We start from the raw sequence: 144,179 nt of genomic DNA on the forward strand, positions 1-144,179 counted from the left end.
AGAAAACCAAGGAACTTTCCTGAAGTTACACTGAAGGCACATTTTTCGGGATGCAGCTTCATCCCGTATTGCCTCAATATCTCGAAGGCCTCCTTCAGATGGCCAATGGGATCCTCTTTATTTGTCAAATTTATTAGCATGTCGTCGATGTAAACCTACTTGGTCTTACCGAGTTGTTCTTTGAACATCTTGGTGACTAACCTTTGATATGTCGCTCCTGCATTCTTGAGTCCGAACGACATTACCTTGTAGCAGTATGTTCCTCGGTGAGAGATGAAAGTGGTTTTTTCTTGATCTTCTTAAGCCATTAGGATTTGGTTGTAACAGGAATAGGCGGCATCCAAAAGGATCAGCAATTCGTGCCTTGTTGTTGTGTCGATGAGCTGATCGATGTGCGGTAACGAAAAGGAATCTTTTAGGCATGCTTTGCTCAAGTCAGTGAAGTCAACACACATTCTCCACTTCCCGTTCTTCTTTTTTACCATGACCACATTAGCGACCCATTGGGGGTATTTCGATTCCTTGATAGAACCGTTGGTGAGTAATTTGTCAACCTCCTCACTAACTGCCTCATTGATGGTAGAATTGAACTTTCTCCTCATTTGCTTTACCGTAGGGTAAGGAGGATCAACGTTCAGCCAGTGTGTGGCGATATCCCTTGGGATTCCTAGCATATCTGAGTGGGAAAAGGCAAATAAATTGGTGTTGTCAGTTAAGAACTCACGATATTTACCTGGTTCCAATAGGTTGTGTCTGACATAAGCCTTTCTCGTGCTATCGGTGTTGTCCAGTTGAATGGGATCAAGATCTTATACGGTTGCTTTGCAAGCTTCTATGACGTCCGGATCTTTGATGGCTTCTACTTGTGCGTCGGGTTTGGTTCCCCACATGGCTGATTTCTATGCATCCGCACTTGCCTCTTTTAGTTGTTTAGTGTGTGTGCAATCTTGGGCTATCCGGTAGCATTCTTGGGCGGTGCGTGGCTCGCCTTGGATGCTGAATAACCCCTGGGGTGGGAAATTTGATTATTTGATAGAAACTTGACGGGACGGCGCGCATGGCGTGTATCCATGGTCGTCCTATGATGGCATTATAGGCTATTTCTTGGTTTATGACGTGGAATGTCGTTTCTAGGGTGACTCCTCCTGCCAGGATTGGGAACACTATTTCCCCAGAGGTTTGTTCCACTGCATTATTAAAACCCGTTATTGTTAAGCAATGCGGTATTATTTTATCCTCGAGCCTCATCTGTATGAGAACTCATGGGTGAACAATACACGCGCTGCATCCATCATCCACCATTATTGTTTTTACATCGGTATTCGAAATGCATAAAGTTATAAACAAAGCATTATAGTGAGGGAAAGATGTCATGACCTGGACTTCCCACCCTCGGGAGTCGTGATGGCACCTACTAGTAAAAGCTAGGCAAGCCAACCAATTGAATTATTTACTTCGTTTCCATTCTAAATCCATTAACAATTAAGAACCAACAGTTATCAATCAACAAAAATTACTAAGCGAAAGATTAAATTTCAAGTTTAATAATACTGCAAATATCATTCCATAACAAATCTATCCAAGACTGGTATCACAACTTCAAAGACTGTCTAGGAGTACTACAAATAAAGGTCTTAAAGAAATAAATACAACACTGTCTCTAGAAATACATGAAAGAAACAGGAATAGTAGATAGAAGGAGACTCTAAGGCCTACGGACGCCTGCAGGACTATCTTGGGTCGCCTGATGAACAAGAAATAGCAATCTCACTGCAACCCGAAATCTACAGCATTGGGATCTGCACAAACGAGTGTAGAGTGTAGTATCAGTACAACCGACCCCATGTGCTGGTAAGTGCCTAGCCTAACCTCGGCGAAGTAGTAACGAGTCTAGGACCAGACTACCAAATAAACTTGTGTAGTTAAATCATATACAACAGAAAATAAAAGCAAAACTTTACAAGTAAAGGTAGGAAAGGGTGTTACGACCCCAAAACAACAGTAAAGAAATGTAAGGAATGCTATAAATCAATTACTGGAAAAGATAAGGAAATAAGAAGAACATGTACACATGTAATACTTTTGCAGGCGTGCAACCCGATCCCATCTCATATAGTACCGTTGTAGGCGTGCAACCCGCTTGTAAGGCCCCGGTAAATTTCGCTAAGTAATTTAGGATTTTGTGGTGCCATGTAGGCTAATTATAATATTTTATGTGCTATTAACATGATGGGTATCAATTTAATTTGGTAAATAAGCGTATAAGTCTTATAATAAGTAATGTGGGGTCTAATGGGAGGCCTAAGTCTAAGTCAATTTAGAAAATTTCATAATAGGCTAAAATTCCAAATGCGTTTGCACAAATCTATACTTTGAACGAGCATATATAAAACTATTTAAGGTTTTATGTTATGAACAACCTATTATTTGAAAGGTCTTCGAGTCTAGTTTCCAACGCTTCAAACCGTTTGTCATTTGGACATTCCTACACAAAGTTATGATCCAATTACCAAAGGCTAGAAAAATGCGATCTTGCGTCAGTTCTGCGATCGCAAAACCATTATGCGGTCCGCATAATTGATCTGCGATCTCAAATCTGGTCGTAAAGTGGACCAGTGTAGCCCAGTTTTAGGCACCGGGTTCTATGACACGTCTGTAGCCAGCATACCCATTTTGATGTCCATTATGTCATTATTCTTCCTATTTTCATGACCCGACCCCATTTTAATATATGGGCTTTGGGGTTTCATTTGGGGCTATATTCTGATGATTTTAGAGAGAGTTAAGAGATTTTTAGAGAGAGAAGGAGGGAGCCTAACATTCTAACCATTCAATCTTCCATCAATCTTCAAGAATCAAGGAAACCAATCGCAAGATCTTCATCTAAGAGGTAAGGTTCTATACACTACACTTTGATTTCGAGTTTTGGGTATAAGATGGGATTATTGAGGTATGATTCTTGGGTGTAAAAGTATTATGTATACATGCATTTACAAATTAGGTTTGTGAGAAGATTGCTGAACATAAATAAGTAAAGATTGGGTTGGGGAATGAAGGAAACCTTGTAAAAGAAATTTGAAATCAAGATGCTCAACTAGTATTTGATAGAATGCTCAAATGAGCTGAAACCATGAATACCTTCCTAATTTGTGCTCAATTTTGTTATGTCTCAAAGTAGATTGGGATTGCTAGAATTTCCAGAACGTCGTAGTAACTTAAGGAAAGCTTAAACAAGGTATGTGTCGCTAAAACCCCGTCTCTTAGAAATTGAGCTTCTATGGTGCCCGTGTAAATGTTGTAAGTTCGAAACATGATTGATGCAGTATTTGTTATATTAAGTGAATTATTGTTTTGAAAATGTATGTGGTAGATACTTCTTCATGTGTTTAATGTGTTATTTTTTGTAGATGGAGGATGTGTGGAGAACATGATCTATGTGTTAAATGGCTAAATGTCATGCCAAGGTTACTTTGGGACTAATATGCCAAACTTGACGAATTCCTCTCTATGCTTATGATTTAAATTGCCTTTATATGTGCCTATGATCTTAAGTGGCAAAGTAAATGTTGAAAATGGGAACAATGTGAAATGTGAATTATGGAACGTGGAAATTGTGGCCCCAAGTGCCGGTAAACTAATACATGTGTAACCAAAGATTGGAGTTATATGAATAATGGAAAATGGTAACGTCTCGGGGAGGCGGCTTAGCCGATCGGGCCATGATCGGACGCCATAATATATACACATGGTGGTAATATATTGATGATTGAAACTGGAAAGTGTGAATAAAATAGTGGTAACGTCTCTGGAAGACGGCTTAGCCGATCGGGTCGTGATCAAACTCCGCTCAAAGAAGCGGTGGCAAAGTGGATAATGATGCAACAGTGTGGGATGCTCCACTCTAAAATTTCACAAACTGTGTGAAAATCATGTGAACTTCCTTATATTGTTGACATGGTTCTTATTTGAAACTTTGTTGTCTTTATGATTTCCTCTTTACTCTTGTATGAAAGTTCTTTCTAACTAGATGGTATTTAGTTATACATACTAGTGCTATTCGATGGCACTAACGTCCCATTTGCCGGGGGCGCTACGTCATTAAATGAATGTAGGTGTTTCTATAGCAGGCAGTGTTGGTCGCAGCTAGTGTCGCATCATCCTTTCAGCTGACTTGGTGAGCCCCACTTTGTTTCGGGGTCCTGTTTCATCTATTCATCATGTACTTTGTATTTGAGGTATAACCGGAGCCTTGTTACCGGCATTTTCATATTACATTACTCTTCAGTTTTGTTTAGATGCTTTGTAGATAGGTTGTGGATAGTGTCAGGTATTGGAATCAAAGTAGAAATATTGATGTTTAGCAAAGATTTATAAAACTTGTAATATTTTGATAATTATGATTTAAGCTACTAATGGAAATAAAATGGAAGTTGTTAATGAAATACTTACTAAATATGATTAATGGAGTTCATCTCCTATTTATTCATGAATTAGTTTGGGTAGAATGAAACCTAACAGGCTTGTTCAGTTGGGTTTACTCAGTTGAGCGCAGGTCGCGCTCCTCGGATTTTGGGGCGTGACACCGCTCCCATTTCATATTGTACCCTTGCAGGCGTGCAACCTGCTCCTATTTCATATATTACAATTGCAGGCATGCAACCTGCTCCCATTTCATATAATTACCGTTGCAGGCGTGCAACCCGCTCCTATTTCATATATATCCATTGCAAGCGTGCAACCCGCTCCCCTTTCATATGTTACCGTTGTAGGCGTGCAACCCGCTCCCATTTCATATGTTACTGTTGCAGGCGTGCAACCCGCTCCCTTTTCATTTATCAATATCAATCATAACAGAATCCCGGCAAGGGAACAATAATGTAACAACATCCCAGCAAGGGAATAATACTATAACAACAACACCCCGGCAAGAGAACAATAATATAACAACAACATCCCGGCAAGAGAACAATAATGATAATCCTTATATGAACCACAATAAACCTCAATAGAGTCACAACAATTACAATACAAGACTCACGGGCATGCTTGATACCGACATATAGATACTCGTCACCATGCATATACGTCGTACTCCACAATTAGCACATAGAAAATAAGACACAACTCCTAATCCCTCAAGCTAAGGTTAGACCAAACACTTACCTTGATGCCACGAACACAACTCAAGCCTTAACTATCGCTTTACCTTTTGATTCCACCACCAACTCGCTCGTATCTAGCCACAAGTTACTTAATAATATTAATAAGTGCTAAATGAAACATTTCTAATGCATGGAAATAAGTTTTCTAAAGTTTTTCCCAAAAAGTCAAAAATCGACTCCGGTCCCGCTCGATTCAAACCCGAAATTCGGAACAAATCCCGGTTACCCATTCACCCCCGAGCCCGGATATATAATTGGTTTTGGAATCTGACCTCAATTTGAGGTCTAAATCCCCAAAATTTAATATTCTTAGGTTTTACCCAAATTTCCCTTATTCCACCATGAAAACCCTCGATTCTAGGATGAAATCTTGTAAAAAAAAGTTAAGGAGTAAAGAAAATGAGTTAGAAATCACTTACTAATGTTTCGAAGAAGAAAGGTTGTTTAAAAAATCGCCTCTTATGTTTTTGAGGTTTTGAAAAATGATAAATAACTTAAAATACCATTTAAATATACCCCTGTCAGACCCCCTGTGCGGACCGCACAAAAAGGAGTGCGGCCGCGGAGCTCACAATGTTGACTGCAGTGACATTTTTTAGTATTTTGGCCATAACTTTCTCTACAGATGTCCAAATTGTGATTTATTTACCTTTCTGGAAACTAGACACGAAGGACTACATCTTTTATTTTTGAATCATCTCAAAATGCATCGCAGATCAAATGATATAGGCTTCCGAAGTCAAAACAAGTGAAATCCTTCCTCACCGCTGACCGCACAAAAAGGAGTGCGGCCGCAAAGGCCCCTCCGCGGTTAGCACAAAATCAATGCGGTCAGCACTGGCGGGTTCAGAGATCTGCAACATCTCTGGACCTGGAACAGTTATGTTTTAAGCCGGAACCTACTCGAAACTTACCCGAGCCCTCGGGACTTCAAACCAAACATGAATACTAGCTCAAAAACATCATATGGATCTACTCGTGTGATCACATAATTAAAATAACATGTAAAATCATGAATTAAACCTCAAAACTCAACATTTTCATCAAGAACTCTCAAAGTTCATAACTCTTCAACCGGAAGTCCAGCTCACGTCAAATAAACTCTGTTTTTTACCAAATTTCACAGTTATCTATTAAATACTATAACAAGTTTGTACCGGGCTCCGGAACCAAAATACAAGCCTGATACCAATGGTTTCAAACATTAATCCTTTTCTTCATTTCTTAGATAATTCCGCAAAATAATTTCTTTCAAAAATTGATTTCTATGACTTGGGACCTCGAAATTCATTTCCAGACATACGCCCAAGTCCCATACTCTACTGTAGACCTTCCGGGATCGTCGGAACATGGATCCGGGTCCGTTTTCTCAAAGTGTTGACCAAAGTCAACCAAAAATCAAATTTTTAACTCTAGAAATTTCTATTTCTCATCTTTTCACATAGAAGGCTTATCGGATATGGGTCCGGACCATGCACGCAAATGAAGGTGAGGTAAAAAGGAGGGTTTTAGGACTCGGAACACTGAATTTACTTGCAACACAAGTGATGACCCAAAAGGGTCATCACATTTTTCACCTCTAAAACAACCGTTCGTCCTCGACCAGACATAAGAAGGAAGTACCTGAGTCTGGAAAATATGGGGATAACAGCTCCGCATATCGGACTCGGACTCCTAAGTTGATGCCTAAGCATGCTGACCTCTCCACTAAATACGAACAAAAGGGAAACTCTTCGATCAACTAACGAACTTGCCGATTTAGAATAGCTACCGGCTCCCCATCGTAGGACAGGTCCTTGTCGAACTTGATAGTACTGAAATCTAACACGTGGGATGAATCGCCGTGGTACTTCCGAAGCATGGAGACATGGAACACTGGATGCACGGCTGATAAGCTCGGCGGCAACGCAAGTCTGTAAGCCACCTCCCCCACTCGATCAAGAATCTCAAACGGGCCAATGAACTTAGGGCTAAGCTTGCCCTTCTTCCCAAATATCATCACGCCCTTCTTAGGCGACACTCGAAGTAATACCCGCTCACCAACCATGAAAGCCAAATCATGAACCTTATGGTCGGCATAACTCTTTTGCCTAGACTGAGCTATACGAAGCCTATCCTAAATAATCCTGACCTTGTCCAAGGCATCCTGTACTAGATCCGTACCCAATAACCGAGCCTCTCCTAGCTCAAACCATCCAAGCGGCGACCAACACCGTCTATCTTACAAAGCCTCATAAGAAGCCATCTGGATACTCGACTAGTAGCTATTGTTGTAGGCAAACTCTTCTAAAGGCCAAAACTGATCCCACGAGCCTCCAAAGTCAATGACACACTCTCGGAGCATATCTTCTAAAATCTGAATAGTACACTCGGACTACCCATCCGTTTGAAGATGAAATGTTGTGCTCAACTCAACCTGTGTGCCCAACTCTCACTGAACTGCCCTCCAGAAACATGAGGTAAACTGCATACCTCGGTCCGAAATGATAGACATGAGCATGCCATGAAGACGAACAATCTCCTGAATATAAATCTCAGCTAAACTCTCAGAAGAATAAGAGACTGCCACATGAATGAAATGCGCTGACTTGGTCAAACTATCAACAATAACCCACACTGCATCAAACTTCCTCAAGGTCTGTGGGAGTCCAACAACGAAATTCATAGTGATCCGCTCCCACTTCCACTCGAGTAGCTCAATCCTCTTAAACAAACCACCAGGCCTCTGATGCTTGTACTTAACTTGCTGACAATTCAAACACTGAGCCACATACGCAACGATATCCTTCTTCATCCTCCTCCAACAATAATGCTGCCGCAAATCCTGATACATCTTAGCAGTGCCTGGATGAATAGAGTATTGGGAACTATGGGCCTCCTCTAAAATCAACTCTCGAAACCCATCCACATTAGGCACGCAAACTCGACCCTGCAGTCTCAAAACTCCATCATCTCCTAATGTAACCTGCTTGGCACCTCCGTGCTGCACCGTGTCTCTAAGGACACACAAATGAGGATCAACGAACTGCCGATCTCGAATACGCTCCAATAATGAATAACTAGCAACTATACAAGCTAACACATGGCTGGGCTCAGAAATATCCAACCTCACGAACTGATTGGCCAAAGCCTGAACATCCAAGGCAAGCGGTCTCTCACCAACCGAAATATATGCAAGACTACCCATACTGGATGACTTTATACTCAAAGCATCGGCTACCACATTGTCGTTTCCCAAATGATTTAGGATGGTGATATCATGGTCCTTTAATAGCTCCAACCACCTTCTCTGCCTCAAATTTAGCTCCTTCTGCTTGAACAAGTACTGCAGGCTCTTTTGATCCGTGAACATCTCACATGATATTCCATATAGATAATGCCTCCAAATCTTCAACGTGTGAACAATGGCTGCTAGCTCCAAATCATGAACTGGATAGTTCTTCTCATGAATCTTCAACTGACGTGAAGCATATGCAATAACCTTGTCATCCTGCATCAACACCGCACCAAGTCTAATACGAGATGCATCACAATAAACTATATAAGGCCCTGAACATGTGGGCAAAACCAACATTGGCGCCGTAGTCAAGGCTGTATTGAGCTTCTGAAAGCTCACCTCATACTCGTCCGACCACCTGAACTGGGCACCCTTCTAGGTCAACCTAGTCATCGGGGATGCGATAGATGAAAACCCCTCCACAAACCGACGATAGTAGCCCGCCAATCCTAAGAAACTCCTGATCTCTGTAGCTGATGCTGGTCTAGGCTAGTTCTTGACTGCCTCTATCTTCTCTGGATCTACCTGAATACCTTCTACTGATACAACATGACCTAGGAATGCAAATAAACTCAACTAGAACTCGCACTTCGAAAACTTGGCATACAACTGACTGTCTTTCAAAGTTTGGAGAACCACTCTAAGATGCTGCTCATGCTCCTCCTGGCTGCGGAAATAGATCAAAATATCATCAATGAAGACTATAATGAATGAATCCAAGTAAGGCATGAATACTCAGTTCATCAAATCCATAAAAGTTGTTGGGGAATTTGTCAACTCGAATGACATCACCAAGAACACATAATGTCCGTACCGAGTGCGGAAAGCTATCTTAGGGACATCGGATGCCCTAATCCTCAACTGATGGTAGCCAGATCTCAAGTCAACCTTCGAAAATACCTTGGCACCCTGAAGCTGATCAAACAAATCATCAATCCTCGGTAATGGATACTTATTCTTGATTGTAACCCTGTTCAACTGTCGGTAATCTATACACATTCTCATCGACCCATCCTTCTTCTTAACAAACAACACCGGCGAACCACAAGGCAAAACACTAGGTCTAATAAAACCCTTTTCAAGCAAGTCTTACAACTGCTCCTTCAGCTCTTTCAACTCAGGCGGGGCCATATGATACGGCGGGATAGAAATGGGTTGAGTTCCCGGATCCAAAACAATGCAAAAGTCAACATCCCTATCGGGTAGCATACCAGGCAGGTCTGAAGGAAATACCTCATGGAACTAATAAACTACCGGCACCGAATCAATAGAAGGGACCTCAGCACTAGAATCACGAACATATGCTAAATAAGCCAAACACCCCTTCTCGGCCATATGTCGAGCCTTCATATATGAGATAACTCTACGGGTAGAAAGACCAGGAGTCCCTCTCCACTCAAGACAAGATAGACCCGATAAGGCTAAGGTTACGGTCTTGGCATGACAATCCAAGATAGCGTGGTAAGGTGATAACCAGTCCATCCCCAATATGACTTCAAAATCAACCATGTCCAGCAGTAATAAGTATACTAGGGTCTCAAGACCCCCAATCACAACTACACAAGAGCAATGAACATGATCTACTACAATAGAATCACCCACCGGTGTAGACACATAAACAGGAGCACTCAAAGAATCACTAGGCATGACCAGATACGGTACAAAATAAGATGACACATAAGAGTATGTAGACCCTGGATCAAATAGCACTGAAGCATCCCTACTACAAACCAGAACCGTACATGTGATAACTGCATCAGAAGCCTCAGCCTTAGGCCTAGCTGAAAGAGCATAACATCGGGGCTGAGCCCCACCACCTGGACTAACTCTCTAGGACGGCCTGCAGCTGGCAGGCCTCCACCGCTAGCGGCCTGAGCTCCACCTCTACCTCCACCTTTGGCTGGATGGATGGGCTGTAGAACACTCGGTGCCTGAAACATGGCACGGGAACCCGGATGCTGAGAGATGCTCGATACTCGAGGACAATATCTAGCAATGTGCCTCGTGTCGCCACAAGTAAACAAGCCCTCGGCTACAGGGGCTGGCGACCCTGAAAACTCTAAAGTAGAGGTGCACTGATAGGAGCTGGTGATGCACTGTAGGACTGTTAATCCGAATACTGCATGTGAGAACCACGGCCACCTGGGGCACTGTGAGAAGCCTGAAGTGCTGACCGAGAAGGCCTAGGAGGATGGCCTCTACCAAAAGAATCTCTGCCTCCAAATGAGACGCCACTGAATATGCCGAAATGATAAGGCCTCCTGTCAAACCCCTACCTCCTTGCGACAAAACCATCTCAACTCTCCTGGCCACATTGGTCACCTCCTGGAAAGAAACCCCACTCAATGTCTCCTTAGCCTTATGAAGTCAAATAGGCTGAATAAGTCCCTCAATGGAACTCCTCACCCTCTCTCTCGATGGGAAGTATGATAAGAGCATGACGGGCCAAGTCGATGAATCTGGTCTCGTATTGAGTGACAGTCATAGAACCCTACTGAAGACGCTCGAACTGCCTCCGGTAGATCTCTCTCTAAGTGATAGAGAGAAACTTCTCCAGAAATAGCTGAGTAAACTGCTCCCAAGTCAAAGCTGGAAATCCCACTGGTCTAGCCAAGAAATAATCTGTCTACCAAGTCTTGGTGGATCTAGATAAGCGAAAAGTAGCAAAGTCGGCCCCATTGGTCTCCACTATCCCCATGTTCCTGAGAACCTCATGACATTTGTTTAGATACTCCTGGGGATCCTCAGAAAATGCACCACTAAAAGTAGTATTGAAGAGCTTGGTGAACCTGTCCAATCTCCATAAAGCATCGGCAGACATAGCTTCTCTATCACCGGTCTGAGCCACCACACTCGGTTGAACTGCTCCTACTAGCTGAGTTGCTGGATTCTAGAACTAGGGAGTCATCTGCTCCGGAGTGTGAGTAGTAGGTGTCTGGGCTCCTCCACCAGCCTGAGAGACGGCTGGTGCTACAGGAAGCAAGCATGCCCGGGTGACACTCTCCATAAGGCCCACTAGACGGACCAGACCATCCTGGAGTACTGGGGTAGCAATAAACCCCTCTAAGACCTGAACTGGGCCCACAGGAACTATCTGAGCTAGATCCTCAACATCAAAGTCAACCTGAGGCTCCACCGCTTCTGTTGCTGCTCCGGGCTGAGCTCTGTCCCTACCTCGGCCTCGCCCTCTGCCCCTCATAGGAGTTGTTGCTAGGGGCTCGGGCGGCTGATCAGCGGATGAGAAAGCATGTGTTCTCGATATCTGCGAAAGAGTAGAGTAGAAATTCAATCGGTATTGAAAAACCAAATCGCACGAAAGGAGAATTGATGTGAAGTTTTTCCTAACTCTGTAGCATCTAGGGGATAAATACAGATGTCTCCATACCGATCCCTCAGACTCTACAAAGCTTTTATGTGAATTGTGAGACCTATGTAACCTAGAGCTCTGATACCAACTTGTCACGACCCGGACTTCCCACCCTCGGGAGTCGTGATGGCGCCTACTAGTGAAAGCTAGGCAAGCCAACCAATTGAATTATTTACCTTGTTTCCATTCTAAATCCATTAACAATTAAGAACCAACAATTATCAATCAACAAAATTTACTAAGCGGAAGATTAAATTTCAAGTTTAATAATACTGCAAATACCATTCCATAACAAATCTATCCAAGACTGGTGTCACAACTTCACAGACTGTCTAGGAGTACTACAAATAAAGGTCAGAAAAAAAATAAATACAACACTATCTCTAGAAATACATGAAAGAAACAGGAATAGTAGATAGAAGGTGGCGACAAGGCCTACGGACGCCTGCAGGACTACCTCGAGTCGCTTGATGAACAAGAAAAAGCAATCTCACTGCAATCCGAAATCTATAGCACTGGGATTTGCACAAAAGAGGGCATAGTGTAGTATCAGTGCAACCGACCCCATGTGTTGGTAAGTGCCTAGCCTAACCTCGGCGAAGTAATGACGAGGCTAGGACCAGACTACCAAATAAACCTGTGCAGTTAAATCATATATAGCAGAAATAGAAGCAGATAATTACAACTAAAGTTGGGCGGGGGAAACATGTTGCGGGGAGTAACAGATGACAATAGAATAACAGTAGAGAAATGCAAGGAATGCTATAAATCAATTACCAGCAAAGATAAGGAAATAAGAAGAACAAGTACACATGTAATACCGTTGTAGGCGTGCAACCCGGTCCCATCTCATATAGTACCATTGCAGGCATGCAACCTGCTCCCATTTCATATTGTACCGTTGCAGGCGTGCAACCTACTCCTATTTCATATATTATCGTTGCGGGCATGCAACCCGCTCCCATTTCATATAATTACTGTTGCAGTTGTGCAACCCGCTCCCATTTCATATATTTTCATTACAGGCATGCAACCCGTTCTTTTTCATATGTTACCGTCGCAAGAGTGCAACCCGCTCCCATTTCATATGTTACTGTTGCAGGCGTGCAACCCGCTCCCTTTGCATTTATCAATACCAATCATAACAAAATCCCGGCAAGGGAACAATAATGTAACAACAACATCCACGCAAGCGAATAATACTATGATAACAATATTCTGACAAGGGAACAATAATATAACAACAACATCCCGGCAAGGGAACAATAATGATAATCCTCATATGAAGCACAATAAACCTCAACAGAGTCACAACAATTACAATACAAGACTCACGAACATGCTTGTCACCGACGTATAGATACTCGTCACCATGTCTATATGTCGTACTCCACAATTAGCACATAGCAAATAAGACACAACTCCTAATCCCTCAAGCTAAGGTTAGACAAAACACTCACCTCGATGGCACGAACACAACTCAAGCCTCAACTATCGCTTTACCTCTTGATTCCACCACCACCTTGCTCGTATCTAACTACAAGTTGCTTAATAATATTAATAAGTGCTAAATGAAACATTTCTAATGCATGGAAATACGTTTTCTAAAGTTTTTCCCAAAAAGTCAACAATCAACCTTGGGCTCGCTTGGTCCAAACCCGAAATTCGGACCTAAACTTGATTACACATTCACCCCCGAGCTCGGATATATAATTGGTTTTGGAATCCGACCTCAATTTGAGGTCTAAATCCCCAAATTTCAATATTCTTAGGTTTTACCATAAATTCCCCAATTTTACCATGAAAACCCTAGATTCTAGGATGAAATCTTGTAAAAAGAAGTTAAGGAGTAAAGAAAATGAGTTAGAAATCACTTACTAATGTTTTGGAGAAGAAAGGTTGTTTGAAAAAATGCCTCTTATGTTTTTGGGGTTTTGAAAAATGATAAATAACTGAAAATCCCGTTTAAATATACCACTCTCAGACCCCCTATGCGGACCGCACAAAAACAAGTGCGGCCGCGGAGCTCACAATGTTGACTGCAATGACATGCTTTAGTATTTTGGCTATAACTTTCTCTATAGATGTCCAAATAGGCCATAATGATATAGGCTTCCGAAGTCAGACCAGTGAAATTCTTCCTCACCGCGGGCCACACAAAAAGATGTGCGGCTGCAAAGGCCCCTCCACGGTCAGCACAAAATCAATGCGGTCAGCACTGGCGGGTTCAGAGATCTGCAACATCTCTGGACCTACACATCTATGTTTTAAGCCTAAAACATCCCAGAACCTACCCAAAACTCACCCGAGCCCTCGGAACTTCAAACCAAACGTACATACTAGCTCAAAACATCATATGGACCTACTCGTGTGATCACATCATTAAAATAACATGTAAAATTATGAATTAAACCTCAAAACTCAACAGTTTCATCAAGAACTCTCAAAGTTGATAACTCTTCAACCGGAAGTCCAGCTCACCTCAAATAAACTCCGTTTTCACCAATTTTCACAGTTGTCTTTTAAATAGTATAAAAAGTTTGTATCAGGCTCTGGAACCAAAATACGGGCCCGATACTATTGGTTTCAAACATTAATCCTTTTCTTCATTTCTTAGATAATTCCGCAAAATAATTTCTTTCAAAAATTGATTTCTAAGGCTTGGGACCTCGGAATTCATTTCCGGGCATACGCCCAAGTCCCATATTTTACTACGGACCTCCTGAGATCATCGGAGCACAAATCCAGGTCTGTTTGCTCAAAATGTTGACCAAAGTCAACCGAAAATTAAATTTTTATCTCTAGAAATTTCTATTTCTCATCTTTTCACATAGAAGGCTTTCCGGATATGGGTTCGAACCACGTACGCAAATTAAGGTAAGGTAAAAAATGAGGTTTTTAGGCCTAAAAATACTGAATTTACTTGCAATACAAGTGATGACCCAAAGGGTCATCACAAAAGACAAACCATCGGTATTCGACTTATCGAAGATGATATTGTCTTCGAGGTCGTCATACTGTTCGTGAGCAACTGTCCGTTTGAGTTTATGTGTGGTGGTGAATTTCACATGGTCGATTATCATGTTGTCACTTCCGCCAATGATCATTTGTGTGGTACGAGCTGGTGATATGGGTTTTGGAAGTCCTTGAGGTTGATCGCGTCCCCGAGCAAAGTTGGCCCTTCCTCGATCGCTCAGCAGTTCTTTCAGGTATCCCTGATTTAACTTTCTTACCACTTCTTGTCGCAGACCTATGCAGTCTTAGGTCTTGTGTCCCCTTTCCTGGTGGAATTCACATAGAACGTTCGACCTCTTGGTGCTCGGATCTGACTTCATCTTTTGTTGCCACTGTACCTTCGTGCCGAGCTTTTCCAGTGCGTATACTATTTCTGAAGGAGAAACACAAAAGTTATGAGCAGATAACAGTGGAGGCATACCTCTTTCATTTCGGAAGGGTGCGGCATGTCGAGGCGCGACATTTGCGTGTTGTGGAGGAGGTGGATTAGATGTTCGAATATAGGGCTGGTGCCTTTCTCGATTAAAACATGGTAGTTGATCCCTTTGACTGTCATTGTGGCGATCTCTCCTTGTCTCAGTTTGGACTGATGTTAATCGCTGGAGCGGACCGTTCAGGTCATCCTCGTCTGCCCTCACTTCGGCACAATAAGCATTATGGATCTTTTCCCACGTAGTAGGGGGTATTTGATGAGTTTACTTAGTAGATTTTGGGTTGCTTTTGACCTGTTTCTGTTCAGCCCGTTTTGGAAGGCTGCTACTGTCATTCCTTCTAACACGTTCGGTAGGCTCATCCTTACCTTGTTGAATAGGGCTAAGATATCCCGAAGTCCCTCGCCCGTCTTTTGCTTGACGGCGAAGATATCATTGACCCTGGTCTCTGCCTTTTTCGCTCTCATGTGAGCGGTAATTAACTTATCTACCATCTCTTGGAACATTGATATAAACTGTGATGGTAGTTGGGAATACCATGTCAACGCTCCCCTTGTCAGAGTTTCACCGAACTTTTTTAGCAGTACAGACGGCACCTGTTCCTTTGATAAATCGTTACCTTTTACTGCGTAACGTAATGGATTAAGTAGTCTTCCGAGTCCGTTGTGTCATCATATATTTTTAAATATGGCGACATTTTGAAGGTCTTTGAAATAGAATGGGGAGCTACCCCTTTGCCATATGGTCGTTCGACGAATCGGCCCACATCACGTTTTGGTAACAACTTCGGAGCGCCTGGTATTTTATCGACCTTTTCCTGATGTTCCTTCATCTGGTCGCGGAGTGTTTTATTCTCATTTTCCATTTCTTCCATTTTCTTTAAGATGGTCGTAAGTGCATCGTCGCCTGCATCAGCAACAGTACGGGCGTTGCCTGTTCGTGTAGTGTTTGGCTCATCGGCAGCAACTACGGTTTTTGCGGCTAATGTGTCTTCGATGTCTCTCTGAACGGGTTTCTCGAGCATGTTGCTCAAGGTACTTGTCAACTATTCTTCTAGTATCCTTTTGACGGCAGGTGGCGCTTCTCCTGCTGCGGATGTTGAGGTTTCCCTCTCGCGCCAGATCGTTAGATCTTCGTGCGGGGGAGGTGAGATCTCTCCCTCAGGTGTAGCACTTGGTGTTGCGTTTTTGTTGTCTTCTCCACTAGCTTTGTTGAGGGAATTCAGAAGGTTGTTTGTGACATCCACTATAGCCTTTAGCCTCGCTTCTCCCTTTCCCGTCATTGTTAACCTTTATGAAGCTGAAGAAAAGTGATTATTTCTTTCAAGAATCTAGATGAAAACTACGATTTCAGCTATAGAAATCTACACAGAAGGCGCCAAATTGTTTGACTCAAAAGATATTGAAACCTTATTGAACAAATCAATCAAAGATGAAGGGGTTAATCTTAACTAAGTATAATAATCTATTGAAGGAAAAATAGATAAAGAGAAGACAGGTAATAAGACTTCTTTACCGATCTTATTTAGCAAAATCTTTTCTAGAAATCTTCTCATTCATAATTAATATTACAGCCAATATTCGGAATCCCCTTCTTAAAAGGTTATTGTCCTCTATATATACAGAGCGAAACTCTTCTAAGCTGTAAAAGACAAGTTACAAGGAATATTCCTAATGTCCCCTAATGGGTCTGCAGTATTACAAGGGTTGTACAATCTCTTGTTTGTCTTAAGGTCGTCTCCCACAGGACATCGAGTCACGGAGACCCCGTCATTCGTCGTACTCGTCATTGGTCGTGATAGGTCAAATTTGGACCAATACAATTATGTTCATTACTCTTAATTTCTAGATGAAGTGTATGAATTTAGAGTGCATACTCAAAATGAAAGCCCTAAACTATTCAGGATTTTCTATTTAGACTCCTCAACTAATAGACAACCTATAAATATTTTAAGTATGTGAACAGGACGGTGCGTAACATAGTGGCGTATAAAGTTGTGCCATGTGTTAAGTTTACGTCCCCAAATCAAACAGTACCTTCGCAACGTTCCGTTTTCTTGTCTCTCTCGTGGAAATCTTCTAATTCAATACAATATTAAAAAATTAGAATATTACGTGAAAAGGACGACAGAGTATTCTTGGATCGTTCTCAACGTGGTGGGGCCCTGAAAAGTTGTGCCATGTGATAATTCAATGAAATCTAGCTGGTATTAGGTCCACAAATTTATTATTATTTCGTATTTACTATTATTATTATTATTATATTTTCATTGAGAGCTTTCTGCGGGAAAACAATACTAATAAATTTGTTGTCGATTTTCTTTTTCCAACAATTTGTTGTATGAATATATAAGGCTGAACTTTCAGTTACTTTTTGAAAAAATTGGGCCATGGCCCTGACAATAAGAGTGCTTGATCTCCTAGTCATTTATTTGATGATCAGCTTCTTGGTTCTTCAGCAAAAAGCAATGCGCAAATACTGATGCTTTAAAATCCACAATTGATGAAATGCGGATTTGACAAAATATATCAGTTGGGTGATTCAATTTCAGATACAGGAAACTGCATCAGAGATAGCATTTGTGGAGCTCATACTGTATGTGGAAGATTTCCTTATGGAATGAATTTTTACCAGAAGAAAACAACCGGACGTTGTTCTAATGGCATGCTCATGATTGATTTCATACGTATATAATAGATATCTTTATATTTCTCTAATTAACTGTTTGTATAAGCCATCCTCCTCAATGGGAGTGATTATGGATTCGAAATGTGGAATTAGCATTATATCCTCATGGGGTGCAACTTTTCTCGGACTCCACGTGAATGCGGGATGATTCATGTACTAAGCTGTATGATTGTTTCTATGCTTGTTTTTTTGTTCACAGCACTATAGAATCAGGTCTTCCTCTTCTAAATCCCTACAAGGATCAAAATGCAAATTTTAGATATGGTGCGAATTTTGCAGTAGTAGGAGCTACTGCTTTATCAACTGAAATCATGGCTGAGAAGAAGATTGTTATTGGACTCACCAATAGTTCATTGAATGTGCAACTTGATTGGATGTCTTCCCATTTTAAAACCACCTGTTCCACCGGTAATTATTACTCTTAATTAATTTGCTAACTACTTTCTCTGTCTCAAATTATTTGTCGTATTTCTCTTTTATACATCTCTTAATAAAACATTAATTAGAAAAGGTATTTGAATATTTTACCTTTATTTTGTCTTAATATATAATCTCTCTATTAAATATTTACTCTATTTATGTGTTATCTTCATGTTCAAAATTATTACTATCAATGGTAAAATAGAAAAAATATACTAATTTTATCTTGAACTTCTAAAATGACAAATAATTTGAGACAACTACTTTTAGAAATCACGACAGATAATTTGAGACGAAGGGAGTACTTCCTTAGAAAATATGTTGTGGTTAATTATTTCTTACGTATTTATTAACGGCAAGTTGAATTAATGATATTTTCTTCTTAATTATTGCTAGATTGCCAAGCAAAATTGAAGAAATCTCTTTTCCTAGCTGGAGAAGTAGGAGGAAATGAATTCAATTATGGCTTACTGCAAGGTAAAACTATGAATGAATTGCGGAACATGGTGCCAGAAGTTGTTCAGACCATTATTCAGGGCGTTAAAGTGAGTTTTCATTTCTTTCTTTAATAAGTTTTCTTTGATTGAAATTGTTTTCCTAAAGACCCATTTACCTCTTTTATTCAGAGAGTCATTGGTTTCGGGCTACTCGAATTGTAGTCCCGGGCAATTTTCCAATTGGTTGTTTACCAATTTACCTAACGAAATTCAAGACTGACAACTCAACTGCCTACGATGAGTATCATTGCTTGAAAAATCTAAATAATTTGGCAATATTCTACAATTATCATTTGCGACAAGCCATTGAAGAGCTGAAGAAAGAGTACCCCAACATTACACTCATTTATGGTGACTATTACAATGCCTATTTGTGGCTACTACAAAATGCCGCGAGTCTTGCTAAGTGCTTAAAAATATACTTTATTTTTCCCACTTTTAATCGTAAATTCTTTTTTCCTGTTTTTCTAGTCAAACTTTCCACTTTTGCAAATTATTTTACATTTTACCCCTACAAAGCTCCTTCTTGAAAAATCAATTTGTCCTCCAAAATATATTTTTAAAATATACTTAATTTTCAAAAAGTATACTTTGACAGTTCTAAACTACACATATATGTATATTTAACGAAAAGTGTATGCATTCACATAAAAACTTAGCTTTCTTTACTGATATGCATTATGATATTGTAGGATTTGATAAAAACTCTATACAGAAAGCTTGTTGTGGAATAGGAGGAGAATATAATATTGACGCACATAAAAAATGTGGAGTTTCAGGAGTTGTGTTGACCCAAGTACATATATCAGTTGGAATGGAATTTATTTGACAGAACAAGCATATAATCAGTTGGCAAGGTGGCTAATTGATGACATGTTACCCAAATTAAACTGCCATTATGTTCATTACTCTTAATTTCTAGATAAAGTGTATGAATTTTGAGCACACATTCAAAATGAGCGACTTTTTTTGGCCAAATACTACACCACCTCCTAAAGTATTCATGATTTTCTATTTAGACTCCTCAACTAAGAGTTTGAACTACTAAATAGTTTAGGCACGTGAACAGGACGGAGGGTTCGTTCTCGATGTAATGGCGTGAAAAGTTGTGCCATGTGAAGTCTATGTCCTCTAAAATCAAACAGGATCAATTAAATTAGTAGAGCCATATAGTTTCTTCATCCTTTTTAGTAAATCCGAGAATACATATGAAGCCAGGATTTCAATGTTACGATGACTTATGTATTTTAGAATGACGATATCAAATGTTAATAATTGAGTTTTATATATATATATATATATATATATATATATATATATATATATATATATAGTCTTTAAAAATAATTAATACTGGAACAAATAATAATTAAATTATTTTTTAATATTGAATTCTTTAAAGTCAATTAAAATTTGAATTATTAAATTTTTTCTTGTTTATATGTAAAAATCTTTAATTTGTTGGAATTTAAAATTAAGTAAGATTTTACTTAAATAAGTTTTTTTCCTTTTACCACAAAATATAGCCTCATATGGCCGCAAATCACATATTCTTAACCTGAAACTCTCTAAAAATAAAGAAAAGGAATTCAGTATATACGATATTGGTAGCATTTAGAATTTTTCAATCAAAGACATAAACAATGTCCACCAAACTTCTTTTTGAAAGGTATATCTATCAACGTAAGATTAACAAATATTAATTGTGCTCATTGTAACGACCCGACCGGTCATTTTGAGAATTTGCATTTCGCTCAGTAGTTTGGGAGCACGAATAGCTCGTATGATGTATTAGGACTTGTGTGAAAAATTTGAGTTCATTTAGAGTAGATTTGATATATTTCGGCGCGAGTTTCGGAAGTCGAACGTTCGAAAGTTCATTAAGTTCGATTTGAGGTGCATTTTGTCATTTCGATGTTGTTATACATGATTTGAGGCCTTGAGTAGGTCCGTGTTATATTATGGGACTTGTTGGTATGTTCGTACGGGATGCTACGGGGCTCGGGTGAATTTCGGATAGGTTTGGGCTGTGTTGCGCTCGTTTTTCTTATGTGTCGACGTTATTTCTTCAAGTATAAATGGTAGCACATCGAGAAAATGAGTTCCGATTTCTATTTTGATTGAATCATTAGATCTGCATCGTAATTACGGAGCCATAGCAAAAAGATTCGTCAAATTTGGACATTGTATGAGGATTTTATGGCCATTTTACTAAGAATTGGATTGCTAGATTTTTTTCAGATTAATTACGAATTTGTCACTACTGCGTATTTAAAAATCTGTACTATTTTCAAATATTGAAACTAGCATATCTCCTTCAATATAAGGTCAAATTGAGTGATTCAAGAGCGTAACTTAACTAGAATTTCATAAGGAATCTATTTGAGGCATCAAAAGTGAGTTTCGAGATCTTTAGCATGAGAAACGAGGCATAACAGTATTACAACGAGGGTTTTATTCATTTAACATATTTGAGTTGGGGAGGTCGGAATTGGGCAATTTTTGAGGTGATTTTCAGCATATGTATTGGGGTAAGTGTTCTATACTTGGTTTTGGTTATACTTTATGAATCTATATTCGATTTTTGCTTTTAGTTGATAAATTTTAAAGAAGAAATCGGGAGTTTTGACCTAAAGTTTCGTAATATGAATTTTTGAGTTTGAACACCGATTCGGAGTCATATTTGAGTAAAACTAGTATGGTTGAACTCGTAAATGAATGGGTTATCAGATTTTATGAGTTTTATCGGGTTTCGAGACATGGGGCCTAGTTGGGCTTTTTGGCCGATTTTGGGCTTTTGATTAAAGATTCGACCTTTTCCGAGTGGGATTGGTTCCTTTAGCATTATTTGATGTATTTGGATTGTTTTTGGTTAGTTTCAAGCCGTTCGAAGGTTGGAACACGCGGGAAGGCATTTTTGGAGCATCCTTGGCTTGCTCGATATTAGAATTGGCTTGTTCGAGGTAAGTAACTTTTCTAAACTTAGTGTTGAGGGTATAAAATCCTGCAATACGTGTTATGTGATTGGTATTGAGGTAACGCACATGCTAGGTGATGGGTGTGTGGGCGTGTACTCTGTGAATTGGGACTCTGTTGTTCCCATGGCCCTGTGTAGTGGCCCTATTTTGTTGATATTTGTGTTTTCACCATGTGATAAAGTAATTGAGCTGTCAATCATGCTAAGCATCATGTTTAGACTTCATGATGATATTGTTTGTACTCATAGTGGTTATTTCTGGTTGTCATCTCACTGATTTCCATTGATATTTTTGTACTCAGTCACATTCATACATTCATTCATATCTCAGTCTCAGTTGTTGTTATTGGTACATCATATCATTGTTGTTGGGCTAGATTCAAGACATTGTGTGCCCATGAGTAAGACTGGAGAGATTGATGACTGAGTGAGGCCGAGGGCCTGAGTGAGAGTGACATATCTTTGATCGGACTACACACCGCAACATATTATATCTATTATATTATGGGATCGGGCTGCACGCCGTAGTGATATATTGAATATATATGTATATGGATTAGGCTGCATGTCGCAATGATATATGGATCGGGCTACATGTTTCATTGATTTTGCCATGATTGGCTTGTTATAACGCTTGGGCCGAAGGAGCCCCTCCAGAGTCTGTACATCCCCAGTGAGCGCAGTTGACTATATATATATATATATATATATATATATATATATATATATATATATATACGGAATACGGTAGGGCGACCACATACTATATAACTATACATGACTGTCTACAGACCTCTATTAGAGCGTACAATTGTATAAAGGACTGAGTACTCTGAGAGTGTGAGTACATGTTTCAGCTCTGAAATACATGGCATTTACATGCATACATAACATACAGACATAGAGATGCATTTTTCCTCATGCTATATAGTATCACATCATTCATGACTTATTATACACATTGATATGTGGGTATGGAGAGGAACTTTATACGTGTTATTTGGAAAGAAACTTAAACATTTTATTTATTGTGAAAAGGACATTTGGAAAATTACAGTTTTCAAATTTACTCGTACTTCTGGCATTTTCGATAAGAGATTTGGGATTTTCTTTTACTGAGATATTTGTAAAGCATGACCATTTTTTGGAACTGTGAACGAGCTGAGTATTTTACTTTTGAGATATCTCTTTTATAATTGCATTTATGTTGTTATGAACTATTGTGGAAAATATTGGCATTGGACCCGATCTTGTGTTAGCTCATCACTGCTTTCAACCTAAGATTAGGTCTGTTACTTACTCAGTACATGGGGTCAGTTGTACTGATACTACACTTCTGCACATTGCGTGCATATGTCGGTTGTTGTTGTTGTTGTGCTCGATGGTTGCAAGACTTAAAGATGTACCAGCGTCCCTGTTGTAACTGCCTCCTTTGTTTGAGGTAGCCTCAGCTTATAAAACTATGTTTATGTACTTTTCAAACAGACTATGTATTTCTTTCATTTTCGATTTATAAACTCTATTCTTAGAAACTCATGATTTGTACTACTAGTCCTTGTGATGTATATAGAATTCAGTAAATTTATTTTTGTTTAATCAACTTAATAAGATTATTGAAACTTGATAGCTTTAGTTGGCTTACCTAGAGGGTTGGGTTAGGTGTCATCACGACTGGTGGATTTTGGGTAGTGACATGTTGGTATCAGAGCCTTAGATTCATAGGTTCTACAAGTCATGAGTAAGTGTTTAGTAGAGTCTTGCGGATCGGTATGATGACGTCCATACCTATTTTCGAGAGGCTACATGTTCTTTCCTTATCGTGCGGCATTGATTCAGCTTAAAGAATAACTTTTTGAATTTCTTCCACGCATTCGTATGTGCATGTGAGCGCTCCGTATTAGTTGTGCATCGACGGCTTGTGATTCTATGGTTGATGTGCGAAATATGATATTAGCGTGCTGATGATGGGCCAGTCTGGAGGACTTGAGGTCGGGTTTCGATTGTAGCTTGAGCATAGAGGTGTTGATTGTGTGAGCATGTGCTTCTAGATTTATATGTCCGGTAGTGTCTTTATTAGTGGAATTTTATGGCTGGATAGCTACATGATGAGTATGATTTGATTGCGAGATGTATTCAGATTGTTCGAATGTGACAAAAAGAATTTGTTGGGGATGTAACAAGGACTATTGGGTGTTTGACTTCTGTCCTGAGTTGGCGTATGGCCTCAAGCTATGGGTGTGTTGAAGGATCTTTTATGTTGTTTAGTCGAGGAGTGAAGTAGATTTTCATGTCATGATATGAGTTCAGACTCAGGAAGATTAAGTGATTGCATAATAGTTATGACTATAGAAGGGTATAAATATATATTAGTTTGAGGCGAAGCAGGTGGATTATCTTCTGCGGGGTATCCTGAGGTTTGTGTGATCCCTATATTATTTTGTAGCGAGTTCTCTTTTACCAGTGAATGATATGCGTTGCAATTTGAGTTTACATCGCTCGTGGAAGTTGGCTTGACTATTATAATGGTGAATGCGAGATTTGTAGATAATTTAAGGTACTAGATGGTTTGCATTACAGTAGCTCAGGAAGGATTTAGTTGAATCTCTCTGTGGTATGATGACAGTAATAGAGTATGACCATTGTGAGTTATTGTGTGTTTTGATCTATGGCATTGAGCCAAGTGGGGGAGTCCGCTATTGATAAGTTGATTTCACGGTTATGTGCTGTATTGATTTCGGTTTGAGGTATACTTGTGAATGAGTTATGTTCTGCAGAGTGTGAGATCGAGGATGACCTGAGTAAAGGAATTTATGGGTACGAGTTGTATTAGGCTTTATGAGTATATGAGAATTGCGGAACGATTTGAGTTGTTATTGGTGAAGGATGTAATGTGCATGGAGCAGGAATTTATTTGGTTGCATTAAGGTGGAGTTACTTCCTTGGGTGTTGGAGTGCTAATGAGGCACAGGTCGTTCGGTCTGTTTAGTCAGTCTAATTGAGATTTGAGCAGAGTGGATGACTCTCGAGAATGGTTCCAATGAATTCAAGATTTATACGTGGCAATTGGGAATCTTCAGGATGTGTATTTGGCTAGAAACTGAGATTTATAGTGGAGGATGTCAGGACTTGTGGCATTTTTATATCATTATGGATTCTACATATCGGTATCAGGAAGGCGAAGGTAACGGCTTTAGATTCGCAGAAGGTCTCTTCAGAGCGGGTATCTCAGCTGTGATACTTTTGGGGGTGCCTAAGAAGGAATACAATAGTTTATGAGCCTTAGGGCGGTGTGGTTTATGTTAAAGTTCGTGGGGCAAGTTTTAGTTAAGGATAGTAGTGTACTAGCAAGGAAAAGTATCAATTTGAATGGTAATTCGGAAGGAACTTAGAGAATTAGGATTGCTTGGCAATAGGTTGGACATGAATGGTTCTTTGGGTGTTTATGATGTGGTGGGTTTCTACAGGTGTTTCATTGCAATGCTCTTGGGTTTTGGTGACCTGCGTAGCTTGGTTGAGTTAAAAGGATTCAGTCCTGATAGTTTTGTTTTGTGCAATTGGGATTTGGAGAGTTCTTGATGGTTTCTACCATGGCTCGAGGAGTATATTTTCTACTGGCGTGAGGAACATGTGATGTATAGTGATTTTCTCCTGGATGAGATCAAATGGAAGGTTTCTAACTGGTTGAGTAAGTAGCTTACTGTGACTCGAAGTGGATTATGAGATTTCGTACTATTCATATGATAACATGGTATATGCAGTGTGTTGTGTGGGATTGAGGTTTGCATGTACAAGGCCACAGTTCAGTTTTGAAGGGAAGGTCATGAATTCTTAAATAATATGAACGGTTTCAGATGACTAGGTGAATGATGTTACTATTTGGTATGGATTGATAAGAGTATACATTTCAGAAGGGGGTAGTGTGTTTTGATTTATGGATACTTCATTGGAATTGTGGCACCCATCTAATTGATCGACGGCTAATACTCAGATTTTGTGATGTGGCACGGAAGAATCAGAGAAGCATTCCTCGTGGGATGATCGAGTATGAGAGATATGTCAGATATTCGGTCGGTGGAGTTGGGATAAGATATGGTGATTTGTGTGTGCTATGGATTTGGAGACTGGGAGTTCTCATGAGTAGATTGTTTCGTGGTTGTGGACTGTGAAAATGTAGCTAAGGTTAGTCAGAGGGTAGTGTGTGCTGTCATTCAGTCACTGTGGACTTTCGGAAGGTTATTTATCTGTTGTGGGTGACCAGAGTTGATTTGGGGTTCATTGGTAGGCCCAATATGGATGTATGTTCTGCACAGGGTCGGATTTGTTGGCTTCGAAGTGCTATTGTTGAGGGATGTACCATTCGGTTATTGTTGAGCTTATTCGTGTTCTGGAGTGATCTATGAGTTACTCTTCTGTGTTACGAGGAGTTGTGATTTGTCGGTTATATGCACATATGGTGCGGTTCTATTGGGGTCTTATAGTGGAATTTGAGCGGGAAGAGTATTGGGTATTGCTTGGTGGATGACGTATTAGTTATGCTCTTTCGGGTTTTGTTGTGGCGTTGTGTCATTTGCTTCTCCGTGGTTATGTTAATGCACTTTGAGTACTTGATGTCGAATTGCGTGTGGTTATTAATTTTGAGCAGGGTAGCTTGAGGTATATGCCATGGATTAGTATTTGGATGGGGAACATATTGCACCGAAATTATGTTGAGGTATGAACCTTTCTGTTAGATTCGTATGATGGTCCTACGAGGTGTGATGGATTTTCAGTATTTCGTTGTGGCAGTACTTGTTAAGCTTACGGGACAGTTCTCTCATTTGAGTCATTTTTCATGACTTGAGTACATTTGGATTGTTGCTTATTGGTTCACGGGTTGTGGCTTTAGATTGTGTTGATGTGTCATGTCACTAGAATGATTGTGTTGGATGATACGAGGTCATTGGACCTAGAATGGATACTATCGTAATCGATTATAGCATAATTAGAAGGATAATATCTGAAGTCGGCTTAGAAATTGGCTATAGTTCTTGTTGAAAGAGGGAGAGTTCCATGACTTGTTGGTCTGATAAGTGGTTACGAGTTTCTGCATGTTTCTTTCATCATTGGCAGTGTACAAAGGTTCAGAACAAGATTTTAGTTGATAAGAGGTTCGCTACCGGTGTCGAATTGGTTATCGATCAGCTATTGTCAGTCGGAAGTTATTGCTATGAGTATTTGAGTTGTGTGGTATATCGTGTGATTATGTCGTGGGTCATGTCTATGGCTTGATACAACTTGTTCAGACTTATACAGTGTGTATATGCGAAGTTCAAGTCTCCAAGTGTTCCCTTGAATCCCTCTTCAACTCATCTCAAAAAGCTTCAAAACCGAGCAAAAATGGTGAGAAATGGGCTAGAAATCGCGGAGGTGAGCTTCTATACTTTCTGCCCAGGCATCTCGCACCTGCGACTCCAATTCCGCATCTGCGACAAAACCGACCAGAGTTATTCCGAAAATCATCAAATCGTCGTATAACCTTACCATGCACATACCCGAGGGTGATCACATGTCACCCTCTCTCATATAGGTCCGATAACACAATGTAACTGAAATTTCACAATCCACCTAGCCCATAAACCTTTAGGACCAAATTTCCACTTCCAGAATTATTTATAAGGTCAGAATCTCACATCTACACACCGAGTAAATCTGAACACACTATAGCAACCCATAACAACAATTCAAGATGGAAATCATACGATATATTATACAACTCCAACACTCATAGCGAAACTTCATATCACACCAACTGCTCAAAGCAACCGAATACCGATAATAACCTCCTATCAAATAAAGTCTCATTCCAACACTTTCGTACTGCCAGATGAATTAAAACACGCAGAAAGTCATCACCATTCCTTAGATCAACCAGCCACGGAGCTCCCTCTCCTTCGGCAAGGACTATAGTAACATTCTAAGCCAAATCCCAATATTATCCCTCCAACATGCTGAAATCGAATCTGATAGTATTCATTATAGATCTCAATGACCTCATCTCATCCAACACAACTACTCTAGTGACATGACATATCGATACAATCTAAATCCACAATCCGTGCGACCCGCGCACCAATAAACAACAATCTGAATGTACTCAATCATAAAACATGACTCAAATGATAGAGTTGTACCGCAAGCTCACTAGTACCACCACACACAATGCTGAGAACCCATCACACATCATAGAAACATAACACACAAATCAAACCTGTAGAATCATACCTCCACATAGCTTCGCTTCAAGGCGCGACCTCGTCTAAACACTGGTCCACATGAAACACCTTAAGTCACTATGCTCAAAATTGACAACCATGCGCAATATGAAAAGTAACTTATAGATCACCCAGAACACTAATAAGCTCAATAACAACCGATTCAACACATCCATCAACAATAGCAACTTGGAGTCAACAAGCCGACTCGACGCAGAACATACATCCATATTGGCCTACCAATGAACCCCTTATCAAGGAGTTCTTGAAGTTTCTCCTCCAACTCCTTTAAATCCACCGGTGCCATATGCAACATATCCCTTTTCTTTGGCATGGTTTATCTAATTTTATTGTTGTGCCTGTTCAGTGTGACCCTTGCAGAAGACCTCAGTGCAACGACAAACTGGCCTACCAGATGCCTCCCATCCATTAAAACCACATTCCAATACCATAATATTTTTTATTCCTGCATCATCTTTCGACTCGGCTAGATATTCTGCAAGCCTCCTTGCACACTTTGGTCCCCGAACCTAGAAAACAGTCATTGACAACTCAATACGCTGACCAATATGTGAAAAGAAGACATACAAATAGGAGGTATATTCTTCTGTTCTCCAAAACTTGCAATCACTAGGACAACATGCGCAGAGGCTACAACATATTTCAACACGTAAATGAATAGAGTTATTTAAGATGTAATAATCAGTGCGAGCGTCCAATTCCATTAAAATACCACATGAAACACTTCATTATCCTCTTGCATAATGAAAGAACTTTTTATAAAGAAAAGTTGTTATTTAGAAGAGGAGAAGCTTAATTTAAAGGGAAGCAGGAAGATGGTGTCACTGCTGTGCACTATGAGAATTAGCAAGCAGATGAGAATACTCTGAACTCTACTACAAAGCCTAGAATATGAGTTATAACACAACCATTTCATAACTCTAGAAAATATTATGCACATTTTTGCTTGGTCAATTGTTAAAAAAGAACTCCTTTAGGCTTTAGGCAATAATGTATTACTAAAACTGGCAATGTACAGTATTATACCTTTAGTGGTCGTTTGGCTTGAACAAGTTATGCTGGCATTGATTATCCTGGTATTATTTCTTATTGACTGTTTGGTATATTGTATTAATCATGGGCTTGTCAATTTTACTGTTTTACCCTGGGATTACTATTCCATCCTCTGGCAGGTATAAGTTATTCCGGTAATATTTTTAATTCTGGGATAACTTATCCCAAGGCTACTAACCAAATAAGGAATGAGGCGGTACTAAATTTTTATCCCAGAATTATTTTTGTTTGTCCATCACACCAAACAACCCCTTAATGTAGTATATGAGTACTCTCAGATCTTGCACACTACTCTTAGAATAAAGCCACATGCGCAATTTCAAAGACCAAAAGCAAGAATTAGCATAACATGACCCTTTAAACTTTGAACTTTATTGCTAATTTCACATTTTTGAAAAAGGCAAGCCTTATCTTTGAACTGGTACCTCCTTCTTCTATACTTATTCGTAAGTAATCCCAAGTGACCATCAGCTATTAGTTGTCTCTTTTCCAGGTTTACTCTAGAGTAGCAACTCCGCAAACTATAATTTCTTCTACAAAATCACAATCTAGCGTATTTCTTTGATATTTCTATCTCTGTAGTCTACCCTCATCTTTCTATTTACTTTGTTCATTAAACTTCTAGTTGTTGCTTCATCCATGAACCTGACATTTAAAGCAAAACTATGATACAGATGACATATCCACCTGTAGTGCTAGCACAAGGAATCAGGAGATGCTTCATTTTCTCCTTTTCTTTTACCGAATGGATATACAGCCCAAAGAGACCATTACACAGATCTTAGTCAAATATTATAATAGCTTTACATATTGGCCTAACAAATCCTCCACACAGCTCTTCTGAATTTCAAATAGTATTCAAGATTGGACTGAGGAATACAGAATGTTATTGGAAGAAGAAAGGAACTCGCCCACATGTTTTAAGTTATTGGTTAAATGATGCAAAACAGAGAGTTGCATATCTTATTAGAAGTTGTACCCTCCAAATGAACTTAAAAAATTGTGCAGCAGAAGCATCTCTGAAGGTTTTTACAAGGAGAGAATGCTGCAATAGCAACAGCATGAAGAACTATGTATTATATAGTGACTGTCAAGCGAACATCTGAAGTTGGACTTGGACAATAATAGGTCCTTAATTTGTTATTAACCAAAGAGTGAAAGCTTTTGGTGGTAGGTAAAACTCATTGACAGTAAACTGCAGATCTATGCCAAAATTGTAAGTTGATTAATAGTGCAGAGTAACAATCTGAACAACCGCTAAAAGCTTGGACTATTCTTAAAGGGATGGGTTAGCTGTCAAAGAGTTGGAATAACAAAATTTCGAAACCAAATTTCGGATTCCAACAAAGCTGACACATGGAGAATTATTGACATCTGCCTAAACCTTGGACTGATCAAAGCGCACGAGCTGACCCAAACACCACCGTTATCCAAAAAAAAAAAAAAAGAGCTTGGACTATTTGTGAGGACACAAGGACTGTTACTTTGGAGCAATTCCAGAAACAAAACCAAGTTTTGAAGGTTTATACTAAGGCCTAATGTGCTTTTCACCAATGGACAATGATATCAGTGGCATGATTACTTTTAGTCTAATAATTACTATACAACACTCATAAGAACATCCATGACATGTTGATTTGGCGGCCATGGATGTCATTTCACGTTTCACTATGTGTATCTTTTCTTTACCATGGATGTAATTCAACGAAGATTTGCATCTAAACTAGACCATGAATGTGAGTTGGGTGTTTGCCTAAGTGCTTATCCCTGTGGTTATCTTAGCCATAGAGCACCTAATACACCATAGAAAGATTTTTGGCCATGAAGTATATGTATAAGCTACCGAATTGTCTATTCTAACAGTAGCTCAAAGAAAAGCATCCATAGGTGGAACAAAAGAAAAAAGATTTGCAGAAGCAACTAAGGAAATCAGAGGCTATAATTGCTCTGTACGACTCATCATAACAAGTAAAAGGAAAGGAAAAATTAAGGTAAAACTCAAATTGTAAAAATTGTTTGACTAATATAGATTGACTGTGGAATTATAAATGATACTACGGGAAATGTTAAGTTATGGAAGAAAAGCAAGGTGAGACTCTCTAATTAGTCTTTCGCTGCTTCATTGTGTATCTTTACTGATCTTGATATCTCTAGTTCCACAAACAGCAATAACACTAGAAGTTATTTATCTGACTAGTAGTAGTTGAAATCCTATAACACCCTGCTTTCCATAATTTTGGCCAATTCAAAATTCAAGCTGAAAACCCCTAAAAAACCAATCAACTGAAAACCAATAAGGAGATGTGCAGAAACACTCTTTAACCAAAAACTGAATCTGGCAAAAGAAATGCCAAGAGAGTTGACAAATAACCACAATATAGATTAGAAACTAAGATTAGTCTGGGATAAGTTCAAGATGCCATTAGCAGTTCCATAAAGAAATGTATCAACAGCAGATAAGACAGAACCCAAAAGGAACTGTAGAGTGATCAAGCAACGATAACTATCCTCAATCCCAAACAAGTTGGGTCGGACTATATGAATCCTCACCGACCACACTACTCCATTTAAATCATCTCATGCCAATGTGATGCAAACACTGTAGAGTGATCAAGATAGAATTAAAATCCAACAAAAGATAGAATCTTTAACCAAAAACTGAAAAACCCAACATAAGAAAAGAAAGAGCTATTTAACAAATATGAGAAAGTAGGTAAGGAAACAAGATTTGAACCTGGCTAAGAGCACAGTGAAAAACAAGGGTATCTTTGCCATTAGCAGCTTGAATAAGGCTGGGAATTTTATCACGAAAAGTATCGCTAGCAAAGTGAAGTGAGCCAGCTATGTGACCATCGTAGCTCCTCTCATCATCCCTGCAAATAATTTGAGGCCAAAACAAAAGCAATCGGATATGGGGGTTTAGCAGAAATAGACATAAAATAGAGATCTGAAAGAATATGTGAGTGACAGAGTTTGTTTGTAAGACCTGACGTCGACGATGGCGATGTTAGGACGGCGTTTAAGAGAGAGAAGCTGAGAGCCGGTAATGTATGTGATGCTCCTTGCCGCCATGTCTTCCTCTCTCTGGCTTCTCAAGTTTTTCCAAAAGCAAGAAAATATGGACATAGGAAAGCAAAATAATAATTAGGGAAAATCAAATAAACTGAAGATAATTTCTAAAAAAATAAAAAGTAAGAGAGTAACTAGTACTAGTAAGCAAGGAGAACTTTTAGTAAGTAGATCTTTTTCAATCAGCATAGGTCAGGAGAATCTAATACCGAAATTATTTCCAATAATAAGGTTTAGTCAAACAACCCGGATAATACGAAAGGTCACCTAAGTGGGTTGAAGAGAATTTTATGTTGCTTTTCTACTATCTTTTTTGGTTTCCCGTCCGGTATCCGGTACTCACATTGAAGATCGATTAAATTCGGATTCACGCCGAGAAGTCCCACATTGGGGGTAAAGCGCTCCCTAACAAAGGCGACTCCATACCCAGAGGCTCGAATTCGAAACCTCTGGTTAAGGATAAAGGATTACTTACCGCTCCACCACAACCCTTGTTGGTACCTTTTCTAAAAACATTTGTGTAGGATCAACTTATTTTATTCCAATAATCGATGATTGTTCAAGTTAGTTTTATATCCTTTAACTGATCTAGCTAAATTTAGGAGTGCTAACAATACTATCTATTTCATGGAGGGGGTGGGGGGGTTGAAGCTTGAAGGTAGTACTAATAGTTTTGAGAGATTAATATTGTATGATGCTTCGCCAATTTATGTAATAGTATGTCCTTTTGTTAATGACCATCAGGGTATGTACCCTGGACAGACCCAAAAATGTACCTACTACATAGTATTTATTTATCAGTAATAAATTTCTTCTTTACCAAAAAAGAAAAAAAAAAAAAAAAAAGAGAGAGAGAAGCTGTAGTATCTTAAAACTGTCATAGACAACAATTACAGAGTTGTTGAAGGGAAACGGAGTTGACTGTGCTTTTTTACTTTTTCAAAAACCTTTATTTGCATTTGCCCACTTTCTCTAAAGTAAAGCAATCTTTCCGACATTGCAGATTGGATGTATTCATTTACAGATACGATAGAATCAATCTCCTTTCTTGTAGATCTCACAAAGGAAGCCACCACTACTACTTCAATGTACTAAATTAAAGAAAAATAAAACAACAAACCAAAGCAGCAAAGAAATATTAATGTGATCTCAGCTCCATTGCTATATGTGAGCATGTGCTTAAGTGATTAGTATAATCCAGCATAACACATTATTTGTGCAACCTCTGATCGCATAGTAGATTGATGTTTGTTTATGAACCATGTATGGTGCAACAGAATCTGGCTACTGCATATTCAACTTAAATATTGTGCAAGTTCTGATCAGCTATGGGACTCTGTACAACTTTGCTTCAGAGGATAAACTGAAGTTTTCATGAGATAAGTTAACATCCAAGTAGAGACACAGCTACGACTACTCCCTGATCATACCAACTTCACATTCAACTTAAATATTGTTACAAGTTGAAAACTTAAAATGTTCCCCGCTGAAAGAGTAGGCAGCTTATATAGGGAAATGAATAGAAACTACCAAATGCTCTCTTTGGAACCAAAGAATAGATGGAAAAGGAAAGGGAATTTTTAAGATTTTTTTCTCTTTCATTTAATATGGGCAGAAATAAAGGACGGAAAATGGCAGGGCAATTTGTATTTCCTCGGGGCAATGTACTTGGTTGAGGAACAGTTGCCATCCAATGTGTACATGAAAGTGACGAAGTTACTTTGACTATAGAACCATGCCTATTTGGAGATATTGGAGAAATTGGATAATTGGGCCAAAACCGATAGTTCATCCTCTTATTCTCCTTCCCTTATATAAACCTTGAGTCATCAATGCCTTTCTGACTCGAACTGGCATTTCCTTGTTCTAGTTCTCCTTTCCTTCGATTTCTCTTTAGACAAAATTTGTAAAAACTTAGGAAGGACTTGCTCAAGCAGCTACACATATCTCCTTGCAATGTAGTAATCCTCCATCCACAATCTTAGTGTTTTAATTTTTTGTTGTTGTTATAATTTATTAAATGTGAGATCCTTTTAGAGCAACTTCAGTATGATTCCAACTGAAATATAGCTTTGCGACTTTTTTTTGTCATAGTGCAACTTGGAAAGAAAGGTATGATTTCAGTCCTTTGTTGTTTTAGAAGGTACAGAAAACGTACCACTGCACAAGAATATAAAGCTTCTCAGGCAAGCCCTGGGATCGAAGAGGTGAAGTAAAAGAAAGCAGGTACAAATGCAATTATGCAAGCTGCTATAGGGCCCACGGGGTGCGCATCAAAATTGTATGCAGTTCTTATAAAGGAGAATGAAAATCACCAATGAGAGGAAAGAATACATAAGAGGAGCGAAAAGATGCTTAAATTACCAAGAAGCCTAATGATACTAAAAATACAAAAAGAAATACAAGGGATTTACAGCTGGAATAAGAATGAGTTTTCATGATTCAGACCTTACATAACATTCCTTTGTCATTGATAGTTAAAGGTGCTACTGGTTGGTTAGTGATCCTCTTATCTGCATTATAGAGAACATGAAATAGATAATGTATGCGCACTGACTATCAGCTGGGATCCCTGCGCTTTACTCTACTCTTCATCATATCAGCCCACCTCGCAAAGAGACTTGAGACCTCAAACTTCCCAGAGAACTTCATCCTCTTAGCCAACTCATCCAGTATATCAGGCCTACCAGCCCGAGAAAAATCAGCCGCGAATTTGTTGTAGTCAAGTTGAGGTGCTTGCATGCCTTTGTCTATCACTTCCTCCAAGTATTTACAAGCCTCCATAGATCGCCCTTGCCCTATAAGCCCTCCAATGAAAACAGTGTAAGAATTTTCATCAGGACAGCAACCCCTCAGATTCATCTCCTCCCAAGTTGCATGACCCATGTCATAGTTCTTTGTCATGAAGAATGATTTCATCAACATATTGTAGCTGTGAATAGTTGGTTGTATTCCATTCCTGATCATCTTTTTATATAAAATAACTGCATCATCTGGCATTCGTCGATTTATCATTAATTTGATCAGCGCATTATACAGTCGTGCATCAGGTGGGCATCCTTTTTCCTTCATCTCCTTCAGCAATGCAAAGACTTTATCCATCTTCCTTTGATTTCCAAAGCCTGTTACCAAACAGGTAAAAATTGCAGCATCCGCCTCACTTCCGGAACTAAGCATTTCCTCAAAGTAGTCAATGGCTTCATCCATCTTCCCTTGCTTACACAAATCTCTGATCAAGATAGTATAACTTCTTGCATTAGGTGATGGACCCTTGGCTTTCATAACCTCAAACAGCTTGATCGCATCAGACCTTTTTTTACACTTAAACAGCCCCTCCAGCATTGTGTTATGGGCTACAATATCAGGCTTAAATCCCTTATCAATCATCTCATTCCATACTTTACCGGCATCCATCAGATTCTTTACCCTACACCAACCATTGAGCAAAACTGTATATGTTTGTATATTTGGTGTAAATCTATGCTCTAATTTCTCAAACAATAACTGTGCTTCTTTCCCAAGCTTTGCCCTTCCCAGGGCATCAAGCAAACAATTGATAGTCTCCACCCCAACTTTAAACTTGTACTTCTTCATCAACTCAAAAATCCCAATAGCTTTCTTCCGCTCTTTTGCTGCAGCAAATGCTTTCATGGATATCAAAAAGGTCTCCATTGTAAGCAAACCTTTCTCCCCCATTTCTTCAAGAACTGAGACCATGGTCTCAAACTGCCTCGTCTTTCCAAGTATTGCCATCATTGCATTATACGTTCTTGAATTGTGAGCATAACCTGGCCTCTGGGCCGCCCAACAAAAGAATCTGAATGCTGGTTTTCTAGCATGCTTGAACCTCTCCAACACATCCACTACCAAATCATGGCTCAAATTGATTCCACATTCATCTAAAACAGCCTCCATGTTTCGATCTAACGAAAACAACTCATCGATAACCTTACACACCCTATCCACCTCTTTAGGATCTGCCTTCGACCCCACCATCTCATCACTCTCACTCTCAACATCATTATCACTTTCTAATTCACCATCATTATCTACATAAGTACAAAATTCCCTACAACTCAACCTCACATTTGGATGAACACCATTAAAATAAAAACGCCCTTTTAACCAAAAAGGCCAAATCTTTCTGGGATTACTAAATGACAACTTTTGTCCAAAAGTAGATAGGGAAGTGGGGCGTGGCAAAATAGATGTACTGAATTGCCTAAAATCCAACTTTGAACTCAGAACATTTGGATGAATATTGGTAATAAAAGAACACCCTTTTGGCAAAAGAGGCCAAATTTTTCTGGGATTAGTCAATGACAACTTTTCTTGAAAAGTAGAGAGTGAAGTGGGGTGTGGCAAAAAAGATGAAACTTGACAATGAGAAAGATGAATACTGCAATTAGTATGATAATGAAACAAACGAGACAAGGGCAGAGAGCTACCAACAAGAAGGAACACTTGCTGTTGTTCTCCAAATCTTCCTCGTAGCCTTGTGGCTTGTTCATCATCCAACTGGGTGGCGGCGATGTTGAGGAGTTCGCCATTGAAGTTGAGCTGTTGAATTAAGTGTGGAGAAGGTTTAAAGATTGCAGCTTTTTCAAGATTTCTCATAGAAATAGCCATTGGGAGTCCATTGAAAGTGGAAAAGCTTTGCCACTCAGATGAGATTTATGCGCTGGTTTTGCAGATCGCAGCGGCGAATTTGGCTTCTACGGTACTGGGGGAAGAGCCGGTTATGCTTTGTGAGAGTTGTAGCTCGTGCAATGTAATTTGTACATTCTCTTATTCTACCAAATTAATTTGGACATTAATTACATATTCTTTAAGCAAAATTAGAGGAATACATATTTTGAAACCAGTCAAATTGAACAAATTTTGTAGAAATAGATTAACTTAGTTTAAGCAGATAAAATGACTGATTTTTCTAATAGCATGTCTGCCAAAATTCTAAAATAAGCTTATATTGAAAAGTATTTTGCTAAAAAAGAAATGCGTGAAATTATTTGTGTTTGGTTAATTAATTTGAAAATACTTTTGAGTAGCAATTAGTGTTTATCCAAATTTTTAAAAAGTGCTTTTAAAATTTCTCTTAAAAGTATTTTTTGAAAGCAGTTTTTTTATGATTCTCAAAAATTACTTTTGTGTCTACTCAAAAATATTTTTTTTTAACTACGATCAAATACTTTAACTTTGGGGGAGGAAGCATTTTGAGCAAATAAACAAAAAAGATATTTTTGGCCAAACAGGATATAAGTACAAACACTAGTTTCAAACTTATTAGGCATATATTCCAAAAAGAAAAAGAAAAATTGGTTAAGAGCTTATCTTACAACAATAATACATTCAAGTGTTAAAGCTACTAAAATCAACTTATCACTAATTATGCCGCACCTTCATTCCATAGCTTTTGCTGAAAAGCTAATTGGATTGTAGCTCCCACCACCAAATTCTTGTTGCTTCTTCACAATACTCTTTTACTTTATATCCAAGATACAAGTATACTTTCTGAGATTAAAAGCTTGCTCTTACTATATTTTAATGGAGTAAATGATAACAGCATGTCAAAACAAGAATCATTTCATCAGAGCAATTTGTCCTACAAAACATCAAGTGCAACGGTCTTCATGATTGAAATGATGATTTTCACTTGCCTATTTTTCATTTTAATACCAAATAGGCAAAAATATTTCTTTTGACAAGTATAATAGAATAAAGTAACTGTTTGCTTATTGTTACTTGCAAACCAAACAACAGTATTATTCTTTGTAATGATTAAGTGGTAACAATCTCATACCATGGTAAAACTGCATACAATAGTCTTTCGCATAGCAAGAGTTTAGTGCATCGGGCTGCTTCTTATTAAGTGATAAAATCAAAATAAATACTGGAGTATTACTTAACCATGAATATGATGAAGTGATAAAACTATATTTGAAAACATATGTCATGCATTCATCCATTTAATACAAACATTGCATGAATCTGTTTAATACAAACTAACAGTTTTTTCTTTGAACAAAAGAGAAAGACTAGAAACGGCAATTCACTTACCGAGTGCCCTTGAGCACAAACTGTCCACCCATCTTTTGGCAAATATATAAGAGTAGCAGTCACTCAAAAGATGGGGCAAGGAACCAGTAACACAACACAGTCAAACTATCTTAAAATTATGTTTATAAACAAAAGGTTCTCCAACACTCTCTTTCTATGTAACATATGTACCAATCAAAATTACAGAAAATATACAACACAGATTAAAAGCATCACTTCAACAAGTCATTGCCGAGAAGGAAAGAGGTGGACCAATTGACCTTGCCTGGAACATCTCGATTCGATCATAAAAACTACAAAGAAAAAGAAAAAGGAAATGAAAAAGAAGAAGGCTAATTGTTCATGATTGAGCAGCAGTATTTGCACTCAGTTGCTCTGTCATTGTATGAGAAGTTTCCTTCATCTCTGAGGAGGGAATTTCCTTTATCTCCTCAACAGAAGCTTCGTTTGTCACCTTAACCGGAGCTTCCTCTGTCTCATTCATTGGAGTTACATTTGACTCTGCTATTGGAGTTTCCTTTATCTCCTTAATTGGAGTTTCCTTCATATCCTTTAAAGGGGATCCTTTCTTCGCTTTCACCAATTTGGTAGGTTCTTTGGCTTTGGGAGTTCCATTACTATTCCGAGCACTCACGCGATCTTTACTCTTGGGAGTGGTTGGGGTAGTACTGCCTTGTTTGTAAACACCAATGCTGTGACGAACCTTTGCACAAGGTTTCTTTTCTTCGGGAGATGGTGTGACTGCATCGCTACAACTCTTTCTACGGGTCAGATTTGGTGATTTGGCACGAGTCACTGGCAGCTGCATGCAAAGCAGTAAAATTTTTGTTTACTTACAAAGATAAAACTCTATGGAGACCATGAAAAGGCCCAAAGAGAAGTCAAGGTTGTTGCATGATAGCTTGATACTTGGGAATAGAAAACACATAGAGGTTTTAAATTACGTAATGAAAAAAAAAGTACGAAAAGATGTTTCACTTGCAGAGCCAAAGTTGTCTCAGTTATGCCAGACATCAACACTTTAGAGCATAGAACAGACATGCAAATAAATAGTACACATGCATTCTAAAGTTAATATCAGTAACTCGCATCTTGAGTTGTTATCTAATTAATTCCTTTTTTAGGTGAAGTGTGATTTATAACATGGCATTAAAATTAAAAATTGATTATTCAAATTATATGGCCAGAGTCTTGACTTAATTGGGCAAGTTTCTTACACATGGTAGAAAGAAAAACATGCAGAGAGGCAATCAACTTTTAAAATAAACAAAGAGTGGAAATATAGGTGAAGAATACCTTTTTAAGTTCACGCTTTGGAGGTGGCCCTTCACGGTAAAAACTAGGAACTGGATTTGCTCTGTAGACCATGGCCTTTCTAAGCTGCTTCATTGCTGCTTCTTCCTCTTCCTAGAATTTGTAGAGGATAAGTTAGGGGTCAAGTATCTTACTTCACAACATGTCTTATTTTTTTCTCCGCCCTCCCCTAAGCAATTGTTAAGGTTGAGGATACATGCATACTACAATACCTTCATTCTGGCTGCATATTCTTGTTTCTCTGCCTCCAGAGCTTTGTGCTTTTCCTCTAACTTTGTGTAATACTAGGGGAAAAAATGAAAAAGAATGGGATAGCATCATTTGTTCGGAAAACAAAAGCACAACTACAAGTTAATATGAATAAGGGAGAGGGAGAGGGGGCTTGTAAGGAGGTTGAAACAAAAATTGCGTTTGAATGTTCAGGAAAATACCTCTCTACGTCTCTCTGAGCGTTCAGAACATTTAAATGATGGAGCTACAGGAACAGTAATCTTGGACTTAACTGTCCGCACAGAAGCTGCAGTTCTATGAAAGATAAGGAACTAGAAGGCCAACAAGAGGATAGTGGTGAGACAAGGTGGGAATATTATTATGCACGTGTGGCGAGACAAGACAGGTATTTATATTATTACTGCACACATGGCGAGACAAAGTGGATTGTGTCAGGGATTGATTTGTGATGACTTGTGATGGACTGGGGGCATTCTTGTTGTTGATACTTGAATAGTGGTGTACTTACTTGTGTGAGTTATATGTCACGACCCGGAATCCCCACCATCGGGACCATGATGGCGCCTAACATTGTCCGATGACAGAAAAGAAAAATGGACGGGGAGGGGGGGCTGGACAGTGGTGAGCGGAGGAGGGGGATGTGGGGTTTCGTGGGGGGGGGGAGGGGTGAACGAAGAAGATGAAGCGAGGGGGGTGCATGGGACCGGCGGCTAGGAGAAAGAGATGGGGTGTCTTTAGGGTTTTTTAGGTAGTGAGTAGCAAATGAAACAAAAATGAGAGAAAGAGTGAGGAGGGGTCGTGTGGTCAGATGGGGGGCGGTTGGGCTTGGGTCAAGGGGTTTTGGGTTGGGTAGAGGTGTTTTGGGCCTAGGTTCAAAATTGAAGAAGAGACCCAATTCCGATTTTCTTTATATTTTTTGCTCTCTTTTCTTTTACTTCCTAATTAATAAAACTAATATTCTAACTTAAGTTATAAACTAAATTAACTTATCAAAAATACTAATTAATTCCTAGCAACAATTATCATACATAATTAAACACCAATTAAAATAAAATTGCACAATTTGACATTGAATGCTAAAAATGCAAACGATGCATATTTTTGTAATTTTCATTCTTGTAAAACAAACTTAATTACTTCTAATTGTAAACTTAAATCCTAAATGCAAATGCGATATATTTTTGTATTTTTATTAATTTAACAAATAAATATGCATAGACAAATACCAATAATTATCCAAAAATGCCACGAAAATTCTCAAAATTGCACACAAGGGAAAATTATTTTATCTTGAATTTTTTGGGAGTAATTCTCTCATAGGGCAAAAATCACGTGCTTACAACATGTTCCTGCTTCAAAACTAGTGAACCATTACCAATTGTTTTGAGGAATCTGTGATTATTTAACAATAGAACAACACAATCAGAAATGCTAAAATCATAATTGACGCCTACGACTGGTGCTATCTAACAATGCTAGTCACACTTACAATCTTCTCTTCTTTTCAATTGCTGCAGTGATATCTGAATTATCAAATGGTGTGCAAGCTAAATACTCAAAACTAATAGAACATAATCTAACAACTATAGCTTCCGATTGATTTTAACAGTCCATTAAGCTCGTTCTTAACTTCACAGATGCCCACATGTAGTAGTATGAACTATGTTTTTAAACAACAGGAGAAACTCATACAACTTAATTTCAGTCTAACTATTATAGACTAACAGAGATCTATATCATCAGTGAGTGTAGAATTTAAACACACAAATCAAAGAGAGGTTAAATCAGAAACAAGCTTCACTTCTTCATATAGCATTATTTCCGCACATTTTCAGCCTACAGTCATTTGAAGGATGCAATAGGGTACCTGGCATTTGAAAATATAAGAAGAGGAAGATGAGAATCAGCAGAGCAGTAACAACACAGCAACAACAAACAGCAACAGATAACCAACAGCTTGAAAGTGACCCAATGTGGTACCAGAAGGACCAAAATGCAACCCAGGAACGAAATAGAAAAGAGATTGACCCACAACACTTCCAGTAGCAAAACACACCAGGAATAAATCAGGAAAACCAGTTAAAGCTCCAGCAATACCAATAGCAACACAAACACCCAAAGTAAGCCTAACAGAACTTGAGTTTAAACCAGAAAGTAGACCAATAGACTTCAAGAGTAGATTCAGCAGGCAACAGAGAGCATGAATCAGTGTTTAAGACTCCAAATCCAACTAAGAACCAATGGAACAGTAACTTTCAATCCTTTCCTATTTTTTCTTCTTTTTTCAAACTCTCAGACTTAGTTTCAAAATTGAATCCTTCAAGAACTCCTAAACATCTCAGAATACCTTCCTCTAACCCGCCTTCCAGTTCTGACCCAGAAGAAGAACCAAACCCAGACTCGACTAAAAAAAAGGATCCCCATTCTATCTAAAAATGACTCTATATATAACCCCCAAAACAGGCATGCCCCCTCTGCTTTATCAGATTTTTCTGCCCATGATATTCCTCCACCACTACTACATGTTTTGTTTTAATTCACTTGTTCCCCATTAGAGTATGTTTTTTCCATTATCCTTTGTCATTACCTTTATTTAATTGTTCAAACATGTATGGGCAACATTTTATAATCAATCCCCTTTTAAGCCTTTCATACCATTATGTTTTGTTCCCCATTAACACTAAACAATTGCATTAGTTTAATGGTACTTTAGTACTTACTGGACAGAACACTTAAACTGACCATTTTTAAACTTTTCAATTCCCAAATTACCCTCTTAAAGCCCCTAAAATTACTGTCCTACCCAATCCCTTTCACTCTGCATTGAACCTTTCAACTCTAACCTATTCAAATCTACCCACTAACTAAGCTGAATCCAACAAACTACAACAACTATAACCAATTCAAATCAGCTAGTAATTCAAGATAACAAATGACCAATAAATCCAGTTCAATGCACTGAATATACCAACAGGCTCAGTTCTAAGTTCAAATATACCAACGAGCTCATTTTAACACAAAATTTAGAACACAAATGAGGCAGGAGAGGAAGCAGACAGGAATAAGCTATGAAAATAAAAACCAAAATTAAACTACTATCGTGTTGAACTAGCACTCAAACCTACCGGACTAATTGAAGAAACTTATTTGATTGATTAAACAGTTATAACATATAACAAACGACAACAACAGAAGCAATGATAAAATTGGACCAAATAAAAGGTCTGATGGAGAGGAAGAAAGAACAATGAACAAGATTGGATTATAACTACTAAACACAATTAACCGTAACAAAATAGAACAAGAAAGGAGAAAAAGGTACCTTAACAAAATAGAAACTAGATGAACCCAGGTTGAACCCTTGACTCGAACTTTTTGAGGTCGAACAGACCTTAATCGAGTGTTCTCAACTGAGAACACTTCGACTAAGGTCCATTGGACACCCAAATTCCTTTAATTCGGACCAACTCTAGCCTTTGGTTTTCTAGGGTTCTTGGGGTTTGATTTGGGGTTCGAACGGTTCCGGTCTGATTCGAACCAAACCAACGGTGGTTTGGTGACGAGGGAGGTCAGAGAGATGTCCGGTATGAGTTTGGGACTGGTTGGGGTAGATTTAGGTTCTGCTCGAATCTTCGATTGAAGATTCGAGAAACTACAAGCTGATTCGAGGCAAACGGTTAACAGATCCGTAACGAAGGTGGTCAGGGGGTGGCTTGGTGTGAGTTTGGGGCCGGTTGGGATAGTTTCAAGTTTTGCTCGAATCTTCGATTGAAGATTCGAGAAGCTACAGGCTGATTCGAGCAAAACGAGTAAGGGATTCGTGGAGAGGGTGGTTAGGTGCTCTAGGGGTGTTAGTTTCATGGTCATCGGCGTTGTTGCTGCCGGCTTTCAGGAGAAAGGGCTTCAGGGAGGCTAGGGTTTGGGGGGGTCATCTCTGAGAGAGACAATGAATAGGGGGTATGACTTGGAGGGGTGTGAGGTGAGAGGTTGGACTTATATACGGAGGGGGTGGTTTAATCCTGGCCGTTGGATCAAGCACGATCAACGGCCTGGATCCTTTTACTGATAGGAAACGACATCGTTTGGTTTAAGTGGGGGGGTGGCTGGATCCGGGTAATAGGTCGGGTTCGGGAATGGGTAAGGGAGATTGAATCTCAGTCGTTTGATCGATTTAATCCAACGGCCTTGATTAAGAGTGACCAAACGACGTCGTTTTAAGACGTCTCTGGCCAGGCCAACTGGACCTAGTTCATGGGTGATTTGGGCTTGATTTTTGCATTGAAATTGGCCCAATTTTCACTCTTTTCTTCTTTTTTCTTTCATTTTCTTTTAATTCCTTTTCAACTAAAAATCCTGATTAAATTATAAAATTGACAATTAACTAAAAACATTAACTCTTAATAATAGCTATCACACGAAATTAAACATCGAATAAAGATAAAATCACATAATTCGGACATTAAATGCAAAAATGCACAGTACATATTTTTGTGATTTTTCCACTTTTGTAAAACAAACTTGATTGTTTAATTAATTCCTAAATTGTAAAATTAAATCCTAAATGCACATGCAACACATATTTTTGTATTTTTCTTAATTAAAGTAGAAATAAACATGCACAAACAAAATACAAATAAATCACAAACAACACAAAACCATTTTATTTTGAATTTTTGGGAGTAGTTCTCATAGGGCAAAAATCACGTGCTCACAACTACTTCGCCGAGGTTAGGCTAGACATTTACCAGCATATGGGGTCGGTTGTGCTGATACTACACTCTACACTATGTGCAGATCCCGGAGCAGCTCTTGGACCGTAGTTTGGAGGCTACCTTCAGTCCACGCGGAGATCCAAGGTTGTCCTACAGGCGTCCGCAGTCCCTGGCGTCTCCCTGTATCCCTTATTCCCTGTTTCATTTTCCTTAAATTCAGAGACATTGTATTGATAATTTTCTTTAGACTTTGTATGTAGTAAATCTTAGACCATCTGTGACACCAAGTTTTGGGCAATTAAGTTTTAAGCAGTTGTAATATATACAGATTTAAGCTATTTTATTGTTTTCTTCCGCTTAAATTTAAATTTTCGTTGTCATTACGTTATCTCTTTATGTTTGCTAAAAGGAAATAATTGGATAATGAAGAAATTGGTTTAGAAGATTGGCTTGCCTAGCTCACATTAGTAGGTGTCACCACGACTCCCAAGGGTGGGAAATTTGGGTCATGACAATTAATTCCTACTATAAGTAATTACAGTTTATTCCACCAAAAAACTGCAATTGAACTCCTCAATATGAATTTCGAAAATTCACTAATACTTATTTTAACTCCCCATGTTAAGATTACAAATACCAGTTAATTAAATTAAATTACACTCCAACAACAAGACAACTTTTACCTCTCCCCCTTTTCCTCATTTCTTAAGCTTCTTCAACATACACACGGTCATATGCAGCAAGGGGAGCTCACCAACTCTCTCCTCTACCCATTTTTTTCTCCAAATACACTCTCCCTCCCAAAAATGCGGACAGAGTATACCTTCGATATACATTCGATATACCATGGGTATACACGGGCAGAACACCCCCTCCCCAACGGATCTCCTTCTTTCTTTCTTCTCAAACCAGAAAACAATGACCTTTCCACCATCAAGACCAGCCTTGAAGCTCCAGTAATTCAGCCATCAAAAATCCGTTCAAAACACATCAAAACAAACTTGAAAATAGCTCCGTTTTTTTAGTCAAAACGATCTCTAAAATAGCAGCAAAAACCTGTTGCAAATAGCCATTAAATCCACCCCTAACACCACCCAAAATGAGCCAAAAGATCTGCTGAAATCGGCTAAAAGAAATCGGAACAGATGCATTTGGATTTTCGTCGCCGGTCGAAGTCGCTAGTCCGGGTTTCCGTTTGAGTCTCCTTCTAGTCCGTATGGTTTTGTTTGGCTTTATTTCATTTTGGAGTAACGATTGTTGAGCTGTATCCATTTCATGAAGAAGGTTGTCTTCTCAGTTTATTGATAGAATATTCATATCAAAGGTTCATTTCCTCTAAATTCTTATTTGCATTAGATGAATGTTTCAGTTTTGATTTAGATCTGTTTAAATGTTTCATTATTATTTCTTTTGTTTCTGTTTTGATTTATGTATGTTTGATTAGAATTAGTTTCTCAAGTCACTAAATAATTAGTTTCTCACCTATGCTGTTAGATTAATATGATTTGAGAAATCCATGTTAGACTTGAACGTAAATAAGTCATTATTTTAAAGGAAGTTCTTTTTTTTTTTAAAAAAACAATTTTTATGTTAGCATTTTATTCCTTAGTTGGTGTTATGTTTCTAGTGTTCAATTATTTTAATTTCTTGTTTCATGAAACAATATATGGCTTTAAGTTCAAAATTATTATAGTTATCTAATAAAAACTAAAAAATGGAGTCTTACGCTAAAGAAACTATGGTATATTAGAGCCATTGGATCTTTTAAATTTAAAGTGAGATGAATGAGATTTTGTGCTTTTAGATTTAATAAGTCATAGCAAGGATTATGATTCGGGCTCAAATACAAACTGGGTAAAGAATAAAAATCTACACTATATCACTTTTACCACAATAATTCCATAACTCTCGGCTTTGCAATAATCTCAAAGTAGTTTAGAAAAAATAATTGTATATTCGAAGTTTTCTTTAGGCACGATTAATAAATTATCGTGGCTATGAGAACGGTTCCCGTGGCATAGTTGCGATATCAAATCTCCTAAATTTGTGTGTGCATTTATGTGATCCAAATCCAAATCTCAACGGAGTCGGAATGTATTAACAACCACGGGTGCATTGATTGCGACGTGGTTCGAGATGCATTTTCACGACGTTGCAATTCTATTAAAAAAATAATAATAATAAAAGCGGTTTAAAGTTGATAAAAGCACATAAATTATAATATGTATTAAAATCGGATATTTAGCCAATACAACAATTTAAGTGACCGTGCTAGAACCACGGGATTCGGGGGTGCCTAACACCTTCCCTCGGGTCAATATATGGCTTACTTAGAATTTCTGGTTCGCAGACTTCATTTGGAAAGTCGAATATTTTCCTCGAATAGGGATTCAAGATAAACCGGTGACTTGGGACACCAAAAGTCAAACCTTTCCCAAGTGGCGACTCTGAATTAAATAAATAATCTCATTTCGAATATTGTTACTTAAATTGGAAAAACTCCCTCACGCATTTACCCTTCGGGGCGGGCGCGCAAAAGGAGGTGTGACAATATTCAGTACAAAAATATTTTTTCTCTACTTGGTCCGTTCAATATACACTAAGTATACTAGTACAAGAAGTCGGAATAAAACCACTCCCATAATCAAGATAAATTATACTTTAAAATCTTGTGCTACAATCATCAAGATATTTTGCCCAATAATATCTTCTATTGTGAATATAGTTTATTAATTATGAGAACCTACAATTTAATCTTCTGTGCATGAGCTAAGACTCCATACACTAAATTTTCTACTACGTAACTAAAGGACATACATGTAACAAATGATCTATTTAAAATAGTATTTTATTGATTTGAATAAATCAAATAAATAATTATTCCATAAAGAATAAAACACAATATTATATCGAAACCGCATAGTTAATAGTATATCCCAATAATTAGTTTTTAAAAATAATTACCTTTGATTAAAAAGGCTAATTTAGTTACTTATTTTATTTATGAAAATATCCAGGAATTATTCTTAACGTTGTCAACTTTACAAAACTTAGGTATCGCCAATCCAATTAAATAGGAGTACGTAGTAGGATTGCAGCCGGTAAATACTTCCCTGCATTTCGTATTAAACTATATCAATTTATCATTGTTAAATAATCTAATAAGGTGAAGATACATGTTACTAATTAATTATGGAGATATAATATAAGTCTATATACAAACACACATATCATGCGTCATTAATTATATATAAATATTGAGTGCAGTTAATTTTTATTGGTTGCTTTCTGTTGACTACTAGAATAACATATTAATACTCATATTATATATGCTTAGATTCCAGCTTCACGGGTGACATTTAGTATGCTCATACCAATTGTTTAATATAGATTATACATGTAATATAAGATATAGTTGCAATTCTCACCTATCACCGCAAATTATTAAAGTACAAGGTAGAAAAGAATACAAGGTTAGGAAGCACTAACCTTGTTTGGTAACTAATTAGCTGATAACGATACTTCAAGGTGAACACTTGTCTTATGCAAAACCTCTAGAGTAGCTTTTAGGACCACAAATACATGAATTATTATTTTGGACTGTGACTTTGCTATGAAGTTTGACAAATAAGGATATTTTGGTAGCTCACCGGTAAAATCGAAGTGGCAAAAGGAAATCTTTGCACGTTCTTTTCTGTTCCAACTTTGTTTGAACAAAAAGATTATTAAAACAATATGAACATTAAAGTTTGGTGGTGAATTGGCTTTTAAGTTTAGTGAAAACCAGCGATGATAGGCATATAGATCTTATTTTGGAAGAAATCTTGTCTTACATCAATGGTTAAGTAAAAAATAGAATTTCTTTTGTTGCAGAGACAGTATGGGCAAGATGTTTAACAAAAAAATAAATTTTTAGTCAAAGCTAGAATTTAGAAGAACACGGGTTACTGATAATCAAAAGAATGTATAAAAGGAAGTAATTTAAGTAGTAAGAGAGTAATCAAGAGAAAAACAAGTAAACCAAAGTTTATATCAATAGTATTTCGTGTCCTTACATTTGATCAGATGTCTCCCTTTTATAGATATCTTGGAGATATACATTTTATCCAAATCATAATGAGGTTATTATGAGTAATTAAATACATTTAATGCTACGTTACATAATCATTATATTCAATACAAATTTTCTAACGTATTCCACATTTAATGCCTATTAAATGTCGTATCTGCACTCTTTTCTATTGTCATATTCATTCCTTTTGATTCTCTGACATAAATGACTTAGATAGGTACGAGTACTAGGTTATTTGTATTCCTGCCCGTGCCTCTTTCTCTGCCATTTGCTCGTATCTGTTGCAACTCGTGCCTCTTGGCTAGTTGTAATTCTTTGACCATTTGACCAGTCTACGTATTTCGACATGTATTCGTCACGTCACCTTTATATTTAAATATAATTTTTCCTAATACAGATAGTCTCCCCACTTTCCATTTATTCATCAGTTGAATATTTGGGAAGTGGATTTCATTAAAAGAGAATTTTTGTCACCATTAATGCTATGACAAAATTGACGCTTCAATTGTCGCTTCCATTTAATGCTCCGTACACATGTCTTTTATTCATTAGTTCTGCAGTTTTGCAGCCCTTTTCAAGGCTTTTTATGGCTCCACTATTCACGAAGTGTCAGTTACCATTATTATGGTCCTTCCATCACTGCACTTTTACCTTTGGCGGTGGCGTATTAATATAAATATAACTTCTCTCCTTGTCTTTTACCACATAAAGCTTATTAAACACTTAATTCCTCACATTCTTCTTCTTCGTCATGTCTTCACCAAATCCTAACCCTAGGAGAGTTCCCATTGTTGATACCTTCCCTAATGCCCCTATTAGACATAGAAAGGGAGGTAGACTTCGTAGCTTACGGTCTACTCGCGGTGGTGGTTCGTCTATACCTTCACCTAGTTCTGGTCCTTCTTCCAGAACCAGAGGTTCCCTTTCTCACAGATCTTCTTCCAGGGATAAAGAACCTTTTGAGCCATTACGTGAACCTTTAGTAGAGGAAATAGTCCCTACAGAATTATCTTTTTACCATGATAGAGAATCTCTTAGAAACCAGGTTTCCATCTTAGATCGTGCTGACGCTTACCCCACACAAATTACAGAAGTTTTAACTCCTATAGTTCGCAAAGACTGCCATTGGAGTAAATTTTCCCATTATTATCCCTAATCCAAATCAGAGAATTACTTCTTACTTGACTGGGTTCTCTTTTGTTTATACATACCCTTTCACTTTAGGGTTCAAATCAGCTATTAACTCGTTATTCTTGAATTTTGCCAATTCTTTAATGTCTGTTTGGGTCAAATGGCCCAATCATATGGAGAGTTGTTTACTATTTGAGGCATCTAACCAATTTGGCTGACGTTTCCTTTACTTTACCTCACCTGATTCATCTTTACTCCCCTAAACTTTTTCGTAATGGCATTTTTACCCTAGTGGCTAGGAGTAAGAAGGTTTTAGTGAGCGCTGAAGATGACAAAGACCGTGGCTGGTACGCCCGATTTGTTGTTGCCCCCACTGTTGGTTTAGTGAGTGAGAATAACGTTCCCTTCCCTGAGAAGTGGAATTTTGCACGTAAGTACTTTATCCATCTCGTACCTTTTTCCTTCAAGTTTATCAACTTCTCTAATTTTTCCTCCTTTTTTTAGCAACCATTGGAGTGGTGGAAAATATTCCCAATTTTCGTGGTTGGGTAGATAAATTGCTGAAGGTCGCACCAATAGATGGTAGGTCTTGGAAAACACTTTCTAACCGTTACGGTTGGAAAGTAAAGACTCATGGTAAGAGTTTTTATTTCATCTTTCACGCATGTATATATTTTTCTTTATGGTTCTAACTTCCATCCTTCTTTTTATCAGGATTTGCTATTTGAGAAGTTACTGCTGAAGCAGTTGCGGCCTCTCGTGTCTCTTCGGGAACCCGTACTCCTTCGGGAACCCGTATCTCTTTAGAAAGAGCCCGAGAAATACTTGGGTGCTTCTTATGCAAAAAGGAAAACTGTTGAAGAAGGAGACTCTGAAGAAGAGGAAGAGGGGGTTCCATGGTGACGAGGCCACGAGCTAGGAGACGCATCGTCTTTGATGACGAAGTTGAAATTTCCCCTCGTCTTTCTGTTCCTCTTACCGAATCTGTTGAAACCCCAGTAATAATTCCTGACGATGACGTCACTCCCCATGATACCCATGAATCTATTGATCAACTTTTCTTCAGTGGTTTTGGCAGTGGAAGTTTAGGGCCTGTTTTAGATGAAATACCCTTATCTTCTTTCTCAACTCTCGTGCCTGTGATTCCTTCCTTACCAACCCCAGCTGTTTCTGTTCCTTCTTTTACGGTTTTCACTTCCTCTACCGCTCCTCCTTCAACAACTCCCCCTCATATCGTTCACCATACGGAAGCGAGCTCTTCAAGTAGAAGTGCCGCTATGAGGAGGGTAACCATTGAAGTTCCTGCAGATAGCAGCCTTTTGAGGAAGTCAGGTCAGGTAGACGTATGGCTGGAACCTTTAATCGGTCCAATTGAAAAAGCAAAGCTGGAGAGCCATAGTTCCCTGACTCTAATGAATGATATCGTGCATGCCACTTTGAAGGTACTTTCCTTCTCTCCCTTCTTTACCTTATAATTTTTTTTTTATCTTTGGGATTCTTATATTCTTATTTCCTTTCCTTTTTTTAGGCCAATCTTATCGACACAGAAATGATGAGCAGAATCCCTCTCTTGGAGAAGGTAGCACGTGATTCTCAATTGGAGGCGATCAATTAGAAGGAACAATTTGAGAGTGCACAAATTGATACAGAAGATTTACAAGAAGGCAAGAGTACCCTAGAACAGCAGGTGCAGGCCTTAATTTTAGAGTTAGCGGTTGCAAAGGCTTCCTCAAGCCAAGCAGAAAAAGAAAAGGAACGTCTCGAATCTTCCTTCTCAGAGCAACTATCTAAAGCCAGCGAAGAGAACAAAGAGTTGAAGGCTCTTTTGAGTCAAAAAGAAGTTTACGCTGGGGAGCTCGTGCAAAGCTTAACTCAAGTACAAGAAGACCTTCGAGTCTCGACTGACAAGGTTCGTGCTTTAGAGAGCTCCCATGCCTCTCTTCAAGCTTCTTACAAATCCGCCTTGGCTGAAAACGAAGAGCTAAAAAATGAGATTGCTGATTGGGAAAAGGATTATGAGACCCTTGAAGAAAAATCTACTGTTGAAATAAGTTGGGCATTTTTGAATTCTCGTCGAGATACCCTAATTGAAGCTGGCCAAGAAAACTTCACCCTGGAGTCGGAGTTATCTAAGATCAATGAAACCATTAAAAAAGCTCAGCAAACTCAGGACTTCTCTTCTCCCGTGGTTGAAGCTCCCGTAAATGTTGAAGCTGATACGGGTATCCCAACTCTTTCAAGTCCAATCGAGCTTGTTGCTGCAAGCCAAGTTGAAACCGCATCTGTTGATGCACCTACCCAAATTGAGCCCATTGCTATTGATGCTCCTGCTTTAGTTCCGCAAACTTCCCAGTGACCAATTTTAATCATTTGAATGATTTTGTTTTTTATTTTTATTTTGGAAAATTGTAATCAAACCCTTAGCTTCATATGAGAGTTGGATTTGGAAACGCAAGTCCCTAAGTCTTTTATGGGGCAATTTGTATAAACAATTTCATATCTTTATGACTAAGTTCGTACTTAGTCTTCAGTTTTTATATATTAAGAAGTTTTTCATGTTATTATCTTAAACTTCTGGCTGTTTTATTCTTGTCTTTATTTTTAAGGACTTATAGAATAATTCGCATTTTTGTTCTTTGAAAATGCTTCTGTTAATCTCATGACTAACTAATTAAACATGAGTTTTATAAAAGAGGACCCTTTTATATTTCGACACTTAATGAAGAAGACGTCTCAACTTCATAATGGTGTTATCATACGATAAAAGAAATAGGAACACACATGTTTCTTTGAAATAACTTTGACAAGTTTTGAATAATACTTTACATGTAATTGAATTACATCTATAACTTTCTCGTAACTGTTTTTCTTGTAACAGATTTTTTCAAAAGAAGAATAATAGACACGGAGTTTTCTCTTATAACCCGTTTTAGTACATAGCCTTTACCCTAACTATAGTGAGATTTTTCTTTGACCTTAGCTCCTAGCTTCATCTCGTGACCTTGTGACTTTTACTCAGTACTTGACTCTTTTAGGCTTGATTTTTCTTAATCTTCTTTGCTTTCTTTATACACATATCTGTGTATATTATGTAGTCCCCCAAGTGTTTGAGTGTTGAAGTATGAAGCCTTGAGCACTTGATAGATTCTCTCATTTGGTCCTTTTCCTGAAAAGGGAAAACATACGGGACTCGGAGATGCGATTTTAGTTGAAGACTGCTTAACCCGTATGAATTTCTATCAGAATAATTGTAACCATAGGCCAGGAATTTTAGGTTATTCCGTGTGCCTTACAGGTCGTGACTCATCATTTAGTACGGGTTAGCTTTTTGCCTATCATCTAAAATTGTTAGTAAAATTTTAGCAATTCAAAAATTAAATTTGAAATAGTGATACGTGACCGTGGGTATTTCTTAGAAATAGTATCTCTTCAAATGAACAACATTCCAATGTGAAGGTAGTATCTTGCCATCCATTGTCTCCAGCTCATATGCTCCCTTGCCCGCAATATCACGAACTCTATAGGGTCCTTCCCATGTTGGACTTAATTTACCCACATTAGCTACCTTTATGGATTGAAAAACATTTTTAAGTCCCCCACTTTGAAGAATCTGAGGCGCGCTTTGCGGTTGTAATATCGTTCTATGATTTGCTTTTGTGCTGCCATTCTTATCAATGAAACTTCTCTCCTCCCCTCGAGTAAAGTTAGATTGACCCGCATCTCCTCGTCATTAGATTCTTGTGTCGCCTATGTGAACTGCGTACTTGGTTCCCCTATCTCAACTGGAATTAAAGCCTCAGCTCTATAAACCAATAAAAATGGTGTTTCTCCTGTACTTATTTTTGCAGTTGTGTGATATGCACATAAAACTCCAGGTAACACTTCGGGCCAGTTACCTTTTGATTCCTCTAATCGTTTCTTTAAATTATTGATAATAACCTTGTTCGTTGATTCTGCTTGCCCATTACCCTCCGGATGATAAGGTGTTGACGTAATCCTTTTAATTTGTCAACTTTGAAAGAATTCTGTGATTTGTGCTCCAATAAATTGAGGACCATTATCACACACGATATCCTTTGGTACACCGAATCGGCATATGATATTCTGCCAAAGAAAATCTTTGACTTCCTTTTCTCGCACCTGTTTAAATGCTCCTGCCTCCACCCATTTAGTAAAATAATCAGTGAGTACGAGCAGAAATTTTACTTGTCCTTTTGCTTGTAGTAATAGACCCACGATATACATTCCCCATTTCATAAATGGCCATGGGGCAATGACCGGATGTAATAATTCCGCAGGTCTATGCATATTGTTACCGTACCTTTGACATTTATCACATTTGGCCACGAAACTTCCTGCTTCTTTTTCCATTTTAGGCCAGTAATAAACTTCCCTAATTAAGGTTCTTACAAATGACCTTCGTCCTGCGTGATTCCCGCAATGTCCCTCGTGTATTTATTTCAATACATATACTCCGTTTGTGAAGGTCCGAGGCATCTTGCTAGGGGACCACCGAACATTTTACAATACAAATTGCCTTGCTTTAAGCAGTACCGAGCAGCCTTCTTTCGAAGAGCATGAGCTTTCTTCTTATCATCAGGGACAGTACCATACTGCAAAAAAAACAATAATCTCGTTCCTCCAATCCCAAGTTAAATTATTAAAATTTACCTCATTCTTATCAGGATCGAGAACTGAATGAAACAAATGTATAACTGAGGCGTTTGCATCGCTTGCCACATCAGCTGCAGATGCGAGATTAGTTAGGGCGTCTACTTCAACATTTTCATCCCTTGGTATTTGTATGACTTTCCAGGTTTGAAATTGCTTTATCAATTCCCGTACATTTTCTAAGTATTGTTACATCCTTGCTTCCCTAGCTGCATAAGTTCCCAGCATTTGATTAACCACGAGTTGTGAATCACTCTTAATTATAATCTGATTTATGCCAAGCTCTCGTGCCAATTCTAGACATGCAATCATAGCCTCATACTCTGCTTCATTGTTAGTTATAGAGTGACATTTAATAGCTTGTCGAATGGTCTCACCCGTAGGTGGTACCAAGACAATCCCTAAACCTGCACCTTTTACATTAGATGAGTCATCAGTGAATAAAGTCCAAGTTCCCGGGTTAGCCCCATTGAATACCTGTAATTCTTTTTTCTGCTTCTAATTGCATCTCTTGGCTAAAATCGGCCACGAAATCAGCTAACACTTGTGATTTTATAGCAGTTCTAGGTTGGTACGTGGTTTCATATTCACTCAACTCTATTGTTCACTTAGCTTGCCTACCTGATAGCTCATGCTTATGTAATATATTACGTAAAGGGTAAGCAGTTACTACAACGATATGATGACACTGAAAGTAAGGTCTTAACTTTCTAGATGCCATGATTAATGCAAATGCAAGTTTTTCTAACTGAGGATGCCATGTCTCCGCATCTAACAAAGATTTACTAACATAATAGATATGAGATTGTTTACCTTGTTCTTCTTGGACCAAAACAGCGTTTACCGCAACTTCTGAAACAGCAAGGTAAATGAGTAGTCTTTCCCCAGCCTTTGGTTTTGCCAGCAAAGGTGGATTTGATAAGTACGTTTTCAAATTCCCGAGTGCCTGTTGACATTCCTCATTCCATTCGAAATGATCTTGCTCCTTAAGGGCTGAGAAGAATTTGAAACACTTCTCTGATGATTTAGAAATGAATCTTCCCAAGGCTGCAATTCTCCCTGTTAATCTTTGAACTTCTTTCTTGTTTGAAAGTATATCGGGTATTTCCTCAATGGCCTTGATCTGTGCATGATTTACTTCAATACCACGGTTAGAAATAAGAAAACACAAAAACTTACCTGATGCAACACCAAAAGCATATTTTTCAGAATTTAACTTCATATTAAATTTGCGCAAAATTGAAAATGTATCAGATAAGTGTGATATGTGATATTTTGAATACTGAATTTTAACAAGCATATCATCTATATATACCTCCATAGTTTTTTCTAAATGCTCTAGAAATATTTTGGTAACTAACCTCCGATACGTTGTGCCTGCATTCTTTAGACCAAAGGGCATTACTTTGTAACAATAAGTCCCTCTGTCTGTTATGAATGAAGTTTTTTCTTCATCTCCCGAATCCATTTTAATCTGATTATAACCTGAATATGCATCTAAAAAACTTAATAGTTCGTGACCTACAGTTGCATCAATCAATTGATCTATGTGTGGTAATGGGAAAGAATCTTTAGGGCAGACTTTATTAAGATCTGTGTAATCTACACAAACTCGCCACTTACCGTTCTTATTTGGAACCACAACGTTGTTAGCTAACCAGTTAGGATATTTTACCTCACGAATAGAACCAACTTTTAGCAATTTTGGACTTCTTCCTGAATCACCTGATTCTTGAAAGTTCCTTGCTTTCTTTTCTTTTGCTTGACAAGAGGGTACGATGGATCTTTATTTAGTTTATGGGTCATCACCTCTGGGGGTATTCTTGTCATGTCAGAATGGGACCAAGCAAAGCAATCCACGTTAGTTTTCAGAAATTCAATTAACTTACCTCTCATACCTTGGCTAAGATTGGCTCCAACATAGACTTTTTTATCAGGCCATTGAGCAAATAACACGACAGGCTCTAATTCCTCTATTGTTGTTTTAATATTTTCATTCTCTTCTGGTTCTTGAATGGTATCAGGCCTTGAATCTACATCTGTTTACCCTTGTTCAGTTGAGGTTTGTGTTGTGGTGACCTCAACTGTCTTCTGTGATTGCTATTTACCTTCATTTCTCGTGCTTGTATCTGCAATAGAGTTGATAGCCCTGGCTGTATGTTGATCTCCACGAATTTGACAGATTCCCCATGGCGATCGAAATTCAATAACTTGATGCAAGGTTGAAGGAACAACATCCATTTCGTGGATTCATAGTCTCCCAAGAATCATGTTGTAAGCCATCTCCATATCTACCACCTGGAACTTTGTATCTTTAACGACTCCTTCAGCGAATATGGTGAGTGTTACCTCTCCTTTCGTGAAGACACTAGAATTATCAAATCCAGATAGAGTATGCGCCTTTGGTATCACTTTATCTTCAGCTTGCATCTCACGTAATACTCTCAGTAAAATAATATTCACGGAACTACCTGGATCAATCAAAACTCGTTTCACATTAGTATCATGTATAATTAAAGATATTACCAATATGTCGTTATGAGGGGTTAATACGCCATCTGCATCTGCATCATTGAATGTAATATTGTCTTCCTCTAAAATATGTCGCACCCGTTTCCCTTGGGTAATTGTTACTTTGGAAATTTTGTTAGCTGCAGTATATGATATACCATTGACGTCTTCACCTCCACTTATAACGTTGACAGTTCTTTTGGGAGAATGTGGTTTTGGAGGCTCCTGCATGTTCTTCATGTAAGCTTGCTTGCCTTTCTCACTGAACAACTCAGTAAGGTACCCTTGTTTTAATAAATGATCAACTTCACTTTGTAAAAGCATGCAATCTGCTATTTTATGTTCGTGGTCATTAAGAAACTCGCACCATTGGTCAGGGTTGCGCCTGTTTGGGTTCGATCTCTTTTCCTTTGGCCATCAAACCTTATCTCTCATGCTTCTCAAAATAGCTACGAGCTCGGAGGTGCTGGCGTTGAAGTTGTAACCACCGAATTTTGCTTTTAATTTTTTATCATTATCTCGTGACTCATAGTTGTTTCGCTCGTTCCTGAATCTTGATGAAGAACCTGATTCTCTGTTTCTTGATCTGTGATAGTACCTTTGATTATCCTGCTTTGACCGTGAATCCTTTCTCGCAGGTCCTATGTAAGGCTCGTACCTATTTTTACCGGATCTTTTTTCGGTCTCCGCACGTCTCGAACTTACTTTTTCTTCTTTTTGAAATCGTGGAACATTATCTTCCTCAATCCTCAATTTTGTGCTATACCTATTATAAACATCATTCCACGTTGTAGCAGGGAATTCTCGAAGGCTTTCCTTGAGCCTCCTCGTAGCTTCCGAGCTTTTTTTGTTCAAATTACTTGTGAAAGCTATAGCTGCCCAGTTGTCAGGTACACGCGACAATGTCATTCTTTCTCTTTGAAATCTGTCCACAAATTCTCTAAGTAGTTCTGAGTCCCCTTGCTTGATTTTGAAAATATCCTCCATTCTTTTCTCTACTTTTTGAGCTCCCGAGTGTGCTTTGATGAAAGAATCTGCAAGCTCAGCAAAAGAATTTATAGAATTTTCGGGTAAAAGAAAATACCATGTTAGCGCACCTTTGGTGAGCGTTTAACTATATTTTTTGACTAATACTGATTCAATCTCCTGCTTAGCCAAATCGTTGCCTTTTACACCCGTCGTGAATGCAGTCACGTGATCTCGTGGGTCTGTCGTTCCATCATATTTTGGAATATCAGGCATTTTGAACTTTTTTAGAATTGGGAGTGGAGCAGCACTAGGTTTCTAGGGTTGTTGTGAATATCTATCCATATCTACCCCTTTGATATGGGCGTCACCCCGAGTATCTGCTCTATGCGCTCACTTTGCTCCTTGAGCTGTTTCTACAAGGTTAGTACCAAGTTTTGTAAATTTGAATTAACTAAATTACCTGGTTCTCCATCCTGCGATTCACTGGGGGTTCCACCGCTGCCTGAATTAACAATCCTGGAACGAGGGTTCTCCATAGTGTTGTTATTTGGAGTAGGTGTGAGAGTACAGTAGGTAACTGGCAAACCAAGGCCTGAACGGCTTTATTAACCTATGCGGTAAAAAGTTTTTGCAAAGCCTCATCCATAGCTTCAACATTTTCGAATTGAGTCTGTCCATCAGTACGAGTACTAGGTTATTTGTATTCCTGCCCGTGCCTCTTCCTTTGCCATTTACTCGTATCTGTTGCAACTTGTGCCTCTTGGCTAGTTGTAATTCTTTGACCATTTGACCAGTCTACGTGTTTCGACACGTATTCGTCACGTCACATTTATATTTAAATACAATTTTTCCCAATACACAAGAGAAAATAGTTTTAAAAGATTGTTTTGATTGAAAAGTGTATTTATTCGTTAAAGATTGGCGTTGCATGTATCCCACTAAAACTATACTATTAAATATGGAAAATACTGGAAATTACATTAAAATTATATACTTAACATTTAAAAAGAATGTTCTCAAATTCAATTTAACCACCTAACTATGATGACATGCCTACATCGCAATAAACTCACAAACTGACCAATAACTCGAGAATAAAGAGAAAAAAAAGACTTCTGGTACATTAATTAACTGATAAACCAAACTTAGTTGTCGAGATCAGTTACGTACGAAATCAATGTCCTACGCCTAATTCTCCCAGATCTGTGGACCACTGTTAGAGTTACGGAAAGGTTCATTCTAAATAGTACTAAATTAGCTTAAGACTAGTAATCAAGGGCTGAGGTAGGGTGTCCTTTACGGGTTCCACCGAACCCATTAGATTATGTGTAGATCTTATATTTATATTAGAAAATTTATTAAATTTATATATAATTGTGAACCCAATAATTAAAACATGTTATGGGTTTGATGTCAAGACCCACAAACTTCAAATCCTAGTTACATCTCTACCAGTGACATTATTAAAATGGATCAGAATCCTCTAGCACTTCCATCTAATTAATCATAATCCTTCTTTGAAATCGAAACATTCTTTACTTATCACAAAAAATCAATATCAAACCCCCATCATCTTGACTAACAAAGATAAAGAATAAGGGAAGCAATTTCGTACTCTTTTCCGTTTTGATTTTTTTTTTTTTTTGGATTGGACAATGAAATTAAGAAAAAGAAATACACGTACTTACATCACTAGAGGACATTGTCCAATCAGGAAAAAAATAAAATAAAATACATGAGACTTTTTTTTTATTACAGCAACTATAGATATGCACAAAACTAAAAATAAATATAGAAAAAATTTGAAGATTTTTTATTTTATAAAAAAAATAGTAACAAATATGTTTTTCTACTAAACCTGTAAAATTGAAAGTCAACTTTGGGCTAATATACATTTATACCTTGGCGTAAAGTCAAGGCCTTAATTTTCAAGGTGGGGCCCAACCTATCATGAGGAAGACGGTCCTCTTTTATAGCACACGAAAAGTCGCCAGACGCGTCTCCAAAAACGGTTATCTCGAACCGGATTGAAGATTTACTAAACCGGAGATCGAGTCGAGTCAGCAGACATCAAAGAGGTTTCATCACCTTTTGGTTCCAAGCATTTAAACGACGGTAATTTGACGGCGTTTTTCACACTTCCAGAGGTGGAACCCTCACCGGTTTCAGCTCCAACTTTTGGTGATTTTATTGATGAACCTCTAGAAATGAATGGTGGTGCAATAGTGAAAACCCACCGGTCCGAATGTCCTTCCGGTTCGGACCGATCGATCCGTCTGTTAGATCTAGCACCCCTGCTGCTTCCCTCTCCAGTACCGGTTCTGTACCCTTTTCTTGAACTTCCGTTTCTTGGTAAGGCAACTCCAAAGCTCTTAGCCCGGTTCAATAATGCCCGGTTCATTACCTCCTTACGAATCCCCTCTGGTAACCTTAGGGTGTACCGGTCCAAATTCTCACCCGGTAGTACTAGTGAGTGGCCGGTTGAATGTGACCTGAACTTGCTAAATATCCTTGGCTTCATGGAAAATGATCTTGGTGAAAGAATCGGCATGTTGAAACTCAAGTTTCTCTTTACTCCCGGTTTAGTTGAACCCCCTTCTTCTTGCTTCTGAACCCGGTTCGGCACGTTGAAGCTCAAATTCCGCTTCACTCTCGATCTAACTGAACCTTCTTGTTGTTGCTGCTGAACCGGTTCTCGTTGTTCTTCGTCGCCCTCTATGCGTATCGAAACTTCTTCGTTTTGCTGTTGAAGCTCAGTCCCCGGTTGTTGTTGACCCTCTTGGTTCAACTCGGAAACTTGGGCCGGCGGTTCACCGGGTTGAGGGGCGAGGTTAGCTCGGCAAACCGGGCAAGTATCATGAGATTGAAGCCAAGCATCAATACATTCAGGGTGAAAAACGTGATCGCACTTAGGAATTAAACGCAGCGTTTCATCATCTTCAAACTCGTTTAAGCAAACAGCACACTCCAAAGCTCCTTTACCAATATGGTGATCCTTCACTTCAGCATATGTAAAGGTCGGAAAAGTCTCAATAATGGCTGCATCAAGTCCACGCGCCGCTGCAGCACGGCGGCGCATAGACAGAGCTCGCCGAACGCTGCCGCTAGTAGAGGACTGAGTACAGTGTCGGATGTAAACAGAGAAAGCGGCCATGAAAAAGAGCGCTGCAATTAGAACAATTATGATAATTGCCAGAGGTGGATTGAGCTTTGCATATTGAAACTCACTTTGATTATTTTGTGGCTGTGCCGCTGCTTTGGGAATTATTACTACTAATAGACATGAGAAGAGGAACACAAAGAGAAGATAATCAGAAACTGACGAGTTCTGCTTAATTTTAGAATTACCCATGTCGCATAAATCTAAGGAAATGACCTTGGAAGTTAATAGATGGTGCTTATATATAAGCTTTGAATACCAAGATTTTAAAAATGAACTTGTTTTTGCAATTTGTAGCCGTAGGGGGTTGGGTTTGATTGACCAGCAAGAAAGAAAGAAAGGGGGATCCTACTTGGCAGATGGAATTGAAAAGGCAGCTTCTTCAAGAAAATGCTTAATTGGTAGCTCTGTGTATAAAAAGAGAAGATAGGCTCTCTTAATCATACAGGCTGCCGAGTTCTTAACAATTTAATTCGGTTACTAATATTTTGTTATTTTGGTTATAGCCAGTGGTTTCAATATGGGCGAGGCCGGGCTATTCCAGCCCATCTCAGGTGGACTTTAGCAATTGATGGGTTGGGCTGGGTTAGCTCACTATTTTGATGGGTTTTATAATGATCAGTCCATCCCAGTCCTATGTGGGCTGCGAGCCCCCATATGCCGGCTCATTTTTTTCTAAAATATAATTTTATATTTTTTCTTTAAGTTCTAACTTAAAAAAAATAAATATTTAAAAGCTAAAAAAATTACATTGGAATTTTTTTAGAGAACTTAATACTTATACTGTTCCAATATATCACAATAAATACTAAAAAAGTAAAAGACAAGACTATATTTCATTCAATAAAAATCAAAACTCAAAACAAACTATTCAAGAGAACGTCCATGATGCTTAACGCTTATGGGATATCCAGCACATCATCTTCATTAATCACATTTGAATCCTCTTGTGAGAAGATTGTCTTAACATCTTCACTTTCACTTACATTTACAATTTGTATGCAATATTAGTTAGTTAAATATAAAAAATAATTAAATTTTTAAAACTAATTAACGTTTTAAGACTTTGGTCTTCTAATATGATGAGCTTAATAAACTTTAAGCTTGGAATACTCTTCTAGATATTTTTTATGTCATATAATTTTGATTTATATTTTATATATTTTAAATACACATTTTTATTAGGTCCACGGGCCGGCACAGCCCAACCTCAGTCAAGCCTCACGGGCCATAGGCTTTTTCGGGCCGGGCTTAAAAGCCTCGTTCATAAATGGGCTCCAATAATTCTAGCCCAGCCCTGCTAGATCACGGGCTGGGCTGGCCTAACGAGCCAAACCCCAAGCCCATATTGACGGTCTACGTTTTTCATATGCCTCAGCGAGGCGTAAACCTCAGACACGCGGCGTAAGCTCCATAGATATTTAATTTTTAATATTTTATAAAATAATATAATTACAGTAAATATTTATAAATAGGTAAAATTGTATAAAAATTAAAGAACATTATAAATATGTTATATATATATATATATATATATATATATATATATATATATATATATATATATATATATATATGTGTGTGTGTGTGTCGTCCCCACAAAAAACTAGTCAAAACAATCTATTATACGCTACTTACAAGCACAAATAACTTGAGTCGAAAAGAGTAAAGTTTTCTATATGGAAGAACAAAAATGATGACTTTGCTACTATGAAGGAGAATGAAGTTCTCTTTGTATTTGTACAAAAAAATTGAATATTCGTTGTTTTTGGAAGATATTAGCAGACTAGCTGACAAGATAAAGAATTAGGAAAGACCATAAATTAATGCTCCAATCAATAAAAAAAGGTCTTCATTTTTAAATTTAATACATTTCAATCCCTTTTTAAAACTTCTGAGAATTTTGGGTATTATATGAGGACTTATTCAACAAATTTTATTTTAATTTGAATTTTTTTTTTATTTCCGCTTCACTACAAAAACGTGCCTCAAACTTCCGGACATACGCCCCGAATTGCTGGGTGTACGCCTCTTGAGACTTTCGCCCCACATCATCGCCTCGGGGCATTTTTGATACGCCTCGCCCCAAGGCTCGTCCCGGGGCTCGCCCCGAAAATGTTTTTTAAAACACTGGTTATAGCTATGACTATTCCCGCTTTCTACACAGAATATTTATATTGATATTAACTATTAGCAATGACAAAAAGATGGATAAATGTAACCCTAAATTTAATATCAGAATTAGTATCCTAATACCTAGGGGCGTATCTAGGGGTCAGGGGCATGTGAACGCATGCTCCCTTCCCTATATTATTTATAATAGTGTTATATTTTTTCTTTAAAAAATTATAATTGTGTGTGCTCAAGCTCAAAATATTATACGATACATTATTTATTGGGCACACCTCTCTAAGAGAGGTTTGGAGTTCAAATCTTATGTCAATCTTATTATTCTTTGCCTTTCTTTTTTCGCTAGAATTAGGCACCTCCACGGAAAATGGGCACGTCTGGTGTCACTTATTGTGTATTAATTAAGTATTTTTTGGTTTAATTTTTTCTTTCAAAATTTTCAAGTCTAACACATTAAAATTCTTATTCTTCTTTTTTCACCTTAAAATATTACTCCCTCTAGTCCTAATTTATGTGTCATGCGTTTTTAGTTCGTCCAAATACGACTATTATACTTTTTTATTTAAAAATAATTTAACTTTAAAATACCTAATTACCCTTAATAAATTGAGTTAATATTTATAACTTAAACTCTGTATCGAGTCAAATATTGCCACATAAGTTAGGATAAAAGGGGTGTATAATTAAATGATATGTATATTAAAACTAGTAGTAGATGATAATGTAGCATATAATCAAGGCTTAATTAATCTCACCATTTTCGATATTGAGTAATATATATATATATATATATATATATATATATATATATATATATATATATATATATATATATATATATATGAAAGAAAATTACTATTCTTAAAAAAATTTGGTTTGAACTTATAATTTCAAAATTGCAATGGGTGCAATAGTAAGAACTAAAGGTTAAACCCGCATATATTCTAAATTCATCTCGTAGGGACAGTGCATCCATCTTCTCAAAATTCTGGATTCTACTAATACCAAAAACTAAAAAACCCTAAAGGGTCGTTTGGTATGCGGGCTAAATTATCCTGGGATTATAGTCCCGAGATTATACCTATTACTATTTTATCTCACATGAGAGGTGGAATAAAATTATACCAAGTTTGATGGGATAAGATGTGATATCCAGGATTAAGTCTGGGACTAAGTTGATACCATGTTTGGTTGATGGTGTAATTTTATCCCGGGATAAATTTATGCCATCAACCAAATATAGTATTAATTTAATACCACACTTCATCCCCATCTTATCTCAACTTATTTCGCGTACCAAATGACCCCTTAGAGTTATAAAAAATGTGAGAAAAGATAGGAAAGTGAGAGGAAAGAGTGGTCTCTACTTGACCATTTTTGTTTCTTGGTAGCTAAATAGTATCCGTAATCCGGGGGGAGGACAAACGACTGGGTCGGGTCAGATATAAGACGGGTCAAAAATTGGTAATGTAAAAACGGATAAATTATTCGACCAGACCCATATTCCATACAAATAAAAAATTGGTTAACCAGTGGATAATATGCATATCCATATTATTTATGACTTATTGAATATGATTACTTTTGAGAGAATTTCTAATCTTCCAAACTTGAGTAACCCTCAATTTGAGGCTTTATAAATATAAAAGTTAAACCGATTAGTTATACATTAATTATCCATTTTCTAAATGAATAATATGATTTTTATCCATGTTTAATCCGTTTTTAAAAAATTCATTATCCAACCCATTTTTTTATGAATAATATGAGTAGTTAACTATTTTATTTTGCTTCCACTATTCGCAATGAAACAAAAATGTGATTTTCGTCCATTAATTATTGCTTCATGAATCACGTAAGAAAAAGGAGGAAAGCAAAAGAATCATGGTGAGAAGTCTAGAGTGATCTTCTAGAATAATTTTATTTCATTATTTAAATTTTAAGTGGCGGAAAAGCTAATTAAAGTCGTTGTGGAATATTAACTTTTCCAGGTCCATATCGAGCTTTGGAATATAACCGCGTTCAAATTGAGATCCAACTGTATAATTTTAATTTCACTATTTCTTTCACGAATCGAAAATATTATGGTCCACCATAATAATATATCTTTCGAACAATATAAGCTGTCACTTATTTTTTCTTAGATATAAGAGAACATTAAGTTTTATTTGAATTACTTCTAGACGATTGCCTGATTAATTTGTAAGAAAATAAAAAAAGGAAACAGTTGCTTCTTTAAAGAGACATGCATGCACAAAGACTAATATAACTTTTTTTTTTTATTGTTGGATGTTAAAATACAATCTTGAAAACATTACTACTCTTGTTTGGAATTTCTTATTGTTGGGATATATACTATTAACAATGAATTTTAGTTTGGATATAGTATTTATTATGGAACAATTGTTTATTCAATTTTAATAAAGTTTTAAATAACTCATATATTCATTTGTTGTGTCCTTTACTTATATAGTAGATGGTTTAGTGTATAAAGTTTAGCTTATATACAGAAGATTAAATCATCGGTTCTTATAAGTATAAAGATTATGTTCACAATCTAATGATGGAATTGGACAAACCATCATCAATGATTGTAGCACAAGATTAAATATAATTTATCTTGACTATGAGAATGATTTAATTCCGACTTCTTGGGCTAGTACATTTTGTATGTATTGAACGGATCAAGTAGAGATAAGTATTTTATACTGACTTAATAAAATAAATTCTCTAGCCATTAAATGTACTTACACTCTTAATCTTGATATAATTATTATTAGTTGTGTATATTATTATTGTTTTGATTTATTAAAAGGCAAGATCCTTTCGTGGGTCAATATGCCTGGTAAATTGGATAATGATAATATACATTGGCAAAGTAATAGTTAGTTGATGGAATCCATTTCTCGGTATAGAGATTGATGATACACCTTTATGAAAGCTTATAAGTTTTCATGTGCCTGCAAGTGGATTTTGTATCCGTCACATGAAATAAGTTAAGCGAAAGTCTAAAGGAAATAGTCAATGAATTAAATTGTTAGTAATTTAATTTATTTGATTAGTATCTAAATCTTAACATGAGGTGTTAAATAATGTTTAATGGAAGAATTTCTAAATTGAACTAAGGAGTGCAATTACGAATTTTTAGTGGAATAATTCGTAATTTATTATGGTAGTATTAATTCGGATATTTCGAATTAAGTCCATAATAGGAAGCCTCGATAATTAAATACTGCGGTCCCTGCTGTGACCGAATAAATAAGAATTAAATGGAATTATATTTCTTGGTGGAAAAGTAAAGGTTTAGAAAAATGTTTTAAGCCCTAAAACCTGTGGCTATATAAAGAGGTCATCTTCAATAAGGAGACCTGAGTTTTTTTACTACACGATTTTCCTAGAAGAAACTCGCCCACACGAGTTTCGCTAATTCCGAGCATTATTTGGGTCACACAGCAGAAGACCGTGGAACTGGAGGATGATCTCGTGGATGGTTTTTGTGCATGCTTGAAGGTCTTTTGGTGATTGCAGTCACGCTTCAAGAAATAAGTATCGATTTTATGTTTAATTAAAATCTGTGATTATGTATTGTCTATATTACATGCAAGTGATCCTGGCTATTTGTTTCCGCTGTTCATACCTGGTTTCCATCACTTATACCATTTTCGAAATAGATACACCATTGAAAGTGTAAGTACTCTTGGAATCAAAGGGATTTAACGGCCGGTTTCACGTTTTAAATTAACATCTAAACGGAATAATGGAGCACAATATCTTAGCTTCTTTTTCCAATGAGAAACACTTGGGTGGTTGAATGGTCTATTCATAGACGGCATCACATTTGACAAGATGGTGAATTGCGTTAGAAGTCTAACATTAGCATGTTTTCCTATGATAACACCGCTTTGTATAATTAGGCAGCCGCCACCCTTAGTAAAGAGAAGGTTGCCAAATGTTCAGAAGAATCAACATTTAATCGCATGCCATCAGTGCTTAATATTCTTCTAAGTATACATACTTTCTTCTCTTCTTGGTATCTAAAATCTTTTGCATCCTATTCTGTTAAGTATTGCTTAATAATATTTTACGTTAAATTCTCACATAGCTTACGTGCAGAGGCAGACCCACATGGTGTCAAGGGGGTTCAGTTGAACATGCTGAAAAATTATATTGTATGTATTGATAAATTATACTTAAGATGATATTTGTGTAGAAATTAAAAAATTGAACCCACTTCGCCCCAACATGCTCTTGGTCGAGGTGGTTAAGCAGTTCAAGCTATCTAGGCGGTGCTAAGTTCGAGTCCCGTTTTGTCCATTTTCTAATTGTTCTTTCAATCTGTATTGTGGGACAAGTGTACGCAACCGATGACCAAGAAGATAAGTGTGTTTCAAATTAACCAGAGTCCCTCTAATATTACTCTCATGTCCACTCGTTTGTTATTTTACTATGTTACTTTAACTTCCTTTTTGCCAGAATACAATTTATTCTATAGTTTAATCTGCTAAAAAAATCAAACCTACCTACAAAGTGAAATTTGTTCGTTATTTCTTAAAATTTGATAAAATGCAAGTACATTTGTTGAAATTATTTATAATTAGTTAGTTTTATTTAGTTTAGTAACGTTTATTTGTTTTATATTTAATTTTCTAGTTTGGTATATAGCTCCAAAAAATTGTTACTTGAATTAGTTTAGTATTTATAGATTTATTCTCTTCGCTCTTTCAGATAACAACTTCTTATCAGTAACAAAGAAAATTTAAATATTTTAGAGTTAATAAATTTTTGTTAAATTGAATTTTTGAAGTAAAATTTGTAAATAATTAAATAAATTTCTACAAGCAGATAGATAATTTTTTTGTACTTTTTAAAAATATTTTTAATTATGTTAAAACTATAGAGTGCCCAACTATAAAATAACTTCATTTTGAGATTGTGTTAAGAATAATAAATAAATAAATAAATAAATAAATAAAATGATCAAATCTTCGTCGTCATACCCAACACTATTTATACTATTACTTGCGCTCGTCTTTGACTGAACCCGCTTGCGCAAATCCTAGGTCTGCCACTGCTTACGTGTATGAGTTATAATAGCCTGTTATACATGCTCAAACATATATATGTATATGTATGGTGTTGAACAGTTCCAGCCACTTGCACTAATTTTTAATTAATATGATATTAGTGCAAGACTCTTTATAGGGTAAAATATGCTATGCTAGGTGGCTGCTTAAGAGAATGACACGTGCAACCTAAGGCGAGGGATAGTTAGAACTGAAGATAATTATCTCGTTTGTCACCGGAAAGAATGACACTCATAAAAATACAATAAATACCCTTTGCCCAGTGGCATTTAATGGAGAATATTCCATAGCATTTAGTGCGCTGCCCATTACAAAGAATTTGTCATTTATGCTCACCGTTACACCTTCGTCAATGGCCCTCATAATTGACATTAAAGAAGAGCATAATCCTAAGACCTTGTTCCCTAGGCGTAACTATAAGTAGTGAGATCTCTTATCATTGTAAGGGGGGAATTTTCTAAAAAACTTATGCTATAATCTATTAAAAGCTTACACAATTTTACTTTCTTGTTCTTTGGTTTCATCACTATTGTGCCCGAAAGCTCTACCCCCCGAATTATTATTTTTCTTGATTTTTTGTTCATCTCAAGCCTAAGTATTGCGTATTATTTAAATTATTTTATTATTTTAATTAATTCACTTATTTAGAAACCACGTATAAATTTAACTATACCATTTTAGGGGTAAACAATTTGGCGCTGTCACGATCCGAATTTTCCACCCTCGGGAGTCGTGACGATGCCTATTCATGAAAGCTAGGCAAACCGAGTATTATAGATTCATTAACCTTTTTACTTAGCCTTTTTAATAATTCATTATAACAGGTGATCAGCAACGAAAATATTATAATAAACAGAAATGCGGAAGACGAAAACTAATAGTTTAACCATATACTAGTGCAGAATCCAACATATAACTCTACCCAGAATTTGGTGTCACAATGTCACGGACTGTCTACGAATACTACAAACAGTGGTCTGAAAGATAAATAAAAAGATGTCTCTGAAATACATAAAAGAAACATAATGGAAAGATAGAAGGGGACGCCAAGGTCTGCGAACGCCTGCAGGACTACCACGGGTCTCCGCCACTGGACTGAAGGCAGCAACCTCACTGTGGTCCTAAAGTTGCAGTACCGGGATCTGCACACAGTGCAGAGTGTAGTATCAACACAACCGACCCCATGTGCTGGTAAATGTCTAGCCTAACCTCGACGAAGTAGTGACGAGGCTAGGACAAGACTACCAAATAAATCTGTGTAGTTATATCATATACATCAAGTAATAATGACAGAAACTAGCAGTTAAAGATGGGAAGGGGAAACATACTGCGGGGAATATCATGTACAAATAAAATTTCAGTAAAGAAGTGAAAGGAACACAAAAATTCAACTGTAAGCAAGAATAAGAAAATCAATGACAAGTGCACGACATCACCCTTCGTGCTTTTACCTCACTCAACTACCGTTTTACCTCTTGTTTCTACCACCAATTCGCTTGTATCTAGCCACAATTTACTTAAAGATATCAATAAATGCTAAATGAATAAATTCTAATGCATGAAAATAGGTTTTCTAATGATTTTCCCAAAAAGTCAAAAAATCGACCCCGGGCCCACATAGTCAAAACCCGAGGTTTGAACCAAAATCTGATTACCCATTCACCCACGAGTTCAAATATATAATTTATTTTAAAATCGGACCTCAAATTAAGGTCCAAATCCCCAAAATTTGAAAAATCCTAAGTTCTACCCAGAACACCCATTTTCTCCCATGAAAACCCTTGATTTTGAATTGAAATCATGTGAAAAGATGTTCTATATTGAAGAAAATGAATTAGAAATAACTTACAATTGATTTGGAGAAGAACTTTTCTTTAGAAAATTGCCCAAAAGAGCTTAGGGTTTGAGAGACTTTGAAAAATAAAGAAAATTTCGTCTAAGTCCCAATTAACTGGTCGCAGCTGTCGCAATTGCGACATGAGCTTCGCAAATGCAAACAAGGCCTTGCATTTGCGAACCTAGGCATTGTCTGATAACCTCGCAATTGCGAACAAGTCATCGCAATTGCGATACTGGCCCTCCTCTGATGACTTAGCATTTGCGAAGGAAGGTTCGCAATTGCGAACACTGGCAGGCTGGGCTTTCTTCTCAAATGCGATCAAGCCCTTGCAATTGCCAAACCTGTTGGGCTTGCAATTGCGAAGCCTGACCTCGCAATTGTTAGATCAGAGCCTGCAACACAACTGAACGTGCAACAACCATTTCTCTAAGTCCAAATTCACTCTGTGGCCTATCCAAAACTCACCCGAGCCCTCGGGGCTCCAAACCAATCATGCACGCAAGTCCAAAAATATCATACAGACTTGATCGTGCGATCAAATCACAAAAATAACATCAACAACTATGAATTAAACCTCAAATTCATGAAATCACTCAAGATAATCAAAATTACTATTTTCTCAAATAAAGGTCCATTTTATACTAAACGAGCTCCGATTCTTACCAAACTTCACAGATTTAACTTAATTATTATATAATACCTGTACCGGGCTCCAAAACCAAAATACGGGCTCGATACTATCAATTTCAAACCTCTTTTTATTTCCAAAATCTCTTATAATTTTAGTTCAACAATTTCTTTCAAAAATTCATTTCTCAGGCTTGGGACCTCGGAATTCAATTCCGGGCATACGCCCAAGTTTCATATTTTACTACAGACCTTATGAGACCGTCGAATCACGGGTTCGGGTCCGTTTACCAAATGTTTACCAAGGTCAACTTTAATTAATTTTAAAAGCCAATTGCCTTATTTTACTTAGTTTTCACATAAAAGCTTTTCGGAAGCGCGCTTGGACTGTGCACGCAAATCGAGGTGAGACAAAAAAGAGTTTTTTTAATGCCTCGGAACACAAAATTTACTTTCAAAACGAGTGATGACCCAAATTCTCAACCCTCATTGGTCCGCCAAATGACGCTTTTACCCTTGAAAAATGGAATATGTAGCACATATGATGCATCAAGATGGTCTTTTATTTTTGGGTATACTTGTCCTAGACGGACCCAACCCCTGTGTTGAGTCCCCAAAGTCAAATGCACATGATGCAAACAAGCGTTCCTACTAAGGATCCGACATGAGGCTAAGTTTTTCTAGGTTTAAAACCTGGGTGTATTGTTCTAGACTTGGTATACCCGAGCGGACAACTCGAGCCGAGGGGGGCTACGTATCGGGAACCAAAAAGCCATCCGGCTTTGTAACTTGTCTGAACCTCTTTCTAAATTAGGATATGACACTAACATAAAAGAAGTCACGCCAGCGTGCACTTCCCCGAAGATGAGAAGAGAAGGGTTTCGCAGCAGTTTATATACAGTTCAAATAATATCAAAGTGGTAAAAAGCAACATTTAGCACATTAGGCCCAAAGATGTAATACAAATTAGATAATAAAGAAAAGCCAATTATAAAAGCTATTCTAAGCTCGAATTCTAAACCCTGAACCAGAAGTTCTGGGTTCTTGTCCCCAACAGAGTCGCCAGAGCTGTCACACCTCCTTTTTCTACCCCGGAAGGGGTATAAGGGATTTTTCCAATTAAAGTGACAATAACCGAAATGAGATTATTTATATCAAATTCAAAGTCTCCACTTGGGATAATTTATGGTGTCCCAAGTCACCGGTTTAAAATCCCAAATCGAGGAAGTTTAACTCGTATTTATGGTCTGCGAACACAGAAATCCGGTAAGAAACTGTTAACACGGGAGAATGTGTTAGGCATTCCCGGGTTCCGTGGTTTTGGCACGGTACCTCAACTATTGTTGTTGGCCAAATTATCTGATTAATTACATATTTAAAACTATTGTGCATCCTATTCCTTGTACCCTATTTAATTAATTATTGAATTATTCTGGAACAAGTTACGATTGTCGTACACTTGTTTGTTTGGTACACATTGCGAATCGTATCATGGGAAATGTACTCACGATCTACAATATATTTATTTTATTAATAGGATTAAATTGTGGCCGGGTCACATAAATGTACCTCCAGATTTTAGAAATTAAGCATCACAACTACGTCACGGGAACCGTACCCGTAGTCACGATGATTTATTATTAATCACGCCTAAGGAAAAAGCTACGATGTTTATGAATATTAACGGCCTAAGCATGCTCCTAACAATCAAATCAATTGAATAATGCAATAAAGGTTACAGTTTCAATATCTCATTTCAATTTAGCCCAACAACCCTACAACCCGACATGAAAGCTCAATTTCACAAACTTTAGTACCCGAGCCCTTTAATCTAATTTGACGTAGCTCAACCGACGAATAGCAACCCAATTTCTATACTATGACAAAATCATGTTCAGCTATAACCAATTCGAGTAAACACGATCAGATAACCGAGAAAGAAAATTCAAAACCATGGAGAATAATTACAGAAACAACGGGATCATATCACCAAACAAATAATTAACATTAAGCTCGAATAAAAGAAATAGAGAATGAAAGTGTTGACCTCAATATAGCCGGAAAATTGATTGTTTTACAGTTTTGAACTCATAAATGTGACAAACTACGGGCGAAACTTGAATTAGTACCGCAAAACTCAAACAAACCCGGATTCAGACCCAAACAAGCTCAAGCAATGAACTTCCGATATTAAAACTCCAACTCTATTTTTGTTTTGATTTTGTTTTTCCGAAGTGATATTGAATCAAAAGAAACCAAAACATCTTGGTATTTTCTTCATTGTAGTAATCATATTAGTCCATTTCTGTATCCCATTTGTGCAAATCAGTTGTCACCTTATAAATACAAAGGGACATAAAAGCGGCTACTTGTGCAAAATTGGCAGAAGTAGAAAAAGGAAGAGCATAATAGCTCCTTTTTTCCTAGAGATTCAAGAGGTTTTGGCTGATGGTTCTGGAGAAGATGACTGTGTGTGGAGGCAGAAGGGTGGTCCGACGGCTTTGGGCAACGAAGCAGTGGTAGATGGGTCTTAAAATGGGGTGGCCGGCGGTAATGAGTTGAAGAAGAGTGAGACTCATCTTTGGGGGGTGTTCTAAGGTTAGAGATGAAGAAAGCAGCAGCTGGTCGTTTGTGTGGTTGGCGTGATGGTTCAGTGGTGGCCGTTTGGTGGTTGGCGTGATAGTGTCGCGGCTGACATGGAGATGGAGTTCTTGCTAGGGTTTTTTTTGTGAAGAAAAAGACGGTATATGGTTTTGCGTCCCCCCAAATCTGCTGGAACGACTGGCTCTTCTTCGATCTCAAAAAACGGCTCCCCAAGACTAGGTTTTTTTGTTCTTTTTAAGCTTCTTTCTAGGGTTTTAGGGGTATTAAGTGTCACGACCCAAACTGGAGGGCCATTGACTAGCACCCGACCATACTTGCCGAGCACCAACATACATTTTATCTAACCTTCTTTATTATCTTTTAGGGCTGATGAGATCAATATAAATGGTAGACATGGATCATGGACAACCAACCATAAAATATGATGGCATGAACATACATAACATGGGATGACCAGACAATCAAGAAACTATACATATATGGTACGAGCTACCAGCTACCATGAAAGACTATACAACAAAAACCAGCCGACAAGACATACCAAACTATACATGAGTCGACACCTGTCTATGAGCCTCTAAAGGAGCATAAATGCTACAACATAGCCGGAACAGGGCCCCGACATACCCATAACGTCTATAACAAAAATGCATACCAAGACCACGACAAGTCCGAAGTGGGGGAGCTGCACCTGCCTGTCTATGACCTGCAACACGACATGCAGCGTCCACAAATAAAAGGACGTTAGTACGAATAAAGTACTGAGTATGTAAGGCAGGGACCATAAATACGATTAGTAATGTAAGAAAGGATAGAGAATATACAACCTGTAACATCTTAGTACCTCTGAGGGCTACTGACATGAAATGCATGATACATATGTATAAATACATAAACCGTTAAAACATTCGCCTCTGTGGGCGTCATCATCATCATATCGTACCCGACCATAATGGGCTCGGTAAAAATGTACCCGACCATCATAAGGCTCGGTAGAATCGTACCCGGCCACGTGGAGCTCGGTAAAACCCAACTGATCAGTGGTTGCACAATAGATGCCGTAACCGGCCAACTATACCGTGGCTCGGTAGAGTAAAATGATACATATATATAATGCATGCTCGACTCGTGGAATCACATTCTAAACCTTTCGGAGTGACGTAAGGTCGGTATCCTCTGTACACGTTATTAGGACTAACTCTTCACTATGAACCTTATAAGAATCAGGAAGTACCAACAACATTGATAACATAATAATAAGAGAAGCATCATTAACATCAATCGTTCCATAAGAGGGAAAACAATGTAAGTACTTCTAGCTTCTAAGAGTAGAGTATCTTGGAAGCTCGTTCATTACATTATGTACAATCGTAGTCGTGCAAAAGAAGGAAAGGGATAGCCTCATATACCTTGTATATACTTCCCCAATCACAAGCTATGCAATTGTCACAACTCCTTACTCTATAATAAGAGAAACGATACTACCGTTATCATTTAAGTGTCATAACTATTATGTATCGACCACAACCTATTTTACGTTGAAACGGACAGCACCTCCCCTATATATATGACTTCACGCCATTCAAAACAATCACAAAACAGCCCAAACAATATCAATAATAAACATATTGAGCCTCCCAAAATAGTCCATGCACAACCTAATCACTTCATACATACGACGACCACCGTAGTCGTGTCAAACGACCCGGAAATATTACGAATAACTATCAGCCCACAACCTTACATATATATGGTGTTTATACACACCCTTCCACCTCCAAAACTCCACAAAACAATAGTAAAATATGCAGCCCAACAGCAACGCAAAACAGTCCACAAAACAATAACATTACTACCAAACCTTTCGATATATATTTCACAAGTTCTAGCTTCAATGGCTTAGCCGTAACTTGGATAATCTTAAATACATATAGAGTAAGAGGTTCCTTACCTTTATACAGAAATAACAACTCCATTTGACCTTAAATTTCCATGAAATATCCCTCCAATGCTGCCACAACAACAAGAAAGCGAAACTAGCGATCAATTAGTGTTTTTTGGCACTAGAATCACTTTAGAAGGCTTGAAATCACCTAGGATTGATATTAAGAACATGAAGGAGTATTTACAGAACATAAACCCTTTAAAACAACCTCCCACACGAGCTGGAACAACACAAAAATGAGCAACAACAAGAAGAACAAGAGACTTACTAGCGCCACGGAATTCCCAACACTTGATTTGTGTTATTTGCCCTTTTTTGGGTCTTGAATATTGAGAGAACCTTGAGAGGATGTTCCTAGGGTTCTAAGGTCTGAAAATAGTGAGAAAAAATGACTTAAAACGGGTTGAAGGCATCCTATATAGGTCCAAATATCTTAAACCGCCTTAGTGGGCCCCATAGAGAGGTGCTTGGCGCGGTCTCGCAAAAATGCGAATATCTCTCTACTCTGAGATCGTATCGATGAACGGTTTAATGAGTTAGAAACTAGACTAATTGATCTTTAATTTGGTGGGTAGATCACCCCGTAATTCCTTATAAATTAGGATAAAAGCTTAGAAACATTTGATCTAATGTTTAAGTAAAATTATGAACCTAAGTTGCGACAACTTTTGTCGACTTTTGTTTCATAACTCGTTTGACTTCAAGACTTATGATACGGATATTATATGATTCAAACACCTTAATACATGACCTTGAGTGTATTAAGAACCTATAGGTTTACCTGAAAATACGAGTTACAACATCCTCGATTCGTTTAACTTCTAATACTTGTTAATCACCATTATACACCCTTGTATCACTTAAGACAAATAGAATTAACTTCTTATCATCTAAAAGGTAATTCCTTCTTGAATTTATGTTAACTAATATATGGCATGAACTAACGCGTGTGGATATGAGTTGTAACACCCTCCCCCCTTAGGAACATTCGTCCTCGAATGTAAGGGTTCATGGGGAGTTTAAATCATCGTGGATTCCAATGGAAATTTCCGATCAATTTTCCCCTATAAAATGTTCACTAGCAAAACTTGCAAGCAATTAATCCCAACATATGGCTTCACAAGGCTACACAAAGCATTATTCATATTTACATTATCTACATATCACCATTTTGTATTAAGGAGGAGTATTCTCAAATTATTGCTTACCTCATAGAGTCGTTTCACCTTCCAATGTATCCTGTCTTCCACCAGCATCCTTGTTATCTTCATTCTGGAATAGGTAAGGGTATTTAGACTTCATCTCCTCTTCTTCTTCCCATGTCATTTCTTCCATATTTTTGTTCCTCCACAATACTTTGACGGAAGCTACATCTTTTGTTCTCAGCTTGCGGACTTGTCGATCTAATATCGCCACTGACACTTCTTCATATGATAGGTCCTCTGTAACTTGTACATCTTTGATAGGGACGACTCGAGAATGGTCTCCAATTCATTTCCTCAACATAGATACATGGAATACTGGGTGGACAAATTCCAATTCGGATGGCAATTCTAACTCATAAGCAACCTGTCCAATTCGTCGAAGAATTTTATACGGCCCGATATACCTTGGACTCAACTTATCTTTCTTCCCAAAACGCATAATACCCTTCATTGGTGAGATCCTCAGGAAAACCCAATCACCAACCTCAAACTCTAGATCATGACATCGGACATTAGAATAAGATTTTTGCCCGCTTTGTGCCGTCTTCAATCACTCCTGTATCACTTTCACCTTCTCAATAGCTTGGTGAATCAAATCTGGCCCATATAATTCTGTTTCACCGACTTCGAACCATCCAACTGGTGATCTACATCTTCTCCCGTATAGTTCCTCGTATGGGGCCATTTTAATACTGGAATGGTAGCTATTATTGTAGGCGAATTCTATGAGTGGAAGATGGTCATACCAATTTCCCTTAAAATCTAGAACACATGCTCGTAGCATATATTCTAGTGTCTGAATGGTACGTTCAGCCTGTCCGTTAGTCTGCGGATGAAATGCAGTGCTGAGATTTACTTGTGTGGCTAAACCTTTCTGGAAAGACCTCCAAAAGTTAGCTGTAAATTGAGCTTCTCGGTCTGATATAATAAATACCGGCACACCATGAAGCCTAACAATCTCCTTGATATACAACTTCGCATAATCTTCAGCTGTGTAAGTTGTCTTACCTGGAAGAAAATGGGCACATTTTGTAAGTCGATCAACTATCACCCAGATGGAGTCAAACTTATGATAAGAGCGAGGTAATCCAATAAAGAAGTCCATATTAATCACCTCCCATTTCCAAGTCGGAATCTCTATATTCTGAAGCAATCCACCGGGTTTCTGATGTTCTATCTTTACTTGTTGACAATTGGGACACTGGGCTACAAATTCTGCAATAGACTTCTTCATGTTATCCCACCAATACTTCTCCTTGAACTCATGATACATCTTTGTCGAGCCGGGATGGATGGAATATCGGGATTGATGAATCTCATTAATAATCTTCTCTCGCAACCCTGCCACATTAGGCACACATAATCGGCCCTGGTATCTCAGTGCCCCATCTCTTCCGATCTCAAAAGCCATACTTTTACACTGCTGAATGCTCTCTCTTAATCGTACTAAGATAGGATCTTCATATTGCCGTGTTTTTACCTCGGCTACCAAAGATGATTCTGATGTATTCTGTACAGTAACACATCCGTCATCAGAGTCTAACAATCTGATTCTCATATTGGCTAGCTGATGAAGCTCTTTAGTCAAACCCCACCTACCTGCCTCAATATGTACTAAGCTTCCCATGGACTTACGGCTGAGAGCATGCCACAACATTGGCTTTACCGGGATGATACAATATCTCGACGTCATAATCTTTCAGTAATTCAAGCCACCTACGTTGCCTCAAATTCAACTCTTTCTGCTTGAATATGTATTGTAAACTCTTGTGATCTATGTAGATGTCAACATGGATGCCGTATAAGTAGTGCCGCCATATCTTCAAAGCAGATATTACTGCAGCCAATTCCAAATCATGGGTTGGATAATTCTTTTCATGCTTCTTCAATTGTTTTGATGCATAAGCAATCACCTTCCCACGTTACATCAATACGCACCCCAAACCTATACCTGAGGCATCACAATATACCACATAACCTTCTGTTCCTTCAGGAAGAGTGAGCACTGGTGCAGATGTCAATTGATTCTTCAGCTCCTAAAAACTACGTTCACAAGTGTCAGACCACTGGAACTTGGTAGCTTTCTATGTTAACTTAGTCAATGGTGATGATATAGAGGAAAACCCTTCCACAAACCGCCTATAATATCGTGCTAGCCCTAGGAAGCTGCAGACTTCTGATGGTGTTGTAGGTCTCGGCCAATTCTTTAGTGCATCGATCTTCTGAGTGTCGACACTAATACCCTCGTCAGATATCACATGGCCAAGGAACGCTACTGAGTTTAGCCAAAATTCACATTTGGAGAGCTTAGCATATAACTTACGATCCTGAAGTGTCTGTAATACTATCCGCAAGTGGCCCGCATGTTCCGCCTCCGAACGAGAATATACTAGAATGTCATCAATGAATACAATCACGAACTCATTAAGATAGGGCCTAAATATAGTATTCATGAGATCCATAATAGCTGCTGGGGCATTTGTTAGCCCGAACGACATCACTAAGAACTCAAAGTGCCCGTATCTTGTACGGAAGGCCGTCTTTGGAATATCCTTCTCCTTAACCCTCACCTGATGATACCCTGAACGTAAATCAATCTTGGAGAAATACTTGGCACCCTGGAGTTGGTCAAACAGGTCATCAATTCTTGAAAGTGGATACTTGTTCTTTATAGTAGACTTATTCAACTATCGATAGTCGATACACATCCGTAACGACCCGCCTTTCTTCTGCACGAATAGGACTGGTGCACCCCAAGGTGAAGTGCTAGGCCTAGTGAAGCCCTTATCCAGCAAGTCCTTCAACTGCACCTTCAACTCTCGCAACTCTGCCGGGGCCATTATGTATGGAGGAATAGAGATCGGTTGAGTGTCAGGCAACACATCAATGCTAAACTCAATCTCCCTTTCAGGAGGAAGGCTTGGGAGTTCATCTGGGAAAACATCTGGGAATTTGTTGACCACGGGGATTGATTGTAAAGTAGGCGGTTTCACCTCCGCATCCCTAACGCAAACGAAATGATAAATGTAACCTTTTGAGATCATTTTCCTTGCCTTAATATAGAAAATAAACCTACCTTTTGGTGTAGCAATATTCCCTTTCCATTCAATGATGGGTTCACCAGGAAATTGAAACCTAACCATCTTCGTACGGCAGTCAACATTTGCATAGCATGAGGCCAACCAGTCCATTCCTATTATCACATCAAAATCAACCATTTCTAACTCAAATAAATTTGCCGAGGTTTGACGGCTTCAAATCATCACAGTGCAACCTCTATATACCCTTCTAGCAATCACAGAATCTCCTATCGGAGTAGATACCACAAGGGGTTTACTTATCAATTCAGGTTCAATGCCAAACTTATTAGCCACAAAGGGTGTAACATATGATAATGTAGATCCTGGATCAATCAGCGCATATACATCATAAGAAAACACAGATATAATACCTGTAACAACATCTGGAGACGACTCGAGATCCTGTCGACCTACTAGAGCATAGGTTCGATTTTGAGCACCACTCCAACTCAGCACTGCACCTCTACCCCTACCATGACCTGTCGACTGCTGAAAACCCCGTGCTGGAGGTCGAACTGATGAGGAAGAACCAGACACAGATCCAGTCGGCTGAGCCATACCATCACCTCCTCTGTTAGGAAAATCCTGCATCATATGGCCAGGCTGTCTGTAAGAATAGCACGCATCAGAACCTCGACGACACAGTCCAAAGTGAGCCTTGCCGCACTGATCACAATGTGGTGTTGGGGGGTCTCATCTGACTAGTATCCCTGTGATGTTGCGAGCCAGATGCCCGCGAACTCTGACCTGGACCAGAATAGGATCGATCATATCGAGGCCTTTGAAACCGTGGAGGAGCACTAGCTATAGGTGGCACCGAACTCCTCGAAAACTGTGGCCTGACGCTACCTCTGAAGTCATCAGAATACCCTGAAAATCTCGCCCTCTTATGCTGGCCCCTATCCTGCTCCCTAACTGCCCTCTGCTGGCGCTTACGATCCTCTAGGGTCTGGGCATAAGCCTGAATACGGAAATATCCATGCCCTCCACCAAGGAGGCGGTCGTACACTCATTTATCAGATGTGGTCCCAACCCTTTCACGAAGATATGCACCCTATCACTCATCTCGGCCACCATATGGGGAGCATACCTTGCCAAAGAATCAAACTGCATACTGTACTCTCACACACTCATATTACCTTGTCTAAGGTTCAAGAACTTATCAGCTCTAGCTCGTCGTATCTCAACTGGCAAGTAGTGACGAAGAAAGGCCTCAGAAAATTCCTTCCACACAGCTGGAGGAGCGTTCGGACCCCTGGATCTCTCCCAACTATCATACCAGAGAACCGCTAAATCCCCTAGCCGATAAGAAGCCAATTCTACTACCTCTATATCACTAACATGCATAACCTGCAGTGTACGATGAACCTGGTCAATAGAAGTCTGTGGGTCCTCCTTGGGGTCTGATCCGGTAAACACTGGAGGGTCTAAATTAATAAAATCACGAACTTTTGTACTAACTGGTTTATCAACAACACCTGTATTCTGTCTCTGAGCCTGAGCAACTACCAAGCTAGTCAACAACTGCAAAACACTCCGCATATCCTGGTCTGTAGTGCTAGACGGAGGAACTAGAGGCGCTGAGTGCCTTCTAATATCCTCTGGAGGATATGGAGTAGATGAGGTATGAGAGGGCATCTCACTCTGAGCCTCACTTTGTCCTGCTCTGGCTTAGGGCACCTGACTGGTACCCTCTCCTGCTGCTGTATTAAGCCGTCTACTAATCGTTTGCTTCCTAGTCGAAGGCATCACTAAAAAAAACAAGGTGAATATTAGAGACGAACACTTACGACTCAACTCTACGCACGATCTAGATTCAGGAAGAAGGTAACAACCCTAGATGTCATGTAGCCTCCTGATTATAAATATGGCGCGCTACACATCCATAATCAAGACTCTACTAGACACGGCTCATAGACAACCCCTAGGACAGACTTGCTCTGATACCAAGTTTGTCACGACCCAAACTGGAGGGCCATGACTAGCACCCGACCATACTTGCCGAGCACCAACGTACATTTCATCTAACCTTCATTATTATCTTTTAGGGCTGACGAGATCAATATAAATGGTAGACATGGATCATGAACAACCAAACATAAAATATGATGGCATGAACATACATAACATTGGATGACCAGACAATCAAGAAACTATATATATATATGGTACGAGCTACCAGCTACCATGAAAGACTATACAACAAAAACCAGCCGACAAGGCATACCAAACTATACATGAGTCGACACCTGTCTATGAGCCTCTAAAGGAACATAAGTGCTGCAATATAGCCAGAACAGGGCCCCGACGTACCCATAACGTCTATAACAAAAATGCATACCAAGACCACGACAAGTCCGAAGAAGGGATCTCGCCAATCACCGTTGAACTGGACTACCTACTATGGTGGGGGAGCTGCACCTGCCTGTCTATCAGGACCTGCAGCATGACATGCAGCGTCCACAAATAAAAGGACGTCAGTACGAATAAAGTACTGAGTATGTAAGGCAAGGAACCATAAATACGATCAGTAATGTAAGCAAGGATAGAGAATATACAACCTGTAACATCTTAGTACCTCTGAGGGCTACTTACATGAAATGCATGATACATATGTATAAATACATAAACCTTTAAAGCATTCGCCTTTGTGGGCATCATCATTATCATATCGTACCCGACCATAATAGGCTCGGTAAAAACGTACCCGGCCATCATAAGGCTCGGTAGAATTGTACCCGGCCACGTGGAGCTCGGTAAAACCCAACTGATCAGTGGTTGCACAATAGGTGTCGTACCCGACCAACTATAGCGTGGCTCGGTAGAGTAAAATAGATACATATATATAATGCATGCTCGACTCATGGAATCACATTCTAAACCTTTCGGAGTGACGTAAGGTCGGTATCCTCTGTACACGTTATTAGGACTAACTCTTCACTATGAACCTTATAAGAATCAGGAAGTACCAACAACATTGATAACATAAGAATAAGAGAAGCAACATTAACATCAATCGTTCCATAAGAGGGAAAACAATGTAAGTACTGCTAGCTTCTAAGAGTAGAGTATCTTGGAAGATCGTTCATTACATTATGTACAATCGGAGTCGTGCAAAAGAAGGAAAGGGATAGCCTCACATACCTTGTATATACTTCCCCAATCTCAAGCTATGCAATTGTCAAAACTCCTTAGTCTACAATAAGAGAAACGATACTATCGTTATCATTTAAGCGTCATAACTATTATGTATCGACCACAACCTATTTTACGATGAAACGGACAGCACCTCCCCTATATATATGACTTCACACCATTCAAAACAATCACAAAACAGCCCAAACAAAATCAATAATAAACATATTGAGCCTCCCAAAATAGTCCACGCACAGCCTAATCACTTCATACATACGACGACCACCGTAGTCGTGTCAAACGACCCGGAAATGTTACGAATAACTATCAGCCCACAACCCTACATATATATGGTATTTCTCCACACCCTTCCTCCTCCAAAACTCCACAAAACAGTAGTAAAATAAGCAGCCCAATAGCATTGCAAAACAATCCACAAAACAATAACATTACTATCAAGCCTTTCGATATATATTTCACAAGTTCTAGCTTCGATGGCTTAGCCGCAACTTGGATAATCTTAAATACATATAGAGTAAGAGGTTTATTACCTTTATACAGAAATAACAACTCCAATTTGACCTTAAATTTCCATGAAATATCCCTCCAATGCTGCCACAACAATAAGAAAGCGAAACTAGCGATCAATTAGTGTTTTTCGGCACTAGAATCACTTTAGAAGGCTTGAAATCACCTAGGATTGATATTAATAATATGAGGGAGTATTTACAGAACATAAACCCTTTAAAACAACCTCCCACACGAGCTGGAACAACACAAAAATGAGCAACAACAAGAAGAACAAGAGACTTACTAGCGCCACGGAATTCCCAACACTTGATTTGTGTTATTTGCCCTTTTTTGGGTCTTGAATATTGAGAGAACCTTGAGAGGATGTTCCTAGGGTTCTAAGGTCTGAAAATAGTGAGAAAAAATGACTTAAAACGGGTTGAAGGCATCCTATATAGGTCCAAATATCTTAAACCGCCTTAGTGGGCCCCATAGAGAGGTGCTTGGCGCGGTCTCGCGAAAACGCGAATATCTCTCTACTCTGAGATCGTATCGATGAACGGTTTAATGAGTTGGAAACTAGACTCATAGATCTTTAATTTGGTTGGTATATCACCCCGTAATTCCTTGTAAATTAGGAGAAAAGATTAGAAACATTTGACCTAATGTTTAAGTAAAATTATGAACCTAAGTTGCGACAACTTTTGTCGACTTTTGTTTCATAACTCGTTTGACTTCAAGACTTATGATACGGATATTATATGATTCAAACACATTAATACATGACCTTGAGTGTATTAAGAACCTCTAGGTTTACCTGAAAATACGAGTTACAACATCCTCGATTCGTTTAACTTCTAATACTTGTTAATCACCATTATACACCCTTGTATCACTTAAGACAAATAGAATTAACTTCTTATCATCTCAAAGGTACTTCCTTCTTGAATTTGTGTTAATTAATATATGGCATGAACTAACACGTGTGGATATGGGTTGTAACATTAAGCTTGGGTTGTTATGGGCTAGATCCGAATTGGGCCAAGTTTTGGCCGAATTTAACTTTAAAATGGCCCTTTAACTCTACTAGATTAAAAAAATATTAATTCCTAAAATAACGACTACAAAATTATGAAATCATTTCTACTTAATTAAAGTAAAATTAAAAATTAAAAATGAAATTGTTTTATATGAATTAGCTAAATAAAAGAGAATATTTTTGTAATTTTCATTTTTGTGACAAAATAAAGTAAAAGAGTCAAAACCAATTGAAATAACGATATTAGGCCTAAACTAAATATTTATATGCTAAAATATGTAAATATTGGGGAGGGTGAAAAATCACATATCTACAGTCATCGGGGCTGTAATAGATGAAAACCCCTCCACAAACCGACATTAATAGCCTGCCAAACCCAAGAAACTCCGGATCTCTGTAGCTGACGCGGGTCTAGGCTAGTTCTTGACTGCCTCTATCTTCTTCAGATCCACCTGAATACCCTCTACCGAAACAATGTGACCCAAGATGCAACTGAGCTCAACCAGAACTCACACTTCGAAAACTTAACATACAACTGACTATCTCTCAAAGTCTGAAGAACAACTCTCAGATGCTGCTCATGCTCCTCGCAGCTGCGGGAATAGATCAAAATATCATCAATGAAGACTATCACGAACGAATCCAAGTAAGGCTTGAACACTCGGTTCATCAAATCCATGAAAGTTGCTGGGGCATTTGTCAATCCGAATGACATCACCAAGAACTCATAATGCCCGTACCGAAAGCGGAAAGCTGTCTTAGGGACATTGGATGCCCTAATCCTCAACTGATGGTAGCCAGATCTCAAATCAATCTTCGAAAATACTTTGGCACTCTGAAGCTGATCAAATAAATCATCAATCCTCGATAATGGATACTTGTTCTTAATTGTGACCTTGTTCAACTGCTGGTAATATATACACATCCTCATCTATCCGTTTTCTTCTTCTTAACAAACAACACCAGCGCACGCCAAGGCGAGACACTAGGTCTAATAAAGCCTTTATCAAACAAGTCTTGCAACTGCTCCTTCAATTCTTCCAACTCAGGAGGGGCCATACGATATGGCGGGATAGAAATGGGCTGAGTGCCAGAAGCCTAATCAATGCAGAAGTCAATATTCCTGTCGGGTAGCATACCCGATAGGTATGAAGGAAATACCTCAGGAAACTCACGAACAACCGGCACAGAATCCATAGAAGTAACCTTGGTACTAGAATCATGAACATACGACAAATAGGCTAAACATCCCTTATCAACCTACGCCGAGCCTTCATATATGAGATAACCCTATGGGTAGAATGACCAGGAGTCCCTCTCCACTCTAAAGGAGGTAAACCCCATAAGGTTAAGGTCACAGTCTTGATATGACAATCCAAGATATCTAGAAGTAACAAATCAACTCGAGTCTCAAGACACCCAATCACAACTATATATGAATGATGGACACGATCTACCACAATAGAATTACCCGCCGGTGTAGACACATATATAGGAGCACTCAAGGAATCACTAGGCATGACAAGATATAGTGCAAAATAAGATGACACATAGGAGTATGTAGATCTTGGATCAAATAGAACTGAAGCATCTCTACTATAAACCAGAACAATACCTGTGATAATTGTATCAGAGGCCTTGGCCTCAAGCATGGCTGGGAGAGCATAACATCAGGGTTGGGCCCCACCACTCTAAACTACATCTTTGGGATGACCTCCTGTTGGCTGGCCTCCACCTCTAGTGGCCTGACCTCCACCTCCACCTCTAGCACATCTACCTCCACCTCTACCTGGCTGAACGGGCGGCAGAACACTCGGTGCCTGAACCATGGCAAGGGAACCCTGATGTTGAGAGCTGCTCGGTGCTCGAAGGCAAAATCTAGCAATATTTCTTGTATCACTACAAGTATAACAAGCCCACATCTGCTGAGACTGCTAACCCTGATGGCCTGAGCAACCACTTTGAAAACTCTAGAGTGGAGGTGCACTGATAGAAACTGGCGGTGCACCGTAGGGAAGCTAATCAGAATACTGCATATGAGAACCACGTCCACCTGGAGCACCATGAGAAGCCCGAAGTGCTGAATGAAACGGCCTTGAAGAATGGCCCTTACCAAAAAAATCTCTACCTCCAAATGAGGCACTACTGAACTGGCCAGAATGACGAGGCCTCTTGTTAGACCCCTGACCACTTCCCTGTGATATAACCATCTCAACTCTCCTGGCCACATTGTCCGCATCCTGAAAAGAAATCATGCTCCCCATCTCCTTAGCCATCTGTAATCGAATAGGCTGAACGAGTCCCTCAATGAACCTCCTTACTCACCCTCTCTCTCAGTGGGAAGTATAAGAAGAGAATGATGGGCCAAGTCAATAAATCTGGTCTCGTACTAAGTAACAGTCATAGAACCCTGCTGGAGACGCTCAAACTACCTCCGATAGTTCTCCCTCTGGGTGATAGGAAGAACTTCTCCAGAAATAACTGAGAGAACTGATCCCAATTCAAAGCTGGTGACCTAGCTGGTCTAGCCAAACAATAATCTCACCACCAAGTCTTGGCGGATCCAGACAAACGAAAAGTAGCAAAGTCGACCCCATTGGTCTCCACTATCCCCATGCCCCGTAGAACCTCATGACAGTTCTCCAAATAATCCTGGGGACCCTCAGAAGATGTACCACCAAAAGTAGTAGTAAAGAGCATGGTGAACCTATCCAACCTCCACAAGGCATCATCAGACATAGTTGGCCCCTCTCCAGACTATGCCACACCACCAGGCTGAACTACCTCAAATCGCTGAGCTGCTGGAGTCTGAAACTGGGGAGCCACCTGCTCCGGAGTGTGAGTAGCATGAGTCTAAGCTCCTCAACCATCCTGAGAGACGGCTGGTGCTACAGGGAGCAAGCTTGCCTGGGTGACACTCTCCATAAGGCCCACTAGACGGACCAGAGCATCCTGAAGTACATGGGTGGCGATGAACCCCTATGGGACCTGAGCTGGTCCTGCTGGAACTGTCTGGGTCGGAACCTCATCGTCAAACTCAACCTAAGGATCCACCTCTAGTGCTGCTGATCGAGCTCTGGGCTGAGCCCTACCTCTACCTCGGGCCCTAGCACGGCCTCGACCTCTGTCCTTTGTAGGAGCTGCTACTGGGGGCTCGGGCTGCTGGTCAGCTGATGAAGCGGTACATGTTCTCACCATCTGTGAAAGAACAGAGTGGAAGTTCAATTAGCATTGAGAAATCAAGTCGCACGATAAGAAAGAATAGATGTAAAGTTTTTCCTAACTCTGTATCCTCTGGGGGTTAAATACAGATGTCTCCGTACCGATCCCTCGGACTCTACTAATCTTTTTCGTGAATTGTGAGACCTAAGCAACCTAGAGCTCTGATACCAACTTGTCATAACCCGGATTTACCACCCTCGGGAGTCGTGATAGCACTTACTCATAAAAGCTAGGCAAGCCGTGTATTATAGATTCATTAACCTTTTTACTTAGCCTTTTTAACAGTTCAATATAACAGGTGATCAACAACGAAAATATTATAATAAATAGAAATACGAAAAACGAAAACTAATAGTTTAACCATATACTAGTGAAGAATCCAACATACAGCTCTACCCAGAATTTGGTGTCACAATGTCACGGACTATCTACGAATACTACAAACAATGATTTGAAAGAATACAAAACTGTCTCTAAAATACATAAAAGAAACATAATGGAAAGATAGAAGGAGACGCCAAGTCCAGCGGATGCCTGCATGACTACCTCGGGTCTCCGCCACTAGACTGAAGGCAGCAACCTCACTGTGGTCCTAAAGCTGCAGGACCGGGATCTACACACAGTGCAGAGTGTAGTATCAGCATAGTTGACCCCATGTGCTGGTAAGTGTCTAGCCTAACCCCAACAAAGTAGTGATGAGGCTATAAAAAGACTACCAAATAAACCTGTGCAGTTATATCATATACAATAAGTAATAATGACATAAACTAGCAGTTAAAGATGGGAAGGGGAAACATGCTGCGAGGAATATCATGTACAAACAAAATTTCAGTAAAGAAGTGAAAGGAACACAAAAATTCAACTGTAAGCAAGAATAAGGAAATCAATGACAAGTGCACGACATCACCCTTCGTGCTTTTACTCTCGTCCTCACCATAAGAATCAATATAATCAGCATGGCATCATCCTTCGTGCTTTTACCTCACATAATCATAGCATGGAATTATCCTTTGTGCATTTTCACTCATATCATGGCACGACATTGTACATCGTGCAGCACAGCATCACCCTTTGTACATTAACACTCTCTCATAAATATCATGCATGACATCACCCTTCGTGCTTTTACACTCTTCCTTACCCAAGCAACAATCACAAAGCAATATGGGCAAGGGAATCAATAAAATCATAATAGAATCCCGGCAAGAGAACAATAGCATAACAATAATATCCCGGTAAGGAAAAACAATATCATGAGTAATAAAATCCCGACAAGGGAGATAATACCAAAAGCAATAATATCTCGGCAAGGGAGACAATATCATAAACCTCTTCTTTTTTCCACAATTTCTTCACAACTCAATTCTCAACTCGAGCCAACGCTCTACAATGTTCAATTACCAATAATACTTCCACAAGCCTTGTTCAACAATAGAAATTATCATAAGGCATGACAATACAAAACGGAGTCACATTAATCATAGTATAAGACTCACGGGCATGCTTGACACCGACGTATAAATACTCGTCACCACACCTATACGTTGTACTCAACAATTAACACATAGCATATATGACACAACTCCTAATCTATCAAGCTAAGGTTAGACCAAACACTTACCTCAATGCCATGAACACAAATCAAACCTAAACTACCGCTTTACCTCTTGTTTCCACCACCAATTCACTAGTATCTGTAAGCACGTGATTTTTAACCCTCCCCGAGAATTTTCACATTTTTAGCGTGAATATGTGAAATTGGGTCTAGTATAGCTATTTTAACTATTTTACCTTATTTTGTTGCAAAAAGAAAAAAATCACAAAATATATATATAAATTTTAGTTTATGTATTTCTCATAAACTTGAAAAATACAAAAATTGTACTTTATTTTGGTACTTTATATAAAATTCGAAAATTACAAAAAAATATAATTCTATTAATGATTTGTAGTCATTTTAATTTTGGAAAAATACAAAAAAATATTACTTTATATTTTGTCTTTATTAAAAACGAAAATTACAAAAAATAGTTTTTTATTAATATTCTATAGTCATTTTAACTTTGAAAAATACAAAAAATATTACTTCATATTTTATCTTAATATTTAAGAAAAACGAAAATTACAAAAAAAATAGTTTCATTAATATTTTGTAGCTATTTTAAATCTTTAAAAAATATTTTAAAAAAATTATATATAGTTTTGTTTAAATACTAGTCTTATTTTTGGTAGTTATTTTGCTTACATAGGACTAGTTAAGCAACGTGTTCCTATTTCTCGGGTCCGGGCAAAAGAATAATATTCGGGTTCAAACTACCCGGTTTTAGGCCTAATTTTCGGACCTAGCCCGTAATAAACCGTGTCCAGGACACATGGGGAACCCCACCACGCGTGGGGGACATATTCCTTGAACCCCACCACGCGTGGGCTCATTTTTCTGGGCAAAACCCATGCTAAATACACGGGTGAAAGGAATGAAAGGGGGAACAAAAAAAAAGATTTTGGAAAAATTTTAAAAAAAGCAAAAGAAAACCACTGTTCCTCTTTCTTCTTCAAACGAAGAAAGAAAGGAAACCTACTGTGAAAAAGAGAAAAAAACCAACGACGCCGGCACCCCCACGCACCCGCCACCACCATTGTTGCCGTTGCAGCTCCCTCTCCGCCATAACCACTAGCCCCATCACCATCCTCCAACACTCCCGTCCAAACACCATTGCCCAAACGACCATTGTTCCTCCATTTTCTTCAAAAAACCAGTCCGAAAACCCTACTGTCACCTTCCTCCTCCTTTGAACGCCACCTTCCCCGGCAGCCCCACCATTGTCAACCTCCAGCCCAGGACGACGACCTTCCCAGCTGCCCGTCAAAAACCACCAGCCCAGCTCCTCCCATCGTCCAAACACCACCACATCCCCGACGCCATAACGTGAAACCTCCACTTCCTCACGTCAAACCATCCTCGCACCTCGTCGTCACTGCACAAACGACCCACCATTGTTGCTGCGTCGTCACCGCACAAACGACACGCCATAGCTCCTCCTTCTTCGCATCCAAACGACCCCTTCCTGTTGCATTTCTTGCGCCAACCTGCTGCATCGAAAATCCAGCAGCAGCTAACCTCTCGAAAATCCGGCAGCAGCAACAGTTTTTCGGCCAAGCTTTCTATTTCATCGAGTTCGTCTTTGGTTCGTCGAGGTCCGATACGTCGAGGCGCTGTCCGAGGTTCCGTCGTTGTTCTTCGTTCAGAAAGGTCCGGCTTAAGTTCCGTCGGAATCGTGTTTGTCGCTCTGAGTTGGTCGAGGTGCTAAGGTTAGTAAACCTCGATGTATTAGATAAATAAACTTACGTTGAATGTTTGAGATGCAATATAAAAATTGGTATGGAAATTTTCTGCCTATGATTCATTGTCTGCATTTTGGTTCATTCTCATGTTATGTTATTCTTATTTATTTGATGACGTTTAATTAAGTTTGACTAGTTGTTCTATGACACAAGTTTGACGTTAATTTGTTCGTCCTTTACTTTGCTTAGTTCATTCAAAAAAATTATTATTAGTACATGTTATTACTAATCCCGAAATACTCATTCGCTAAAACTCTTTTATTAAACCTCTAACAAGTTATGAGATTTTAGTTGTAAAGAAGCTGTAAGGTTTAGTATGGTTAAAAGCGTAAAAATGGCATCCCTTTAAAAATAAAATAAAAAATAAAAATAAAAATAAATAAATAATAAAAATAATAATAATAAAAAAATAAAATAAAAATGAGACGAGCCTCGCCGGAAAAAATGTACAGATTGCGGGACCCTCACAAAATATATGTATTAAATACTTAGATTTCGGGACGGGCCGTTTAGCAAATTTTGCGGCCCTACCAAAAAATAATAATGCGCTAGTTGCTTTAGGCGCGCCTTTAATAATGTTAGCTCCCTAAACTCGGGTGCACATTTATGTGACCCAAATCCAAATCTCAACGGAGTCGAAATGTGTCTCTAGTCACGGGCGCATTGATTGTGGCGTGGCCCGAGATGCATTTCCATGACGTTGCAAATTCCTTTAAAAAATAAGAATGAGATGAGCCTCGCCGAATAAAAATACAAATTGCGGGGCCCTCAGTAAATACTTGTTTTAAATTACTTAGAATTCAGGAGGGCCGCTTAGTGAATTTCGTGGCCTTCCCAAAATAATAATGCGCTAGTTGCTTTAGGCGCGCCTTTAATAATTTAATTTTCTTAAACTCGGGTGCGCATTTCATGCGACCCAAATCCAAATTCTAAAACATCAAATAAAATATGTTTCGGATTGTGGGTGCATTTCATGTGACACAGTCCAAAGATATGTTTTAAGCGATGTTCACATTTCTTAATAATAATAATTAATAAAGCGGTTAAAAGATAAAATTTGCACATGGTTCATAATTGTATTAAAAATCAGATGAATAAGCCGAATATAACAGTTGAGCGACCGTGCTAGAACCACGGAACTCGGGAATGCCTAACACCTTCTCCCGGGTTAACAGAATTCCTTATCCGGATTTCTGGTACGCAGACTGTAATATAGAGTCATTATTTTCCTCGATTTGGGATTAAAATTGGTGACTTGGGACACCCTAAACCTCCCAAGTGGCGACTCTGAAATAAATAAACAAATCCCGTTTCGATTGTCCTTTAATTGGAAAAAACTCCCATGCGCCCTGCGGGCGCGGAAAAAGGAGGTGTGACAGCTCTGGCGACTCTGCTGGGGAGAACCCAGAACCACTGGTTCAGGGTTAGAAATTCGAGCTTAGATAAATTGTTATATTTGGCTTTATCTGATTTTTTACATGTTTTGAGCCTAATGTGCTAAATGTTGCTTTTACCGCTTTGATATTATGTGAACTGTATATAAACTGTGCCGAAACCCATATCCTTTCTGAGTCTTCTAAATCATGAAGAAGGGTGTACTTCGTACGACTTCTTTTCTGTATAGTGTCAAATCCCAATTTAGAACGAGGTTCGGATAAGTTGCTAAGCCGGTGAAGCTTCTGTATTCCCAGTACGCTGCCCCCCCTCGGCTCGAGCTGTCCGCTCGGGTAAGCCAGGTCTAGAACAAACACCCAGGTTCTGAACCTAGTATAACAAAGCCGCATGCCGGATCCCTAGTAGGAACGTTTATTTGCATCATGTGCATTTGACTTAGGGGACTCAACACAGGGGTTGGGTCCGTCTAGGACAAGCAACCTGAAAATAATAGACCATCTTATGACATCCTATGTGCTACATGTTGTATTCAGTCAAGGGCAAATGGGTCATTTGGTCATTTCCAGCATGATGTTATTTTAATCAAAAGCATGAGGAACATTTGCGGAATCCAAGAAGCCTTGGAATTCCCTATGTCCCCCACGCTTCATATGTTGGAAAAAGCGCATGGGGAACATTTGTGAAATCCAAGATGTCTTGGAAATCCTTATGTTTCTCATGCCACATTTTGAAAACAACAATAAATATAAAAAAAAAAAAGAAAAAGAAAAAGAAAAAAAAATACATATAAAAACAAGGCATGAAAATTCAAAAGATTTTGTATGTTGTCATCATTTTCCACAAATTAGAAAATCGTGAAAAGATGAGGAAATGACAGTGTAGAGATATAACTACTTATTTTTAGAAAGAGAAAAAAAAACGCAAATGTCCAAGTAGTGTCGAAACTCTGCCGAAATTTTGAGAAATAAAAAAAAAATATGTCTTATTAGTTTGTTTTATTAAAGCAAAGGAAAAGTAGAAAAAATAATCATTGTTTTGCCATAAAAGTTTGTCTTGCCATAAAAATGAAAAAAAGAGTCTTGTTTTTAAAATATGTGTTATTTATTTGTTTATGAAAATGACAAAATTAAAATAATCCAAAAAATATTTTCTCCATTATTGACTTCTTTAGGAAGTCTTTCTAATTGTTTTCAAAAAATAATATAATATATATAAAAAAAAACAAATCCAAAAATAGTTTGATTCTTTTTTCAAAATTGAAAAGAAAATTCAAAATTCAAAAAAAAAAACATTTTGAGAAGCATTTCTTTTATTAAAAGCAAATTCCGAAAAATATTTTCTTCTTCTTCTTTAGAATAAAAAAAAAGCAAATGAAAATTCAAAAAATATATCTTAGAAGTCTTTCTTTTAAAAAGAAAATCAATCAAAAATAATATTTCCTCGCTTCTTTTAAAGTAGTTCTTTTAAACGAAAATTCAAAAAAAAAGGGTTAGTTCATCTGCTTATTATTATTTGCCTACTTATTCTTATTTGACCGAACTACGCGGGTTTGATTCTCACCGGATGTGAGATACGTAGGCAACCCTCATCGGGTCCAACCCCACCTTCTCAAAAAAGAAGGAATGTTTTATGTTTTTCGTTAATTTGTTTGTTTGTTATGAATGAAAAATAATAGTCTATTTGATTGTTGTGGGAAAAATAACAAAAACAAAAAATATAGAAAATGGAAAAGGGTCCTCTCAAAAATAGTTTATTCGCCCGAACTACGCGGGTTTGATTCTCACCGGATGTGAGATACGTAGGCAACCCTCATCGGGTCCAACTCCCCTTTCCATTTTACCAATAATGATATACCATAAAGCATATATGTACACACATGTATATAAATACATATACTGTTTGTTTTGTTTTCCAAGATTTTTGTTTAGAGTCAAAATAAAGGTTTCTGTTTTGGCCTAAAAGGTCACCTTAATAAATGTGCAGGATGAGCACAGAGAAAAATGAACCATTCTCGGCCCTCAGCGAGGTCCCCCTACAACTCCACATGTGGTGGAATGATTTGGAAGCCAATGGCAAAGAGGTAGTAGGAAGAATATTGGGAGGTTTTGTAAATTTGTTGGGCGTTAGGCCAAGGACAGATATTCTTGAAGCTCTAATACCATTTTGGGACCCAACCCGCAATGTATTCCGTTTTGTTGACTTTGAACTTTCACCAACACTTGAGGAAGTCGCCGGATATGCGGGATTGAATGAGAGGTTAAGAGGGCAATATTTGCTTTCGCCAAGGCCAGTGTCTCCGCATGCGTTTCTGGATCTACTAAGCATTAGTCGGAAGGTACAACATGACGATTTATCGAGAGGATATTGTGATCTCCATTTCTTGTATCAGCGGTACGGAACCCCGCAGGGTTTTGAGGAACCAAACCTTGGGTTAACTCACGGAGGGAACAGAAACAAATGGGAAGCAAGACGTACTTTGGCTTTTATCACAGCATTCTTGGGAGTCATGGTCTGTCCAAGGAAGGATAAAAAGATAGAGATAGGTCTGGTAGGGATGGCCGACGTGGCAATCAAAAGAACCAATAGTACTGTGGTTCCTTTGGTTTTGTCCGAAATCTACCGGGCTCTGACTATATGCCGAGAAGGAGGCAAGTTCTTCCAAGGTTGCAACCTGTTACTTCAGCTATGGATGCAGGAACATCTCCATCACCGAGTAGGATACATGAACCACGGGTTGACCGAGAGGAATTGTATCAGCGGATTCAAGAAGCGCATGACAGGCGCCAGATTTCCTGAAGGCGTCGAAGCATGGCTTGCACGGTTAAGGTCAACAACAGCTGACCAAATTGAATGGGCATTCGGTTGGTTGGCTGATACTGAGGTGATCTACATGTCGGCCGAAGAATGTCATGTTCTCTTAATAGGCCTTCGCAGCATCCAGCCATATGCTCCTCATCGGGTATTACGACAATTGGGCAGGTTTCAAGTAGTCCCTACTGACGAAGACATGAGCAAGCATGCCTTAGAATTAAGCCCGGGAGTCATATTCCCCGAGGGGAAGATTAGAAAACTGTGGCATGAATGTAGATTCTTGGAGCCCAAGACCATGGTGCGAGAACTAGCCAAAGGTGAGGTAGACCCAAAGTACGATGCTTGGTTCGAAGGAAGGTTTCAGATTCGGCAAAGACCTGCTAAAAGGGCACACGTCCAACACTTCACAGATGATTCGCGAGAGCAATGGGGATGGTTAAAAAGGGAGGAAGGCTACCGGGTTGAAATCGGGAAGCTAAAGCAACAAGTCGAAAGACTTACATTCGAGAACAATGTGCAAGCCGCTTCGGAGCAGGCTGAAAGAAACAAGCTAGCCCAAGAAAACCAAATCTTGAAGGCCCGCCTTCACCAAGACAGTAAGAGTGACGTTGACCGACAGAAGCGTCGCTCTGACGAAAGATTGATAGCAAGTTTGAGAAGTCAGGTCATCCAGAGCCAAGAAGAATTAGAACAATCAGAAGCATGCATAGCAAGGATGAAGGTCAGATGGGCAAGGCACACAATGGCCCGGAAGCAGCGTTTGCAACAGGTCATAAGGGATTATGAGATGAGCATCGGAATATTGAGAGAGACGAACTCCACTCTACATGATCGGATCGTCAAACAAGCACGAGATGCCCAAGCCGACAGAAGGCGATGTTACGATGCAATGACCAGAATGGAAAGACGAATGGAGATATTCCAGGATCAGCTTGCCAACAATGCGCAAACACTGGGGTTGAAGAACCGACAGATAAGGCATTTGTTCGCAGAAAGGGACAACATTCGAGGAAGGATCGACGAGATTGGGCATTACATCTACATGAGATGCCTGGCATGCGAGCAAATGCCTCGGAAGACCCTCCTTGTTTCCATCATGGGTTGCGTCCACCGAATCATGAATGAGTTGAAAGGTCTGCAGAGAGACCTCACACCAAGGGCCGCGGAAAGGCCGAATGATGCCTCGCGGGCCCCTAAGTTGGAAAATTAATCTTTGGTTGAGTCTTGTTTATTTGGTTTTGTTGTTTTTCCATATGTTGTTTTCTTTTCTTTTAGTCAAAACGGCTTAAGAACTGTGGAGTCTGTACTATTGCTATTCCTTGCTTGAAGTAATTTGTAATAGCAAAATTTTGAGAATGAATTTAACGATTTCACAAGAATTTTGTGTTTCTTTACTTTAAGGCAGAACTACGCCTGGTCTGATTCACGCGGGGACGTGATACGTAGGCAATCCCCATAAGATTCGACCGCTTTTAATAAATAAAAATAAAAATACAAAATAAAATACAGGGTTTCCCAAAGTACTTTAAAAATGGATGAATGAGCAAACCGGGATGACGTATGTTGTTTGAGGCAAGGCATGTAGAAACGATTAATTGCCTAGGTGCATTGCATCCTCTATGTGTTATGATCAAATCTGTTAAGCTCTAACACTAACAAAGTTTGTTGTTGTCTGATACAAGACAGTTAGTTGTTAAAGAATTCTGGCAACACATTCATACCAAACCAGATCCAAAGGACCGGTAGCAACAAGCATGACCACTTCTGAGAATAGTAATGAGGAAGAAAGGCCGATGAGCCAGTTGCTAAAAGAGGCAATGGAAAAGATTGAAAGGATGGGACTAGAGATGCATGCAATGCAGCTAGCCCTGGCCAAAACGCAAAAGAGCCCTGAGACCCTGGGACACGTGCCGGAGTACCCTCACTCTGGCCCTTCCACAAGCCGCCCAAACCCCCTCTATCATCAAGAAAGAAGCCCTCATGATTCCCAAGCTCCACCACCCCATCAACCTCTCCCAACATCCAATATTCCCATTTTTGTGGGACCTGCATCAGCCCCTTTGCAGCGAACGACCAGTGAGCCATTGTTTCAGGCTCACGATACACAATACTATCCCCCTGAGCCTACATTCCACGCACCGGAACCACAGGCTTACAATCCCCATCTGGAAGTACCGGCAGAAGATGAGAAGCCGGTTAAGGCCCCTGAACAGGATGAAGTGTTGAGAAAGTTCAAAAGCCTGGAGCAATCCTTCAGAAACTTACACGGGCTGGGCAATCAAGTCAGCGTGGCATACAAAGATCTGTGCCCTTTCCCAGATGTCCAACTCCCGGCTGGGTTCAAGATGCCCAAGTTTGATTTATATGAAGGGCACGGTGATCCCATGGCACATTTGCGGGGATTCTGTAGCAAAATGAGAGGGGCAGGAGGCAAGGATGAGCTTTTGATAGCTTACTTCGGCCAAAGTCTGAGCGGATCTGCACTGGAATGGTATACCAGGCAGGATTTCAGCAGGTGGTACACGTGGGATGATCTGGCACAGGCTTTTGCAGGTCATTTCCAGTACAATCTAGAGATAGTCCCCGACCGTCTCACATTATTGAGAACTGGGAAGAAACCCGGGGAAAGTTTTCGCGAGTTCGGATTCCGCTGGAGAGAACAAGCAGCTAGAGTCGATCCTCCCATGAGAGAGGGAGAAATGGTAGACTACTTTTTGCATACATTGGATCCAACCTACTTTGGTCACTTGGTGACAACGGTTGGAAAATCTTTCAACGAGGTGGTCAAAATAGGGGTCATGATAGAAGAAGGTTTGAGGTCGGACAAGATCTTAAACTATTCGGCACTTAAGGCCACAACCCAGGCTATTCAAAGCGGCACGGGAGGTGCGCTAAGAAGAAAGAAAGAAGAGGTTGCCACGATCGAGGCAGGCAGTTGGTCCAGGGCTGGCAGGCCGCACTACAACCAACCCAGGCCTCACAGGTCAAACTGCCCATACAACCCACCTCAAAATTTCTATCCACCTCGAGAACCACATTGTTCCGTACACCAAGCCCAGGTATACACTCAGCCTCCGGTTCGCCCACAATGGCGCGCACCGGCTCCCCAGAACATATGTGCACCACCACAAAACACTTACCCTCCACCAAGGGCATATAGAAATCCTTCAGGGGCAGGTTTTCGGGGAAATCCAGACGCCAGAAATGACAGGTTGCGGAAGCAAAGAACCTTTACCGAACTGGGAGAAACCTACACCGCTGTGTTCCACAAGCTGCGGCAATTAGGTTTGGTTAGTCCTGTCCATACTCGGGAACCAAATCCCCCGCCTCAAAATTTGGATCGTTCAATCAGTTGTGAATACTGTTCAGGGATGCTCGGGCACGACACCGAGAAGTGCTGGAAGTTAAGGCATGCCATACAGGATCTTATTGACACCAATAAGATCGAGGTCCAGACACCAGAGGCTCCTAACATCAACCAAAACCCGCTGCCAGCGCACCACGAAGCTCACATGATTGAGTTGGTGTGTGAGGGAGGTGAATTAAGAAAACCCTCACAAACAGTGATGATGATCCAAGCTGCCCCAAAAGAAGTCTTAACCAGTGGAGGAACAAATGTACAGTCGCAGGGAGAAGGCGTCAAGCCGGTAGTAATATGGGGGAAGAACCCGTCCGCCATAGCAAGCAAACCCGAGCCAAGCAAGTTGGTAATACCAGGGATCCTGCCCACACCGGCAGTCATGTTGAAAGGGGTATGTAGAGAACGGGTGACCATAAAGCCGGTGGTCCAACTGCCAATGCTTGACAGCAGGGCTGTGCCCTGGAAATATGAAAAAGCAGTGGTGACATACCAAGGAAAACAGGTGGAAGAAGTCAGTTGTGAAGCGCAAGGGCTGACTCGATCAGGTCGATGCTTTGCTCCGGTGGAGTTAAGAAAAACAAACCCAGTGGCAACCAAGAAGCCAGTGTCAGAAGAAGAGGCTGAAGACTTCCTGAGGAAGATGAAAGTACAAGACTATTCTGTGGTTGAGCAGCTGAGAAAAACGCCTGCCCAGATCTCACTATTGTCATTACTCCTCCATTCCGAGGAACATCGCAGGGCCCTGTTAAAGATACTGAACGAGGCCCATGTACCCAGTGAGATTTCCGTAAACCACCTGGAAACCATTGCCAGCAAGATTTTCGAGGTGAACAGGGTAACATTCTCAGATGATGACCTGCCGGTGGAAGGAACGGAGCACAATAAAGCTCTATACCTAGCTGTCAAATGTGAAGACTCGGTGGTAACCCGAGTATTGGTGGATAACGGCTCAAGCGCCAATATTTGTCCATTATCCACCCTGGACCAGTTAAAGATTGACCGTGGAAGAATTCGGGAGAATAGCATCTGTGTCCGAGGGTTTGACGGAAACGGAACAGCCACTGTGGGGGATGTTGTACTTGAACTAACCATTGGCCCGGTCCTGTTTACCATGGAATTCCAGGTGTTGGACGCCACGGTATCTTACAACTTGCTGTTAGGACGACCTTGGATTCATGCGGCTAAAGCGGTGCCTTCCACCCTACATCAGACAGTGAAGTTCGAGTGGGAAAGACAAGAGGTCGTGTTGCACGGCGAGGATACAACATGCACCATGGGCGGAACCATTGTGCCTTTCATAGAGACCACTGATGACAAGGGTCCCTGGGTCTACCAGATTCTCGATACAGGGTCGGCCAACAAAATTTCTGAAGGAGAAATCATCCCGCACCCTAGGGTGACTGCCGCAACAGTAATGATGGTATCAGAAATGCTGGGTAATGGGTTTGTGCCGGGAAAAGGCCTGGGAGTTGAACTTCAAGGGATAGTCCAACCTGTCTCCCTTCCTAAGAATCTGGAAACTTTCGGGTTGGGGTTCAAACCAACCGCAGCAGACAGGAAGCAAGCGCGAAAAATGAAGAAGAGGGTCTGGTTTCTGCCTAAACCAGTGCCACGCCTCTCAAGGTCTTTTGTTAAAGCTAGTGCCAAGGGGTCAGCGATCCCAAAGATTCGAGGACCTTTGATCGGCATAAGTGAAGACCTGAATCAGAGTTTTGAGAGACTATTCGCGGATGTCAGTATGGTGGAAGCTGGAGAGGGTTCCAGCAGAGCAGAGATACAATTTGTGGGGCCTGAGGCCAAGACCAACAATTGGACGGTTACTCCTCTCCCTGTCCGAGGGGAGTCTTGGTAGTAGGCTTTGATTACTGTTTTGTTTGTTTGTTTGTTTGATCGGATTATTCAAGGGTGTAATCCCAATTTTACTTTCGTTTTGTAAAAGTGTGAACCCTTTTTATCCTGCAAATTTAATAAAATTCTTTTCTTTTGTCCCGTTTTTAATTTCTTGTTTTGTTCTTTTTCTTTCTGAACAGTTCTCTTTTTACTGGTCCTAATGACATGGCATGCACAGCGGATCTTCGACCTAGTCTAAATAATCAATCTGAATCTGACTCAATGATGCAAGAGGTCGTTTGTGATAATGAACCCGAAGGTGACGAAGGGGAAGCCTTCGAAGAAATAAACCGAGAACTGTGCCAATTTGAAGAGAAACCCAAGCCTAACCTAAATGACACTGAGGCTGTGAACCTAGGAGACGCTGATAACATCCAAGAGACCAAAATTAGCATCCACATTGAGCCGAATGTCAAAGCAGAATTGATCGAAACTCTCAGGGAATTCAAAGATGTTTTTGCATGGTCATATGATGATATGCCTGGATTGAGCACCGATTTAGTGGTTCACAAATTGCCCACTGACCCGGCATACCCTCCGGTCAAGCAAAAACTAAGGAAATTTAAAACAGAAATGAGTGTAAAGATCAAAGAAGAAGTGATTAAGCAGTTGCAATCGAAGGTCATTCGGGTCACTCGGTATCCCGAGTGGCTGGCCAATGTAGTACCAGTCCCAAAGAAGGATGGAAAAATCAGGGTGTGCGTCGACTACCGCAACCTCAACAAAGCAAGTCCCAAGGACAATTTCCCGTTACCCAACATTCATATCCTGATCGATAATTGCGCTGGGCGCGAGATCGGATCCTTTGTGGATTGCTATGCGGGTTATCATCAGATCCTAATGGACGAAGAGGATGCCGAGAAGACAGCGTTTATTACGCCATGGGGAACCTACTGCTATCGGGTAATGCCGTTCGGATTAAAGAACGCAGGAGCAACGTACATGCGAGCAATGACTGCTGTGTTCCATGACATGATACACAAAGAAATAGAAGTGTACGTCGATGATGTGATCATCAAATCTTGGCGTCAGGAGGACCATGTGGCAGACCTAAGGAGATTTTTCCAAAGACTCCGGAGGTATGATATCAAGCTTAACCCGGCCAAATGCGCATTCGGGGTTCCATCAGGAAAGTTGCTAGGATTCATCGTCAGTCGACGGGGGATTGAGTTAGACCCATCCAAAATTGAATCCATCCGAGACTTGCCACCGCCAAGGAACAAAACAGAGGTAATGAGTTTGCTGGGTAGACTCAACTACATCAGCAGGTTCATCGCTCAACTCACAGCAACTTGTGAGCCCATATTTCGGCTACTGAGAAAGGATGCTGCAGTAGGTTGGACAGCAGAGTGTCAGGAGGCCTTCGACCAAATCAAAGGGTATCTGTCTAATCCACCCGTATTGGTCCCACCTAAGCCCGGGAAACCCCTAATCCTTTACCTGACGGTCTTGGAAAATTCATTTGGTTGTGTATTGGGGCAACATGATGACACAGGGAGGAAGGAGCAGGCCATCTACTATCTTAGCAAGAAATTCACAGTGCATGAGGTCAAGTACACTCAACTCGAGAAAACATGCTGCGCCCTAACTTGGGTAGCTCAGAAGTTGAAGCACTACCTGTCTTCATACACTACTTATCTCATATCCCGTGTGGACCCGTTGAAGTATATCTTTCAGAAACCTATGCCCACGGGAAGGTTGGCAAAATGGCAAATTCTGCTCACAGAATTTGATATCATCTACGTGACAAGGACGGCCATGAAAGCCCAGGCACTGGCAGACCATTTGGCAGAGAATCCCGTCGATGAGAAATACGAGCCCTTAAGAACGTATTTTCCTGACGAAGAGGTGATGCATACGAATGAGTTGGAAATACCCGAGGAACCGGGTTGGAAGCTTTTCTTCGATGGAGAGGCAAATGCAAAAGGGGTTGGAATAGGAGCAGTACTCATTTCTGAAACAGGACGGCATTATCCTGTTACGGCTCAACTACGCTTCTATTGCACCAACAATATGGCCGAATATGAAGCTTGCATTTTGGGTCTGCGCTTGGCGGCTGACATGGGTGTCCAAGACGTCTTGGTCTTGGGAGACTCGGACCTCTTGGTACATCAAATTCAGGGTGAATGGGAAACACGAGATCTAAAGCTCATACCATACCGACAATGCTTGCATGATCTGAGCAAGAAATTTCGATCGGTAAAGTTCAAACATATCCCGAGAGTTCACAATGAGGTTGCGGATGCCTTAGCCACCTTGGCATCAATGCTGCACCACCCTGACAAAATGTATGTTGATCCTCTACACATCCAGGTCCGTGATCAGCACGCCTACTGCAATGCCATAGAAGAAGAAGCGGATGGCGAACCCTGGTTTCATGATATCAAAGAATACCTTAGGATGGGGATATATCCAGAACATGCTTTTGGGGACCAAAAAAGAGCCCTTCGGCGTTTGTCGAATGGTTTCTTCCTCAGTGGAGGAGTATTGTACAAAAGAACCCCGGATTTGGGATTGTTGAGATGCATAGATGCCGGGCAGGCAACGATGGTTATGGCGGAAGTACATGCCGGAGTTTGTGGGCCACACATGAGCGGATATATATTGGCAAGAAAGATCCTTCGAACAGGGTGTTATTGGCTAACCATGGAACACGACTGTATCACTTTCGTAAGGAAATGCCATCAGTGCCAGATACATGGAGATTTGATTCGTTCTCCGCCAACAGAGTTACATACGATGTCACCACCCTGGCCGTTTGTAGCATGGGGCATGGATGTCATTGGGCCCATCGAGCCAGCAGCGTCCAACGGTCATAGGTTCATTCTAGTGACCATTGATTACTTCACCAAATGGGTTGAGGCTAAAACCTTCAAATCAGTAACTAAGAAAGCAGTGGTGGACTTTGTTCACTCCCATATCATCTGCAGATTTGGGATCCCAAAAGTGATCATCACAGATAACGGTGCGAATCTTAATAGCAGCCTGATGAAAGAGGTATGCCAACAATTCAAGATTACACACCGCAATTCCACCCCATATCGTCCTAAGGCAAATGGAGCAGTCGAAGCAGCCAATAATAATATCAAGAAGATACTGCGAAAAATGGTGGAAGGGTCCAGACAGTGGCACGAGAAATTGCCCTTTGCTTTGTTGGGTTACCGCACTACCGTCCGGACTTCCATAGGCACAACTCCTTATTTGTTGGTGTATGGAACTGAGGCCGTGATCCCAGCGGAGGTCGAAATTCCGTCCCTCCGAATTGTCGCTGAAGCCGGGATTGATGATGATGAATGGGTCAAAGCTCGATTGGAACAGTTGAGCCTGATAGATGAGAAAAGATTGGCAGCAGTGTGCCATGGTCAGCTGTACCAGAAGAGAATGGCAAGAGCGTATAATAAAAAGGTGCGCCCCAGGAAGTTTGAAGTAGGGCAGCAGGTATTGAAGAAGATCCTCCCACATCAGGTCGAGGCGAAAGGCAAATTCGCCCCAAATTGGCAAGGGCCTTATATCGTGACCAGAGTATTGTCCAACGGTGCTTTGTGTTTGACAGATGTCGAGGGTAGATGTGTCGACATGGCTATCAATTCAGATGCAGTCAAGAGATATTATGCGTAATTTCTTTAATTACGGCAATTATTCGGTTTGTTTGTTTGTATTGGGCATTTATTGGATAATGAGATGACGGAGGCAATTCTTTCTTCTACCCAAACACTGTCTAACCCTTGCTTCCCCCTTTGAGCCTTAAGCAAATTCTTTCAATACCCCTCTTTTGGAATCACTAATGGGAAAGATACGAAAAAAAAAAAAAAAGAAAAGAAAAGAAAAAAAAAAAAAAGAAGAAGATGAAATCATAAAGAAATACAAAACCGTGGGAACTACGTTTGACCTGATTCCTCAAAGAGGATACGTAGGCGCCTCACGGCTCGGTCATAGTATGCATCATAGGGGATATCCGATACATAATGTACATAGTGTGCGTAATAGGCACAGCGTGCGTAACGCACATAGCGCAACATAAGTATAAATAATAAATTCCCCAAGCAAGAAAACTGGGGCAGAAGTTATGTTTTAAAATTCCAACAAAGGTTTGATTCCAAAAGTTGTAGCACATCACCCATCAAATTATTTTCATTTCTCTCATAGCCTTTCTTTAACCCCACACCAAAACCAACATCAACGTCCAAAAGACCTCCCGATCAATGTTCAAGAGATGTCGAGTCAGGCGAATAAGACCGAGAATAATACACCAAGCCCCAGCAAAGAAGAGGATCGTAAGATTGGGAACGAATTGATAGTCAAAGGAATCTCCAGAAAAGAGGGTCGTATCTACAACACCCCGATTCCTCGAAAGAAATAAAATGAGAGAGTCTCATCGGTGAAAACCTTCGCAGGCACCGAGAGGCGATGTAAGATGAGGGATATAAAATGAGAGAGTCTTATTGGTGAAAACCTTCACAGGCACCATAAGGCGCCGGGAGATGAGAGAAAGGAGAGAGTCTCATTAGTGAAAACCCCTCGAAGGGCACTATGAGGCGACGAAACAGATCAGCAAAGCTACCACATTCGCAACAAGATGAACATCCATTTATCATCCCCAGCAAGTCAGACCGTCGGACAAATCGATTGATACAAATAGACTGGGTCGGGAATCTATGGTGCACGTCATGATCACGGGGACCAGTTGTGTCCTCCAGATAAGTTCTTTGGATTGTCTCCTCCCACAAAATATTGGTTCAGAAAGTTTTTCTTTTTTCCATGTCTTTATTTCTTTTCCTAAAATGTGTCTTGAAAGGATTTTTCAAAGCTTACTACCAGAAACCAAAGGAGAATTCATCCAATGCAGGATGATACAAACAGTCTTAAAGGCCGGTCCCAGGCAATGCAGGGATTGTGCCCGGAAATTTTGGAAGAAGTAAGCTCCAAAGGGAGTGGTTTCGGGAGTTAGAAGCAGACTCCCACATCATGTGTTTAAAGAGAAAGCAGAAAAGGGGATAAATTGAAAACCAATCCCCAGCAGGCTAGAGACCCCCAACAGGCAACTTTGCCTGCCAACCAATTATGGGGACAAAGAGCAAGAAAAGGGGAAGAGAGAAAAATTGCTCGCCAGAAAGGCACCCTCTACCACCACGATTAAAACTGACTAAATCCTTTTGTCTTTTGCAGGAGAGCAAATAATTGATGACGGCAACAAGATGCAATGCCATGGAAGTTACCAAAAACCGGGGCAGAAAATTTTCTGCCGATTGTCGAAAATTTTCTCGGAAGAACGGGGAAACAATTTCAATACATTTTAAGTTCTAGGTCGCCCACCAGTATAATGCGGGAATACATTTAAGTTCTAGGTCGCCCACCAGTATAATGCGGGAATACATTTAAGTTCTAGGTCGCCCACCAGTATAATGCGGGAATACATTTAAGTTCTAGGTCGCCCACCAGTATAATGCGGGAATACATTTAAGTTCAAGGTCGCCCACCAGTATAATGCGGGAATACATTTTAAGTTCTAGGTCGCCCACCAGTATAATGCGGGAATACATTTAAGTTCTAGGTCGCCCACCAGTATAATGCGGGAGTACATTTAAGTTCTAGGTCGCCCACCAGTATAATGCGGGAATACATTTAAGTTCTAGGTCGCCCACCAGTATAATGCGGGAATACATTTAAGTTCTAGGTCGCCCACCAGTATAATGCGGGAATACATTTAAGTTCTAGGTCGCCCACCAGTATAATGCGGGAATACATTTTAAGTTCTAGGTCGCCCACCAGTATAATGCGGGAATACATTTAAGTTCTAGGTCGCCCACCAGTATAATGCGGGAATACATTTAAGTTCTAGGTCGCCCACCAGTATAATGCGGGAATACATTTTAAGTTCTAGGTCGCCCACCAGTATAATGCGGGAATACATTTTAAGTTCTAGGTCGCCCACCAGTATAATGCGGGAATACTTTTAAGTTCTAGGTCGCCCACCAGTATAATGCGGGAATACATTTTAAGTTCTAGGTCGCCCACCAGTATAATGCGGGAATACATTTTAAGTTCTAGGTTGCCCACCAGTATAATGCGGGAATACATTTAAGTTCTAGGTCGCCCACCAGTATAATGCGGGAATACATTTAAGTTCTAGGTCGCCCACCAGTATAATGCGGGAATACTTTTGTTTGAGTCATTGAGGTTTTATTTTAGCAGACGCATTTGCTAACAAAAGTTTTGTTTTACCCGTAGGAGATGCACATCCTAGCCTAGTCTTTAGTTTACTCATCATTGCATCAGGAGTATAAATGAGTTACAATTTTGCTAACGACTCACGAATCTTCCTAGTACAAACTGGGTTAGGAAATTTTGTTTGTTTTGTTTGTTTTGATTGTCAGGGACCCGCCTGTAGAACGGAGGTTGTTGCGTGTCAAAGAAAAGAAGAAATCAGGCGTCCACCTGGAGAACAAGGACAAAGAAAAATAGAAGTCAGGCGTCCACCTGGAGAACAAGGACAAAAGAAAGAAGAAACCAGGCATCCACCTGGAGAATAAGGACAAAAGAAATAGAAATCAGGCACCCACCTGGAGAATAAGGGAATACAATTGAAGTATTGAAGTCAAAAGCCCGCTCATATGAGAAAGGAGCACACTCATAATCAATAAAGCAGAGGAATACAACAGGAATCCCCAGCAAGAAGCAATAAAAATCCCCAGCATTCACAAAAGGCTGGTCAGAAAAGAGAAAAACAAAAAGGGAGAAAAACACGAAAGTGGAGAGCAAATGTGGTCTGCTCAAGAACTAGCACCTACAACTAGCAAGTATCAAGGTTCAGATCCAAAGTCTGCGTGAAGCACCATTCAAGACTCAAGACCAAGCTTCAGAAGACTTAAGAGATAGGAATCCTTGTAACTAGTAGCTGATAGGCTTAGTTAGTCTTTTTCAGTTTTCATTTTTGTTGTAATGACAGGATCGCGGACCGGAACCTCGACGGAACGACACCTCGATCGGCTCTTCACCTCGGTACACTTCACTATCTCTCTCATTTCCGAACTACACGTGGCCTGATTCCTGTATAACCAAGGATATGTAGGCAGCTCAGATACCAGGGCTCGGTCACAATCCCTCCCTTTCCTTAAGTGTAGTCCGTCCAAGCAATGGTCGGGTCAAAAACACGTCTAGTCGTTCTTTGTCGGAAAACTCTTCGTGTTTCCAGTCAAAGAGGGGCAGCTGTAAGCACGTGATTTTTAACCCTCCCCGAGAATTTTCACATTTTTAGCATGAATATGTGAAATTGGGTCTAGTATAGCTATTTTAACTATTTTACCTTATTTTGTTGCAAAAAGAAAAAATCACAAAATATATATATAAATTTTAGTTTATGTATTTCTCATAAACTTGAAAAATACAAAAATTGTACTTTATTTTGGTACTTTATATAAAATTCGAAAATTACAAAAAAATATAATTCTATTAATGATTTGTAGTCATTTTAATTTTGGAAAAATACAAAAAAATATTACTTTATATTTTGTCTTTATTAAAAACGAAAATTACAAAAAATAGTTTTTTATTAATATTCTATAGTCATTTTAACTTTGAAAAATACAAAAAATATTACTTCATATTTTATCTTAATATTTAAGAAAAACGAAAATTACAAAAAAAATAGTTTCATTAATATTTTGTAGCTATTTTAAATCTTTAAAAAATATTTTAAAAAAATATATATAGTTTTGTTTAAATACTAGTCTTATTTTTGGTAGTTATTTTGCTTACATAGGACTAGTTAAGCAACGTGTTCCTATTTCTCGGGTCCGGGCAAAAGAATAATATTCGGGTTCAAACTACCCGGTTTTAGGCCTAATTTTCGGACCTAGCCCGTAATAAACCGTGTCCAGGACACATGGAGAACCCCACCACGCGTGGGGGACATATTCCTTGAACCCCACCACGCGTGGGCTCATTTTTCTGGGCAAAACCCATGCTAAATACACGGGTGAAAGGAATGAAAGGGGGAACAAAAAAAAAGATTTTGGAAAAATTTTAAAAAAAGCAAAAGAAAACCACTGTTCCTCTTTCTTCTTCAAACGAAGAAAGAAAGGAAACCTACTGTGAAAAAGAGAAAAAAACCAACGACGCCGGCACCCCCACGCACCCGCCACCACCATTGTTGCCGTTGCAGCTCCCTCTCCGCCATAACCACTAGCCCCATCACCATCCTCCAACACTCCCGTCCAAACACCATTGCCCAAACGACCATTGTTCCTCCATTTTCTTCAAAAAACCAGTCCGAAAACCCTACTGTCACCTTCCTCCTCCTTTGAACGCCACCTTCCCCGGCAGCCCCACCATTGTCAACCTCCAGCCCAGGACGACGACCTTCCCAGCTGCCCGTCAAAAACCACCAGCCCAGCTCCTCCCATCGTCCAAACACCACCACATCCCCGACGCCATAACGTGAAACCTCCACTTCCTCACGTCAAACCATCCTCGTACCTCGTCGTCACTGCACAAACGACCCACCATTGTTGCTGCGTCGTCACCGCACAAACGACACGCCATAGCTCCTCCTTCTTCGCATCCAAACGACCCCTTCCTGTTGCATTTCTTGCGCCAACCTGCTGCATCGAAAATCCAGCAGCAGCTAACCTCTCGAAAATCCGGCAGCAGCAACAGTTTTTCGGCCAAGCTTTCTATTTCATCGAGTTCGTCTTTGGTTCGTCGAGGTCCGATACGTCGAGGCGCTGTCCGAGGTTCCGTCGTTGTTCTTCGTTCAGAAAGGTCCGGCTTAAGTTCCGTCGGAATCGTGTTTGTCGCTCTGAGTTGGTCGAGGTGCTAAGGTTAGTAAACCTCGATGTATTAGATAAATAAACTTACGTTGAATGTTTGAGATGCAATATAAAAATTGGTATGGAAATTTTCTGCCTATGATTCATTGTCTGCATTTTGGTTCATTCTCATGTTATGTTATTCTTATTTATTTGATGACGTTTAATTAAGTTTGACTAGTTGTTCTATGACACAAGTTTGACGTTAATTTGTTCGTCCTTTACTTTGCTTAGTTCATTCAAAAAAAATTATTATTAGTACATGTTATTACTAATCCCGAAATACTCATTCGCTAAAACTCTTTTATTAAACCTCTAACAAGTTATGAGATTTTAGTTGTAAAGAAGCTGTAAGGTTTAGTATGGTTAAAAGCGTAAAAATGGCATCCCTTTAAAAATAAAATAAAAAATAAAAATAAAAAAAAAAAATAATAATAATAAAAAAATAAAATAAAAATGAGACGAGCCTCGCCGGAAAAAATGTACAGATTGCGGGACCCTCACAAAATATATGTATTAAATACTTAGATTTCGGGACGGGCCGTTTAGCAAATTTTGCGGCCCTACCAAAAAATAATAATGCGCTAGTTGCTTTAGGCGCGCCTTTAATAATGTTAGCTCCCTAAACTCGGGTGCACATTTATGTGACCCAAATCCAAATCTCAACGGAGTCGAAATGTGTCTCTAGTCACGGGCGCATTGATTGTGGCGTGGCCCGAGATGCATTTCCATGACGTTGCAAATTCCTTTAAAAAATAAGAATGAGATGAGCCTCGCCGAATAAAAATACAAATTGCGGGGCCCTCAGTAAATACTTGTTTTAAATTACTTAGAATTCAGGAGGGCCGCTTAGTGAATTTCGTGGCCTTCCCAAAATAATAATGCGCTAGTTGCTTTAGGCGCGCCTTTAATAATTTAATTTTCTTAAACTCGGGTGCGCATTTCATGCGACCCAAATCCAAATTCTAAAACATCAAATAAAATATGTTTCGGATTGTGGGTGCATTTCATGTGACACAGTCCAAAGATATGTTTTAAGCGATGTTCACATTTCTTAATAATAATAATTAATAAAGCGGTTAAAAGATAAAATTTGCACATGGTTCATAATTGTATTAAAAATCAGATGAATAAGCCGAATATAACAGTTGAGCGACCGTGCTAGAACCACGGAACTCGGGAATGCCTAACACCTTCTCCCGGGTTAACAGAATTCCTTATCCGGATTTCTGGTACGCAGACTGTAATATAGAGTCATTATTTTCCTCGATTTGGGATTAAAATTGGTGACTTGGGACACCCTAAACCTCCCAAGTGGCGACTCTGAAATAAATAAACAAATCCCGTTTCGATTGTCCTTTAATTGGAAAAAACTCCCATGCGCCCTGCGGGCGCGGAAAAAGGAGGTGTGACAGTATCTACACACAATTTACTTAACGATATCAATAAATGCTAAATGAATCAATTCTAATGCATGAAAATAGGTTTTCTAATGATTTTCCCAAAAAGTCAAAAATCGCTCCCGGGCCCACATGGTCAAAACCCGAGGTTCAAACCAAAACCCGATTATCCATTCACCAATGAACTCAAATATATAATTTATTTTGAAATCGGACCTCAAATCGAGGTCAAAATCCCCAAAATTTGAAAATCTTAAGTTCTACCCAAAACACCCATTTTCTCCCATGAAAACCCTTGATTTTGAATTGAAATCATGTAAAAAGATGTTATAGATTGAAGAAAATGAGTTAGAAATAACTTAAAATTGATTTGGAGAAGAACGTTTCTTTAGAAAATCGCCCAAGAGAGCTTAGGGTTTGAGAGAGTTTGAAAAATGAAGAAAATTTCGTCTAAGTCCCAATTAACTGGTCAGAGATGTCGCAATTGCAACAAGAGCTTTGCAATTGCGAAGCTCGCAAATGCGAACAAGGCCTCACATTTGTGAACCTGGACATTGTCTGCTAACCTTGCAATTGCAAACAAGTCATCACAATTGCGATATTGGCCCTCCCCTGATGACTTCGCATTTGCGAAGGAAGGTTCGCAATTGCGAATACGGGCAGGCTGGGTTTTCTTCACAAATGCGATCAAGCCCTCGCAATTGCGAGATCAGAGCCTACAACACAACTGAACCTGCAACAGCCATTTCTCTAAGTCCAAATTCACTCTGTGGCCTATCCAAAACTCACTCGAGCCCTCGGAGCTCCAAACCAATCATGCACGCAAGTCCAAAAATATCATACGGACTTGCTCGTGCGATCAAATCACCAAAATATCATCAACAACTATGAATTAAACCTCAAATTCATGAAATCACTCAAGAGCATCAAAATTACTATTTTCTCAAATAAAGGTCCGTTTTATACTAAACAAGCTCCGATTCTTACCAAACTTCACATATTCAACCTAATTATTATATAAGACCTGCACCGGGCTCCGAAACCAAAATATATGCTCGGTACTGTCAATTTCAAACCTTTTTTCATTTCCAAAAACTCTTATAATTTCAGTTCAACCATTTCTTTCAAAAATTCATTTCTCTGGCTTGGGACCTCGGAATTCGATTCCGGGCATACACACAAGTACCATATTTTACTACGGACTCTACGAGATCGTTGAATCACGGGTCTGAGTCCGTTTACCAAAAATGTTGACCAAGGTCAACTTTAATTAATTTTAAAAGCCAATTGCCTTATTTTACTTAGTTTTCACATAAAAGGTTTCCGAAAACGCGCACGGACTGCATACGCAAATCGAGGTGAGACAAAAAAGAGTTTTTAAGGCCTCAGAACACAGAATTTACTTTCAAAATGAGTGATGACCTTTTGGGTCATCACATGCACCTACCGTGGGGCCTAGACAACCGTGTAAAAAATCATGTTTTGATTCTTGATTTGATCCTTGCCTCTTTTGCTAACATGTTTTGATTATTTATCTTAGCAAAAAATCATAGAAAATAATAGATAATGGTGTTAACAAGACACACAATCTTGAGGCCTAAGGAGACCAGCCTCATCTCGAATGTTCAATCAGTGACACCTATAATAAGGGGAACTATGCCACATCGATCCATGACAGGCGGTACTCGCGACATGTTCGGAAGTCAACTCCCGATGATGCTGAAGAGGAGCATATTGTTGATGCAGTAAGGGTCCTACAGGAGCAACAAAAAGTCATTCTATGCCACCCATACAGTAGGATAAGGTTATGACGGAGTTGAAGCAGGCGTTATCGGGGGCTTCTAATAATACGAATAGATGAGGTCTAGTTCCTCCTGGCGCTCCTGTAAATCAAATAATGCAGAGGGTTGATAACAATACCCCGAAGGGCGATGTCAGTTCCGATGGAGCCGGGGGGAGCGGATCTGGCCCTAATAATGAAAACAATCCCTTCAAGAATAAACTCTTACGGTTTATGAAAGAAGTGAATGCCGCATGAACCAAATCACGGGTGCACCACCGATGCTGAAAGGACCAGACTTAAAGAAGTATAGTTAGTTGCCGTAAAAACCAAGCCCGACACCAGAATTAATCTCAAAGCGGTTTAAAATGCCCGACGTTCCAAAGTATGATGGAACTTCAGACCCTCAGGAGCATATTACCATATATACAATGATGGTGAACGGGAATGATTTAGATCCTCATGAGATTGAATCTATTTTGCTGAAGAAATTTAGAGAGACACTCACGAGGGGAGCCTTGACGTGGTATTCACTATTGACCAAGCATTCTATAGATTCCTTTGAGATACTCGCAGATTCTTTTATTAAGGCTCATGCTGGGGCAAGAAAGGTGCATGCTTGAAAGGCCGACATATTCAGAATTGCACAAGGAGAATCCGAGTTGCTGCAAGAGTTTGTTACCCAATTCTAAAAGGAAAGGATGTTCCTCCTGGCTGTTCTGGATGAATCGGCGCCTGAAGCATTCACCAAGGGACTGAATCTGAGAAGTTCAAACACTTCTCAAAAACTGAAGGAAAGCTTTCTTGAGTTTCAAGAATGACTTGGGCGGATGTCCATAACAGGTACAATTCAAATATAAGGATTAACGATGATCAGGTTGGTTTCCTGTCGTCAGCAAAAGGACGGGAGAAGAAAAAAGAAAACTAAAAGACGATTTTGACATGGACAAACAGTCTTCGAGTGGATGATTTTTGCCCTACGAATGGACCGAAGGCAGCGGCAAAGGTTTTCGGTCAACAGACAGGTTCTTTACCTACAGAAAGACTGACCGCAGTCAGAATAATAAATCATTGCAGGACAAAGAGGTGTCAGGAACATGGGATCCTTCCTACCGTAGGCTATCAAAATACAATCTCAACGTTAGTGTAGTAGAGTTGGTATCGGCTATGAGAAACATCAAAGACTCATGGTTCCCGAAGATAATAAGATCCGATCCCAGCCAGAGGGATCCCAGCTTGTGGTGTGAATGCCATGGGATAAATGGCCACCAGACTGGGGACTGCCGACATCTCTAAGAAGAAGTGGCGACATTTGTGAAGAATGGGGATCTCAGAGAATTCTTAAGTGACCGAACCAAGAAAAATTATGGTCACAATCGGGATAATGCAGAACCCTCAAAAGTAGGGGAAGGTCCCCGCGCCATACGATCAACATGATTTTCGAGACAGACGAGATCAATGGGGTCACCTTCTCGATAGCAAAAAAGATTAAAGTATCAATAATAGCAAGAGACTCCGGGAAGTTACTGAAGCTGACATCACTTTCACGGAAGAGGACGCAGATGGATTGTTGCTACCGCACAATGACACACCAGTAATTTCTTTAAATGTGCTAGACTTTAAAATCAAATGTGTTCTAGTGGATCCAGGAAGTTAGTCCAATATCATACAATGTAGAGTATTGGAGCAAGCTAAACTCAATGGAAGCATCATTTCGGCCACAAAACTCCTCGCCGGATTCAACGTCGAGAGCATGACAACCCAAGGAGAGATTTGTTGCCTACGAATGTTGAACGAGTGATTAAAATGATTCTTTTTGAAGTGGTGGATGGTGATATATATATGGGATATAATATTATTCTGGGAAGACCATGGTTGAATGAAATGAGAGTTGTAGCATCTACGTATCATTAGTTGCTGAAATTTCCAACGCTCGAAGGAATTAAAAAGATAAGGGGCGACCAATCCGCAGCGAGGGAGATGAATGCGATTTCAGTCTCCGGTAGCAAAGGGAAGGATCATGTAGCATACCGACTAGAGGAACCAGCTCCCGCTCCTGAATCAAATAAAGTTAGCCCGAGGGTAGAAACGTCGGAATCTTATCAGGTGCCAAGGTATTTCCAAGTACCAGAAGAGAAGAATGCAATAAAATCCACGACGGAAGAGCTCGAGCAAGTTTCATTGTTTGAAAAGTTCTCAGAAAGGAAATTCCACTTGGGAACAAGACTACACCCCGAGCTCAGTTCTTGCTTTATTGAATATCTTAAATTTAATGCTGATTGTTTTTTATGGTCACGTGCAGACATGACATGTATCCCAACAGAGGTGGCCATACACAAGCTAAGTTTGGATACCAACATCCCTCTGGTATGACAAAAGAAAAGCCCTATAGCGGAGGCCAAGAATAAATTCGTCAAGGAAGAGGTAACTCGCTTACTTGATATTAGTTCGATTCGAGAGGTAAAGTATCCAGACTGGCTAGCTTATGATAGTATTTCCTAAAAAGAACAATAAATTTCACATGTGTGTAGCTTATAAGGACTTGAATAAGGCATGCCCGAAAGACTCATTCCCACTGCCAAACATCGATCAAATGATTGATGCAACGGCCGGGCACGAGTTAATGAGTTCCCTTGATGCTTATTCTAGGTATAACCAAATTAAGATGAACCCGGAGGATCAGGAAAAGACTTTGTTTATAGCAAATTTTGGCACCTATTTCTATAATATGATGCCCTTTGGGTTGAAGAACGTCGGAGCCACTTATTAGCGGCTCGTAAACAAGATGTTTGAAAAACAAATAGGGAAAACTATGAAAGTTTATATAGACGATATGCTCGTTAAGTCTTTGAATGCAGGTGACCGCCTTAAGCATCTGCAAGAAACTTTTGACATCCTAAGGAAGCATAATATGAAGCTTAACCCCGAGAAGTGTGAGTTTGGGGTCAGCTTCGGCAAGTTCCTAGGATTTCTGGTATCACAGAGGGGGATTGAGGTAAACCCTGATAAGATCAAGGGCATCAAAGACATCCTAGACCAGTTGTCAAGCATGAAAGAACTCCAAAGGCTTACGGGGAGATTGGCCTCGTTGAGCAGGTTCATTTTCCAGTCATCAAAGAAATGCCATCATTTCTTCGCACTGCTCAAAAAGAAAAAAAAACTTTGAACGGACCTCGGAATGCCAGCGGGCTTTGTAAGATTTGAAAAAGTACTTGACAAACCCCCCGTTACTTTTGAAACTAAAGGAATGTGAAACATAGTTGGTCTAGCTCACAATCTCGGAAGTAGAAGTAAGTGAAGTTTTAGTCTGTGAGGATGAAGGTATGCAATCCCCCATTTATTATGTTAGTAATATTTTAACAGGAGCAGAAACTCGCTACTCACACTTGGAGATGCTGGCCTTAGCTCTCGTAGTCGCCGCTCGGAAGCTGAGGCCTTACTTCCAATGTCACCCGATAGCTATGGTGACCACATTTCCCCAGCGGAACATCCTTCACAAACCTGGACTCTTAGGTAGGTTGGCCAAATGGGCCATCGAAATTAGTGAATGTGCCATAGAGTATAAACCAAGGACTGCGATTAAGTCACAAGTCTTAGCTAACTTTATGGCCGATTTCAGTCCAGGATTGCTATCTCTAGCAACCAATGAGGCAGTAATGGTGTCAGAATCGTCATAGGGAGTTTGGGACTTATTTATGAATGGAGCCTCCAACATAAAAGGGTCTGAGATTGGCATAATATTAACCATGCCTTCGGGAGAAACCCTAAGTCAAGCCATCAAAATGGTCCTTTTAACTAACAATGAAGCAAAGTATGAGGCTTTGATTGCAGGACTCAAACTGGCCTGGGGACTAGATTCTGAGGTCATAGAAATCAAGTGTGACTCATAACTGATGGTAAATCAGGTCTACGGTATCTTCAAAACCAAGGAGGAGCACATGCTACAATACGTAATAAAAGTCTAGGCTCTGCTAGCTAGATTCCGGGAATTTCAATTACTCATATCCCGTAGGAAGAAAAAGCAAAAACAGATGCGCTGGCTAACCTCGGTTCATCAACGGAATTGAAGGGATCAGGTTCCGGGATAGTAGTACAACTGATGCACTCGGTTTTGGATGTAGATAGCTACTACGAGGTAAATACGACTAATTTGGTCTGGGACTAGAGGAATGAGATCATTGATTATCTCGAGCATGAAAATTGCCCGAAGATTCCAAGCCATCTTGGGCATTGCAAGTCAAAGCATCATGGTATAGCTTCAAAGGAGGCCAATTGTATAGAAAAATTTTATAAGGCCCGCTAGCCCAATGTTTGAGAACATCCGAGAAGTCTATGAAGGGATATGTGGAAACTATTCGGGCGCAAATTCTTTAGTGCTGAAATTAGTATGGGCAATATAATATTGGCCCCGCATGGAACAAGACGCCAAAGCTTTCGTACAAAAGTGTGATAAGTGCCAACGCTATGCACTTCTGGTATATCAACTGGAAGAACCACTACATTAAGTTCTGTCCCAGTAGCCATTCATGAAGTGGCAGATGAACATCGTCAAACCACTGCCCCCGACTCTCGGTAAGGTAAGATTTCTTTTGATTTTAACTAATTATTTTTCTAAGTGGGTGGAAGCAGGTCCTTATCAAAAGATCAACGAACGCGAAGTAGTGGACTTCTTGTAGGAAATATAATCTGCAGTTTCGGAATACCAAATGAAATAGCATCCGATAATGGGCCGCAATTTATCGATGCAAAGATCACAAAGTTCCTTGAAAATTAGAAAATAAAGAGAAACACATTAATAAGAGTGTATTCTGGGCCGGGCCCGGGCCTTCGTGGGCCAAACGGGCATGGGCTTCGTTGGCATGAGCTTCGTGGGCCTGGGGCTCTGGCGGTCCCGGGCCTGGCGGTCTCGGGCTTCGTGGGCTCACTAGGTGGAACCGGCCCGTGACGGGCCTAAGCCCATGTGGTCCTGGGCTAAACGAGCCGGGCTCGTGGACTTCGCGGGCCTAGCGGTTTTTTTTGTAAGGCAATTTATTGTAGTATCATGGCTATATTAAAAATATATATGTAGTATATATGTAGAAATCTAATTATTAAAGTGCTTGACGAAAAAGAAAAATAACAAAACAATAGTAAAACACTAAATTGTCATGCATAATAAATTAATAACAAAGTACAACATGAAGCATATTAATATATATATATATAGTATACTAGTATAGAATGTTATGTATATATATTTCATTGTATATTGTCTTGTAGTATATATTGTATGTTATGTATATATATATCCCCTTATATATTTTCTTGTAGTATATATTGTATGATATGTATATATATTCTCTTATATATTTTCTTGTAGTATATATATATTGTATCTTATGTATATATATTATAACTTATTACTTATATATTTTGTTGTAGTATATATTGTATGTTATGTATATATATTCTCTTGTATATTGTCTTGTAGTATATATTGTATGTTATGTATATATATATCCTCTTATATATTTTCTTGTAGTATATATTGTATGTTATGTGTATATATATTCTCTTGTATATTGTCTTGTAGTATATATTGTACGTTATGTATATATATATCCTCTTATGTTATGTGTATATATTACCTTATATATTTTCTTGTAGTATATATTGTATGTTATGTGTATATATTATAGCTTATAAATAATTGCAAGTTAAAGACCCAAAAAATATTGTATAAATATATTCAAGGGCATGTCTTATAATTTTTATTACCAAAAATGGCATATCTTTCTTAGTCTTCCTCCCCCCAATGGAATGAGCACAACAAGGTACTAATACCACCATTAAAAGGAAAAAAAAACTAAAAGAAGATATGCCAAAGTACAAGGTACACCATAATCTACATTGTATCTCTAACAAATTTCATAAATCCTTCAAGGTTCGGAGGAGGTTGCGTTGGTGGTGGTGGAAAAGAAGCTTGTTCATCACCACTTCCGGGCGAAGCAGCATCCTCCGCAATTTCCGCCATCATTTCTTCATAAGTTTCATCTATCGCTGGTTGTGATTCTGCAATTCCAAAGTTCCTTCTTTCCGAGCGGATCCAATCTCTAAACAGTACAGATTTTTCCAAGCTCTCCCTCATTGACGCTCTATGATCACCTATTTGCAGTCTTTCTTGACTGAAAGCACTCTCTGATGCAACAGTTGAAGCTTGAATTGATAAAATATCCCGAGCCATCCTTGCAAGAACCGGAAAATGTTTTTCCCTTTCCTTCCACCATTCCAAAAGATCAAAAGAGCCGTCTGGATTCTCCTTTTCAAGTCCCTGAGACAAATAAACTTGAAGCTCATTAAGATGTGAAGTTTCATCATAATTATCACCTTGAGAACCCCTGAACTCCGTCCAAGATTTAAGAGCTTTTAAGTCCGCAGCTCTTTTAGACGATTGTGAGCTAGACGAAGTAGGGGTTGGAATAGTTGGCCTAGCATGCTCTAAGGCAAGTTGATAAGCATTATAAACTGTTTGAGCATTAATTTTAATTGAGGCTTTTGCATCTGCAAGTGTAGCAACTTCCTCATTTGAAAGATCTAAAGCCTTATAAATATTTGAATACCAAAAATGAGGACCTCCCAATTTCATTGTAGGATTTAACATTGCAGCAAGACCATAAATAGGAGGGATAGGAAAAAAAATATTTTTTAAACTTTTGTTTCATTTCATTTATATCAAGTTCATAAATGTCACCACCCTCACCAAATTCAACAAACAAATCAGATAGTGCTACAATATAAACTAAACAGTTTGAAATAGTAGGATAATATTGCCCAGAAAATGCATTTGTAGCAATTTGAAAATGTTCTAAAAAATCTAAAAGAATTTTAACATTCGTCCAATCTTGAGTAGTAAGCATTTCATCATCATCCTCACCACCTACCCGAGAATTAAACGTTGCATTAATTGAGTTTCTATATTCATATGCAACTACTAAACTTTCGTACATACAATTCCATCTAGTCGGGCAAGGTTTAGGAACCTTTCTTTCTCTAAAGGCCATATTCATCACATTTTTAAAATACTCTCTAAGTCTACTTCTACGGTTTGAATAAAAAAGCCAATTAAGAGCCATTCTAACCTTTTCAATTTCTATGTTTAAAATTCGCATACCATCACCGACAATTAAATGATAAATATGACAAATACATCTAACATGGAAAATATTAGTAAATGCAGGATTTAGTGTTGTTGTAAGCATGCCTATAGCACTAGTGTTACTAGAAGCATTATCCATAGAAATTGCCATTAGTTTATCGCTAAAGCAAAAATATCTACAAATATCTGCAACAGTGTTAGCTATAAACTTACCTGTGTGACGCGAATTAATTATTCTATACGCAATTATGCGTTTTTGCATTGTCCATTCCTCATCTATCCAATGACTTGTAACAGTTAGATAATCACAATCATTACCACTTCTACCAATATCAGTAGTAATAGAAATCCGATTTGGTATATGAGTAAATAAATACCGCAAATATTGTTCATATTCATGTTTGAATTTATAAATATCACTCTTAACTGTTACGCGAGGCCAACCTTTATAAGTAGGATTAAAAACTCTTCTAATATAATGAACCCAATTAGGATTAGAAGCAAAAGTATAAGGTAAGCATATAACAGTAATCATCTTTGCTGATTCTTCACGATCTCTATTTGGATCGTAATATAAAATACCTCCGGTGACAGTGTTAATTCCTGGTTGAACTAGATTTGAACCTATACTAGGGTTAACCACAGAATCTACACTTGTCCCCTCTAGCTGCGCTTTCATTTGTAAAAATCTAGCCTTATCTCTAGGGTGTGTTTTTATGTGCTAGTCAAACTACCCGTGCCGCTACGGTCTCCAGTATATTTATGCGACATTAATTTCCCACAAGTTTTACACTTAGCCTTATTTTGTTCTCTTACTTGAGTAAAAAAATTCCAAACTAATGATGTTTCTAGGCGTTTAGCAGGTTCTCTATTAAAAGTAGGAGTTTCTACAGGTGGGTCGGCCGGTGCATCAGTTGGGTTATTAAGAGGACTAGTAGGTGTATCATCTAAATCCGGTGCTTGGGTTTCATCATCATCCTCATTTTCCTCATTATTTTCTAATATAGTTTTATTAGGATAAAGAGCATTCATAATTTCATCATCTAATCTTTCACCTGGTGCAACATTATGGTAAAATTCACTATCGGTAAATTGAAAACAAGGGTGATCACTATCAAGAATTACGGAAGGAGGAGGACATCTAGGTTGGCAACTACTTTCAACTTGCTTATCTTTTCTAGGTCGGGGAGCAGGGGGAAGGGTGGTTGGTTGGCCACTACTTTCACCGGTTTTATCTTTTCCTTTAGCAAACATTTTTTTCAAAGAAAATGCCATATTAATTATAATTATGCAATCTAAACCACACAAAAATATATTCTTAAAACGTAAGAGTTGAAACGAGTTTACCGGATTGCCGAACAACTTCTTGAAAATTGAAAATCGTTGAACACTTAAAAACTTCAATTCAACAACTTCACAATTTTTCACGAAATTTCAACAATAAATTAAGTAATTGTAGTAGAGAGATTGAGAGATATTGAGAGATATTGATGAATTGGTGAAAGAATGAGGGGGTATTTATAGTTGAGAAATGGGGAAAAGTGAAATTATATAAAGTTTGGGGACCAAATGACCATTTTCTAAACTACCAAACGGAAAAAAAAAGCCCCAAACGGCTACTTTTTAAATATGGCCGTTGGGCTATTTTTTAATTTTTTTTTAAAATTATAGCCGTTAGGCCCGCTAGGCCGCTGGGCCCGGACCAGGCCCGCCAACCGGTCCCGGGCTAAACGGTCCCGGGCTCGTGGGCTTACCAAAGAAGACCAGCCCGCCTCGGGCTTTAAGAGACCGCTAGGACCGGCCCACCAGGCCCGTGAGGCCCGTTAAGACCGCGAGCCCGGTCCGGTCCGGTTCGGGACCGGCCCACAGTGCAACATTAATCACATATTCACCCTATCATTCGAGCGCAAATGATCAAGTGGAGTCGACGAACAAAGTGATTATACAAAACCTCAAGAAAAGGTTGGAAGCGACCAAAGGTAAATTGCCTGAGGAACTAACCGAAGTTTTATGGGCATACCGAACGACGACCAAATCGAGCACGGGGGAAACTCCTTTTTCCTTTGTTTACGGAGCAGAAACCTTAATTCCGATGGAAGTAGTGGAGCCTACCTTAATGTATTTCCAAGAAAGCGAAGAAGCGAACAACGAAGAGATGTTGGTAAACTTGGAGTTACTCGATGAGCGCAAGGACTTGGAACATATAAGGATGGTAGCACAGAAGCATAGAATAGAAATACATTATAATCGAAGAGCCACCTTTGTTATTTTAGAGTGGGAGATTTGGTTCTAAGGAAAGTAACTCAGAACACCCGGGAACTCAACACAGGAAAGCTAGGTCCAATCCAGGAAGGCCCCTATTAGGTTTCAACTGTCACCGGAGAAGGTTCATATGAGTTAGAGAAACAGAATGGAGAAAAGTTGCCAAGCAACTGGAACGTGACATACCTTAAGAGATATTATTGCTGACAAATATCAACTGTACTGAAAGTATGTGTTACACTCTTTTTCCCTTCGCCCAGTTTTTTCCCATCTGGATTTTTCTGGCAAGGATTTAATGAGGTAGCAACGAAAAATATACTACGAAGAAAGTTTCAATGACAACAATAAGACCTTTCACAGCAATGCACACAAGCGAAGAACCACTCTGGGGCAGTTAGATAATCTTTTGCTCGAGTGAAGAATTGACATCATATAGCCGAGTGTTTTTAGTTTGGTCGATAACAAAGTTCCCATCAAGAAAATGAGTTTGCTATCTAGCAAAGGTTATCCGACCATTCACAAGTGCAAACCACTAGAGGATTATTAGATAGTCTTTTGATCGATAGCATAAATTTCTAAAGGGAAGCAAAGTTTGTTACCGAGCAGAAGATTGTTTAGCAAATCATTAGTGGGATCCTCGAAGGTGCAATATTCCCAGTGTTACAATTCACATTTCACATTAGAACACTTGGGGGGGGGGATTATACGAGGATGTAGAAACAATGACTGCCACATCGACCTGAGCACGAAAATCGGAAACATCATTGTGTCATCATGACCTGTCACGACCGGAATTCCCACCTTCGGGAGCGTGATGGAGCCTAGCATTTTACTCGCTCGGCAAGCTAATAACAAACAAGTACACGAGCTTCTAGAGGTTCTAAAAAGAGAGTATGAAATTAATACAATTGTTTCGAATGAAATAAATAGTGAATGGGGAAAGAGGAAGGGGACTTTAAATTCTACGGACACCGACAGATCTACCTTGAGTCTCCAAATGTGCTAATCCAAGTCGATGCACCTTACGTACAGCTATGTGATGACCCAAAAGGTCATCACTTGATTTACAAGTTAATTCTATTTTTCCAGGCCTTAAAAGCCTCCTTTTATCTCATCTCGATTTGCGTGCACGGTCCGGACATACATTCGGAATGCTTTTATGTGAAAATTTGATAAAAATGCTAATTTGTCCTTTAAACTTGAATTTAAATTCACTTCGGTCAACATTTTAGGTAAATAGATCCAGACCCGTAATTTGACGATCCTGGAGGGTCTGTAAAAAAATATGGGACTTGGGCGTATGCCCGAAATTGAATTCCGAGGTCCCAAGCCCAAGAAATGAATTTTTGAAGAAAATTGTTTAACAAAAATTACAAGAGTTTTTGGAAATTCAAATGTGTTTGAAGTTGATGGTATTGAACCCGTATTTTGGTTCCGGAGCCCAGTATGGGCCTTATATGATATTTAAGTTGTGCATGTAAAATTTGGTAAGAAATGTCACACCTTCTTTTTCCTACCCCGGGAAGGGGCAAGGGAGTTTTTTCCAATTTAAGTGACAATCGAAACAGGATTAATTATTAGAATTCAGAATCGCCACTTGGGATAATTTATGGTGTCCCAAGTCACCGGTTCAAATCCCGAATCGAGGAAAGATTGACTTTGTTCTATAGTCCGCGAACACAGAATTCCAGGTAAGGAATTCTGTTAACCCGGGAGAAGGTATTAGGCATTCCCGAATTCCGTGGTTATAGCACGGTTGCTCAAATGTAATTATTGCCTATTATCTGATTTTAATTCTGTGGTCGAGTCATGAAGCTACAATAACCAAACGCAAGGAGCCATAGGTGGCTTGGTGGGTGGCGAAACCACCATGTATTCATGTCAGAAGGTGGCCGGAAAAGATAAAGGGAACTCATCGAAGAGGAGGTGAAGGGGGGGGGGGAAGGTTCTAGAGAGAACCTGAGGTAGAGAGATAGAGATGAGTGAGGAAATGAGGGCTATTGGGGGGTCGTTTGGAATTAAAAATGGTAAGAACGAGTGAGGGTCGTTGATCTTTTAGATCAACGGCCAGGATTTAATAAGGTTTTGGTTCAGGTAGGGGTAACTGGGGCCTCGGTCGGGTTTTAATCAAAATTGGGCTGGAAATTGGGGTCCAATTTGGGGTCAGATTTTAGGCTAAAATTGAAACGAATTGGGCTATTATTTAAATAGCCAATTTTTCCCTTTTAAAATTATAAAAAATAGTAAATTAATTTCTGGCAGTAAATTAAAGGTACTAAAATGATTAATAATATATAATGATGAAAAATAAAATACTGGAGTCAATTTTATAATTATAAACACAATTAGATCTTGAAATAGGCTAATATTGCAATTATATGCAATTTTAGCCTAAAAATACTAAATAAATTTTGTAAAATATGCAAAAATTATGTTAGCTACATTTAGTATAAATATGAGAATCTAATAAGTGAATTGCCAAAATGACAATTTTTGGGAATAATTATTGGGCTTTTTTGCTAAAATAAGGCAATAAATTGATTTAAAAAATCTTAAAAAAATAGAGAAAAATATTGAAACCTTGGGACATACTTGTATATGCATATAAATGCTATTTTGAGAGTATTTTTCATATTGAGAATATACAGGAAAAAATTGGGTATCAACAGGAGGTTCCTAGGATTGAACCAATGGAAGGATGAAAGCAGGGTTGGCGGGGTAGGATGGTGGTGGATGCCCTTTTACTCATGCCTGGTACATCTCTGCCATCTGTTATTTCAGCTTATACAACTCCTCTTTCAGATTAACATCAGACTCTTCCCCCTCTCTTGATGGATCAATAACACTGGCATCTAGTTCTTAGTTAGCTATGATCAACTTGTCTTTGAACCTGGTGTTGTACGAATGAGTTGCCAGAATGCCAAACAAACTAACCACCTGCCTGTACTGATTTCAACAACAAACTTGTTAGCGATTAGAGCTTAACAGATAGGCAACCGCACGCTGGGGATGCAATGTACCTAAGCATTTAACCATTTCTATTATGCATTTGATCGGTTGCTTGCATTATCCCGTCTTTCCCTAATGTCCATTTTGCAATTTCTCTCTTTTTCACTCCTGCCTTACTTTGCTTGATTTCTCGTTGTTCTTTATTCTCTTATTTTCTCTCTTGTTTTGCCATTGTTTCCTTCCCACAGTTTCTTGTTTTCTCTCTTTTTCTCTTTTTTCCGTTTTCTTTTCTTTTTTTTTCTTTTGGTTATGATCGAATCCTATGGAGATTGCCTACGTATCATGATCCCGCATGAATCAGACCAAGCGTAGTTTTGGGAATAAGTGTAAAATAAATAAATAAAAAAATATTTTGGGGTTTTCAAATTTTTTGTAAAACGTCTTGATTACAATGACTCATCATACAAAATTTAAACTAACAAACTCAAAAATGGGGACTAACAGACTCCAACAGAAAGATGAAAATACAGACTCAAAATGGACTAACCGACTCCAACAAAGAAAAATAAAAATATAGACTCGCAAACAGACTAATAGACTCCAATAAAGAAAATGAAAACACAGACTCGAATGAAAATCATGAATACATCAATGCCTCAACTGCTCCGGGGGCCCGCGGGACATCAGTCAGTCTTTCCATGTGCCTATGCGCCAAATCCCCTTGGAAATGATAGAGATCCTCCATTATCTGGCGGACAAAGGTCATTACAGTGGCGAAAAACATGGATCCGGTCATGTCTTCACACTTATTGCACTTCATTATGATGTAGTCGGTGATCCTTCTGACCCTTTCTCTTATGACGTACTTTTCTTGCAACAAACGCCCAATATGTTGTGCCCTAGCTTCCAATGTTTGTTCAGCTATATGATTCTGTTCTTAAAGTTGTTGCAGATCTTTCTTTAACTGTGCCATCGCTGTATAACATGTTCTCTTTTTGCCTTAAAGTTTTTTGCCTGCTTGATCATTTTGTTCTCAAAGATGGTGACCCTTTTCTTCAACCCCACAACCTCATTGTCATATTTTTCTTTTAACTGTCTAACCAAGCGCATTCGTTACTCTGCCTTGTTCAGATCAAAACCATAGTCACCCACCTTCCGCCTAAGGTTATCTATAAGCTTTCCATCTTTTGCACTTCTGGTGGGATTTTCGGCCGCTATTTTCATTTCCCGAATTTGGGATCGAAGGGCGTAATTTTCCTTGGCTAGCTCTTTCTTCTCACCCTCATCTGCGGCGGCTTGCAAACTATTCTCAAATTGAAGATCCTTGACTTGCTTTTCTAGCTTGCTTATTGTAGCCCTATATTCATTTTCTTTGGGCAACCAATCCCATTGCGCCTGTGACGCCTTGACAAATTCTTGAAGATGGGGTCTTTTGGATGGTCTCCCAAACTCAACACTTCTTTGGTACCATGCGAGGTAACCAGGCGAGACTTCACCCTAGGATAGACCACACACTTGGGTGCTTGTTTTCAAGTACTGACACTCGCTCCAGATCTGGCGAACTGCTGCTTCATGAAATTGATCGTTAGAACCAATCTCGACTACCTGAGTACTAAGGTCTTCATCCTTTGGAACTATTTGACATCTCCCCAGCTGCCTCAAAACCCGGTATGGGGCATAAGGCTGGATACTTCTAAGACCAATCAGGAGGAAGTGAGGCCCGATAGCTGGCATGTATATGATTTCATCTACATGAAGCCACCCGAACGTCCATTCTATTTGATTTATAGTGATGGAACAAAGACGTGATATCCATTCTGTGACCCCTTCTGGCATGCTAAACCTATCGACCCTTGCATAAAACTCCTCTATGCAGCTTTTCTCTGTTGACCCATAGTTCAGGTATTGAGGACGATGACATAGATGTTCAATCATCCACATTTGTAGCAACAAGTTGCACCCTTCAAAAATGTCTCCTCCGGCTTTGCAGGCTGTGAGAGCGTGGAAGATTTCAGATACTATCATGAGTGCGAGAGTGTTTTTGGCCTGAGTAAGCAAAGTGCTGATGACCCCAGCTATCTGTATATCAATATTCCCGTCTTTCCTGGGAAACACTAAGAGACCCAAGAATACCACCATGAAAGCGAATCACCTGTGTTCTTCCCATTTGAGGCGATTCCCTTTGCTGCAAATTTTGCTTTCTAGATTGTTAAACCCCCTTATGTGTCCATATCACTGGTATATAAACTGCAGAGTAGAAAAACCACCTGCCAAATCTGGGTAATGGACCCCCTGCTTATCTTTAAGAAATCTAGGAACTTGTGTGCAGTGACGACTCTTGGAGCAATAAAATACTTGTGTCTCAGAGGAGCTTCAGTGCTCCCAATATATCCAGCTATTTTTTCCAGAGTTGGTGTGAGTTCAAAATCCGAGAAATAAAACACGTTGTGAGGTGGGTCCCAAAACGTAACCAGTGCCTTTATTATGTCTCCTCTAGGCCTGATCTTCAATAACCCGGTGAGACCTCCCAAGTAGCATTGACCCTATTCTTGTCCTGATTTACCTAGATCTTCCCACCACATATACAGCTCCAAAGGGATCTTGGTCATGACTGTTACTTGCAAATTTTGACTCGTGCTCATTCTGCACATTTTTAGGGTGATTTAATTAAGTAAAATCATGACTCTTTGACTCAAGAAGAGTTAACACTATTTTTTTTCCAAATTTTTATTTCAAAAATAAAACGCGGTTTTGCAAATACGGCCTTTCAGCACTTCGGGGGAGGAGATTTTAAGGTTGTGCTTGCTAACCGGCCAAAAATTAGAAAAAGAGACCAAATGTGGCTATTCTTGCAAAAACAGCCTTCCAGCGCCCGTTTAGGGACATTCAGCTATTTTTGACAAGAATGGCATCACCTTACTTATTTACAACAAAACAATAAAATTTTGGTTCTTTTGGGCTATTTTTGCAAAAGGGAAGTTGGACCCGATGGGGGTTGCCTACGTATCCCACATCCGGTGGGAATCAAACTGGCGTAGTTCGGGCAGTTTTGACAAAACAAAAACCAACCATATTTTTTTTAAAATAAAATTTTTCCTTTTCCCTTCTTTTTTTTCAAAATTCTGGCAGAATCTCAGTATATTTTGGACATCGGTTTTTCAAAATCAGGCAATTATCTCTCAGCCCTCACATTTACTTTCTTCTTCTCAACCTTTCTCTTATTATTCGATACGTCGGTCAACATGCAAATCCGAAGCAAATGAATGCGCAAGTAGCAAGTAGGATGCATCAGGATGGTCTTCTCTTTTCAAGTACACCTGTCCTAGACAGACCCAACCCTTGTGTTGAGTCTCCAAAGTCAAATGCACATGATGCAAACAAACATTCCTACTAGGGATTCGACATGAGGTTGAGTTATTCTAAGTATAAAACCTGGGTATACTGTTCTAATTATAAAACCAGGGTATACCGAGGAGGGGGCTACGTACCGGGAACCAAAAGGCCATCCGGCTTTGTAACTTGTCCGAGCCTCTTTCTAATTTAAGGTATCACACTAACAAAAGAGGAGTCATGCCAGCGTGCACATCCCCGAAGACGAGTAGAGAAGGATTTCATAGCAATTTATATACAGTTCAAATAGTATCAAAGCGGTAAAAAGTAACATTTCACACATTAGACCCAAACATGTAATAAAACCAGATAATAAATAAAGCCAAATATAACAATTATTCTAAGCTCGAATTCTTGAACCCTGAACCAGAGATTCTGGGTTCTTGTCCCCAGCAGAGTCGCCAGAGCTGTCACACCTCCTTTTTCCTACCCCGGGAAGGGGCAAGGGAGTTTTTTTCAATTTTAGTGACAATCAAAACAGGATTAATTCTTAGAATTCAGAGTCGCCACTTGGGATAATTTATGGTGTCCCAAGTGACCGGTTCAAATTTCGAATCGAGGAAAGATTGACTCTGTTCTATAGTCCGCAAACACAGAAATCCGGGTAAGGAATTCTGTTAACCCGGGAGAAGGTGTTAGGCATTCCCGGATTCCGTGGTTCTAGCACGGTGGCTCAACTGTTATTATTGTCCTATTATCTGATTTTAATACATGTTTAAACCTATGTGCATTTTCACTTTATAGCCGCTTTTATTTAGATATATTTTAGAATGATTCAACGCCATCTAAAACACATCTTGGACCACATCATATAAATGCACCCGCGGTCCACGACACGTTTTATCTAACGTTGTTGAGATTTGGATTTGGGTCACATAAATTGCAACTACGCATTTAGAATTTGCGAGGGCCATGGAAGTCCAATTAAATGGCATGCCTCGAATTCTAAAGATTTAAAATTAATTAAGTGAGGGCCGTGCATTTGAGATTTTGTTTGGCATGACACTCCTCAATTCCAATTTGAAGAGAAGCTTAAACTAAACTTTGAAGGCCACAAATTATTACTGTCCTTATTATGGCACGCCCCCAAATTCATTTAAAGGAGTCTAATCAATTTATTAAAAACACTAATTGCACTTCTGATTCACTTTTAAACCCAAACTAATCTGAAATTTTAAAGCCATGGAACTACTGGTAATGAAACCACATTTGATTGTTAAAAGAGTTTAGGCTGGATATAGGCCTAACAACCGATTGCCAATAGTTTGAAGAGGACATGAGAATGCAATTAGGCTCGACATAAAGCCCAAATCAAAAGAAAAGCCTGCAGAGAAAGGGAAAATTCAGTATAACTGGACTAATTATATTGAGCTCATGCAGTATATGATAAAACAATCCCTATTTACAAACAATCTTACATTCATGCTCAAGCAATTCTGATTTCCCAAATAACTTTAAAATTCCCAAGCTCAAAGTAAACGATATACTCATTGGAGAAACAGGTTCCCAATACTACAAAGTTAAATCACAAGTCTAAAGCAAAGATCATTCATGAATTCAAGTACTGATGACAGGGAGACCGAATCGAGCCACTTTTAATTGAATACAATCCTAAAATAACTCACAAGCACTTGCATTGAACTTTAAACCTTAACCAAGGCTTTTCAACAGAATTCCCAACATCAGACACTTAATGCTTTCACCCCTGTTGCTCAAAAGCCACACAATAGACTTTGAAGCCATTTAAGCATAGAATGTAACAAACAACCATACAATTAACTTGGAATCAAGAACTACCATACAACTCACATGTTGTTCAAATAAATCAAGTCCATACCCTAACAGCCCAAGACTAGATACAATGGTAGGAACTCAGTTATTACACTAGAAAGCAACTAGGAAATACTGTGAATCTGGAAGTGAAACACCATGTAATTCAGAGAAAAACAATTAGATTATGAACAAATAACTTGATGTCATGCTTCGAACATCCATTTTCATTTCATGCTTCAAACTTCAACATCACATAATACAAGTTTCAAGAACATGTACCTGGACATCAAAGAAAATAGGAAAAATGAGGGATCAGCAGCAGCAAAGCAGTATCAACAGCAATATAACAGTGTTTACACAACTAAAACCAACCCAAACTTCCAAAAAAACAGCTCCCAACAACTCAAATCGAACTTCTAAACCCAAATCTGAGCCATTTTCCCACCCAGATGCACAATTTTGGAAGTTTTTCAGAAGTTCTAGATTAACAGAAGATTCAGAGAACCAAATCCAAGAAACCAAAACCAGTTCAAGCAACGTATAGCATTTTCTTGGAATTTTCAGAAGGAAATTAATTACTTTTGAAATTCAGTATTTCTTCTTATCTTTTCAGTCTCTCTAGGGTGTAAAACCTGTGTGTTGAGTGAAAGGAAGGCTTCATTTATAAGGCTGGGGGTCTATTGTGTGCCTTCCAAGGCAATGCAATCAAATTTTTCCAAAATACCCTCACAGGGCATCTTTTAAAACTGATTTTTGGACAATTGTCCATTTCCTTCAGATATTTTCAATTTGCAGCTTGTTTTCCCTAACAATTTTGGGTAGCTATCCATTTAGGAAGCTTCCCAATCAGTTATTAAAAGATTCTTCAAGTTAAACCAATCTCTAAAACTACCCCTTAAAGTTCCTAATTATTCAGTTACCCCCCTAAGTTCTGAATTCTCACAATCACAACAAACAGTAAACAAACGAACTGACACCTTCAGCTGGATTGAAAACCAATAAAATTCAAAATAATTGTTGAATCATATTAAATCATGAAGAATCAGTTTGCTACAAAGCCCTACAATGGAACTTTCAGAAATGCTAGAAAGCTGACGATTCTAGAACATGCTTGAATGAACCAACAAACACAACTACACCCTGAATTAAACCTAAGATCCTTCACACATAAACATGAACTCAGAAAATGCTCTTGAAACAGGAATTAATGCAGACGATGAGCTATACTTGGCCAATCTCAATGCTTCAGTTCCGGAGTTAATTCATAAACATAAACATGAAACCTTGTAGAAAGAAGAAAATCGTACGATTTGAAACCAAGTTCAACTCAAACCCTATGAAACTGGTTGTTATTAACAATTTAGCAAACAAGCTAACTAATGAACTTAAAACCAGAGACGTAATGCAATTAAACAAGAAACGAATCTTCTGAAGAAAGAAATTGGAAAACAAACAAACAAACGAAAGAAAAGATCAAACGGAAAACAAACGACACAAAGAAATTATCCCAAACCTGCTTTAGCAAGAACCCACATGAACTCGAATAAACCTTTTGAAGAAGAAAGTGAACCTTTGACGGTCATTAATCGATTGTCCTTAACAAAAGACAAACGATTAATGATGGTTTAGGTTCACTCAACCTTGCTGAACCAGAAAAGAACAGAGGGTGAGACCTAGGGCATTCCGGACTTCTGCTCCACCATTGACGAGCTAATTTGACGGGAAACAAGGACGTGTTTGGAGAAGGTGAAGGGTCATTTGGGGTGAACTCAGGTAGATTTGGTTTTTTTTAGGGTTTTTAGATCTTGGATTCAGATTTGACATTCGAGCATTTGTGGTGGGATTCGAGGGAAGCTGGTCAGAGATTTCGGAAGAGGGAGGTGAGAGGGTTCTAGGGTGTTAAGATGGGGGTAATTGGAGTGGTCGCCGTCGGCGGAGGCGGTTGGAATTTGACGGCGGCATCTCTAGGGTTACTAGATGGAGACGATGAAGATTGAAAGGAGGGGTTCTGAGGGGGGTGGGGCTGTTTTGGACAATTTTATATGTAGAGGGATTTAGTTCCGATCCGTTGGATCTTGTTGATCCAACGGTTGAGATGGGAAAAGCTCAAACGGGGTCGTTTAGCTAGGCATGGAGACTGGACCGGGTTAGGGTGTAGGCTTGGTCTGGACTCGAGTGGGTTTTGGGAGGGGGAATTCACTTGGGCCATTACAATTTGGCCCAAAACAGCCTTTGTTTCACCTCTTTTCTTTTCCTTTTCCAAATTCAATTTTCCTTTGTTTTTCTTTAATTAATTTAAATTCTAAATCAAATCTTGAGCTAAATTAAATTACCAAATTAAGCTAATTACTCAACACAGTATTTTCAATAATTAACTAAATCCTAAATTACCAAAAAACTATAAATTTTAAAATTAAAAGTTGAAAATGCAAAATGAGTTATCTTTGTAATTTTTCTATTTTGTAACACGAATAAATTACTAATTAATTTAAAAATACAAAATTAAATCCTAAATGCGAATGCAATGATTTTTTTTGTATTTTCATGAATTAAAAATATAAACGTGCATAGACAAATGCAAGCAATTAATAAAAAATGCTACAAAAATCCACGAGATTGCAAACAATGGAAAAATTTATTTTGTTTGAATTTATGGGAATAATTCATATAGGGTAAAATTACATGCTCACAAGCAACGTACTTCATATGATGTGAATCAAAACCTCGGTTGCGAAATTTGAAACTTAAGAGTTCTTGAGATTTTCCTTTGATTTAGATGCTAAACTTGAAGTTCTAGGTGTTATTTTTGTGATTTGATCGCACGAGTAAGTCCGTATGATGTTTTTAGGATTGTGTCCATGTTTGGTTTGGAGCTCCGAGGGCTCAGGTAAGTTTCGCATAGGCCACGAGATGTTTTTACACTTAGAAAAGTTGCAGATTTTGTTGTTTTAGGTACACAGACATTTTGTGCTTCGCAGTCGCGAAGCTATTCTCGCGATCGTGAAAGGGAACTAGGATGGGGGTGGAATTTGTTCTATACGAATGCGAAGACAGGGATGCGAACATGGAGCACGGGGAGAGGGGGCTGCTCTACGCTAACGCTACCCATATCCTGCGAACGTGTATAGTAAATTGGAAGTGGGCTGGGAAGTTGTCATTTCTTCTATGCAAACGCGTACGCCGGTCCGCGAACGCGAAGGTCAAGTGGTCTTACCCTTCACGAACATGTAGGAGAACTCGCGATCGCGTAAGTCTTCAACGGGCAGCTCTTCGCGAACGTGATGAAGGCCTTCCCAGTCTTTTAAAACAGTAGAAAAATGGGAAGAACTCATTTTTATCATATTTTCGAACTACCAAGACCTAGAGGCGATTTGTTTCACATACATTCATCCCCAAAGTGTTGGTAATCAATTCTAAACTTTACTTTTTTAATTACCCAATGTTTTTCATCACTTTTTAATCAAAAATCAAGAATTTTCATGGTAGAAATTGGAAAATTGGGTAAAGTTAGGGCTTTTTAAATAATTGGAATTTAGACCTCGTTTTGGGGTCGAATTTCAAAATTAATTGTATATTCGGACTCGTGGGTGAATGGGTTGAGTTGGAGGCGAATTCTAAAGGAAAAGCGGTGTTTGAGGCTTGAGTTGGCCGTGGAAGTTCGAGGTAAGTGTTTGGCTGAACCTTAGCTTGAGGGAATAAGTGTTGTGTCTTATTTGCTATGTGTTGGTGTCGAGTACGACTTATAGGTGAGGTGACGAGTATCTATACGTTGGTGTCAATCATGCTTGTGAGTCTTATATTCGGATTTGTTGTGATTTATTATATATTGATCATGCTTAACTTGATGATTAGCAACCGTGGTACAAGAATTATGATGAGTTCTTAGTAATTGGAAATTATCAAGTATTGGCTCAGGTCAACATTTATTTTGTGAATTAACTGTTAAAAGTAGATTAGTGGTAGTTGGCTCCCTTCCAGTAAGTTATTGTTATGATATTGTTTCCCTTGTCGGGATATTGTTGTTTTATTATTGTTCCTTTGCCGGGATATTGTTGTTTCATTATTGTTCCCTTGCCGGAATTCTTTTGTGATTGGTATTGATTTGTATATTGGGATCGATTTGCATGCCGCAACAATATTATATGGGATCGGGTTGCACGCCGCAACAAGGAGTAATAAAGGAGGATAGGTGGGGTCGGTTTGCACGCCGCATCAGTGATATATGATTTGGATCGGGTTGCATGCCGCAACAGTATTAAATGATTTGGATCAGGTTGCGCCCTGCAACAATAAAAAATAAAAGTGGATATCGATTCGTTACTGTTTTCCTTATTCTTACTGATTTTAACTTTAAGATGTTCTTTATGCTTTTCTCCTGAGATTCTATTGGTACTTGATATTCCCCGTATCATGTTTCCCCTTGCCATCTTTAACTGCTAGTTCCCCTTATTATTAATTGCCGTATATGCTTTAACTGCACAAGTTTATTTGGTAGTCTTGTCCTAGCCTCGTCACTGCTTCGCCGAGGTTAGGCTCGAAACTTACCAGCACACAGTGTCGGTTATGCTGATACTACACTCCACACTGTATGCAGATCTCGGTACCGGAGCTTTTAGACCATAGCGAGGTTGCTGCCTTCAGTCCAGCGTAGACCCGAGGTAGTCCTGTAGACGTTCGCAGGCCTTGGCGTCCCTTTATATCTTTTATATTCTATTTTCATTTACTTTAAAGACAGAATAGTATCTTTCTCTTAGACCACTATTTGTAGTATTCTAGATGGTCTGTGATATTGTGACACTAGTTCTGCGTAGAGTTGTATTTTGGTTTTTTCTCACTAGTATTTTGTTAAGTTATCAGATTTTATCTTCCGCATTTCTATTATTATTATTATTATTATTATTCTGCTATTGATCGCATGTTAATTTGAAATTGTTAAAAAGGTTAAAGTAAAAGGGTAATAAGATCTACAACACTCAGCTTGCCTAGCTTTCACGAGTAGGCGCCATCACGACTCCCGAGAGTGGGAAGTCCAGGTCGTGACAAGTTGGTGTCAGAGCTCTAGGTTGCTTAGGTCTCACAATTCACAGACAAGCTTGGTAGAGTCTTGAGGGATCAGTATGGAGTTGTCTGTGCTTATCCCCCAAAGGCTACAGAGTTAGGAAGAATTTCACTTTTACTCATCTCTTTCGTGCGGTTTGGTTTCTCAATGCTAGTAGAATTTCTACTCTATTCTTTCGCAGATGGCGAGAAAACATGCTTCTTCATCCGCTGACCAACAGCCCAAGCCCTCAGCAGCAGTTTCTACGAGGGGTAGCATACGAGGCTGAGGTCGTACTAGAGTTTGAGGCAGGGGCAGAGCTCAACACAGAGCAGTAGCACCAGCACCAGCGGCGGAGCCTCAGGTAGAGTTTGATGATGAGGTTCCAGCCCAGACAGTTCCGGTGGCCCCAGCTCATGTCCCAGAGGGGTTCATTGCTACCCCAGTACTCCAGGATGCTCTGGTCCGTCTAGTGGGCCTTATAGAGAGTGTCACCCGGATAGGATTACTTCTTGTAGCACCAACCATCTCTCAGGCTGGGGGAGGAGCACAGATGCTCGCTACCCGCACTTCGGAGCAGATGGCTCCCCAGTTTCAAACTCTAGCAGCTCAGCCAATTGGAGCAGTTCATCCGGGTGTAGTAGCTCATACCGATGATGAAGCAGCTATGTTTGCTGATGTTTTGTGGAGATTGGACAAGTTCACCAAGCTATTCACTAATACTTATAGTGGTACATCTTCAGAGGATCCCAGGATTATTTAGACAGCTGTCATGAGGTTCTTTAAAACATAGGTATAGTGGAGACCAATGGGGTTGACTTTGTTGCTTTTCGTCTATCAGGTTCTGCCAAGACTTGGTGGAGGGATTATTGTTTGCCTAGGCCAGCTGGGTCGCCTGCCTTGACTTGGGATCAGTTCTCTCAACTATTTCTGGAGAAGTTTCTTCCTATCACTCAGAGGGAGGACTATCCGAGGCAGTTTGAGCATCTCCAGCATGGTTCTATGTCCATCACTCAGTACGAGACCAGATTTATTACTTTAGCCCATCATGTCGTATTATACTTCCCACCGAGAGAGAGAGAGAGGGTAAGGAGGTTCATTTAGGGACTTGCTCAGCCGATTCGATTGCAGATGGCTAAGGAGATTAGGAGCAAGATTTATTTTCAGGATGCGACCAATATGGCCAGGAGAGTTGAGATGGTTCTATCGCAGGGAAGTGGTCAGGGGTCTGGAAAGAGGCCCCGTCATTCAGGCAGGTTCACCGGTGCCTCATCTGGAGGCAGGGATTCTTTTGGTAGGGGCCATACTCCCAGGCAGTTTCATTCAGCATTTCAGACTTCTCATGGTGCTCCAGGTGGCCATGGTTCTCATGTACATCATTCTGATCAGCATTCCTACCGTGCACCATTAGCTCCTATCAGAGCACCTTCTCTTTAGAGCTTTTCTCATGGTCAGTCGGTCCGCCAGGGTCACTTAGTTTCCTCAGCCACATCACTTAGGTGGATGTTTTGAGTGCGGTGAGTATAGTCATATCCGGAGGGCTTGTCCAAGATTAGTGGGTGTTCAGTTGTAGTAGCACGGTTCCCGTGCCATGGTTCAGGCATCGGGTGTTCCCCTGCCCACTCATCCAGCTAGGGGTAGGGGGTAGAGGTGCTAGAGGTGGAGATGGAGGTCAGGCCGCTAGAGGTGGAGGCCAGCCCATAGGAGGTCGTCCCAGGGACGTAGCTCAGAGTGGTGGTGGCCAACCCCAATATCATGCTCTTCTAGCCAGGCCCAAGGCTAAGGCCTCTAATGCAGTTATCACAGGTATTGTTCTGGTCTATAGTAGAGATGCTTCAGTTCTATTTGATCCAGGGTCTACATACTCCTATGTGTCATCTTATTTTTCCCTGTATTTGGTGATGTCTAGTGATTCTTTGAGTGCTCATGTATATGTGTCTACTCCAGTGGGTGATTCTATTGTGGTGGATCGTGTCCATCGTTCATGTATAGTTGTGATTGGGGGTTTTGAAACCCGAGTAGATCTATTACTTTTGGATATGGTGGATTTTGATGTCATATTAGGGATGGACTATTTATTACCTTACCACGCAATCCTGGACTGTTATGCCAAGACTGTGACCTTAGCCTTGCCGGGTTTATCTTATTTAGATTGGAGGGGGACTCCTGGTTATTCCACCTGTAGGGTTATCTTATATATGAAGGCTCGATGTATGGTTAAGAAGGGATATTTGGCCTATTTGTCATATGTTCGTGATTCTAGTGCCGAGGTTCCTTTTATGGATTCTGTGCCTGTTGTTTGTGAGTTTCCAAAGGTATTTCCTGCAGACCTGCCGGGTATGCCACCCGACAGGGATATTGACTTTTGCACTGATTTAGCTCCGGGCACTCAGCCCATTTCTATTCCGCCGTATTGTATGGCCCCGCCAGAGTTGAAAGAATTGAAAGAACAGTTGCAAGACTTTCTTAAACAAGGGCTTCATTATACCTAGTGTCTCGCCTTGGGGTGCACTGGTGTTGTTTGTTAAGAAGAAGGACAGATCGATGAGGATGTGTATAGATTATCAACAGTTCAACAAGGTCACTATCAAGAATAAGTACCCATTACTGAGGATTGATGAGTTGTTTGATCATCTTCAGGGTGCCAAAGTGTTTTCGAAGATTGATTTGAGATCTAGCTGCCATCAGTTAAGGATTAGGGAATTTGATGTCCCTAAGACAACTTTTCACACTCGGTATGGGCATTATGAATTCTTAGTGATGTCATTTGGGTTGACAAATGCCCCAGCAGCTTTCATAGACTTGATGAACCGAGTGTTCAAGCCTTATTTGGATTCCTTTGTGATTGTCTTCATTGATGATATTTTGATCTATTCTCGCAGCCGGGAGGAGCACGAGCAACATCTTCAAGTCGTTCTTCAGACTCTAAGGGATAGTCAATTGTATGCCAAGTTTTCAAAGTGCGAGTTTTGGTTGAGTTTGGTTGCATTTTTGGATCAAGTTGTATCAGCAGAGGGTATTTAGATGGATCCTAAGAAGATTGCGGCAGTCAAGGACTGGCCTAGACCCATATCAGCTACAGAGATCTGAAGTTTCTTGGGTTTGGCGGGTTATTACCGTCGGTTTGTGGAGGGGTTTTCATCGATTGCATCTCCGATGACCAGGTTGACCTAGAAGGGTGCCGAGTTAAGGTGGTCAGATGAGTGTGAGGCAAGTTTTCAGAAGCTCAAGACAACTTTAAAGGGCCATATACAGTATATTGTGATGCTTCTCATATTGGACTTGGTGCAATGTTAATGCAGAATGGTAAGGTTATTGCATATGCTTCACGGTAGTTGAAGATTCACGAGAAGAATTATCCAGTTCATGATTTGGAGCTAGCAGTCATTGTTCAGGCACTGAAGATTTGGAGGCATTATTTATATGGCGTGTCATGTGAGGTGTTCACTGATCACAAGAGTTTGCTATAGTTGTTCAAGTAGAAGAAGCTAAATTTTAGGCAGAGAAGGTGGATGGAGCTCTTGAAAGACTATGACATCACCATCGTGTATCATCCGGGAAAGGCCAATGTAGTGGCCGATGCATTGAGCAGAAAGTCAGCCAGTATGGACAACCTTGCGTATATTCCAGTCGGGGAGAGACCGCTTGCTTTGGAGGTTCAAACTTTAGCCAATCAGTTTGTGAGGTTGGATGTTTTGGAGCCTAGCCGTGTTCTAGCTTGCACAGTCGCTCGGTCTTTATTATTTGAGCGTATCCAAGACCAGCAGTATGATGATCCTCATTTGCTTGTCCTTAGAGATGCAATGCAACACAGAGGTGCCAAGCAGGTTACAGTTGGAGATGATGAAGTTTTGAGGATGTAGGACCGTATTTGTGTGCCTAATGTGGATGGACTACGTGAGTTGATTATAGAAGAGGTCCATAGTTCCCGGTACTCTATTCATCCGGGCGCCGCTAAGATGTATCAGGACTTGCGACAACATTATTGGTGGAGGAGAATAAAGAAGGACATTGTTGCCTATGTAGCTTAGTGTTTGAATTTTCAGTAAGTAAAGTACGAGCATTAGAGACCTGGGGGTTTGTTTTAGAAGATTGAGATTCCTGAGTGGAAGTGGGAGCAGATCACTATGGATTTCATTGTTGGACTCCCACGGACTCAGAGGAAGTTTGATGCAGTATGGGTTATTGTTGATAGGCTGACCAAGTCAGCGCATTTTATTCCTATGGCGGTTTACTATTCCTCAGAGCGGTTGGCTGAGATCTATATCTGGGAGATTTTTCCTTTTCATGGTGTGCCCGTGTCTATCATTTCTGACCAGGGTACGTAGTTTACCTTGCACTTCCGGAGAGCAGTACAATGTGAGTTGGGTATGCGGGTCGAGTTGAGCACAATATTTCATCCTCAGACGGATGGACAGTCCGAGCGTACTATTCAAATTTTGGAGGATATGCTCCGAGCATGTGTTATTGACTTTGGAGGTTCTTGGGATTAGTTCTTGCCATTAGCAGAGTTTGCCTACAACAATAGCTACTAGTCGAGCATTCAGATGGCTCCCTATGAGGCATTATATGGTAGGCGGTGTCGATCGTCGATTGGGTGGATTGATCCGGGGGAGGCTCGGTTGTTGGGTACAAATTTAGTTCAGGATGCCTTGGATAAGGTAAAGATCATTCAGGATAGGCTTCGTATAGCTCAGTCCAGGTAGAAGAGTTATGCCGACCGCAAGGTTCGTGATGTGACATTTATGGTCGGAGAGCGAGTGTTGCTCCGGGTGTCGCCCATGAAGGGCGTGATGAGATTTGGGAAGAAGGGCAAGCTAAGCCCTAGGTTCATTGGTCCTTTTGAGATTCTGGATCGAGTGGGAGAGGTGGCTTACAAACTTGCGTTGCCGCTGAGTTTATCAGCTGTGAACCTAGTGTTTCATGTGTCCTTGCTTCAAAAGTATCACGACGATCCATCCCACATATTAGACTTCAGCACTGTCTAGTTGGACAAGGATCTGACCTATGAGGAAGAGCTGGTGGCCATTCTGGACCGGCAGGTTCGTCAGTTGAGATCGAAGACTTACCCTTCTGCTCATGTTCAGTGGAGAGGTCAGCCTGCCGAGACACCTACCTGGGAGTCCGAGTCTGATATGCGGAGCCAATATCCCCATCTTTGCCCCGACTCAGGTACTTCTTTTCCATGTCCGTTCAAGGACGAACGGTTGTTTTAGAGGTAGAGGATGTGATGACCCAAAAGGTCATCACTTGATTTATAAGTTAATTATGTATTCCGAGGCGTTAAAAGTCTCCTTTTATCTCACCTCGATTTGTGTGCGCCCCTTTTATGTGAAAATTTAATAAAAATGCTAATTTGGCCTTTAAAATTAAATTTAAGCTAATTTCGGTCAATATTTTGGGTAAACGGACCTGGACTCATGATTTTATGGTTCTGGAGGGTCTGTAAAAAAATATATAACTTGGGCGTATGCCTCGAATTGAATTTCGAGGTCCCAAGCCCGAGAAGTGAATGTTTGAAGAAAATTGTTTAACTGAAATTATAAGAGCTTTTGGAAATTAAAATGTGTTTGAAGTTGATGGTATTGGGACCGTATTTTGGTTTCGGAGCTCGGTACGGGTCTTATATGGTATTTAAGTTGTGCCTGTAAAATTTGGTAAGAAATGAACTTCATATGACGTGAATCGGACCCTCGATTGCGAAATTTGAAACTTAAGAGTTCTTGAGATTTTCCTTTGATTTTGATGCTAAACTTGAAGTTCTAGGCATTATTTTGGCGATTTGATCGCACAAGTAAGTCCGTATGATGTTTTTAGGGTTGTGTGCATGTTTAGTTTGGAGCCCCGAGGGCTCGGGTGAGTTTCGGATATGCCACGGGATCTTTTTTACACTTAGAAAAGTTGCAGATTTTGCTGTTGCAAGTGCATAGAAATTTTGTGCTTCGCGGTCACGAAGCTATTCTCGCGATCGCGAAAGGGAACTGGGCTTGGGATGGAATTTATTCTATGCAAACGAGAAGACATGGACGCAAACGCAGAGCACCGGGGGGGGGGGGGGGTTGGGGGGAGTTGCTCTATGTGAACACTACCCATGTCTCACCAATGTTTATAGTAAATTGGAGGTGGGCTGGGAAGTTGTCATTTCTTCTACGCGAATACGTACGCCGGTCCGCGAATGCAAACGTCAAGGGGGCTTACCTTTCACGAACGCGTAGGAGAACTCGCGATCGTGTAAGTCCTCAACGGGCAGCTCTTCGCGATGAAGGCCTGCCCAGTCTTTTAAAACAGTAGCAAAAACGGGCAGAACTCATTTTTATCATATTTTCGAACTACCAAGACCTAAAGACGATTTTCTTCACACAAATTCATCTCCAAAGTGTTGGTAATCTATTCTAAAATTTACTTTTTTAATTACCCAACGTTTTTAATAACATTTTAATCAAAAATCAAGAAATTTCATGGTAGAAATTGGGAAATTGGGTAGAGTTAGGGCTTTTTAAATAATTGGAATTTAGACCTCGTTTTGGGTTGGATTTCGAAACTAATTGCATATTCGGGCTCGTGGGTGAATGAGTGATCGGGTTTGGGTTCGAACCTTGAGTTTTGACCAAGCGGGCCCGGGGTCGATTTTTGACTTTTTGGAAAAAAATGATAGAAAACATATAATTAAGGATTGAGTATAAATTCTTTAGCATTTATTGATGTTGTTAAATTAATTGGGCTAGATACAAGTAAATTGGATGTGAATTCTAAAGGAAAAGCGGTGTTTGAGGCTTGAGTTGGCCGTGGAAGTTCGAGGTAAGTGTTTGGTCTAACCTTAACTTGAGAGAATTGAAGTTGTGTCTTATTTGCTATGTGTTGGTGTCGAGTACGACGTATAGGTGAGGTGACGAGTATCTATACGTTGGTGTCAAGCATGCTCGTGAGTCTTATATTCGGATTTGTTGTGATTTTATTATGTATTGATCATGCTTAACTTGATGGTTAGCAACCGTGGTACAAGAATTATGATGAGTTCTTAGTAATTGGAAATTGACAAGTATTGGCTCAGGTCGAGGTTTATTTTGTGAATTAACTGTTGAAACTGGATTGGTGGTAGTTGGCTCCCTTGCCGAGATGTTATGTTTATGATATTGTTTCCCTTGCCGGGATATTATTGTTTTATTATTGTTCCTTTGCCGAGATATTATTGTTTCATTATTGTTCCCTTGCCGAAATTCTTTTGTGATTGGTGTTGATTTGTATATTGGGATCGGGTTGCACGCTGCAACAATATTATATGGGATCGGGTTGCACGCCGCAACAAGGAGTAATAAGGGAGGACAGGTGGGGTTGGGTTGCACGCCACAACAGTGATATATGATTTGGATCGGGTTGCACGCCGCAACAGTATTATATGATTTGGGTCGGGTTGCACGCCGCAATAATATTATATGATTTGGATCGGATTGTGCCCCGCAACAATAAAGAATAAAAGTGGATATTGATTCGTTATTGTTTCTCTTATTCTTACTGATGCGAAATTTAAGATGTTCTTTATGCTTTTCTCTTGAGATTTTGTTGGTACTTGATATTCCCCGCAATATGTTTCCCTTCCCATCTTTAACTGCTAGTTCCCGTTATTATTATTTGCCATATATGCTTTAACTGCACTGGTTTATTCGGTAGTCTTGTCCTAGCCTCGTCACTACTTCGACGAGGTTATGCTCGACACTTACCAGCACATGGGGTCGGTTGTGCTGATACTACACTCTGCACTGTATGCATATCTCGGTACCGGAGCTTTTGGACCATAGCGAGGTTGCTGCTTTCAGTCCAGCGGAGACCCGAGGTAGTCCTGCAGATGTTCACAGGCCTTGGCGTCCCCTTCTATATTTTATATTCTGTTTTCATTTACTTCAGACACAGACTTGTATCTTTCTTTCAGACCACTGTTTGTTGTATTCGTAGATGGTCCGTGATATTGTGATGCCATTTCTGGGTAGAGTTGTATTTAGGATTTTTCGCACTAGTATTTGGTTAAATTATCAGATTTCGTCTTCCGCATTTCTTTTATTACTATTATTATTCCGCTATTGATCGCATGTTAATTTAAAATTGTTAAAAGGTTAAGAAAAAGGGTAATAAGATCTATAACACTCGACTTGCGTAGCTTTCACGAGTAGGCGCCATCACGACTCCTGAGAGTGGGAAGTCTGGGTTGTGACAAGCTGGGAGCAATACCAAAATCTGCACATGAAGTGCAGAGTGTAGTATTAGTACAACTGACCCAATGTACTCCATAAGTGCCGATCCTAACCTCGACGAGGTAGTGACGAGGCCATGACAGGACCTCGCGTAATTTAACCTATACAAACGAAGATATATGTATAACATAACAAATAGAGATTAAATATGTACGACTAGGAGGGGACATGCGAAGGGGAACAAGATACGATAGCTACAATAGGAATGACAACATAAGACAGTCAAATAAATTATCAACCAATGAAAACCGATAAATATAATGAATAAAAATGGCACGACATCACCCATCGTGCTTTTACTCTCAACCTCACCATGAAACAATAATAATGGTACGGCATCACCCTTTGTCGTTTTACTCTCTACCTCTTCATGAAATGATAAATACGGCACGACATCACTCTTCGTGCTTTAACTCTCGTCCTCACTATGTGTTAGTCAATAAATGAAGCAATAAGTGGCACGGCATCACCCTTCATCCTTTAACACTCTCCCATACCATATAGTAAAGAATATAAAAATTTGAGAGATAGAGTAAGCAAGAATAAACCTTAAGCCAATAATGGTGCCAAGATACCAAACCTCAACTTCCAAAAATACTCAACCATCATAATTAGTTCGTAAATGCAGAAAGAACGGTCAAATAAGTAATACACTAATCTAAGCATGGATATCGTAATTAAAGAAGGCAATAAATTACAAGGAAACAAGTCCTACCCGCATGCTTTAGCCCAACAAAAACGCATAAGTACTGGTCACCTTACATATATGTTTTACCCACACATTTGAACATGTAGCAAATAGGCAAACAAGTACTAATCCGTCAAGTCAAGGTTAACTACGATACTTACCTCACTCCTCAGTCAAATCAGAGCTCTACCGGGGCCTTTCCTCTAGAATTCGCCTCCAAACCAATCGTATCTAACCACAATCGACTCAATAACATCAAATAATGCAAAGTGAATCAATTACAATACATAAAGCTAGGATTTTTACACTTTCCTCAAAAAGTCAACCCCGACGCGCTTGGTCAAAATTTGAGATTCGGACCAAAACTCATTTACACATTCACCCATGGGCCTGATTATGTAATTAGTTTTGAAATTCAATCCCAAATTGAGGTCT

At 39.5% G+C, this 144,179-nt stretch overlaps 5 protein-coding genes across 9 annotated transcripts; 1 reads left to right on the top strand and 4 right to left on the bottom strand.

Moving 5' to 3' along the window:
• The first annotated feature begins 17,515 nt into the window (after positions 1-17,515).
• Positions 17,516-19,837, top strand: LOC107805630 (acetylajmalan esterase 2). The gene is given in 8 exon segments (XM_075217669.1): positions 17,516-17,714; positions 17,717-17,934; positions 18,138-18,348; positions 18,757-18,905; positions 18,987-19,002; positions 19,005-19,253; positions 19,517-19,636; positions 19,639-19,837. Coding segments are annotated over 8 exon segments (1,170 nt in total). The 5' UTR covers positions 17,516-17,641; the 3' UTR covers positions 19,773-19,837.
• Positions 19,838-28,219: 8,382 nt separating this feature from the next.
• On the bottom strand, positions 28,220-32,481 carry LOC107805628 (dual specificity phosphatase Cdc25). Of its 4 annotated transcripts, none has more exons than XM_075217673.1 (4): positions 32,370-32,481; positions 32,146-32,247; positions 31,894-32,032; positions 28,220-28,615 (listed from the first exon to the last, which is right to left on the bottom strand). In XM_075217673.1, exons 2-4 carry the CDS (start codon positions 32,229-32,231, stop codon positions 28,433-28,435), a joined length of 408 nt encoding a protein of 135 aa, XP_075073774.1. In that variant the 5' UTR covers positions 32,232-32,247; positions 32,370-32,481; the 3' UTR covers positions 28,220-28,432. The 4 variants fall into 4 exon arrangements, with proteins under 4 accessions (XP_075073774.1, XP_075073775.1, XP_075073776.1 ...); XM_075217674.1 differs by having other exon boundaries at positions 32,438-32,471; XM_075217675.1 differs by having other exon boundaries at positions 32,364-32,382.
• Positions 32,482-34,495: 2,014 nt separating this feature from the next.
• On the bottom strand, positions 34,496-38,425 carry LOC107805629 (pentatricopeptide repeat-containing protein At3g62470, mitochondrial-like). Of its 2 annotated transcripts, XM_075217671.1 has the most exons (3): positions 38,286-38,425; positions 37,626-37,739; positions 34,496-37,021 (listed from the first exon to the last, which is right to left on the bottom strand). In XM_075217671.1, the coding sequence occupies exon 3, from the start codon at positions 36,855-36,857 to the stop codon at positions 34,788-34,790; it is 2,070 nt and encodes a 689-aa protein (XP_075073772.1). In that variant the 5' UTR covers positions 36,858-37,021; positions 37,626-37,739; positions 38,286-38,425; the 3' UTR covers positions 34,496-34,787. The 2 variants fall into 2 exon arrangements, with proteins under 2 accessions (XP_075073772.1, XP_075073771.1); XM_075217670.1 differs by having other exon boundaries at positions 34,496-37,739.
• On the bottom strand, positions 38,373-45,814 carry LOC142162308 (uncharacterized). The gene is made up of 9 exons (XM_075218646.1): positions 45,599-45,814; positions 45,388-45,486; positions 41,768-41,997; positions 41,320-41,391; positions 41,171-41,222; positions 40,031-40,141; positions 39,812-39,883; positions 39,582-39,692; positions 38,373-39,087 (listed from the first exon to the last, which is right to left on the bottom strand). Exons 1-9 carry the CDS (start codon positions 45,812-45,814, stop codon positions 38,626-38,628), a joined length of 1,425 nt encoding a protein of 474 aa, XP_075074747.1. The 3' UTR covers positions 38,373-38,625.
• A 13,871-nt stretch (positions 45,815-59,685) lies between these two features.
• Positions 59,686-61,506, bottom strand: LOC107765095 (E3 ubiquitin-protein ligase ATL31-like). The gene has a single exon (XM_016583701.2). The coding sequence runs from the start codon at positions 61,246-61,248 to the stop codon at positions 59,935-59,937; it is 1,314 nt and encodes a 437-aa protein (XP_016439187.2). The 5' UTR covers positions 61,249-61,506; the 3' UTR covers positions 59,686-59,934.
• Between the last annotated feature and the right edge of the window lie 82,673 nt (positions 61,507-144,179).

This window comes from Nicotiana tabacum, chromosome 7, assembly GCF_000715075.1.
Source record: "Nicotiana tabacum cultivar K326 chromosome 7, ASM71507v2, whole genome shotgun sequence".
Classification (NCBI taxonomy): Eukaryota; Viridiplantae; Streptophyta; class Magnoliopsida; order Solanales; family Solanaceae; genus Nicotiana; species Nicotiana tabacum.

What these genes read in the sequence shown, in the direction of transcription:
- LOC107765095 (XM_016583701.2), bottom strand. Translation starts at nt 61,248, where the DNA reads ATGGGTAATTCTAAAATTAAGCAGAACTCGTCAGTTTCTGATTATCTT.
- LOC107805629 (XM_075217671.1), bottom strand. Translation starts at nt 36,857, where the DNA reads ATGGCTATTTCTATGAGAAATCTTGAAAAAGCTGCAATCTTTAAACCT.
- LOC142162308 (XM_075218646.1), bottom strand. Translation starts at nt 45,814, where the DNA reads ATGGATACAGCTCAACAATCGTTACTCCAAAATGAAATAAAGCCAAAC. An exon ending in TTAATGGCTATTTGCAACAG is followed by an intron (nt 45,487 to 45,598) that starts GTTTTTGCTGCT and finishes TGGAGCTTCAAG; the next exon opens with GCTGGTCTTGATGGTGGAAA. An exon ending in GCTCAGAGAGACGTAGAGAG is followed by an intron (nt 39,884 to 40,030) that starts GTATTTTCCTGA and finishes TTTTTCCCCTAG; the next exon opens with TATTACACAAAGTTAGAGGA.
- LOC107805628 (XM_075217672.1), bottom strand. Translation starts at nt 32,285, where the DNA reads ATGTCCATATTTTCTTGCTTTTGGAAAAACTTGAGAAGCCAGAGAGAG. An exon ending in ATCGCCATCGTCGACGTCAG is followed by an intron (nt 32,033 to 32,145) that starts GTCTTACAAACA and finishes AATTATTTGCAG; the next exon opens with GGATGATGAGAGGAGCTACG. An exon ending in TTCACTGTGCTCTTAGCCAG is followed by an intron (nt 28,616 to 31,893) that starts GTTCAAATCTTG and finishes ACTGTTTTCTAG; the next exon opens with GTTCGGGGACCAAAGTGTGC.